The 144,179-nt window shown below is 42.9% G+C and overlaps 1 protein-coding gene and 1 long non-coding RNA gene across 2 annotated transcripts; one reads left to right on the top strand and one right to left on the bottom strand.

Moving 5' to 3' along the window:
• Positions 1 to 43,217: 43,217 nt before the first annotated feature.
• On the bottom strand, positions 43,218 to 44,425 carry LOC139178056 (uncharacterized). Its single transcript, XR_011562488.1, has 2 exons — positions 44,301 to 44,425; positions 43,218 to 44,022 (listed from the first exon to the last, which is right to left on the bottom strand). It is a non-coding gene; the product is annotated as an uncharacterized lncRNA (long non-coding RNA).
• A 17,443-nt stretch (positions 44,426 to 61,868) lies between these two features.
• SNX18 (sorting nexin 18) lies at positions 61,869 to 90,584 on the top strand. The gene is made up of 2 exons (XM_019982943.2): positions 61,869 to 63,698; positions 87,933 to 90,584. The coding sequence occupies exons 1-2, from the start codon at positions 62,072 to 62,074 to the stop codon at positions 88,184 to 88,186; spliced, it is 1,881 nt and encodes a 626-aa protein (XP_019838502.2). The 5' UTR covers positions 61,869 to 62,071; the 3' UTR covers positions 88,187 to 90,584.
• Positions 90,585 to 144,179: the final 53,595 nt, after the last annotated feature.

Below are 144,179 nucleotides of genomic sequence, written 5' to 3'. Positions count from 1 at the left end.
GAAGTACTTCTTTGGGGGAAAGTAGCTGCCTTTACCCCGGACCCCATGTGAGGCTGAGGACAAGGCTATGAATAGCAGAGGAATCTGGGTGTGGAAAACATCAGCGTAGCTGCTGACTGCTGATAACCCCCAGCTCCCCTATGGTGCTTTGTTTGTAGTTTACATGCAGATGCGAGAGGTATAAAACAGTAGAAAAATAAATCAGAAGCTATACAAGTCGTTTTGAAAACAGAGATGTTGGTTTATAGTTTAAATTGAAAGCATTTTGAAGTTAGGTGTTTATATGAAGTTGGTAATTGTGCATTCAACTCTAGGATCACAAATTTTGTTCTTTGACAAAGTGAATGTCATAGACCAACTCTGCTACATAACAAAGTTAATAGTAATTAATGGATTACATCTACTAATATGACTAGGACTGGGATGCCCTTTGTCCCACATTAGATTATTCTTTTCTATCATTGGGCAGGATAGTGTGAAAACAAGCTAGTATTTTGAGAAACAAACACAAACATCCTCTCGTTGGCCTTGATCTCACTCTAGGTAAGGTCTTCTGAGAAATTTCAGAAAGTGAAGTTCTTAGCATGAGGAGCCACTGATAGGAAATGTTTCCTTTAAAAGTTAAGATTAAACACTTCATTCAATTAGCATTTATTTTTCCTAAGATAAATTTTAAAGTAATACTTTTTTTTTTTTTAATTTGGGAGATATACCAAGCACTATAAAAAATAAAAACCATTTATTATTCTTCTACTACGATGAGATAGCTACTTTAAAGTTATAGTTCAGAATTCTCTTATACATAAATACATGTATCACTTTTCTCAAAATTAGGATTATATTTGCAAAGGGTTTGATATCCTGATCATATTGGTTATTGTCTGTTGCCCTTCCCACCTCCCACCAACCCAGACCATCCTCTGCCCTACTCAGCCCCACTCTGAGCCCAAGCAGGCCCACCCTGATGGGCGTGTCATTTTAGTTTCCAACTGGCTTCAGCCAATAGGAGGCACTGACTGCAGATCAGAGACTGGAGAGAGGAAGTTGGTGGGCAGCAGGGGCGGAAGAGGAGGGCATTTCATTCTCCACTGCCAGCTTGCTGCAGATGAGGCTCCGGCAGGACCTACGTTTCCCAGGACTGGAGGTCTGGAGGGACAGCTTCTTTTCCGAGACGTGGACTTGTATCAGACACCAGAATACCAACGCTGTTTCTTCCTTATGCCCCTTCAACACTTGGGGTGGTGATGTCTTCTGCCATTTCCTGTTCCTGGTACTTCACAATTCCCTATTGGTTCCCTTTACTCTGCTTGCTCTCCCATAAATGATTCCTTCATTAAAGACCCTTTCAGGTGATAAAAGAAAATTTCACATATTGAGGTATGAGGAAGTCATTCCGGCTAATACGTGAGTTGACTTGAATTTTAACTGCTAACTAAAACAGCCTGTTTTACACCTGCTTTAATTATTAAAGAAAAGGGCACATTGACCAGAAGTAAAGAATGTCTATATTAAAAATAAAGAGCAAATGAATCCCTTCCTGGGACGCCAGTGCTGCTCCTCCTTCCATGGTAAGACTCCCTTCCTTGGTGCAAAGGCCATACTGACTCACTATGTGAATGCTGACTTGTTTTTCTGAAACCTTGGAGTATGCATGCATGCTAAGTTGCTTCAGTCGTATGGTCTGTAGCCTGCCAGGCTCCTCTGTCCATTGAATTCTCCAGGCAAAAATATTGGAGTGGGTTGCCATGCCCTTTTCCAGGGGATCTTCCCAACCCAGGGATTGAACCTGAGTCTCCTGCATTACAGGCAGATTCTTTACTGTCTGAGCCACTAGAGAAGTTAATGCCTGACTTATTTAATGTTCTTGGTTCTGACAAGATATAAAACTATGTTGACAATCATGTGTCTCTGGAGCAGTTCCTCAGAGCTGAGAGGCTGTCTTCCAGGCGATAGTCCTCAGTTTGGCTCAAATAAAGCTCTTTTTATTTTTTAAAAAATCATTTCTATTCCTATTATAGATTACTTACTGATTATTTTCATCCACACAGGAGATGGAATTCTGACTGGTCTTGTTTGTTTTTGCCAGAACCCTGATTGTTTGACTTCTTAAGTGATTAGAAAAAAAAATAGTGCATTACTTTTTTTTGCTAGAGAACATTAAGTGATTTGTAATGGTTACACACAATTCCAACACAGATAAACAATAATATCATTTAACCACTCCTTCTCATTACTCATCCCAACAGGAAGCAGATGGCACTGTCAAATTGGAATAATTCAGATTAGAATAATTTATTTATAAAGAGATAAATTACAGAGGAGTGGGCAGGTTGGCCGTGAGCCACAGGCAGCAGCCTACCCTGAGGGTAGCGGTGTGGAGCTCTTAGGTTCCCTAGGTCCAAAGGAGTGAGAGGAGGAAGCAGGTCTCAGAAATCAAAAAGAAGGTCAGATAGAGAACTCCAGCTCTGACTTTCATCTTGAGGGACACGGTCAGCCAAGGTGACCTCATATGCACCAGGAAAATAAATACCTTCTCCCTCCAATCTCCTACTGGGGCATCCTATTGGCTGGACCTATCTGGTAGCCAGAGGGCATGGGTGTCCTGTAGATACAGTTCAGCAACCTCCCAGGGCAGAGAGCAAGGTGGAGAAAAGTGGAGGGTGACTCCTAGGGACCAGGGGAAAACGCCAGCTCTCCACTAAAGTGAGAACTGTTTTATAGCTTTTAGGAAATCTTTTCTACAAAAAGACTGAGATACTATTTGGGTGCCTTCAAGTTGCAATACAATTTGGCATGTGCAAGCCCAGAATGGTAAAAGTGAGGAAATAGGGAGAAAAAGGCAAGAAAATATGAGAAACAAAGTGATGTGATGTGCTGCCATGCTGGCCACTGTTTCACAATGACCTATAAAGAGACTGCAGCCTCTGGGCAGGGGTGTTGGCTAGGCACCTGGAACTTCTCTAGAAGACCTTCAGGAGGAAATGGAATCTTAGAGCACTCCACAAGGAATAAAGGAGAGGGAAACTGCCCTGTTCCCTACTATTTCCCATATCTCATAAGTCAAGTTCCAACTCACAGGGAGTAGACTCTCCTGAACTCTGAGTTGTATCATCCAGCCCCTTAGTGACTGCTCAGAAAATCAGACCCATGCCACACAGTGTGACATTTCATCCATTCTGGGAACAGAAGGATGACTCAACCTGGGTAGGGCTCAGTCAGGGAGAAAAGAGCAGATTCAGGGCTTCCGCCTGAACAGCAGCCACCTAATGAAGTTTAGCAAAGGCTCTGGCAAAGGTGGCAGCAGCATGGCTTGGGAGGCAGGCAACAAACTTCAGAAAAAAGAAGGCAGAAGGTACACAGGGTTTGTATTCAGAACAGTCTCAGACCCAGAACTGCAGGAAGAGGGTGTCAGGCAAATCACAGTCTTAGAGCATCTACACTGACTTCAAATTATACACTCTAACATCACCTTACATATAATATTATGTATTATATATAATATTATATATATATGTTATTATATTATTATATATTATATATAATATTATAACATTACCATATATAATATATATGTGCTGATGTTATATATATTATATATGTATAATATATATGGTGATATTTTATATATATTATATGTATAATACATAAATTATATAATCATAATATAAAATATAATTACATAATATATAAATTAATTAAAAAGACATATATCTCCATGTATATGATATATGTGATAATTATATATAATTTATATATATTATATATATATTATATTTGTTATATATATATTTGTTTTGGGGTTTGTTTGTCTGTATCTTTTGACCATACTACTCGGCATGCAGGGTCTTAGTTCCCTGACCAAGGATAGAACCCATCCCCCCTGTAGTGGAGGCATAATATCTTAATCACTGGATCACCTCATATTTTGATCTAATTTTTAATCTGCAGTGTAAGTCCCCTTAAACTTCTCCAGGATTTTTCTTTTTCTGAAGATGGTGAACCAGTCCTGAAAGTCCAAAAGTCATTGGAGGTTTTTATCCCACTGACTGCCCTTAGCTTATTTCTCACCTACTTGTGATTATCTGGAAATTGCTATTAATGGTCTTAGCACACCTGAAGAGGGATTTTTAAAAAACACAACGACTTCAGGTGAAAAAAAGATCCAGAATACCTAAGAATCATTTACACAAGCTTAACAAAAATACGAGCTTCCCTGGTGGCTAAGCAGTAAAGAATCCGGCTGTCAATGCAAGAGACACAGGTTTGATCACTGGGTCAGGAAGAGCCCCAGGAGAAGGAAATGGCAACCCACTCCGGTTTTCTTGCCTGGGAAATCCCATGGGCAGAGGAGCCTGGTGGGCTATAGCCCATGGAGTCACACTAAACTACAGCTAAACAAAAACATGCTTTTCAATAATAGCCACTGTTCTCTTCAAAGGCTCTCAAATAATTAGTTGGAAACAAGAATTAAAATGTTGATTCAATATGCTGATTTATAGCTTAGATATAATTTGAAAATAACTCTGTTTTAGCAATTGAGTTGGCTAGATGTTCTCCGCAAAATAACAGAACAGTATTTAAATTTGAAAAATGAAGAATTCTAAGTAACTAAATAAATAATTCTAAGTAACTATTTTCTTTTATGTTTCCTCAGCATTGTTTACTATATAAGAGCACGTATATTTGCATGTATATATTTACAAAATCCTGTTTATTAGTGTTTTCTAACTTCAAGGACAAATACAAAAAATATACTGAGGTAATATAAAATGGCTTCTAGAATACCATTCTTTGTAATTTGTTGAGACTTTCTCTATGACCTGGTATGTAGTAATTTTTCTTAAATGCACTATGTATACTTGGAAATAATATCTGTGTATATTTTCTATTTGAGAATATATATGAATAATCTCCTAAGGCAAAGGAAACAAAAGCAAAAAGAAACAAATGGGACCTAATTAAACGTAGAAGCTTTTGCACAGCAAAGGAAATCATCAACAAAATGAAGAGACAATCTATTGAACGGGAGAAAATATCTGCAGATGATACAACTATTAAGGGGTTAATATCCAAAGTGTGTAAACAGCTCATGCAACTCAATATAAAAAAACAAAACCCAAACAACCCAGTTAAAAATGGGCAGAAGACCTGAATAGATATTTTTCCAAAGAAGACATACAGATGACCAACAGGTGCATGAAAAGATAATTAACATTGCTAATATCACAGAAATGCAAATCAAAACAATGAGATGTCACCTCCCACTTGTCAGAGACTCTCATCAAAAAGACCACAAATAACAGATGTTGGCGAGGATGTGTCCACTGTTGGTGGGAATGTCAACTGGTGCAGCTGTTGTAGAAAAACAGATGTTCCTCAAAAAAGCTAAAAAGAGAATTACCATATGATACAGCAGTTCCACTCCTGGGTATATATTTGACCAAAACAAAACACTAATTTGAAAAGATGCATGCACCCTAATGTTCATAGCAGCATTATTTACGACAGCAAAGATATAGAAGTAACTTAAGTGCCAATCAACAAATGAGAAGATAAAGAAGATGCGGTATATATACACAATGAAATACCAATCAGCCATTAAAAAAAAGAATGAAATTTTGCAATATGCAATATGGGTGGACATGGTGAATATTGTACTTAGTGAAAGAAGTAAGAGAAGGAAAAATACTGTATATTATCATGTGTATGTGGGATCTAAAAAATATGCCAAAATAATGAATATAATGAAACAGAAACACTTCCTTCTATTATCGAGTAATATATAGTGAGATTGCATAGTAGAGAATGAAAACTTGCACGTATCACATAGCAGTAACCATTTCAAAACATAGCTGAGTAATTAAGGTTTTTATATTTGACATTTCCCCTTGGTTTTCAAAGCTACTTTTTCCAAATAATTTTCATCAGAACTTAAGAACACTTGGGAGCTGCTCTACCTAGTGTTAAAACATACTGTTATGCTACAATAATTAAAATACTCTGTTACTACACAAGAATAAATGAATCAGTGGAACAGAGTAGGAAACACTGAAAAGAACCCCACTGTAAAAATTTAGTTTGATAATGGCAGTTGATAAAATGAATAGGAATATGATACACATATGTACCTAAGATAACTATATAGGTATCTAGAAAAATTAAATAAAAAGCTTATTCCTATGATACAGTACAATCAAAAGAAAAATTACAAATGCATTTTAGAAGTACTGAATATAAAAATAAAATGGAAGTACTAAATGGAAAAAACAAAAACATGCCGTAAGTATCCACTGTGTTGGTTATTCTATTGTTCTCTTGTCTTTCTCTGCCCTGTTCTGTGGCCTCAGGGCACTGCTCTCTGATTTCAAGTTCAGTTTACCCAGCTGAAGGCGCCAACAGACAGCAGCCGGCGGAAAGACAGGCAGATTGAAGTATTTTCTTCCCTGCCTCTTGCTGTTCTGATTCCAGGTTGTGGCTGGGATTGCCTCCCTCTGTCAGCAGCTCTGATCAGACTGCCTTTTCTCCTCTGGCTCCAGCCCGTATAGATACTTCTGTTTTCTTTCCCCTGTTCCTTTAGGATCAAGGGAGTAATGACTTCCCATTGTTACTGGTCTCTCAGTTCAGTTCAGTCGCTCAGTCATGTCTGACTCTTTGCAACCCCATGAATCGCAGCACGCAAGGCCTCCCTGTCCATCACCAACTCCCGGAGTTCACTCAGACTCACGTGCATCGAGTCAGTGATGCCATCCAGCCATCTCATCCTCTGTCGTCCCCTTCTCCTCCTGCCCCCAATCCCTCCCAGCATCAGAGTCTTTTCCAATGAGTCAACTCTTCGCATGAGGTGGCCAAAGTACTGGAGTTTCAGCTTTAGCATCGTTCCTTCCAAGAAAATCCCAGGGCTGATCTCCTTCAGAATGGACTGGTTGGATCTCCTTGCAGTCCAAGGGACTCTCAAGAGTTTTCCCCAACACCACAGTTCAAAAGCATCAATTCTTCGGCACTCAGCCTTCTTCACAGTCCAACTCTCACATCCATACATGACCACAGGAAAAACCATAGCCTTGACTAGACGGACCTTTGTTGGCAAAGTAATGTCTCTGCTTTTGAACATGCTATCCAGGTTGGACATAACTTTCCTTCCAAGGAGTAAGTGTCTTTTAATTTCATGGCTGCAGTCACCATCTGAAGTGATTTTGGAGCCCAGAAAAATAAAGTCTGACACTGTTTCCACTCTTTCCCCATCTATTTCCCATGAAGTGATGGGACGGGATGCCATGATCTTCGTTTTCTGAATGGTGAGCTTTAAGCCAACATTTTCACTCTCCACTTCCACTTTCATCAAGAGGCTTTTTAGTTCCTCTTCACTTTCTGCCATAAGGGTGGTGTCATCTGCATATCTGAGGTTATTGATATTTCTCCTGGCAATCTTGATTCCAGCTTTTGTTTCTTCCAGCCCAACATTTCTCATGATGTACTCTGCGTATAAGTTAAATAAGCAGGGTGACAATATACAGCCTTGACGTACTCCTTTGCCTATTTGGAACCAGTCGGTTGTTCCATGTCCAGTTCTAACTGTTGCTTCCTGACCTGCATACAGATTTCTCAAGAGGCAGGTCAGGTGTTCTGGTATTCCCATCTCTTGAGGTATTTTCCACAGTTTATTGTGATCCACATAGTCAAAGGCTTTGGCATAGTCAATAAAGCAGAAATAGATGTTTTTCTGGAACTCTCTTGCTTTTTCCATGATCCAGTGGATGTTGGCAATTTGATCTCTTGTTCCTCTGCCTTTTCTAAAACCAGCTTGAACATCAGGAAGTTCATGGTTCATGTATTGCTGAAGCCTGGCTTGGAGAATTTTGAGCATTACTTTACTAGCATGTGAGATAAGTGCAATTGTGTGGTAGTTTGAGCATTCTTTGGCATTGCCTTTCTTTGGGATTGGATTAAAAACTGACCTTTTCCAGTCCTGTGGCCACTGCTGAGTTTTCCAAATTTGCTGGCATATTGAGTGCAGCACTTTACAGCATCATCTTTCAGGATTTGAGATAGCTCAACTGGAATTCCATCACCTCCACTAGCTTTGTTCGTAGTGATGCTTTCTAAGGCCCACTTGACTTCACATTCCAGGATGTCTGGCTCTAGGTCAGTGATCACACCATCGTGATTATCTGGGTCATGAAGATCTTTTTTGTACAGTTCTTCTGTGTATTCTTGCCACCTCTTCTTGATATCTTCTGCTTCTCTTAGGTCCATACCATTTGTGTCCTTTATCGAGCCCATCTTTGCATGAAATGTTCCCTTGGTATCTCTAATTTTCTTGAAGAGATCTCTAGTCTTTCCCATTCTGTTGTTTTCCTCTACTTCTTTGCATTGATCGCTGAGGAAGCCTTTCTTATCTCTTCTTGCTGTTCTTTGGAACTCTGCATTCAGATGCTTATACCTTTCCTTTTCTCCTTTGCTTTTCGCTTCGCTTCTTTTCACAGCTATTTGTAAGGCCTCCCCAGACAGCCATTTTGCTTTTTTGCATTTCTTTTCCATGGGGATGGTCTTGATTCCTGTCTCCTGTACAATGTCATGAACCTCATATAGTTCATCAGGCACTCTATCTATCAGATGTAGTCCCTTAAATCTATTTCTCACTTTCACTGTATAATCATAAGGGATTTGATTTAGGTCATACCTGAATGGTCTAGTGTTTTTCCCTACTTTCTTCAATTTCAGTCTGAATCTGGTAATAAGGAGTTCATGATCTGAGCCACAGTCAGCTCCTGGTCTTGTTTTTGTTGACTGTATAGTGTTTCTCCATCTTTGGCTGCAAAGAATATAATCAATTTGATTTTGGTGTTGACCATCTGGTGATGTCCATGTGTAGAGTCTTCTCTTGTGTTGTTGGAAGAGGGTGTTTGCTATGACCAGTGCATTTTCTGGGCAACACTCTTTGCCCTGCTTCATTCCATATTCCAAGGCCAAATTTGTCTGTTACTCCAGGTGTTTCTTGACTTCCTACTTTTGCATTCCAGTCCCCTATAATGAAAAGGACATCTTTTTTGGGCGTTAGTTCTAAAAGGTCTTGTAGGTCTTCATAGAATCGTTCAACTTCAGCTTCTTCAGCATTACTGGTTGGGGCATAGACTTGGATTACTGTGATATTGAATGGTTTGCCTCGGAAACGAACAGAGATCATTCTGTCTTTTTTGAGACTGCATCCAAGTACTGCATTTCGGACTCTTTTGTTGACCATGATGTCTACTCCATTTCTTCTGAGGGATTCCTGCCCAGAGTAGTAGATATAATGGTCATCTGAGTTAAATTCACCCATTCCAGTCCATTTTAGTTCACTGATTCCTAGAATGTCTACATTCACTCTTGCCATCTCCTGTTTGACCACTTCCAATTTGCCTTGATTCATGGACCTAACATTCCAGGTTCCTATGCAATATTGCTCTTTACAGCATCGGACCTTGCTTCTATCACCAGTCATATCCACAGCTGGGTATTGTTTTTGCTTTGGCTCCATCCCTTCATTCTTTCTGGAGTTATTTCTCCACTGATCTCCAGTAGCATATTGGGCACCTACTGACCTGGGGAGTTCCTCTTTCCGTATCCTATCATTTTGCCTTTTCATACTGTTCATGGCGTTCTCAAGGCAAGAATACTATCCTTAGGTTACCTAGGGGTTTTCCAAAGGTCACTCTTAACATAACAAAAAATGTCTTTTGTCTCTCTCTTTACTTCAGAAACTCCAATGGATCCCAGGATGGAATATATGTTTCTTACTAGAAATCTCAATATCACAGTGCCTCATTTTTGTCGGTCCCTCAGCCCTGCCCACATCCATGTAAATACTCATTTTATTATATTTTTTTTAAAAATCCAAGCTAAGTATGCTTTTTGTGTCCTTTCACAACTCTGAATGGTGTATCCACCTATATATTCTTCCTCGGGCACAAGAAAGGCCTCTTGTGCCCAAGGAACTAAAAAACAACAAAAAATAGGAAAACATAAGAGGAAATTGCAAGGAGATCCAACCAGTCCATCTTAAAGGAAATCAGTCCTGAATATTCATTGGAAGTACTGAAGCTGAAACTCTAATACTTTGGCCACCTAATGCGAAGAACCAAGTCTTTGGAAAAGACCCTGATGCTGGGAAAGATTGAAGGCAGGAGGAGAAGGGGATGACAGAGGATGAGATGGTTGGATGGCATCACCAACATGATGGATATGAGTTTGAGTTAGGCTCTGGGAGTTGGTGATGGACAGGGAAGCCTGGTGTGCTGCAGTCCATGGAGTTGCAAAGAGTTAGACATGACTGAGTGACTGGACTGAACTGAACTGAAGAAATATTTGCATTTTGGGGGGATTTTGTCTAGTCAATAAGACTAAAAATTATGATGATATTCAGTGTTGCTCAGTATGGTAAACAATACTTTTTGTTGCTGATTTGTAGCATAAATTAGAACAATCTTTCTGCCAGAGAGTATGTTAAGGCTTTTAATATAATTTTAGAAGTAGAAGAGCAAGAATTAAAGAATTTACTCTGTTACAATAAAATTATACAAAATTTGTGAGGCATTCTATAATTTGAAATGTTGAAAATGTAAGAAATTTGTTAAGCAAACTAAAGTCTATTCAAGTTATAAAATACTATCCTGCTAATAAAAATTATTTTCCAGAAAAATACTAACTGAAGTGGAAAAATACTCACTAAATTTAAGGAGGAAAAGCAAGTTACAAAAGGTATACATGGGGGGAGGGGAGAGAGGCTCAGAAGGGAGGGGCTATGAGTATAATTATGGCTGATTCACACTGTTGTACTACAGAGACCAACACATCATTATAAAGCAATCTTCCTCCAATTAAAAAATAAATTTAAGAAAAGGTATATAAATTTTTCACCTTTTTTTTGTGGGGATATCTCTATGTCCAAAAGCTTTTGTTTAGGATGTGATTTTAATGGAAGTATTGTACGTCATAATAAGGATATGCCAAAGCTTATTGTATGCAGAGAAGAATCAAAATTTAAGTTTCAAAATGCCAAAAGTGGAGAGGGGTCAAGATGGCGGAGTAAGTAGACATGGAGCTCACCTCCTACCATAAATATATCAAATATATATCTATATGTGGAACAGTTCTCACAGAAAACTAACTGAAAACTTGCAGAAAGCTGGAAGAAAACAACCGAGGCTGCAAGAAAGATTCTTCCACACACACATGGCCATCCCCAGGTCCAGCTGAGTAAATGCTCCAGTCCTGCCCATTCCATGCCATAGCTTTACGCTGGATGTAGGACAGCCAGGTCCTGAGAAAAGACTTAATCTAGAGATGAAGAGGTGACCTGGGAGGTGATTCAGGTGGGGGGGCCGTGGCAGCCATTCTGGCACTCACTCAAACAGCACCACAGAAGTAGCCCAGCCTTCTGACAATGGCACAGCTGCTTCAGTTCCTGCAACTGCAATGCTGCAATCTCCAGTCGTGGTAGAGCAAACAAACACTCAAGCCTGCTCACTTCATGCCACAACCTTGTACTAGATCTGGGACAACCACAACAAGGGAGAAGACATGACTTTGGGCTGTGTGTGAGTGGAGGTGCAGACACATATACAGAAAGCACACTGGACCTCTGCAAGCACACAAGCCCCACAGGCTTCAATACCCCCTTCCTCGGGGGTAAAGGGCAAGGCCCCAGTGTGGGGAGAAGGAAAAACACACTTAAAAGGAACAAAACCTGCTCAACCTTCAAGGCTACCACTCCAGCAACTTGGGAGCAGACCCCACTTCTGGTAAGATGGTGAAGCCACTAAACAGAGAGGAAATCCTATCTCACACCTTGTGCAGGTTTTAGCTCCTTCAACACAAGCCACACCCCCTATCAAGGTGATAGTGACCAGCACACCTGAGGAAGGATGTGGCTGGCATTCACATAAAATTTCTTGCACCAAAGACACTGGACACATGCAGTCTACAGAGAAATGTTCCCACATAAAAACACCACAATAGATGACTGTTTCACTTATATTTATAGAGACAGAGAAAGTTAAGAAATAATATTCTCAACTGAAAGAGCAAGAGAAAAGCCCCTGAAAAAATAAAAAAAGATAATCAGTCTACCAGACAATGAATTTTAAAAGTTCTTAACAAAATACTTATGAATTAAGAAAGAGAATTTTTATAAGCCCAGATCATTTTAATAAGGAACTAGAAACTATATAGAAGACCCAATCAAAAATAGATAATTCAATTTCTGAGATAAAAAGCACTCTAAGAGCAATGTATAGCAGGCTAAACGACACAGAAGAATGCATAAGTGATCTGGAAGATACAATAATGAAAATCACCCAATCAGAATGGCAAACAGAGAGACAAATGAAAAGAAAGCAATGTAAGAGGGCTATGCTGCTGCTGCTGCTAAGTCACTTCAGTCGTGTCCGACTCTGTGCGACCCCATAGACGGCAGCCCACCAGGCTCCGCCGTCCCTGGGATTCTCCAGGCAAGAACACTGGAGTGGGTTGTCATTTCCTTCTCCAATGCATGAAAGTGGAAAAGTGAAAGTGAAGTTGCTCAGTCGTGTCTGACTCTTAGTGAACCCATGGACTGCAGCCTACCAGGCTCCTCTGTCCATGGGATTTTCCAGGCAGGAGTACTGGAGTGGGGTGCCATTTGATATAAAATGTGCCAACATTCACATTATAGGGGTTCCATAGGAGAAAAGAGAGAGAAGGGGGTCAAAAATGTATCTGAAGAAATTATGACTAAAAACTTCCCAAATCTAAAGAAGGAAACAGACACCAGGCACAGGAAGCACAGAGTCCCAGATAGGATGAACCCAAATGACGGCACATCACTACATATCATAATTAAAATGGCTTAAATTAAAGAGAGGATTCTAAAGGCAGCAGTAGAAAAATGAAGAGTCATATACAAGGGAATCCCCATAAGGCTACCAGTTGATTTCTCTGCAGAAACTTTGCAGGCCAGAATGGAGTAGCATGACATATTCAAAGTCCTGAAAGGCAAAAACTTGCAACTTAGGATACTCTACCCAGCACAATTATCATTTAGAATAGGAGAGATAAAGAATTTCTCAGATGAGCAAAAACTAAAAGAATTCAGCAATACTAAACCTATCCTAAAAGAAATGTGGAAGTAAGAATCTATTCAGTTCAGTTCAGTCGCGTCCAACTCTGCGACCCCATGAATCGCAGCACACCAGGCCTCCCTGTCCATCACCAACTCCTGGAGTTCACTCAGACTCATGTCCATCGAGTCAGCGATGCCATCCAGCCATCTCCATCCTCTGTCGTCCCCTTCTTCTCCTGCCCCCAACCCATCCCAGCATCAGGGTCTTTTCCAATGAGTCAACTCTTCACACGAGGTGGCCAAAGTATTGGAGTTTCAGCTTCAGCATCAGTCCTACCAATGAATACCCAGGACTGATCTCCTTTAGGATGGACTGGTTGGCTCTCCTTGGAGTCCAAGGGATTCTCAAGAGTCTTCTCCAACACCACAGTTCAAAAGCATCAATTCTTTGGTGCTCAGCCTTCTTCACAGTCCAACTCTCACATCCATACACGACCACAGGAAAAACCATAGCCTTGACTAGATGGACCTTTGTTGGCAAAGTAATATCTCTGCTTTTCAATATACTATCTAGGTTGGTCATAACTTTCCTTCCAAGGAGTAAGCGTCTTTTAATTTCATGGCTGCAGTCACCATCTGCAGTGATTTTAGAGCCCCCAAAAATAAAGTCTGACACTGTTTCCACTGTTTCACTGCCTATTTCCCATGAAGTGATGGGACGGGATGCCATGATCTTAGTTTTCTGAATGGTGAGCTTTAAGCCAACTTTTTCACTCTCCTCTTTCACTTTCATCAAGAGGCTTTTTAGTTCCTCTTCACTTTCTGCCATAAGGGTGGTATCATTTGCATACCTGAGGTTATTGATATTTCTCCCGGCAATCTTGATTCCAACTTGTGCTTCTTCCAGCCCAGCATTTCTCATGATGTACTCTGCATATAAGTTAAATAAGCAGGGTGACAATATACAGCCTTGACGTACTCCTTTTCCTATTTGGAACCAGTCTGTTGTTCCATGTCCAGTTCTAACTATTGCTTCCTGACCTGCATATAGGTTTCTCAAGAGGCAAGTCAGGTGTTCTGGTATTCCCATCTCTTTCAGGATTTTCCACAGTTTATTGTGATCCACAGAAAATCTCCCAAATATAGGCAAATATAAAGTAAGGACTGAAGATTACTTAAGCCAATATGTATATTAAAAGACAAAAAATTATAAAAGCAACCATAACTACAATAAGGGCTTCCCTGGTGGTTCAGTGGTAAAGAATCTGTCTGCCAATGCAGGAGACCCAGGTTCGATCCTGGGTCCGGAAGATCCTCTAGAGGAGGAAATGGCAACCCATTCCAGTATTGTTGCCTGGGAAATCCCATGAACAGAGGCACCTGGTAGGCTACAGTCCATGCGGTTGCAAACAAATCCAACATGACTTAGTGACTAAACAACAACAGTAACTATAATCAAGAGTAAAAGGATAATAAGCATTAAGATGTAAAATATAACACTCCAAACACAAGATGTAGGGGAGGGGTGTAAGGAATGTAGATCCTTTAGAATGTGTCATGGCAAATAGATGGGGAAACAGTGGCTGACTTTATTTTTCTGGGCTGTAAAATCACTGCAGATGGTGATTGCAGCCTTGAAATTAAAAGACGCTTACTCCTTGGAAGGAAGGTTATGACCAACCTAGATAGCATATTAAAAAGCAGAGACATTACTTTGTTAACAAAGGTCCATCTAGTCAAGGCTATGGTTTTTCTAGTAGTCACGTATGGATGTGAGAGTTGGATTATAAAGAAAGCTAAGTGCCGAAGAATTGATGCTTTTGAACTGTGGTGTTGGAGAAGACTCTTGAGAGTCCCTTGGACTACAAGGAGATCCAACCAGTCCATTCTAAAGGAGATCAGTCCTGGGTGTTTATTTGTAGGACTGATGTTGAAGCTGAAACTCCAATACTCTGGCCACCTGATGTGAAGAGCTGACTCATTTGAAAAGACCCTGATGCTGGGAAAGATTGAGGGCAGGACAAGAAGGGGACGACAGAGGATGAGATGGCTGAATGGCATCACCGACTCAATGGACATGGGTTAGGGTGGACTCCAGGAGTTGGTGATGGGCAGGGAGGCCTGGTGTGCTGTGGTTCATGGGGTCACAAAGAGTCAGACAGGACTGAGTGACTGAACTGAACTGAACTTAAATGATAATCCATTTAAAACAAGTAGATACAATTTTGGGTCAATATATATGAACTCCATGGTAACCACAAATCAGAAACCTACAATAGATACATAAAAACAAAAAAAAAAGGAACTCAAGCATACTACAAAAGAAAACTGTTAAACCATAATGAGAGAAACAAAGAATTACAAAAACAACAGGAAAACAAGAAATAAAATGGTAATAAGTATATACTTATCAATAATTAGTTTAAATGTCAATAAACTAAATATTCTGATCAATAGACTTAGGATGACTGGATTAAAAAACAAGATACCCCAATCTGCTATCTATAGGAGACTCACTTCAGGGTGAAAGACACATGCAGACAAAAGTGAGGGAGTGGGAAAAGATATTTAATGCAAACAGAAACAGCAAGAAAACAGGAAGAGCAATACTCATATCAGACAAAACAGACTTTAAAAGGAAGGCTATAACAAAAGATAAAGGAGGCATTATATAATATAAAGTGATCAATACAAGAAGAGGATATTATATTCATTAATATACACGCATCCAACATAGGAGCAAAACAAATACAGACAATAAATGGAAAAATTGACAGGAATACAATTATAGTAGGAGACTTTAATACTTCTCTGAAAATGGACAGCTTTTTCAGACATAAAATCAGTAAGACAACAAAGATCCTAAATGATGCAATAGAATAGTTGGACTGAATTGATATCTATGTGAGGCTACATCCAAAAAACATAAAAGAATACACAGTCTTTTAAAGTGTGTATAGAATATTTTCTAGGATTGACCACATACTGGTACACCAAACAAGCCTCAACAAATTTAAGACCACAGTAATTTTTGGATCACAGCGATACGAAACTAGAAATCAACCACAGAAAGATAAATGGAAAAACTTGCAATGATCAGACTTGCAAATGATCACAAGGAGACTAAACAATATGCTACTAAAAAATCAGTGGGTCAAAGAGGAAATCAGAAAATGCCTTGAGACAAGCAACAATGAAAACACAACTTCCAAAAATCTGCGGGATGCAGCGTAAGTGGTTCTAAAAGGAAAGTTCACAGTGATACAGGCCTTACTCAAAAAAAAAAAAAAAAAAAAAAAAGGAAAGAAAAATCTCAAAACAACCTAATCTACCACCTAAAAGAATTAGAAAAAGAAGAACAAAGCCAAAAGCCAGCAGAAGGAAAAAAATAATTAAAGGAGGAAATGAATAAAACAGAGATTAAAAAAACAAAAACATTAATGAAACCAAGAGCTAGTTTTTTGAAAAAATAAAATTGATAAAGCACTAATAGGATTCATCAAGAAAGTCAAAATCAGTAAAATCAGAAATGGAAAAGGAGAATCTAGAACCAACACCACAGGAATACAAAGGATCGTAAGAGATTACTATGAACAACTATTTGCCAATAAAATGAACAACCTAGAAGGAATACATGGCCTATCAAGAAGGAGTCAAGAAGAAACAGACAATTTGAACAGATTGATCTTTAGAAGCTAAATCAAATATGTAATAAGACAATATTCCAGGAAACAAAAGTTTAGGAACAGACAGCTTCACAGGGCAATTCTACCAAATACATAAAGAAGAACTTACACCTTCCTTCTCACACTATTCAAAAAAATTGTAGAGGAAGGAATACTTCCAAATTCACTTTACAAGGCCATTACTCTGATACTCAAACCAAATACACTACCAAAAAAGAAAATTACAGGCCAATATCTTTAATGCGTATAGACATAAACATCCTCAACAAAATATTAGCAAATCAAATCCAACAATACATAAAAAGGATTATATACCACAATCAAGATAGATTTATTCTCGGGTCACAAGAGTGATTCAATACACGCAAAACTGTTTTATTAATTCAATGAATATGTCCCATCTTTATTCTGTCGAGGTATTCTGAAGAAATCAGAATTTTCAGAACCAACAATCTCAGCAGGATATGATCTATAAGATGCAATAAGCACAAATTTTTAAAAGTCTAGTTTTCAGTGAATTTGAAAACTATTTTCCAATTTGAACTGGAGATGCAAGCCCAGAACTTCATTTAAGCTCAGGGTTTATTACTAGGGGAAATCAAATAAGCCATTTTGGTTGAATGGCAGGCTAGAAAACATATCCCTTTCTTCAATTCCCCTTGTGGATGTGACTGGATAGGGCAACCACCATCTCATCCTCTTTGAAATGCTACAATGGGGTGGCCATACTCTTCAGAGAAGCTGCCAGGCACATACCATTCTCCCCAAACACTACTTTTCAAAAGGGTGGGATTTCCCTGTGCTCTTGTCTCATCTCCCCAAGCCCAGTATTCTCAAATTCTCCAAGCAACATACAAAGGCTTGGAAAACTCAGTGTGGCTTTAATTTTCTGTTGCTATTGAATGGGATACAATTTCTCATGGAACTGTTTTTGTTGTTGTTTTTTTTTTGATTTGCTAGGAAATTTTAAATAGGCTCCTTTGATGCTAAGTTTATAGAAAAACTTTATTCCTGGGACAAGGAAGAAATAATGAAATCTGTAAGGACTGTAACTTCTTGGCAAAAAATAGCTAGGAAAGTAGACCATTTGTTTGGAAGCAAACAAATGGAAACAGATGGGGGTTTGAGTACCAACTCTGCAACTTTCTAGACCAGTCATTTTGGTCAGTTTGCTTAACCCCTCTATGCTTCAGTTTCCTCACCTGTAAAATGGGGGTAATTATAGTACCAATCACATGTGGTTGTTTTGAAGATTAAATCAGATGAAGATGTAGGGTAACAAATAGGCACGGTCCACCCAGACCTAAGTGGTTTCTTGGTAAGACTTTCAGTGCTAAAGCTGAGACATTCCAGGCAGACTAGTATGGTTGGCCACACTATAAAAGGTCAGGTACTTATACAATGCCTAGTATCCATAAATGATAGCCATTATTTTATGTATTACAAATATCTTTGAGAATTTTCTCATGGGCATGTTATATAAATTAATTAGACACATCTCACTTTATGCTTTATAACAAAAGAAGACTCTTGAGAGTCCTTTGGACAACAAGGAGCTTAAACCAGTCAATCCTAAATGAAATCAACCGTGAATATTCACTGGAAGGACTGATGCTGAAGGTGAAGCTCCAATACTTTGGCCACCTGATGCAAAGAGCCTGTTCATTGGAAAAGACCCTGATGCTGGGAAAGACTAAAGGCAGAAGAAGAGGGCAACAGAGAATGAGAAGGTAGGATGGCATCACCAATTCAATGGACACGAACCTGGGCAGACTCTGGGAGATGGTGAGGGACAGGGAAGTCTGGCATGCTATAGTCCATGGGGTTGTGAACAATGGGACAGGATTTGGCAACTGAACAACAACCAAAGAAATCAGCCCTGAATATTCATTGGAAGGACTGATGCTGAAGCTGAAGCTCCAATACTTTGGCCACCTGATGTGAAGAGCCAACTCACTGGAAAAGACCCTGATGCTGGGAAAGATTGAGGGCAGGAGGAGAAGCAGGCTACAGACGAGGAGATGGTTGGATGCTATCACCAACTCAATGGACAGGAGTTTGAGCAAACTCTGGGAGACAGTGAAGGACAGGGAAACCTGGCGTGCTGCAGTCCATGGGTTGTAAGAGTCGGACATGACTTAGAGACTGAACAACAACAACAATATGACCCCCAAAAATGCTTCATTAGTGGATCATAATTATTGTTCTTTTTAAAGGTCTACTTGGTTATTTCTAAAGTCCTACATTTTTTTTTTTTGCTTACTGAAGCCAAGTCTTAAGAAAATCTTCACATTGCTCTGTGAAGTAGTATGTAAGTACATATTTCTTCAAAAGTGCATTTGTGGCAAGGTAAGAAGCTTTGTCATGATAAGACTTGTAGAATAACCTTTTTAGTACAATAAATAAAATGTCATTCGTTGCGGGGACATCAAGCATTCAGAGACAATATTCCCATCCAAAACATTTCTATTTAAGACAACATGCTGAGCATACTTCTTTGTCAATTCTCTCCTACCTGTCAATCTAATTTAGTGACATAAACTTCTCTTTTGTCCTTAATTGCTGGTATTGTAGAGACTAGGCAGGAACTTATCAGGTGACATCAGACTGCAGCAAACTTCTGACTGACCAAAAGCACTTGGGATCACATTGGCATATCAGGGGAAAGGAATAGAGTCATTGTTTTCTAAGTTTGTCTGGTTTTGAGTCCCCTGGGAGGGACTCCTATTGAATGTCCAGATTTCTGGGTTCCTCCAATAGAGATACTGATTCAGATGTGAGGTGGAGAGCCCTTCAGCCTGTAATTGATTGGTCCCCTGAGATATTTATGATGGGACAAGTTTGAAAATGGTTCTCAACCAGGGATTGTTACTATGCCTGGGGGCCTCCAAACACTTAATGCCCTGGAACCGAGGATGCCAAGCATCCCACAGTGATTGAGCCAACACAGAACACAAAACAAACCCTGGAAAAGAACGACTGTACAGAATTTTAAATGGAACTCAACACTTCATTTAGGTACTTCATTAATGTCTGTCAAGTTAAATGATTGCTACCCCAAGAAGTTAGATTAAATATAGGCTGACCTAGTAATTTTCCAGCAGATGATAACCTCCCTCTCTTTGAGGGATAAGGGAAAATTACTTTCATACAAGCAATTATTTTTAAACTGATTTATTTCTGTTCCCAGGGTTTCCCTGGTGGCTTAGTTGATAAAGAATCTGCCTGCAATTCGGGAGACCTGGGTTTGATCCCTGGGTTGGAAAGATCCCCTGGAGAAGTAAATGGCAACCCACTCCAGTATTCTTGCCTGGAGAATCCCATGGACAGAGGAGCCTGGTGGGCTACAGTCCATGGGATCACAAAGAGTTGGACACAACTGAGCAATTAACATTTCATTTTCATTTCATTCTTGTTCTTATTTTCTTCAAACATTATACAATGCTATGTTTTACATATAACACCAGGAAAGACTGTACTATTCTTTTCAGAAGGAACATTTTGAAAAAAAAAGAAATAACCACATGTAGAAAGGTATGCTTTCGCAAGTCTTATTCTTCATTCCCTTCCTATTCGACATGGCATACATAGCACTTGCCCTTCTATTTACCTGTTTATTCTTTCTGCAGTGGTTCCCAGGTATAGTTCTCTACACCTGGAAGGTTTCATTTTCCCAGGGTTCTGTCTTCTCCTATTAATATTTTGATTATTCTTGATTTTTTTCTTCCACAAATGCTTTCAGTCCCTCTGCCTCCTTTCTACTTGATAGTACAAGTAGAAATATATGTACTTGTACTCCATCTACTCTTTCATCTTCTCTCTAGCGTTTACACCCTCCTGCCTTCTGACCTAGAGTCTCTAGCGCCTGTATCATTCCTTTGACGTTACCAGCCAGCCACCTGGTGTAGGATGACCAACTGTCCCAGCTTGCCCAGTACTAAAATCCTTAGGTCCCAGGCCAACCAGGATGGCTGATCACTGTGCTTAACCAGTAACCTGGGGAAATAATACATTGACAGGGACGGAGGGAAGAGTAACTGTTTTTGGTAGTACCGTGCTGGCTTACTGTATTTTAAAATTAGTGATTGTTGGAAGAGAATGCAAATACAAATAAAACAAACAGGGGTCAGAAGCAATTTTAATTAGCAAGTCAGATGACTTGAAGGACCAGAGAAACCACGTATGTGAGTAAAAGAGACTGAAGATCAGTGTGAGACTGAGTTGGTCTTTAGAGCCAAAGGTTGTGAAGCTCATGTGCAGCCTGCCCCTGGAGAAAAGAGGACAGTTTTGGCACTGAGATGCTTGAGATGAGTAAAAATTTATGATGTAGTCTATTCCAGAATAACTGACAAATTAGGAGGACCCACTGACAAAGCAGCAACATGGCTCTTCCTTCTCCTGGGAAGCATTGTGGAGGCTGAGTCTCACAGTTTGAATTGCAGGATCAAGGAATTCCCACTGGGGAGCTGATTGAGAGCTCTCTTAGGGGCTCAGCAGACATCCTTGTGTGGCTTTCTCTAGTGCTCTTGCTCAGAGCTAATTAGAGAAGTTAGGGGTTGTAATTCCTGACCAAAATCAAGCTTCACCACCCATAATTCTACCATTAAAAGGACCATTCCTCTTTTTACCTTCAGACTGCCTTTGAATGTGCCAGTATCCTTAGTCAAAGGCCATGCTGTGACTCATCTCTATTGCAGTGCTAATTGATGCCCCAGGGTTTGTTTTACTTTTAGGAGTCATAGAAAGATCTGTCAGCCCTATACTTCCCCTATGAGAGAGGATTCCCTCTACTCGGTGCACACAATGTGTATGACAAATCGGACAATTCTGAATACATAACTTGTTCTTCCATAATTAATCCATTCTAGTGCAAGGCACATAACTGTGAGATTCTTAACAGATGAAGGGAGTGAAATCCACAGCTCTAAATACTTCTGGGGCAAGACTCAACCATTGTATCTTGCCTTCATTCAGCAAACTGCTTACTGAGCATTTAGTATGGATTGAGTACTCTGCTTGATGTTGAAGATAAAACAATGAAAATGGTATAATTCTTGACCTCAAGGCACTGATGCTATGGTTTTTAGAAAGTCACATACATATGAATAATAAAGATGACAGGTGCGAGAGTCAAAGCATATTCAGGTTACGAGGATGGTACAAGGAAGGGCATGGTTCATTCTGCCTGGACTGGGGGACGGTGACTGTAGTCATTGTACTGGTTGAGCCTACTAGCTCTGGTGGAGAAGGTCTGTGACTGAGATTGATTTATTCATCATTGATCTCTACTCAAGTAGTACAGCCTAAGGGTCCAGGCCCTGAATGATCCGGCCCCTGACTCCCGCTCCAGCTGTATCTCCCATGCTCTGCTCCCCTTCTGTCATGCTGAGTTAAGGCTTTATCCTGAAAGCAATGGGGACCCAGAGGGGAGGTTTAAGCAGGGCTGTGACATGGTCAGCTTTGTGTTTTAGAAAGAAAGAAAACTCTGGCTGCAGCGTGAAGGATGGATTAGAGGGGGGAACCTGGAGCTGGGACGATCGCTCAGATTAGCAGTCATTCAGGTGAGAGAAGGCACACGAGAATCACCTGGTAACTGTCCAGGATCCACCCCAGATCATCTGAATCAGAATCTCTGGAGATGGGATCCAGACATTAGTAGTTTTAAACTGCCCCAGGTAGTTCTGGTGAGAAATGAAGTTGAGAATCAGTAGCATACGATGGCTGCAGAATGGAAAGAGGGCATAGATACACAGGCTTTAAAGGCAGAGGAACAAGATCACTAAGTAACAGTGCAGAGGTCATGAAGACAGGGAGGAATTGAACTACTCACAGCTTCCGCTTGGAGTCATTGAAATGAGAGGTAGGGTGACTGACCTTTCCAACTTCCCAGGAGTACGTTGATTTCAGTATGGATGCTTCTTCATCTTAGGGCAGTGATCACCCTACAGGAAGGATAGTGATAACTTTTACCAAAATAGGTAACAGAGATCAGAGTGTGATTGGGAGAAAGATGGTTAACTTTCAACATGGGTGACAGCTGCTAAGTACTGGTGACTAAGGCTGTCCTAAAGCTCACAGCTGAGGATCAAATGAGCTAAATACCCCACATTCTAAATGACTAGAATCACAGCTGTTGGGGCCATCCCCTCCTTAACAGGGCTTGCTAGGAACCAGGAAGTAGAACCAGCACCAACACCTCACACCCTAATATAAGATGAGGTTGAATGGGAGAAGGCTGTTGCCTTTTGTAGAAATACACTACTCATGCAGAACTACTTATCCCCCAGAACAAGGTCAGGGTGGGTCTGGGCTGCTTCTCATCCTCAAAGCTGAGTGAGGGAGCTGACAGGAGGACTGCTCACAGGTGTGAGTCTCTGCGGTTGCTGGCCCCTGTCTGGACAGTTACAGGCTCTCTGTCCAGCCCCTGTGCTACCAGGATCGAGGAAAAGTACATTGGGAAGAGATGCTATGGTGGGGGACTGCTGGGTGAAGCAGGGTCGAGACTGTCCCCCTTCAAAGACCGAGAAGTTTGGAAGATGAATCCTATGATACGCCTGAAGACACAGGAGTTGGCTGTGGTGAGTAGATCATGTCTGGAGTGTTGGTCTTACCTGGGAAAGCCCAGCACTGGGCGAGGAGGGATGGGATATGTGGCTGTCAGCTCAGGGGCTGGGCCTGAAGTCAAGAATGGAGCCCTCTCACGAGGCACCCCTAACAGCTAGAGTTGCTGCCCAGGAGCAAATCCTTTGTCAGGCAACTTTGTCAGCCTTCATCTGCCCACGCTAACCACAAGGACAATACAAGGCACTCTCCCTTCTTCAATCCTGTACCCTGACTTTTACCAGCGAGCATCTGATGGATTCATTGCAGAATCCACCTGCAAAGCAGGAGACCCCAGTTTGATTTCTAGGTTGGGAAGATCTGCTGGAGAAGGGATAGGCTACCTACTCCAGTATTCTTGGGCTTCCCTTGTGGCTCAGCTGGTATAGAATCCACCTGTAATGTGGGAGACCTGGGTTCAATCCCTGGGTTGGGAAGATCCTCTGGAGAAGGGAAAGACTACCCACTTGAGTATTCCAGCCTGGAGAATTCCATGGACTGTATAGTCCCTGGGGTCGCAAAGAGTTGGACATGACTGAGCGACTTCACTTTTCATCTGATGGAAAAACATGGGCAGGTGTGTGTGGACCAGACCACAGTCACAGCCCTATCTGCTGCAGGAGAGGAGGTGGAAGAGAAGAGAGACAGTGATTCGATGTGAAACTAGAGCTTTGAAATTAAAATCACTGAGTCTTGGGGAGAGAAGTCATTTTAACAGCTGGAAGTAACTGAGGGAACTAGAAAGTTAGAGCATTGGGCTAAAGTCATTAATTCCATGGAAAATGGAATTTTGACAGCAGTTACTGCCACGCCATGAGCAACTGTGGAGAAGTCAGATAGGGAGAAACTGAAGCCTGCCAACAGCGAAGTGGGCCCTTCAGGTGACCTCAGCCCCACGGGCAACTTGAATGACCTCTTGGGATATTCTGAGACAGAACATAAGGCACTCCTGAATTCCCGATCTCCAGGAATGTGAGATAATAAATGTTGTCTTAAGTTGCCAGTTTTGAGATTATGTGGCCATAGATAAGGAATAAGAGTTGCCCTGAGTTGGGCTGAGGAGGCCAGGGCTGACTTGCTGACAAGTCAGGTACAGACGGCGCCTCAAAGCAGGATCTCTTTGGACAAAGCTGTTTTCTTGCCTGAAGAGGTCAGACAGCTGAAGGTGGTTTTCCAACAGTATTCTCACCAGCTGGGTGATTTAAGGCCTTTGGAGGGTTCTGGGCCACTCATCACAGCATTCACCATAAAGTGTTCAGTTTGGGGCTTCTATGGGCCTCCAGAAAGAAGCTTCTGGAACACAAAAAAGGTGTTGCAAGCTAGGAATCAGAATGAGAGTCTGGGAGTCTACCATGTATCTTTGTTACCACTGTTCTTTCAAATGCTGGGATTTCCTGGGGTTTCATTCTCGACTTCCTCTACATCAAAGCTCTGAGTAGAAAAACCAAGGAGACCAGTGTCTACAAAGCAAGGAGGAGGAGAGACAGAGGAAGAATGTGGTGATTGCTGAACTTAACAGTTGGAGTCTCGGGGATAGAAACAGACGGCAGACTCCAGGGGAGCGACAAAAAATACTTCATGAAGTGTTGTGGCCTGGGATGAGGGGGCGCCCACCGCCAGACCCGCAGCAGGGAGAGCAGGGAGGACATGCCATGCTTGGAGAGGGGAGCTCCGTGGAGAAAGCTGTCTGTCAGGAGCTGTGGTCCCGAGAGGGACACAGCGAGCCGAGGATGCTAGACAGGGCCAAGGGAATACACACTGGCTTTACTGTCCTCCTGCCCTCTGGGTTTTCACTAAACCTACCTGGGAGCCAGATGGTCCAAGGAGCCCATTGGTGCAGCTCAGCCAAGTCCGCTCCCTGCTGGCTGCCCCTACCTTGGGCACAAGGAAGGGCGGAAGGGGGTGGAGGGTGGCTGTGCAAGGGCAGAAATAAAGGTGTTGAGCAGATGAGAATTTGATGCACTCAACATCATCTCCCTCTCCCAAGTGATTTAAAATAATTGCAAATGCTCAAGTGCACTGGAGTTTTAAGGATGATATCTGAAAGAAATTACTACTCTCTTCTCCCATAGTATCCTTGATACACTGACAGATCCTCCATAAGGAGGTATCATTCCTAGGGTATTACTTTCCTAGCAAATTATTTTCAGCTCTATTTCTTGACTGTGAGTCAAGACTGTCCTAGAGTCCAGCAAGACCACTGCAGGTAAACAGGAAAAGGGTACAGGAGAACTTTTTTACAACTGCATGTAAATCTGCAATCATTTCAAAACAAAAGATGCAATTAAAATCACGTTTCTTTATTTATATCGAGCTCATTCTGCTTATGATAATTGAACTTAAAGCTTTAAAAGTGATGCAGAATTCACCAGGAGTTGCTGAGCTAGTTTGTATTCTAATTTCGTTGGAAAGAAAATTTTGAGTCACCTGATCCCTATAATTTGGAACGTGCTTCTCTCAAACACATTGTTGCCGCCTTGAGTAAGAAAGAAGAGAGGGGCCTGAGGCCTCAGAATGCCAGTGATCAAAATAGACCGTAATTGAGTCTGCCTCACATGCACACTTGGGCCTAGTTCTTGCACCGATATAGTGACAGAAAATGGCACAGCAGGCTGTGCTCCTACAGATGAATCTTAAAGTCCTTAGGTGCTGTATCTGTGAATCTCGTTTTGTTTTGGTTTTTAGATTGCCAGAGTGAAGGCCATTAACAGGGACAAATCTCCAGTGATAAATAAGCCACAAGAATATAAATATACAGCATAAGAAATACGGTTACTAATATTGTAATAACTTTATATGGGGACAGAGGTTTATCAGACATTATGGCAAACATTTTGTAATATATACAAATGTCAAATCACTATAAGTACACCTGAAGCTAACAATATTGTGCATGAACTCTATTTCCATAATAAAATCTTTAGATGCTATTGGTCTTTCAGAGGTTTTTGGTTAGTGGAATTAACTAGCTTATTTATCATTAGAATAATGTAATAATTAAAAAACCAAATCTATGTCAACAAGCTTATTTGGGGAACAACAGTGGCTCCAAGATTTCAGAGAAGAGGAAATTAAAAACCTGATCCCAGCCGAAGACATTTCTAGACTGAAAGTGCCTGATGTCTAACTCAACTGAAATGAGTGTTTGCGGTATGTGTAGAATAAAGTTTCCTTGTACTTTTCTTTCTTCAGGTTTTTTAGCGCTATGACGTTACATTCACAGACTTAATATGAAATGGCTTGGTAGCCTAAGGTTACAGAACAAAAACACTAACTCTTGGTCCTGTTTTTATAACAACTGTCACTGACAGTGCGTATTCTTTATTCCTTTCCTTGAAGATTAAGGTTTAAGTGGTTTTATCTCCAGGTAGGATGGGTTTCATACAGGATAACTCTGGATACCTTTTTCTATATATAATTGTTTCTGTCAGGACTGAAAATTTATTTTCCATCTCCTCACAGAAAATAAGATAAGCTCCTTATTAATAGCACCTAGGCCAGGAAATGCAAGGGCATTATAATAATTCTAACTTCATTATGGTCTTAGTGAACAGGTGTAGGTTCAGGCCAAAACTGGAAATGAGGGATTATAAAGTGCATACCTCAATCAATTTCCATGAAGTCATTACTTAGTGTGAGATAAATTTAATGCACATCACTGCCAAATGCAGCCGTGTTTGTGGAACAATGGAAAGTCATTACAGCACCACTTCATAGCAGAAATTGTACTATCAAGGCCCACAGATATCACCACTAAAAATGGTTCCTAGACATTTACACTTGATCACCCAAGAAAGAGTAGTTGACGAAGGCTAGCAGAAGGTCAGGTCTAAGGCAAAAACATGGTTCCTTTATGAAAGAAACTGCTTTGTTGTATCTGTCCCCTTAAATGGTCCTATTAATTGCACCCTTCGAGCAAGTAGGATGGAGACAAATTTGATTTTGTGGAATTGAAAACAAAGGGTCTAGTACATCCAGATGGCTGTTTTGTCAGACTCTGTTAGCTATAAACACATTTAGAGTTGCTGCTATCATTTATCTTCAACTCCTTGTAACTTCTCATTATCAAAGTGAACTGCGGGGCGGGGGTGGGGTGGGGGGGTGGGTGGGGGGCGGATGAAACTTCCTGGGCCTCTTCTCAGTTCAGGAAATCAGTCGGTGGCATCATGGAAATTTTCCTTTTTAATTCAATCCTGATTTAGGTTCAGAGCCTAAATTGAGTCGTTGTTCTGTACTTGTGTGTCCTTGGGGAAGTTACATGACTTTCCTGAGTTTCTATTTCCTCATCCATAGAAGGAAGGTTGTGGGATTCAGAGCTAATGTATCTAAAGCACAGAGAACTTCAGTGCGGCACCATCCTCCTTTAAATGATTTTCCGATAATAAATCTGAGACAGATTGTTAAAACAGCTTTTTCTGGCCTCCTTCCACGTTTGAGACACATGCCGGAAACAAAGCCGAACACTTAATTAGGGCTTGTTTTTTCAGAGATAAAAGACTAGATAGTGCCCTCTAGTGGCAAATAGGCAAAACGCCTGAAGGACATCTATTTTTCACTTGGATTCAGACGGAAAAGACGGAAACACAAAGAATGCAGAACTATGGGGTCAAATATAATCAATATTTGGACAGGATTTTAACTATCACACCATCTATAAAACAATGGAATAAAGGATAGCCTTATCTATTATAAAACAAATGGCAGTTTAATCATCTGAGCAACAAAACAGAGTCAGAAACTATCTTCTTTCTCAGTCACATGTGACCACTTTAATTCACTTTTGCATTCCTGACTAGTATTACATAAAGAAATGGTTTCAGTTGTTCAGCGGGATGAATGAACAGACTTCTTTCCGAGTTCATATAGTCATACAGAACTGAACATTTCACAGGATTTCTGGTAGTGTCTGACAGTTTACAGAAAAGGACATGTGCTATAGAATCCTCTCCAATTCTTAGAATTCGCTCTCAGCGCTAGGCATTACAGAACTTCCCTTGGCTGGACATTAATGAAGTTGTTCCCATCTAGCTCCTGAATTCTCGCCATCTCCACATCTACCAACCCTAGTGCCTTTGCAATTCAGTCAGGGCAGTGTCAGCAAGTGGTTAAAAGCATGAACTCTGAAGCCAGACAGGGCTTCCCTAATGGCTCGAGCGGGTAGAGAATCTGCCTTCAATGCAGGAGACACAGGAGATGCAGGTTCAATCCCTGGGATGGGAAGATCCCCTGGCAGAGGAAATGGCAACCCACCCCAGTATTCTTGCCTATAAAATTACAGGGACAGAGGAGCTTGGCGGGCTGCAGTCCAAAGAGTTGGGCAGGACTGAGCACCCATGCGCATACATACTGCAGTCAGCGTGGGTTCAGCTCTATGCCTCAGCTTCCTGAGGAAAACAGGGGTGTTAATACCAGCTGCTTCACAGCATTGTGGCAAGGATTGATTAAGCTCATATGCGGAAAGAAATTAGAACAGATCCTGGAATTATTCTTATTGCCCAGTTCTTAAGTACCCCATCCTTCTCAATATACAGAAAATGTATCAGAAGATCCAGGCCTGGCCCTTGAAGAGTTTATGGTTTACATGGGGGGAAGGCTGTGCTAGAGGGGTGGGCCTTTCCCCACTTCTTGGTTGGCAAGGGGAGGGCTTTTCCTGAAACATATCCAGGGTCACTCATGCCCTTCTCTCCACGAGAAGTGGAGTGACTCAGCTGGAGTGGGGTAACCTTGGGGGCAACCCCATGAGCAAGAGACACATTTTTCTAATGCAGGTACATTAGAGAGTCACTGGACTCTCACTCTACAGCACATCCTCCAACTTAGCTTGGTCAACAATACGGGTGTTGACCGGATTCTGCCAGCCAACCATTTGGTGTAGCTCTCCATTTGTTCAGAATTCAGTCTGAGAACTGGAGAGCTAGTTTTTAAAAATATTTGTTTACTTATCCATTTGTGGCTGAACTGGGTCTTTGTTGCAAGTGGGGGCTACTCTCTAGTTGCATGGGCTTTTTACTGTGATGGCTTCTCCTGTTGCAGAGAACGGCTCTAGGGCATGCCGGCTTCAGTAGTTGTGGCACGCGGGCTTAGCATGCCACATGCTACACCGCGTGTGGAATCTTCCCAGACTAGGGGTTGAACCCGTGTCCCTTGCACTGGCAGTTGATTTTTAACCACTGGACCACCAGGGAAGTTCTGGAGACCTATTTATTAAGGTGACCCCCTTGGAGACCCCAACAGAACATACTGACCCATAAAAACAATTTAATGCTAACCTCTATGGTATGGACATACAAACCTGTCCAGAAATGAGAGTCTGGTATAGTCTGAAGCAACAGAAAGAGGTTCATGGAAATGGGACTTATGTTGGCTCTTAAAGAATGGGATAGAATTTGGGTGGGAGGAGGGAGGAAAAAAGAGTCCTTCTGCTAGCAGAGCAAATTTTTCCTAAAACTTGCAGCAATTTGCACTTCTGTGCCATCGGAATAAAATATAAAATAGTGGTTAAAATTAGAAAGTCATTTCCTGTTTGATGACTACATGGTGCTACAGCCAAGCTAGGGCAGAGAAACAGGTGATGTAGTTCCTCAATGCCTGATTTTCCAATCACATGTCACCCAAGTGCCAGGAAAGTTCTAAGGACTTTATACAAACCAATCACTTACTCCATACAGCAACCCTGAGATCCATTTATTATGTTTTCCCCATTTGGTGGCTGAGGATATCCAAGCATATACAATGTCTTGCTGCACAAGACATTACTGCAAACTAGTGGCTTTAAAACAACACATGTTTACTACGCCACAGTGGGTCAGAAATCAGAAGATGGCTCAGCTGGGTCCTCTGTAAGGTGCCATCAAGGTATCAACCAGGGCTCAGTCCTCATCTGGAAGCTTGACTAACCACAATAACACATTTAGTGAAGTTACTCAGTCATATCCGACTCTTTGTGACCCCATGGACCGTAGCCTACTAGGATCCTCCGTCCATTGAATTTTCCATGCAAGAGTACTGGAGTGGGTTGCCATTTCCTTCTCCAGGGGATCTTCCCGACCCAGGTATCGAATCCAGGTCTCCCACATTGCAGGCAGATGCTTTATCATCTGAACCACCAGGGAAGCATAGTAATTTGTTCAGCATCAGTAAGAAATAGAACCAGGACTTGAACCCATGCGGTCTGACCCTAGACACCACTCTCTCACATCTCTCTGCTTTGTGATTTCTCAGTCGGAGAGAGGGGCATGGGCTGAGCCTTCCTTATGAAGGTGATCAGTAAAGAACCAGCCTGATCAGGGTGAAGGTTTAGACCTTAGAGGCTGCAACAGGAGGCTAAGAGATAGGTGGGGCTGGTCAATCAGTTTAGTTCAGTCCCTCAGTCGGGTCTGACTCTTTGCAACCCCATGGACTTTAGCACGCCAGGCCTCCCTACCATCACCAACTCCCAGAGTTTCCTCAAACACATATCCATTGAATTGGTGATGCCATCCAACAATCTCATCCTCTGTTGTCTCCTTCTCCTCCCGCCTTCAATCTTTCCCAGTATCAGGGTCTTTTCCAATGAGTCAGTTCTTCTCATCAGGTGGCCAAAGTATTGGAATTTCAGCTTCAGCATCAGTCCTTCCAATGAATATTCAGGCCTGATTTTCTTTAGGATGGCCTGATTGGATTTCCTTGCAGTCCAAGGGACTCTCTTTCCTTGCAGTCCAAGAGTCTTCTCTAAACACCACAGTTCAAAAGCATCAATTCTTCAGCGCTTAGCTTTCTTTATAGTCCAACTCTCACATCCACACATGATCTCTGGAGAAACCATAGCTTTGACTAGATGGACCTTTGTTGGCAAAGTAATATCTCTGCTTCTTAATATGCTATCTAGGTTGGTCATAACTTTTCTTCCAAGGAGCAAGCGTATTTTAATATCATGGCTGCAGTCACCATCTGCAGTGATTTTGGAGCCCCCACAAATAAAGTCTGTCACTGTTTTCACTGTTTCCCCATCTATTTGCCATGAAGTGAAGGGACCAAATGCCATGGCCTTAGTTTTCTAAATGTTGAGTTTTAAGCCAGCTTTTTTACTCTCCTTTTTCCCTTTCATCAAGAGGCTCTTTAGTTCTTCTTCACTTTCTGCCATAAGTGTGGTGTCTTCTGCATATCTGAGGTTACTGATATTTCTCCAAGCAATCTTGGTTTCATCTTGTGCTTCCTCCAGCCCAGCGTTTCTCATGATGTACTCTGCATATAAGTTAAATAAGTAGGGTGACAATATACAGCCTTGACAAACTCCTTTTCCTATTTGGAACCAGTCTGTTTTTCCATGTCCGGTTCTAACTGTTGCTTCCTGACCTGCATACAGATTTCTCAAGAGGCAGGTCAGGTGGTCTGGTATTCCCATCTCTTGAGGAATTTTCCACAGTTGGATGTGATCCGCACAGTCAAAGGCTTTGGCATAGTCAATAAAGCAGAAATAGATGTTTTTCTGGAACTCTCTTGCTTTTTAGATGAGCCAGTGGATGTTGGCAATTTGATCTCTGGTTCCTCTGCCTTTTCTAAATCCAGCTTGAACATCTGGAAGTTCACAGTTCACGTACTGTTGAAGCCTGGCTTGGAGAATTTTGAGCATTACTTTACGTGTGTGAGATGAGTGCAATTGTGCGGTAGTTTGAGCATTCTTTGACATTGCCTATCTTTGGGATTGGAATGAAAACTGACATTTTCTAGTCTTGTGGCCACTGCTGAGTTTTCCAAATTTGCTGGCATATTGAACATAGCACTTTCACAGCATCATCTTTCAGGATTTGAAATAGGTCATCTGGAATTCCATCACCTGCACTAGCTTTGTTTGCAGTGATGCCCACTTGACTAAGGCCCACTTGACTTCACATTCCAGGATGTCTGGCTCTAGGTGAGTGATCACACCATCATGATTATCTGGGTCATGAAGATCTTTTTTGTATAGTTCTTCTGTGTATTCTTGCCACCTCTTCTTAATATCTTCTGCTTCTGTTAGGTCCATACCATTTCTGTCCTTTATTTTGCCCATCTTTGCATGAAATATTCCTTTGGTATCTCTAATTTTCTTGAAGAGATCACTAGTTTTTCCATTCTATTGTTTTCCTCTATTTCTTTGCATTGATCACTGAGGAAGGCTTTATTATCGCTCCTTGTTATTCTTTGGAACTCTGCATTCAAATGGGTTTATATTTCCTTTTCTCCTTTGCCTTTCGCTTCTCTTCTTTTCACAGCTATTTGTAAGGCCTCCTCAGGCAACCATTTTGCCTTTTTACATTTCTTTTTCTTGGGTCTCTTATACTTCTCCATCAGTGGCAGACAGACTGAAAACCACAATCACAGAAAACTAACCAGTCTGATCACATGGACACAGCCTCATCTAACTCAATGAAACTATGAGCCATGCTGTGTAGGGCCACCCAAGATGGACACATCATGGTGGAGAGTTCTGACAAAACGTGGTCCATTGGAGAAGGGAATGGCAAACCACTTCAGTATTCTTGCCTTGAGAACCCCATGAACAGTATGAAAAGGCAAAAAGGTAGGACACTGAAAGATATACTCCCCAGGTCGGTAGGTGCCCAATATGCTCCTGGAGATACTGGAGAAATAACTCCAGAAAGAATGAAGAGACAAAACCAAAGCAAAAACAACAGCCAGTTGTGGATATGACTGGTGATAGAAGTAAAGTCTGATGCTGTAAAGACGAATATTGCATAGGAACCTGGAATGTTAGGTCGATGAATCAAGGCAAATTGGAAGCAGTCAAACAGGAGATGGCAAGAGTGAACACTGACATTTTAGGAATCAGCGAACTAAAATGGACTGGAATGGGTGAATTTAACTCAGATGGCCATTATATCTACTACTGTGGGCAAGAATCCCTTAGAAGAAATGGAGTAGCCATCATAGTCAACAAAAGAGTCCAAAATGCAGTACTTGGATGCAATGTCAAAAGCAACAGAATGATGTCTGTTCGTTTCCAAGGCAAACCATTCAATATCACAGCAATCCAAACTGTGCCCCGACTAGTAACGCTGAAGAAGCTGAAGTTGAACAGTTCTATGAAGACCTACAAGACCTTCTAAAACTAACACCCAAAAAAGATGTCCTTTTCATTATAGGGGACTGGAATGCAAAAGTAGGAAGTTAAGAAATACCTGGAGTAACAGGCAAATTTGGTTTTAAAGTACAGAATGAAGCAGGGCAAAGGCTAATAGGTTTTGCTAAGAGAACGCACTGGTCATAGCAAACACCCTCTTCCAATAACACAAGAGAAGACTCTATACATGGACATCACCAGATGGTGAATACTGAAATCAGATTGATTATACTCTTTGCAGCCAAAGATGGAGAAGCTCTATACAGTCAGCAAAAACAAGACCGGGAGCTGACTGTGGCTCAGATCATGAACTCCTTATTGCCAAATTCAGACTTAAATTGAAGAAAGAAGGGAAACCACTAGACCATTCAGGTATGACCTACGTCAATCCCTTATGATTACACAGTAGAAGTGAGAAATAAATCAAGGGATTAGATCTGATGGACAGAGTGCCTGAAGAACTATGGACGGGGGTTCGTGACATTGTACAGGAGGCAGGGCTGGTCAATGGAAGGGTTGAAAAGCCAGGTACCGGAGTTTAGATTCAGAGATAAAAAGAAAAAGGGAGATTAATCCCATGATGTTCCTGCTCAAAAACAATTCTATATTGCTCATCATATTAACTCCAAAGAAGGCTTCAAGGGTTTCAGTTTGGCAAAATGGACATTATGTATTTATGAGGGTACGACAGAAGAAAACTGAAGTGAAAGTGAAAGTCACTCAGTCATGTCTGACTCTTTGTGACCCCATGGACTATACAGTCCATGGAATTCTCCAGGCCAGAATACTGGAGTGGGTAGCCTTTCCCTTCTCCAGGGGATCTTCCCAACCCAAAGATCACACCGAGGTCTCCCACATTGCAGATGGGTTCTTTACCAGGTGAGCCACCAGGAAAGCCCGAGAATACTGGAGTGGGTAGCCTATCCCTTCTCCAGCAGATTTTCCTGACCCAGGAATAAAACAAGGGTCTCCTGCATTGCAGGCAGATTCTTTCCCAACTGAGCTATGAGGGAAGCCCTGACGGAACAAAACTAGACCCTGATCCTCTGCATCAGCCGGGCCACCGATGGGTAGGGCTTGTGAAACATGTCCTCATTCAGCCTTGCCTTCCAAGCATCTGCCTAGAAGACAAGCAAGGCTGGAAGTATGAGTTTGAGATTTAATATGTTGATATATTTAAGAACTGAAACCATGACATGTGAAGCTCCCTGAAAAATAGATTGTAGAGGAAGCAGAAGAGAAATACTGGTAGAAGAAGGAACATGGGCAGCCCAGGGCTGTGGAAGTCAGTTGACCTGTGCAATGTAAGACTTTCCTGGTCAGCTACTTCAAAGTAGTGGTAGAAGATGAGGACAGGTACAAGGCCAGGAAACTGAATAATGAGTTGAAAATCATAAAGGAGAGGAGATGAAGCTTGGCTTCTTCCCATACATCATTAGTGCATCAGGTAAGGAAAACGGACAGCTGGTTTGTGTGATGCTCCATTCTGTTCACTATTCTCCTGGGGCACTGTTCTTGCTGCTGTTTAGTTGCTAAATCATGTCCCACTCTTTGTGACCTTACAGACTATAGCCCACCGGGCTCCTCTGTCCATGGGATTTCCAAGGCAAGCATACTGGAGTGGGTTGCCATTTCCTTCTCCAGGGGATCTTCCTGACCTAGGGATCGAACCTGAATCTCCTGCTTGGCAGGCTGAAGGTGAATTCTTTATCATTGAGCCACCTGGGTTTTAAACTAGCTCTGATGATGCTGGTGATGGTGGTGAACAGGCACTTTTGAGAAGTTTGGCAATAAAAAGAAATCAGGAAAGAGTAGCAGATTTTTTCAAAGATCTTTTAAGATAAAAGGATTTAACAGAATGCCCAACTCATGGTATCATATATGTTTAATTCTTCCTATATAAATGCCATGATTATGTTATCAAGATCTTAGTTTAAGTCCAGACCCCACCAGAAAAGCAGAAACCATCATGACTACTTGAAACTGGGGGATTTAATATGTGTAACTTATGTAGGTGATAGAAAAAGTTGAAAAGCCAAATAGAGGACAGTGGGACAACTTAGAAATTAGCAACAGCAGGAAGCCACTTCTTTGCCAAGTCTGTGATTTGCAGGGTCAAAGAGAAGAGGCTGCTTTACTGGACTTCAGAGACCAGTTTGACCTGCAGAAACTGGTAGAGGTGGGCCTGTGGGAAAGTTTGACAAAGAAGAGATGCAACTGTTGCCACAGCATCCTCAGAATGGGGGCAGGAGGAGCCTCTAGCGTTTCAGTTCTCCCATTCCAGTCTCCCTCTAGCTCCTCCCATGACCGAGTCCAGTGGGACATTCACTGACAGGGAGCCTGGGAAATTCATCCAGGAGGGGTCAGGCCCCAGGACACAGAACAAAGCAGGGGACTGGCCAGGGGGAGGGGGCAGCTGAGGGCAAGCACATCCCAGTCCTGACCTGTGCTCATGTAACATCTGGCCCATCGTGGGGATGGTCTCTTCCTCACCAAGGAGCCGAGGCTCATCTGAGGGTGACGTCATTTCTATGAGAAACAATTAGACTCATTCCTCAGCCTCAATTCCAGAAGAATCAAGGCGCCTATTGGTGCCTCTCGGGTGGGCACACGGTTTCTCCCAGATGGAGGGAGGCCAGCTGAGAGGTAGAGAGTGAAGGGTCAGGGAGAGGATCCCCCTTTAGAAGCTGTGAGAAACACTGTAGTGGGGAGCAGAGTGGGGCAAAGCTGGGTGTGCTGGAGCTGAGTTGTGATAGGAATAGAGACCTCTACCTTGTAAGCCAGAAGGTTAATATGTATCCCATACTTCCTCTTTTATTTTCTTTCTGTGTTTTGATAAATTAAGAAAGACATCTGAAACCCCTACATGTGACGGTGGTATTGAGGAGATGGGTGGGGTGGGTGGAGTTTTGTTCAAGCTTGTGCCACAGCTTTAGAGGGCGGTGGATTCCTGGGGCTGGTGGTCATGGGAGCTGAAGCCCAGGGGGAAGTGAAATCCAGAACAGAAGCTCCAGGCAGAGGGAGGCAGTTGGCTGTGTGCCTGACTATATAACCCTGTGAGACGGTTGGAGAGTATCACCAACTCAATGGACAGGAATTTAAGCAAACTCCAGGAGATAGTGAAGGACAGGGAAGCCTAGCGTGTTGCTGTCCATGGGGTCACAAAGAGGTGGACAGGACTTAGCAAATGAACAACAACAAAGCTTAGTGATTTGGAGTTTTCTTGTTTCATTTTCTTTTTTTTTGGCCACACCTCCAACTTCCCCAGACAAGGATAGAACCTGTGCTCTATGCAGTGGAAGTGTAGAGTCTTAACCATTGGACTGTCAGAGAAGTTCTATTTGGAGTTTTTTTTTAATAGCTAAGAGTTACTGAGCACTAACTCTATGCCCTTTTATATATACTGCCTGTATCAATTAATTTAACCCTAATAACAACCTTATGAGGCAGATTACAGATGGGGAAATCAAGGCTTAAAGGTTAAGTAACTTGCCCTGGGTAAATTGTTGAGCCAGGACTGAATTTTAGGCAGGCTGTTTCCAGAGTCTGCATGTTTAACCACTTTGAGAAAATCTGAGAACATTGAAAAACAAGAGAAGATGTCTCTGGGAAAAGAGGGAAGATTCTGGAAAAGATAAGATGCAGGAGGGAGCTCTTAGAAGAAGATGGGAAGGGCTGGAGAGGAGAGGACAAGTGAGTGGTTCTATGAGAAAGTCTACGCTGCCCTGAGATTACATCAGCCAAGCTGGAACATTGTTGTACAGTCTGTGTCTGACGATTCTAATAGCTGGATTCCCTGTGGATCTGTGGTCTGTTGTGTCTGCTGGTTCTTATTCAGGGCCTTGTCTCCTCATGTTTCTGGCACTCATTGCAAGGTGGAGTTGTACTTTAAAAAATAATTTATGGAAATATTTTTAAGTCTAGGCTTGTGTTAATTATCCTCAAAAAAAGACTTTTGTTTATTTCTGGGAAATGCTGGCAATCTGGGATCAGCTTACTTCAAGTTCAAGGCCTGAGGTTTTTCTGAACCACCAGGTAACTATAAACCATGCCTGGTATGAGCTGGTTTATTTCTGATTTACTCTTTCTCTGGTGGTTGTGGGAGAGGTCTGTTGGGTCCTAGGCCATAGCAAAGGATTACTTACCATGGAAGAAGTGTTATTAAAAACAATGAGAAAGCAGTGAATGGATTGCTGTACATTTATCACCAGTTGGTTCTGCATTTCCTCTCAGACCTCTGCTTTCTCTTTCGTATCAGCCCTTGTTGATTGTTGATTCTGGGCTGTGGACTGAGGCAGGTGACAAGGGGAAAGGTCAGGGTGGGGTCACAGTCAGTAGACTCGACAGAGAACTATAGAAATGGTTGAGTGTAAATTCAATGCTGAACTTTTAGAAATACCCCGAACAATCTAAACCCACTCTCTGATTCAGAGAGTCAACATGAGTCCTGAGGGTGCCGTGGGCTGTGACAACTCCCACATCATGAGGAGATAATGAGGTGGGGAGAGGAGGTTAGGTGGTCCTTGCTGAAGCACAAAAGGGCCCAGGTCAGTGGGCTCCCTGACCTTGCTTTTCCAACCAGACCTTCTCTTGGCTGCAAAGGGAGCTTGCCCAGGAGCCGAGGAGGGCAGACTAAGTGCTGTGACTCAAAATTGGAAGGGGTGGGGATGGTCAGGGTCTGGGATTTGATTTTATCCTGTTTTTAAGCTAATAACTTTGCTTTAAAAAGCTAATTTGGGTAAAGAAAATATGGGGTGTATACACACACACACACACACACACATATACACACACAATGGAATATTACTCAGCTGTAAAAAGGAAAAAATGCCATTTGTAGCAATATGAATGGACCTAGACATTATCAAACTAAATGAAGTAAGTCAGAAAAAGAAAGACAAATACCATACGATTTCACTTATATGTGGGATCTAAAAAAATCATACAAATGAACTTATTTACAAAACAGAAACAGATTCACAGACATAGAAAACAAACTTGTGATTACCAAAGGGAGAAGGTGGGGAGCTGGGGATTGACACACACATATGCACTACCATATATAAAACAGAGAATCAACAAGGACCTACTCTATAGTACAGGGGACTCTACTCAGTATTCCATCATAACCTATATGGGAAAAGAATCGGAAAAAAGAATCAACGCATGTGTATATATCAGTGAATCACTTTGCTGTACACCTGAACTAATGTAACATTGTAAATCAACTATACTTCAATGTGAAATAAAAATTGGCAGAGGGGAGATGGTCATGATCAGGGATTTGATTTTATCCTATTTTAAGCTAACAAATTAGCCTAAGTATTTCATGAATGCTGGTGGAAGACATTGACTTGTGTTTCACAGAGATGGGACTTTACTACCCATGGCATAGCATGGCCACTACCATACTGGCATGGACTCTTCTTGCCACTGGCAAGTCCCTTGGGGGTAACAGAGGGGCCTGGCATGGCCATCTGCAAGGGCAGTGAATGGTGCAACAGAAGATAACCCTGAGCTTGGGAAACCTGCTGTTTAAGAACCAGCAGTGAACAGCCTCCCCTTTGCCCCAGGGGGACACTTGGTCTCATTCCTCAAGGTTCCCCTTAGCAAACAACTCTGAGAAATGAACTGGGAAAATCGTGGCCCTGCTTCCTCCACATGCCAGCAAAAATGCCCAAGGGCCTTTCAGGTTTCATGGTAAATTCCTTTTCAGACAGAGGTGCTATGGGGGATAACTTAAAACGTGTATAACCTTAAAAAATTCTTGCTTTCCATTTGCAGTCTCTAAACTTGGGGGTGAAAGCCCCAATTGTTCGGGTTCTGCTACTTGTGGGATCCCATCTATCCAGTTAGCACAGCCTCCTCTACTGTTCTCTCCTGAAGTTTGCTGCCTCATTTCAACGCTGTGCATGTTTTCAATCATGTTCTTTGCATGCTCTGCTGATTTTGAAAGCAGTGTGCACAGTGGCACGTTTGCTGATCTTGGCATTAAGAAAGCTGGGTTTGGGTCCAAGCTCTACCATTTGCCAAACAGGAGACCAACATGGCCGTCAGGCAATTCAAAGCTGGGGTGACATAATGCCTTGCCTTTGTGTAGTGAAGGACACGCCAAGATGTTCATTTTGAAAGTCTAACTTCTCCCAAAACAAGTTCCGCTGCATTCTTTATCTCACTTAGGGACACCATCTATCTGTCCAGATTCTTATCTTCCATGCCTCTGCCTCAGGCTTGCAAGCTTTACCTTTTAAGTAGTATTGTTCTTTTCATCCTCTACTCTCTCTTCTCACTGACACTGTTCATCTTGATCATGTTTCACCTGGAATCATTCAATAGTTCCCTCAGGAGCTTCTGGCCTCAGGTTCACTATCCTTCAATAGAACCATCTTACTACTCACTGCCTGGTCTTTTCATTTCGCTCATTTCAAATACCTCTCATCCTTGTCCAGTCAAATCCCCTTACAGCATGCTTTTTCCTTAAGTCCTTCTGTCCCTTACCTTGTATTATTGTTACTTACTTCTTGTATTTCTTAGCTCCCAGCATGGTGTTTTAAATCATTGAGTCTTTGACGTTCTTCCTACCTGGAATGACAATCCTCTCTATCTAAGCCCCATTCCTTTAAAAACTCAGGTCTTCTAATAGCCAATGACATGATACAAGGAAAGGAAATAAGGAGTATAAAATTGGAACTGATATTATAACCCAGGAAAACTCAAAACAATCAACAGAAAAATTACGATAAGCAATAAGAGAATTCAGTAAGGTAGCTTGATCAAAATAGTACCCAGAAACATCCATCAAATGGGAGATGGAATGTTTCAATGTATTATGGTACATCCATATGGTGTGATGTGATGGTGCAGTCAAAGACGACAAGGGCATTTCCTATATCCCGACATGGAAATATTTCTAAGATATGTTGTTTAAAAAAGTTGCTTTACAATGTATATAATATGTCACCTCTGTAAAGAAGGAGGAGGGATAAATATATTTGTGCAAGGAAACTCTGTATGCAGGTCAAGAAGCAACAGTTAGAACTGGACAGATCCACTCACAGTCTGGAACAGACTGGTTCTAAATTGGGAGAGGAGTACATCAAGGCTATATATTGTCACCCTGCTTATTTAACTTATATGCAGAGTACATCATGCAAAATGCCAGGCTGGATGAAGCACAAGCTGGAATCAAGATTGCCAGGAGAAATATCAATAGCCTCAGATATGCAGATGACACCACCCTTATGGCAGAAAGCGAAGAAGAACTAAAGAGCCTCTTAATGAAAGTGAAAGAGGAGAGTGAAAAAACTGGCTTAAAATTCAACATTCAGAAAACTAAAATCATGGCATCTGATCCCATAACTTCATGCCAAAGAGATGGGGAAACAATGGAAACAGTGAGAGCCTTTATTTTTTGGTATCCAAAATCACTGCAGATGGTAACTGCAGCCATGAAATCAAGACACTTGCTCCTTGGAAGAAAAGCTATGACAAACCTAGACAGCATATTATAAAGCAGAGACATTACTTTGCCAACAAAGGTCCATCTAGCCAAAGCTATGGTGTTTCCATGTATGGGTGTGAGAGCCGGACCATAAAGAAAGCTGAGCACTGAAGAATTGATGCTTTTGAACTGTGGTATTGGAGAAGACTTGAGAGTCCCTTGGACTGCAAGGAGATCAAACCAGTCAATCCTAAAGGAAATCAGTCTTGAATATTCATTGGAAGGACTGACGCTGAAGCTGAAACTCCCAATACTTTGGCCACCTGATGTGAAGAACTAACTCGTTGGAAAAGACCCTGATGGTGGGAAAGATTGAAGGCAGGAGGAGAAGGGGACGACAGAGGATGAGATGATTGGATGGCATCACTGACTCAATGGACATGAGTCTAAGTAGACTCTGGGAGTTGGTGATGAACAGGGAAGCCTGGTGTGCCACAGTCCATGGGGTTGCAAAGAGTTGGATGCGACTGAGCAACTGAACTCCAAAATCACTACAGATGGTGACTGCAGCCATGAAATTAAAAGATGCTTACTTCTTGGAAGAAAAGTTATGACCAACCTAGATAGCATGTTCAAAAGCAGAGACATTACTTTGCCAACAAAGGTTCGTCTAGTCAAGGCTATGGTTTTTCCTGTGGTCATGTATGGATGTGAGAATTGGACTGTGAAGAAGGCTGAGCAACAAAGAATTGATGCTTTTGAACTGTGGTGTTGAAGAAGACTCTTGAGAGTCCCTTGGACTGCAAGGAGATCCAACCAGTCCATTTTGAAGGAGATCAGCCCTGGGATTTCTTTGGAAGGAATGATGCTAAAGCTGAAACTCCAGTACTTAAGCCACCTCATGGGAAGAGTTGACTCATTGGAAAAGACTCTGATGCTGGAAGGGATTGGGGGCAGGAGGAGAAGGGGATGACAGAGGGTGAGATGGCTGGATGGCGTCACCGACTCGATGGACGTGAGTCTGAGTGAACTCCGGGAGTTGGTGATGGACAGGGAGGCCTGGCGTGCTGCGATTCATGGGGTCGCAAAGAGTCGGATACGACTGAGTGACTGATCTGATCTGATCTGATCTGAGCAACTGAACTGAACTGAACTGAAGGAAACTCTTGAATGATAATAAGAAAGTATAAAAGTTCTTGCTTTGGGGGACTTCCCTGGTGGTCCATTGGTTAAGAATCCGCATTGCAATGCAGAGGACAGGAGTTCAATTCCCAGTCAAGGAAATAAGATCACACATACTGCATAGCAACTAAGCCCTCGGGCCACAACTACTGAGCCCGTGTGCTCGGGAGCCCATGTGCCACAACTAGAGTCTGTGTGCCACGACAAAGGATCTCACATGATGCAAGGGAGATCCAGCATGCTGCAACTGGGGCCCAATGCGGCCATATTAATTAATTAACTAAAAGTTTTTGCTTTTGAACAGGGATAGTGGAGAGGGTTGGAAGGAGACAGGACAGTACAGGGGCAAGACTTCCCACCACACACTTTATATTGTTGAGTTTTGAATTAGATGAGCTTATTCAAAAGACTCAAAACAAAAACAAAAAACAAAACCTCAAGCAGTATCCCTGCTCCTTTATGTCTCCTTCACATGAGAGGAAGTCCAGTGCAGTGGCCAGGAGCAGAGGCTTGGTGTCCAACATGTCTGGATCTAATCCCATGCCTCCACTTAAAACAACTTTTTGACTGAGGAAAGTCATGTGTTCTTTGAGTCTCAATTTTCTCCTTATAATTTGGGAATAACAGTCCTCAAAGTAACACTTCTAGATGCATATTGCGATGATGTTTGCAATGTAATTAACATGGTACTTTAAATAAAATCAGCACTTGGCATTTTATACATACATATTGACATATATCTACATAATATACACCCATATATACACACACAGTTAATCCTTGAATAACACGGGGGTGAGGGGTACTGAAACCTCACGCACTCAAAAACCCAAGTACTGCTATCTCTGTTTGAAAAACAAAGGAATTGGTAAATGGCTCATCTAAAGTTGTAACAGTTTAGATAGAATCAGGACTCAAATCCTAGATCTGCTGATTCCAGATACGGTGACCACTAATTGAAAACAAACTTTCCCCCACATTTAAAGATATGTAAAATGGCCAAAAAAAACACACACACCAAATTTATCGTTACCAAAGGGGGTGGTGGAAGGGTAAATTAGGAGTTTAAGATTAGCCATCTGCTATATATAAAATAGATAAACAACAAGTTCCTACCATATAGCACAGTTCAGTTCAGTTCAGTCACTCAGTTGTGTCTGACTCTTTGTGACCCCATGGACTGCAGCATGCCAGGCTTCCCTGTCCATCACCAACTCCCGGAGCTTGTCCATGGAGTCAGTGATGCCATCCAACCATCTCATCCTCTGTCATCCCCTTCTCCTCTTGCCTTCAATCTTTCCCAGCATCAGGGTCTTTTTCAATGAGTCAGTTATTCACATCAAGTGGCCAAAGTATTGCAGTTTCAGCTTCAGTCTTCCCAAGGAATATTCAAGACTGATTTCCTTTAGGATTGACTGGTTTGATCTCCTTGAAGTCCAAAGGACTCTCAAGAGTCTTCTCCAACACCACAGTTCAAAAGCATCAATTCTTTGGTACTCAGCTTTCTTTATGGTTCAACTCTCACACTCATATATGACCTCTGGAGAAACCATAGCTTTGACTAGATGGATCTTTGTTGGCAAAGTGATGTCTCTGCTTTTTAATATGCTAAGTTTGTCATAGGTTTTCTTCTAAGGAGCAAGTGTCTTTTAATTTCATGGGTGCAGTCACCATCTGCAGGTATTTTGGAGCCCAAGAAAATAAAGTCTGTCATTGTTTCCATTGTTTCCCCATCTATTTGGTATGAAGTGATGGGATTGGATGCCGTGATCTTAGTTTTCTGAATGTTGAGTTTTAAGCCAGCTCTTTCACTTTCACCAAAAGGCTCTTTAGTTCCTCTTAGCTTTCTGTCATAAGGGTGGTATCATCTGTATATTTGAGGTTATTGACATTTCTTCTGTAAATCTTGATTCCAGGAACAATATTCAGTGTCCTGTAATAAACCATAATGTAAAAGAATATGAAAAAAATATATTTATATAACTGAGTTATCTTGCTGTACATTAGAAACACAACATTGTAAATCAACTTGCATAAAAAATTAAAAAAATAAGGATGTATAAAATGAAAATATAGATACTATATTTTGGGGAGAAAAAATTCAGATATATAAATGGACCCTTGCAGTTCAAATCCATGCTTTTTGAGTCAACTGTACACACACGTGTGCATGCGTGCACACACACACACCTATACATATAAAATACATACATGTATGTTTCAGGAGAAGCATAGTTCATGCTACACAGCTTCTCTTCAACAGGGCACAGACGTTCTCTCTCCAGCCAGGATTTAGGCAGGTAAGAAGTAACTTGGGCTTCAAAACACGTGGCTGCAAACCGGAAGGCAATAGAGCACATGTTGCCCTTAGAAACACGTTACTAGATTCACATGTCTTCAAAATAGGGACATTTTACATCCAAACCAAGATTTCTGGCTTTTTAGAAAAATTAAGGCATATGGAAATACGAGGCCTGTATTACAGCAGACATGTTTCCAAGAGGCAGTGCTGAGTGTCAGCGTCCCCTTTAGAAGAAGTGAGTTCCCCTCATTTCACCATAGGGCCCCAACTTCTAGCACTCACCACCCCAGCCCGGACCAGTCCCATTTACACTACTTCTCTGTCTCATGCAGGTATTTAAATCAATGATTTCTCACCTAAAATGTAATTTATCTCTCATACTTCAGCATCTATGTTTCACATTTAAACCATAGGTCTGCTCTGTACCCACCTCAGGTAAATTAGATTAGTGGATTGGCACATAGTTTTACCCTTGTATTATAAAAAATGGCAACACCCTCCTAGACTGCTGTGCTGTTTAAGTTCTCAGGGAGATAAATGTTCTATTTCAAACATATTCATTTCCCTTCCAACTTACTTCCTCATCTTAGAGACATTTGTAGTGTGTTTTGATAGGTATCTTGGAGGAGTTAAGATATTGTGAAAACTGATCCCGAATAAATTTTCACTTAGGTTTTGTTTGGCTGTGTATCCTTTAAGTTTGCTTATTGGTTTATTTCTCTGAATGTTAGATTTTCCTGCAATTTCTGACGTCCAGGCAAAGGTGGATGAATGTAGTTCTGAAATGACCATGAGATACCTAGACAATCAGAATTAATTGGCGAGAGAGACGGATATGGCTACTCCAGGGAGAGCCACCATGGTTTGAGGAATGCAAAGGCTTCTCTCTACAGGATGACTTTTTTCTTTCCTGAGCTAAAGGATGAAAATGGAAAACTCTTCCTACTTCTATTCAGGAACTGAAACTCACCATATTTCTTCCAAACATCTCCTTTGATTCTCCTAAGTTGGCTAATGGTCTCTTTGTTTATATTTAAATGCTTATATTTCCTATGTTGTTGTTCAGTTGCTAACTTGTGTCCGATTCTCTGAGACCCCATGAACTGCAGCACACCAGGCTTCCCTGTCCTTCACTATCTCCCAGAGTTTGCTCAAACTCATGTCTATTGAGTTAGTGATGCCATCAAACTATCTCATCCTCTGTTTCCCCTTCTACTCTCACCCTCAACCTTTCCCAGCATCAGGGTCTTTTCCAATGAGTTGGCTCTTCCCATCAGGTGGCTAAAGTATTGGAGCTTCAACTTCAGCATCAGTCCTTCCAATGAATATTCAGGGTTGATTTCCTTTAGGATTTACTGGTTGGATCTCCTTGTGGTCCAAGGGACTCTCAACAGTCTTCTCCAGCACCACAGTTTGAAGCATCAGTTCTTCAGCACTCAGTCTTCTTTATGGTCCACCTCACACAGCCATACATGACTACTGGAAAACCATAGCTTTGACTGTAGAACTATATATTTTCTGTTTGTTGTAGAGTCACTCAGTCGTGTCTGACTCTTTGTAACCCCATGGACTTCAGCACACCAGGCTTCCCTATCCATCACTAATTTCCAGAGTTTACTCAATCACATGTCCATTGAGTCGGTGATGCCATCCAACCATCCCATCTTCTGTCGTCCCCTTCTCCTCCTGCCTTCAATCTTTCCCAGCATCAGGGTCTTTTCAAATGAGTCAGCTCTTCGCATCAGGTGGCCAGAGTATTGGAGTTTCAGCTTCAACATCAGTCCTTCCAATGAATATTCAGGACTGATTTCTTTTAGGATGGACTGGTTGGATCTCCTTGCAGTCCAAGAGACCCTCAAGAGTCTTCTCCAATACCACAGTTTAAAAGCATCAATTCTTCAGTGTTTGGCTTTCTTTATAGTCCAACTCTCACATCCATACACGACTACTGGAAAAACCATAGCCATGACTAGACGGACCTTTGTTGGCAAAGTAATGTTTCTGCTTTTGAATATGCTGTCTAGGTTGGTCATAATCTTCCTTCCAAGGAGTAAGCGTCTTTTAATTTCATGACTGCAATCACCATCTGCAGTGATTTTGGCGCCCCCCTCCCCACCCCCGCAAAAAAAAAATAAAGTCTGTCACTGTTTCCATTGCTTTCCCATCTATTTGCCATGAAGTGATGGGACCAGATGCCATGAACTTAGTTTTTTGAATGTTGAGTTTTAAGCCAACTTTTTCACTCTCCTCTTTCACTTTCATCACGAGACTCTTTAGTTTTTCTTTGCTTTCTGCCATAAGGGTGGTGTCATCTGCATATCTGAGGTTACTGATTTTTCTCCCAGCAATCTTGATTCCAGCTTGTGCTTCTTCCAGCCCAGTATTTCTCATGATGTACTCTGCATATAAGTTAAATAAGCAGGGTAACAATATACAGCCTTGACGTACTCCTTTCCTGATTTAGATCCAGTCTGTTGTTCCGTGCCCAGTTCTAACTGTTGCTTCCTGACCTGCATACAGATTTCTCAAGAGGCAGGTCAGGTGGTCTGGTATTTCCATCTCTTTCAGAATTTTCCACAGTTTATTGTGATCCACATAGTCAAAGGCTTTAGCATAGTCAATAAAGCAGAAATAGATGTTTTTCTGGAACTCTCTTACTTTTTTGAGGATCCAGCGGATGCTGGCAATTTGATTTCTAGTTCCTCTGTCTTTTCTAAATCCAGCTTGAACATCTGGAAGTTTACAGTTCACATATTATTGAAGCCTGACTTGGAGAATTTTGAGCATTACTTTACTAGTGTGTGAGGTGGGTGCAATTGTGCAGTAGTTTGAGCATTCTTTGGCATTGCCTTTCTTTGGGATTGAAATGAAAACTGACCTTTTCCAGTCCTGTGGCCACTGCTGAGTTTTCCAAATTTGCTGGCATATTGAGTGCAGCACTTTCACAGCATCATCTTTCAGGATTTGGAATAGCTCAACTGGAATTCTATCACCTCCACTAGCTTTGTTCGTAGTGATGCATTCTAAGGCCCACTTGACTTCACATTCCAGGATGTCTGGCTCTAGGTCGGTAATCACACCATTGTGATTATCTTGGTCGTGAAGATCTTTTTTGTACAGTTCTTCTGTGTATTCTTGCCACCTCTTCTTAATATCTTCTGCTTCCCTTAGGTCCATACCATTTCTGTCCTTTATCGAGCCCATCTTTGCATGAAATGTTCCTTTGGTATCTCTGATTTTCCTGAAGAGATCTCTAGTCTTTCCCATTCTGTTGTTTTCCTCTATTTCTTTGCATTGATCGCTGAAGAAGGCTTTCTTATCTCTTCTTGCTATTCTTTGGAACTCTGCAGTCAGATGTTTGTATCTTTCCTGTTCTCCTTTGCTTTTCACTTCTCTTCTTTTCACAGCTATTTGTAAGGCCTCCCCAGACAGCCATTTTGCTTTTTTGCATTTCTTTTCCATGGGGATGGTCTTGGTCCCTGTCTCCTGTACAATGTCATGAACCTCATTCCATAGTTCATCAGGCACTCTATCTATCAGATCTAGGCCCTTAAATCTATTTCTCACTTCCACTGTATAATCATAAGGGATTTTATTTAGGTCATACCTGAATGGTCTAGTGGTTTTCCCTACTTTCTTCTATAGGCGCCTCAAACTCAATGTCCAAAACTGCACTCTCATCTTCGAAAGCCAAACCTGCTCCCACGTTCGTCTCATCTCAGCAGATGACTCCTCCATCCACTTGGTTGCCCAGGCTCCTCGCAGTTCTAAGTTTCACAGGACCGTGTCAGTCTTGGTCACCACTAGCACAGTGAGTGGCCCACACATAGCAGATGTGTATAGGTACAACAAAGGAAGGGGGCAGATTGGGTCCTTAGGTTTCTGACTCCTGTCAATCCTCTTGGAATAAAAGCCATTCTCTACCCTCCTCCTATCCCATTTTGGTCTGAATTGATCAAACCAAGCACTGTTTGCTTTAGAAATACTTCCCTAACTATCATCCCACCTCCCTCCATGATCTGCTAAATGCTATAATTTTCTGCATATGCTCTAGTCATAGTTCATAGCAGATGGCTTCCACGACGAGTTCATCCACCAACTCCCCAAAGGATGAAGTAGGTATCTTCTTTATATCCTACTGCCTATTTGCTTGATGGAAGGAAGCAAAGAAGGAAGGACAAACTGATAGGAATTCTACGTTTAAAAATGAGTATGGGGCTTGGAAGAAGTCTATGGCAGAGACAGATGTGAATTATCCATGGTGATGCCACTGGGGTGATTGCTTCTGCTCTGGAGGATGTGTGAGGGACACATTCTTCCATGTCTGTAGGAGTTGAGATGGAAGGTGGTCTCCAGTAATGAGTAACAAGGACTAGCAAGAATGTCCCTATCTAAAAAACAATTGCTTTGAAGAAGTGCTACTCCAGGGTAGCCAGATCTTCTGATCTCCCTCTCTCTTTTTTTTTTTTTCCCAAAAGAAATCAGAAATAAATATATTTCTGAATGAGAAATCTCCTACATTTTAAATGCTGGTCAAACTAAAGACAGAGAAGGCAAAGGCAACCCACTCCAGTACTCTTGCCTGGAAAATCCCATGGATGGAGGACCCTGGTAGGCTGCAGTCCATGGGGTCGCTAAGAGTCGGACACAACTGAGCGACTTCACTTTCACTTTCATGCATTGGAGAAGGAAAGGGCAACCCACTCCAGTGTTCTTGCCTGGAGAATCCCAGGGTTGGGGGAGCCTGGTGGGCTGCCGTCTATCGGGTAGCACAGAGTCGGACATGACTGAAGTGACTTAGCAGCAGCAGCAAACTAAAGAATGTGAAAGTTGCTCAGTTGTGTCCGACTTTTTGCGACCCCACAGACTATACAGTTCATGGAATTCTCCAGACCAGAATACTGGAGTAGGTAGCCTATCCCTTCTTCAGGGGATCTTCCCAACCCAGGGATTGAACCCAGGTCTCCTGCATTGCAGGTGACTCTTTACCATCTGAGCCACCAGGGAAGCCCAAGAATACTGGGGTGGGATTGAACCAGGGTCTCCTGCATTGCAGGTGGTTTCTTTACCTGGTCAAGGTAAAGAAAAGGTGGTTTCTTTACCTGACCAGGAAAGCTGGTCAAACTAAACATTAGGCCAGATTCAGGCTTTAGCTTGACAAATTGTAATTTCTAGTACAACATTGAAGAATGTTGACTTTTAAACCATCAGATTGTGGGGAATTCCCTGGTGGTCCAGTGGTTAGGATGCCATTCTTCCACTGCAGGAGGCATGGGTTCGACCCCTGGTCAGGGAATTAAGATTCTGCATGCCACGTGGCCAAAACCAAAATGAAACAGTATCAATTTTTGTATATATTGAAAATGAGACAGAGGCCACATTTGAAAGGGAAAAATAAAAAAGCAAATGGGGAAATCTATCTATAAGAACACCCTCATCAGTTGATAGCTGAGTTAACTTAGGAAACACATGTTCGAAGAAAATGGAAAATTTATAAAAGGTGTCGTTGAATTGAATATTGAATCAGGTTCTTGATTTGATTTTGGAGTAGGAATGAGCTGTGTATGAAAGAGGTCCAGTACTGAAAAACGAGGGATTTGTTCAATAGTTTTTTAGGTCCTTGTGTTATATTCAATAACACTGCAGAAGAAGCAAATACCACAGAATCCAAATACGAAAGTGTATCTAAGTCACTGAGCTCTCTGCTTACCTCAGGAATGAATTGCACAATTTGGAAAACTGATTTTAATAAAGAATTGGACTGTGTTTACTGCTGCTAAGCTGCTAAGTCGCTTCAGTCGTGTCCGACTCTGTGCGACCCCATAGATGGCAGCCCACCAGGCTCCCCTGTCCCTGGGATTCTCCAGGCAAGAACACTGGAGTGGGTTGCCCTTTCCTTCTCCAATGCATGAAAGTGAAAAGTCAAAGTGAAGTCGCTCAGTTGTGTCCGACTCTTCGCGACCCCATGGACTGCAGCCCACCAGGCTCCTCCATCCATGGGATTTTCCAGGCAAGAGTACTGGACTGGGGTGCCATCGCCTTCTCCATTTTTAAAATTATATTAAAATTACTTTTATGCTTTGAATATTATAAAATACCACACGAACTAAGTACTTCATTAAATCCTATTGCAAACCTATGAATTGGGTTGTTTTTATTCTCATTCTTTCACACTAAGAAACAATTGATCAGAAAGGTTTGTTCATTCATTCATTCATGTGACAAATATTTATTTGATTTAATATACTGGGCATACAACGATGAACAAAGCAGACAAAAAAATCCCTGCCTTCATGGAACTTATTCTCCTGGTGAAATCAAGTAGTCACAGAGACATAATAATTAGCCTTCCTTTCAGACACAGAGCTGTCCTTGAATCCAGGCCTCCTGTTAAATCTTTTACAAAACATCTAGCAAGTGGTCAGTACTCTTTAGCAGTAGCAATTTTGAGGAGCCAGCAGGGGGCAGACATACGACAATGGAAGTTCTCAGGGCAGCTAAGTAGCCTCTGGCCCTCTCCCCAGCTTCATGACCTCAGCAGAGAGCCCTCCATGCCATCTGTGACAGTGAGATTACATCTGCTCTGTTTATGGAAGAGCTTCTGTGAAAATACATCAGCAAATAAGATTTTAAAGGATGCTAGTGCTTGTAAAATCCTATGTATGTATTTGTGTAATGCTTGATACAGTAAATGAAGAGCTTCTAGGTAAATTGTAAATACAGTGTTTTATATAATATTATACAAGTAACCGGATACAAACATAGATTAGCCAGCTGTGAAATTTTCAGCAATCTCAGAAAATGTGGAGTGGTGTTCTAGGTGGTTGAGTTAGCTTTAATGATGTTGCTTTAAAGAGGTGTCATTTGGGACTTCCCTCAGGGTTCAGTGGTTAAAACTCTGCACTCCCACTGCAGGGGGCTTGGGTTTGATCCCTGGTCAGGGAACCAGATTCCACACGCTGCAACTAAGGGTTTGCATGCCGCAGCTAAAGATCCCGCATGCTGCAAGGAAGATGGACGATCTCATGTGCCACAACTAAGACCTGCAGCCAAATAAATAAATAAAAATTATATATATATATATATATATATATCACATCATCTAGTTGCTCAGTAGTGTCCGACTCTTTGTGACCCCATGGTCTGCCAGGCTCTCTGTCCACGGGATTCTCCAGGCAAGAATACTGCAGTGGGTTGCCAGTTCCTTCTCCAGGGAATCTTCCTGACCCAGGAATCAAACCTGGGTCTCCCACATTGCAGGCAGATTTTTTTTTTCACCATCTGAGCCACCATAAACATATACATATATGGGTTCCCCAGGTGGCGTTAGTGGTAAAGAACCTGCCTGCCAATGCAGGAGAACTAAGAGACGCTTGTTCCATCCCTGGGTTGGGAAGAATTCCTGGAAGAGGTCAAGCAAGCCACTCCAGTATTCTTGCCTGGAAAACACCATGGACAAAGGAGCCTGGTGAGCTACAGTCCATAGGGTTGCAAAGAGTTGGACACAACTGAAGCAACTTAGCACATGCGCGTATTTATGTGTGTGAGTGTGTGTGTTCAGTTGCTTCAGCTGTGCTTGCATCTTTGTGATCCCACGGATCGTAGCCCACCTACTCCTTTGTCCATGGGATTTTCCCAGCAAGAACACTGGAGTGCATTCCATGCCCACCTCCAGGGGATCTTCCTAACCCAGGGATCAAACGTGCATCTTTTGCACTGCAGGCAGATTCTTTACCACTGAGCCACTGAGGAAGCCCATAAATACATTTAGCTGTCCTTAGAAACATTTAGTTTCTGCCAGCAGTTGAGAGGCACAGGCAAATAGAGCCAGACACAGGAAGAGCTACTGAGAAGAGCTGACTTCCAGGGAGATAAGAAGTGGACATCCCCTCATTTGTACACTGAACAAATATTTGTGGGTTTCCTACCATGTCTGTTTTGTTCATTGCTGTATTCTTAGTACCTCCAAACAAACTTGCTGCCGTGACTATATTAATGTGTTTATATTAGGTAGTAAGTGCTATGATGAGAAGTAGCACAGGATGAAAGAAGGAGATGGGGAAAGGGGAGGTGACATTTATCAGAGTAACTGAAGACAGCTGCCTCAATAAACAAACCCATGCAATGTCACTAGCTTACCCAACTAAGGTTTTTTTTCCTCTTACAAAATCCAATTGCAGTTGGTGACTCAGGGGACCAAGCTCCCTGCCTATTACTTACAGGTTCTCCAAGGCAGGAAAAGAAAGGAGCGATGGAAGATTCACGTTGATTTGGAATGAAGTGAAGGTGCAGTATGGTGGCCCTTTGGGGAAAGAGGAACCCAGACAGAGAAAACAGCAAAGAGAGTAAAGCTGAGCAAAGTGGGAAATCAACCACCCTTCTTAGATCTGTAAGAAAAGTGGGGTCACAGGGCAAACTCCCCAAATTGGAGAGACCCACGGGAGAATATAGAGAATCACAACTTCCTAGAGTAGAAACCTCTGCAGGAACCAGGGCTGGATAGGAAAACCTGAACTGTAATTCAGGAATTGCTGAAGGCTTAGTGTGGACAACTCTGAGAGTCACAAACCCCAGGGAGACCCAGTCATCAGGGCATCCCACACATCTGTGAGTTTTACCTCTTGGATCTCTACCACGTGCTCACAGTGAATGTCAAAGAGTTGTTCTGGCAGGGAAAAAGGAACCACTTTGAAATATTCCAGAGCATTCTGTTCTTCTTCACAAGAACTTCCCTCAGGAGAAACTTTCGCCAGAGCCTAAGCTGCTTGGGCTTTAATGGAGCCCAGCTAATCTGGGGGCAGGGAAGTGCCCAATTCCAGCACCCTCTAGCCATCTAGCCTCACCTAAGAGAAGCACATGTGAAGTTCACAATCCAGAGACACAACCTCACCAAAAGCTTGGGACCTAATCATAGACTAAAAGGTTTCCCAGCCCCCTACATCTTACTATATATCACTAAAGGCCAATACATCATGCCTGGCAAGCAAGAAAATATTACAAGGCATACTAAAAGGCAAAAATATAGTTGGAATAGAGAAAGATCAAGCATTAGAACCAGATTCGTATATGGCCAGGATGTTGGAATGATCAGATTGGGAAATTAAAACAACTATGATTAAAAAGCTAAGGGCTCTGATGAATAAAGGAGACAGTATACAAGTACTGATGGGAAGTGCAAGCAGAGAAATGGAAATTCGAGGAACTAAAAGAAATGCTAGAGCTCAAAAACACTGTAAAGAAATGAAGAACGCCTTTGATGGACTTACAGTAGATTGCACTTGACTGAAGAAAGGAAAGGGTGCATGGGTACAGCTTGTAGGAGATGAAGCTCTTCATGCCCTTGAACTTGTCTGCTAGGTGGGGCTATTGATGATGCACTGGAAGGGGTAGGGGTTCTTCCTGCCACTTGGGGCCAAGGGGCTGAGCGCCATGCACAACTTGTCCCCATCTTTCCTCTTCCCATGCTTTCCAACATCATACTGGAAGTCCTAGCTAAGGCAATGAAGAATAGGAAAAGTTATACAGTTTGGGAAGGAAGAAATAAAACTGTTTGCAGAGGATATGATTATTTATGCATAAAAATCCAATAGAATCACAACAAATTCCACCCCACTATGAAATCCATAATACATTATAGCAAGGTTGCAGGATGCAGGGATAATATACAAAAGCCAACTGTTTTCCTATACACACTAGCAATGAACAAGTGGAGCTAAAATTAAAAGCACAATGCCACTTACACTAGTACCCCCTCAAAGTGAACTACTTAGGCATACATATAACAAAACATGCACAAGATGTACATGGAGAAACTATAAAAACTGAGGAAAGAAATGAAAGAACAATTACACAAATGGAGAGATATTCCATGTTCATGAATAGGAATACTGAATATTGCCAAGCGGTCAATTCTTCCCAACTTGATCTATAGATCCAATGCAATTCCAATCAAAATCCCAGCAAGTTATTTTGTAGATATCCACTAACTGATTCTCAAGTTTATACAGAGAGGTATAAAACCTGGTATAGCCAACACAAAGTTGAAGGAGAAGAACAAAAGTTAAGACTGCTGAAACTACTCAACTTCAAACCTTACTCTAAAGCTGCAATAATCAGTACAGTGTAGTATTGGTGAAAGACAAAACAGACAAATCAGTGAAACAGAGAGCCCAGTAACAGACTCATAAATAGAGTCAACTGACCTTTGACAAAAGAGCAAAGATAGGTTTTTCAATAAATAGTTCTGGACCAACTGGACAGCCACATGCAAAAAAAAAAAAAAGAATCTAGACATAAATCCTATACCCTTCACAAAAATTAACTCAAATGGATCAGAAACCTAAATGTACAAAATGCAAAATGATAAAAATCCTAGAAAATAACATGGAAAACCTAGGTGACCTTGGGTATGACAATGACTTTTCAGATATAACTTCAAAGGTGCTATCCATGAAAAAAAATAATCGATAAGTTCAACTTCATTAAAATTAAAACTTCTGCTCTGTGAAAGATTATATCAAGAAAATGAGAAGACAAGCCACAGATTGGGAGAAATAGTTGCAAAAGACACAGTTGATAAAGGGCTGTTATCCAAAATATTCAAAAGATTCTTCAAAATAAAAAATAAAAAGTAACCCAATTTAAAAATGGGCCAATGTATAGAACAGTCTTTTGGACTCTGTGGGAGAGGGAGACGGTGGGATGATTTGGGAGAATGGCATTGAAACATGTATAATATCATATATGAAACTAGTCGCCAGTCCTGGTTTGATGCACGATACTGGATGCTTGGGGCTGGTGCACTGGGACGACCCAGAAGGATGGTATGGGGAGGGAGGAGGGAGGAGGGTTTGGGATGGGGAACACATGTATACCTGTGGCGGATTCATTTTGATATATGGCAAAACCAATACAATATTGTAAAGTTAAAAAATAAAATAAAAAAAAATAATAAGGAAACTGGCAAGCTGTTAAAAAAAAATTTTAATGGGCCGAAGACCTTAAGAGACACCTCACTGAAGAAGATATACAGATGGCAAATAAGAGCATGCAAAGATGCTCCATATCATATGTTATCAGGGAAGTGCAAATTAAAACAACAATGGCATACCACTACAAGCTTATTCAGTTCAGTTCAGTTGCTCAGTCATGTCCTACTCTTTGCGACCCTATGAATTGCAGCACGCCAGGCCTCCCTATCCATCACCAACTTCCGGAGTTCACCCAAACTCATGTCCATTGAGTTGGTGATGCTATCCAGCCATCTCATCCTCTGTCATCCCCTTTTCCTCCTGCCCCCAATCCCTCCCAGCATCAGAGTCTTTTCCAATGAGTCAACTTTTTGCATGAGGTGGCCAAAGTATTGGAGTTTCAGCTTTAGCATCATTCCATCCAAAGAAATCCCAGGGCTGATCTCCTTCAGAATGGACTGGTTGGATCTCCTTGCAGTCCAAGGGACTCTCAAGAGTCTTCTTCAACACCACAGTTCAAAAGCATCAATTCTTCGGTGCTCAGCTATCTTTGCAGTCCAACTCTCACATCTATACATGACCACAGGAAAAACCACAGCCTTGACTAGATGGACCTTTGTTGGCAAAGTAATGTCTCTGCTTTTCAATATGCTATCTAGGTTGGTCATAACTTTCCTTCCAAGGAGTAAGCGTCTTTTAATTTCATGGCTGCAGTCACCACCTGAAGTGATTTTGGAGCCCAGAAAAATAAAGTCTGACACTGTTTCCACTGTTTCCCCATCTATTTCCCATGAAGTGATGGGATCAGATGCCATAATCTTCATTTTCTGAATGTTGAGCTTTAATCCAACGTTTTCACTCTTCTCTTTCACTTTCATCAAGAGGCTTTTTAGTTCTTCTTCACTTTCTGTCGTAAGGGTGGTGTCATCTGCATATCTGAGGTTATTGAGATTTCTCCTGGTAATCTTGCTTCCAGCTTGTGCTTCTTCCAGCCCAGTGTTTCTCATGATGTACTCTGCATATAAGTTAAATAAGCAGGGTGACAATATACAGCCTTGACAAACTCCTTTTCCTATTTGGAACCAGTCTGTTGTTCCATGTCCAGTTCTAACTGTTGCTTCCTGACCTGCATACAAATTTCTCAAGAGGCAGATCAGGTGGTCTGGTATTCCCATCTCTTTCAGAATTTTCCACAGTTGATTGTGATCCACACAGTCAAAGGCTTTGGCATAGTCAATAAAGCAGAAATAGATGTTTTTCTGGAACTCTCTTGCTTTTTCCACGATCCAGCGGATGTTGGCAATTTGATCTCTGGTTTCTCTGCCTTTTCTAAAACCAGCTTGAACATCAGGAAGTTCACAGTTCACGTATTGCTGAAGCCTGGCTTGGAGAATTTTGAGCATTACTTTACTAGCATGTGAGATGAGTGCAATTGTGCGGTAGTTTGAGCATTCTTTGGCATTGCCTTTCTTTGGGACTGGAATGAAAACTGACCTTTTCCAGTCCTGTGGCCACTGCTGAGTTTTCCAAATTTGCTGGCATATTGAGTGCAGCACTTTCACAGCATCATCTTTCAGGACTTGAAATAGCTCAACTGGAATTCCATCACCTCCACTAGCTTTGTTTGTAGTGATGTTTTTTAAGGCCCACTTGACTTTACATTCCAGGATGTCTGGCTCTAGGTCAGTGATCACACCATCGTGATTATCTGGGTCGTGAAGATCTTTTTTGTACAGTTCTTCTGTGTATTCTTGCCACCTCTTCTTAATATCTTCTGCTTCTGTTAGGTCCATACCATTTGTGTCCTTTATCGAGACCATCTTTGCATTAAATATTCCCTTGGTAGCTCTAATTTTCTTGAAGAGATCTCTAGTCTTTCCCATTCTGTTGTTTTCCTCTATTTCTTTGCATTGATAGCTGACGAAGGCTTTCTTATCTCTTCATGCTATTCTTTGGAACTCTGCATTCAGATGTTTATATCTTTACTGTTCTCCTTTGCTTTTCACTTCTCTTTTCACAGCTATTTGTAAGGCTTCCCCAGACAGCCATTTTGCTTTTTTGCATTTCTTTTTCATGGGGATGGTCTTGATCCCTGTCTGCTGTACAATGTCACGAACCTCATTCCACAGTTCATCAGGCACTCTATCTATCAGATGTAGTCCCTTAAATCTATTTCTCACTTTCACTGTATAATCATAAGGGATTTGATTTACATCATACCTGAATGGTCTAGTCGTTTTCCCTACTTTCTTCAATTTAAGTCTGAATTTGGCAATAAGGAGTTCATGATCTGAGCCACAGTCAGCTCCTGGTCTTGTTTTTGTTGACTGTATAGAGTTTCTCCATCTTTGGCTGCAAAAAATATAATCAATCTGATGTCGGTGTTGACCATCTGGTGATGTCCATGTATAGAGTCTTCTCTTGTGTTGTTGGAAGAGGGTGTTTGCTATGACCAGTGCATTCTCTTGGCAAAACTCTATTAGCCTTTGCCCTGCTTCATTCCGTATTCCAAGGCCAAATTTGCCTGTTACTCCAGCTGTTTCTTGACTTCCTACTTTTGCATTCCAGTCCCCTATAATGAAAAGGATATCTTTTTTGGGTGTTAGTTCTAAAAGGTCTTGTAGGTCTTCATAGAATCGTTCAACTTCAGCTTCTTCAGCATTACTGGTTGGGGCATAGACTTGGATTACTGTGATATTGAATGGTTTGCCTTGGAAACGAACAGAGATCATTCTGTCGTTTTTGAGATTGCATCCAAGTAGTGCCTTTCGGACTCTTTTGTTGACTATGATGGCCACTCCATTTCTTCTGAGGGATTCCTGCCCGCAGTAGTAGATATAATGGTCATCTGAGTTAAATTCACCCATTCCAGTCCATTTTAGTTCGCTGATTCCTAGAATGTCGACATTCACTCTTGCCATCTTCTGTTTGACCACCTCCAATTTGCCTTGATTCATGGACCTAACATTCCAGGTTCCTATGCAATATTGCTCTTAACAGCATCGGACCTTGCTTCTATCACCAGTCACATCCACAGCTGGTATTGATTTTGCTTATTAGAAGGGCCAAAATCCAGAACACTGATAACACCAAATGAGAGTGAGGATTTGCAGTAACAGGGACTCTCATTAATTGCTGGTGGGAATGCAAAGTTGTACAGTCACTGCAGAAGACCATTGGCATTTTCTTACAAAATTGAACATACTTCAGTAATCACATTACTTGATATTCACCCAAAGGAGTTGCTAACTTACAGCCACACAAAAACCTGCACAGAGATATTTACAGCAGCTTTATTCATAATTGGCAAAACTTGGAAGCAGCCAAGATGCCCTTCAGTAGGTAAGCGGATAAACTGTGGAATACCCGGGCAATGAAATATTATTCAGTGCTAAAAAGAAATGAGCTACCAAGCTATGAAAAGACACAGAGGAATCTTAAATGCATATTACTGAATGAAAGAAGCCAATCTGAAAAGGCTCCATAACATGTTTCCCACTATATGACACACTAGAACAGGCAAAACTTTGGAGCAGAAGAGATATTAGTGTTTACCAAGGATTAGGAGGGAGGGAAGAGGGAAGGGATTAGCAGGCAGAACACAGAGGAGTCTTGGGGCAGTGGAAGTATTCTATATGATAACGTAATGGTGGATACATGTCATTATACATTTGTCCAAACCCATAGAATGTACAACACCGAGTGAATCCTAACAGAAGCTCTGGACTTTGGGTGATGGATGTGTCCATGGGGAGGCTGTGTATGGGGGTGGTAGTAGTGTGGCAGGCTGTATATGGAAAAATCTCTTTACTTTCTGCTCAGTTTTGCTATGAACCTACTACTGCTCTAAAAAAACAAAGTCTACTGAAAAAAAAAAAGCAAGCATGCTTGTCTTGTTCCAGAAATAGCAAAGAAACCACTGTGGTTTCTCTCCAGTGGAAGAGAGGGGTAGAAAGAGGGGCAGGAGCCCAGCCACCTAGGAAAGAAGTGTGAAAATGTCCTTGTTTGGAGCCATTTAGTATTCCCTAGTGACTTGTTTTTCGAAAAGCATAATGAGATGGAAATAGTTGATGGTTATAATGATGATTCTGTAAATTTAGTTATGAATAATATGCTTCATTTTCTAGAGAAATCTCTTTACAATGTACTACTGTATCTACTTCCTTGAGTGAACATTTATAAGTTTTTAATACTTGAGTATATTTTCTAGCTATCCACAGCCTTTAAGGGGTGGTGTCTTTCCTGCTATTAGGGTGCCATGGAGCTAGGAACCATGTCCCTGTCATTCATGACCCCTAAACATTTGCTCCTGCACTGGTTCCGCAAACAACCTCTGGAATCCAGCAATTCCCCAGCCATGACTCTACAGAGAAGCCCAACCTGTCTATAAATGCCATCCTCTCAAATTTCAGCAACATTCACACCTGAAACAGATTTTCAGTCTTCCTCCCTATTTGAAATCCCAAAGCATTGCAAGTTTCATGCTACTTTAATAACTCTTTAATCTAAAAGGTTAACTACCAGATGAATAGTAAAGGTGAAACAGAATATATTTAACGTAAGTATTTTGGATTAGCTTCTCAGGAGCTAATCAGTAAAATAAATTGTATTCTCGATGTTTCATACAGGTTGACGTCATGATTCTGACCACATCAATTGCTGACATCAAAATTCAGTGACCTCTGTTGCTTGCTGTGAGAACCATCCTAACCCAGAATTTTCAGCTACAAGTGGTGTAATTCAGAAGTTGCTTACTGAACTGAATTAAGGGTTTGTATTAGGGATAAATACTGTGGGAGTAACTCTGGTATACTGGGTTGGTGGTTTTGTGCAGGAAGCTTAGAATTCCACAGCTCTTATAATGATTGTATACTCTTCTGGCTTGTTTCCCAGATTTTCTTGAAAAGGGTCAGAAGACAGGATGAAATTAATGACATATGAATGCTAACACCCAATTAGAGGTATCTTCAAAGGAATAATTAGGCTAGACTTAATAAGAGGGGATTCTGAGAAGAAAAAGCTTTAGGCAAATTATACTCTGAAAGAAAAGAAGATGTGAAATAAGGCAACTCTAGGAGATTGGAGTTGATTAAAACTTCAGGAAGTGATTTTATCTACTTACCTTAAAAGTAATATAAACATAGTGAGACAAATGAATGGAGAGGGGTGGTCACTGAGTCCAGACTAGGAGCAGGGGTCTGAGCACTGGTACCCTTCCTCCAGCACATATCCGGGGACTGTAATTTTAGGACCCCTATTCTCTTTATGATGGAGAAGGAAACGGCAACCCACTCCAGTATTCTTGCCTGGAGAATCCCATGGACAGAGGAGGCTAGTGGGCTACAGTCCATAGGGTCGCTAAGAGTGGGACACGACTGAAGCAATTTAGCATCCTGGTGGCTCAGACGGTAAAGTGTCTGCCTGCAATGCGGGAGACCGGGCTTTGATCCCTGGGTCTGATCCCTGGGTCGGGAAGATCCCCTGGAGAAGGAAATGGCCACCCACTCCAGTACTCTTGCCTAGAAAATTCCATGGATGGAGGAGCGTGGTGGTCTACAGTCCATGGGTCGTAAAGACTGAGTGACTTCGCTTTCTTTTCTTTCTTTCTTATGAAGGAGGACGAGGTTTTTGCTTTTCAAAATAACAACAGCAGCAGCAACAGCGGCAGCAAACACTTAAACTGTGCTTCCCACCTATAATGCTAGCTCTCCGTTTCATTTTCCTCATCTGTAAATAGGGATTCCACGATTATCAAATCCCCACAACAAATTCCGGAGTGCAAAAAGTGACTTGCTCAAGGTCATACAGGCACGGATTATCAGAAGACAGATCGACCCCAGTAGCCTGGGGCGGAAGCTTCTCTCATTCAAGCGTTTTAGGAAGGGGAACGGACACAGGCAAAACGCAAGCTCTCTCAGCACATTTATTTTAGTGTAAACTCTCCAATGCCTCCCTCCGCCGCACCACCCTTAGCCTCTTAATTGCTGAAACGCAGCGCCTTCCTTACTTTGGTCTTGTCACGCTCCTCTCTTTTTTGACCAAAAACCTCCAGTGGGTAGATGTTAGGGAGCTGCTCCGTCAGTTTACAGCGCCCCTCCCCGCCTCGCGTCTTTCTTAGCGCAATAGCTAACATTCATTGAAAATCCTTCAACAGACGCGTGGGTTTATGTCATTGTATGAGTATTCACTGAGCGCTCAGAGTGGGAAGGTTAATCAGCAATGAAAATATTAACTTATTTCTAGGCTATATATTTCTTTTCAACTTAAAAGCCTAAAAAAGAAAAATCTCAGTTCACTTCCGAAAAGAAACCTTCACCCTCAAGCTCTCACCCCTGCGCCTCACTGAACGGCACTGGCCACAAGGGGGCAGTGGCGGCCACGGAGTCGAATCTGGGGATGTGTGCGGCGGCTCGGCCATCGGTTGCTCTCGCCTGGCGCGCGGCTCTCGGCCTTGGATTAGCGCAGCTGGGGACGTGGGAGGCCGCGGGCCCCGCCCCCGACCGGCGGCGGCGGCGGCCCAGCGCGGCAGTCTGCGCTGCAAGCGGAGCGGCGCGGAGGGCGCGACCAGCGGGTGGGGGCCCAGGAGTGTGTACTGCCTTCCCGGCTCCTCTCCGCGCGCTAGGGCGCGGGCACCACCGCGGGCCCCTCGGGCGGGCGCCAGGCTCAGGGCGCCGGGGGTCGGGGAGGCAGCCCATCGGGGTGCCGGGACCATGGCGCTGCGCGCCCGGGCGCTCTACGACTTCAGGTCGGAGAACCCGGGCGAGATCTCACTGCGGGAGCACGAGGTGCTGAGCCTGTGCAGCGAACAGGACATCGAGGGCTGGCTCGAGGGGATCAACAGCCGCGGAGACCGCGGCCTCTTCCCGGCCTCTTATGTGCAGGTGATCCGCGCCCCCGAGCCCGGCCCGGCGGGCGACGGCGGCCCGGGCGCCCCGGCCCGCTACGCCAACGTGCCACCCGGGGGCTTCGAACCCCTGCCTGCCGCGCCGCCCACCTCTTTCAAGCCGCCGCCCGAAGCCTTCCAGCCCCTGCTGCAACCGCAGCAGGCGCCGCCGGTGAGCACCTTCCAGCCGACGGGCGCGGGCTTCTCGTACGGCGGGAGCGCCCTGCAGCCGTCGCCGCAGCAGCTCTACGGCGGCGGCGGCTACCAGGCCAGCCAGGGCAGCGACGATGACTGGGATGATGAGTGGGACGACAGCTCCACCGTGGCTGACGAGCCGGGCGCACTGGGGAGCGGCGCTTACCCGGACCTCGACGGCTCGTCGTCTGGGGGCGTCGGCGCTGCTGGCCGCTACCGCCTGTCCACGCGCTCCGACTTGTCGCTGGGCTCCCGCAGCGGCTCTGCGCCCCCGCAGCACCATCCGTCGGGGGCCAAGAGCTCGGCCACCGTGAGCCGTAACCTCAACCGCTTCTCCACCTTCGTCAAGTCTGGCGGGGAGGCTTTCGTGCTGGGTGAGGCATCGGGCTTCGTGAAGGATGGGGACAAGCTGTGCGTGGTGCTGGGCCCCTATGGCCCCGAGTGGCAGGAGAACCCCTATCCCTTCCAGTGCACCATCGACGACCCCACCAAGCAGACCAAGTTCAAGGGCATGAAGAGCTACATCTCGTACAAGCTTGTGCCCACGCACACGCAGGTGCCGGTGCACCGGCGCTACAAGCACTTCGACTGGCTGTATGCGCGCCTGGCCGAGAAGTTCCCGGTCATCTCGGTGCCCCACCTGCCCGAGAAGCAGGCCACCGGCCGCTTCGAGGAGGACTTCATCTCCAAGCGCAGAAAGGGCCTCATCTGGTGGATGAACCACATGGCCAGCCACCCGGTGCTGGCGCAGTGCGACGTCTTCCAGCACTTCCTGACCTGCCCCAGCAGCACCGACGAGAAGGCCTGGAAGCAGGGTAAGAGGAAGGCCGAGAAGGATGAGATGGTGGGCGCCAACTTCTTCCTGACCCTGAGCACGCCCCCCGCCGCCGCCCTCGACCTGCAGGAGGTGGAGAGCAAGATCGAAGGCTTCAAGTGCTTCACCAAGAAGATGGACGACAGCGCGCTGCAGCTCAACCACACAGCCAACGAGTTCGCGCGCAAGCAGGTGACCGGCTTCAAGAAGGAGTACCAGAGGGTGGGGCAGTCCTTCCGCGGCCTCAGCCAGGCCTTTGAGCTGGACCAGCAGGCCTTCTCGGCCGGCCTGAACCAGGCCATCGCCTTCACCGGAGATGCCTACGATGCCATCGGCGAGCTCTTCGCCGAGCAGCCCAGGCAAGACCTGGACCCGGTCATGGACCTGTTGGCGTTGTATCAGGGCCACCTGGCCAACTTCCCCGACATCATCCACGTCCAGAAAGGTAAAGCCTGGCCTTAAGAGCGGACGGTGTGGGATGTGTTGTTCAGGCTGAGAGGGTCACTTTGACAGAAGTCCCATTGTCTGTTTCAGATTAATATCCCACAGGTCGGGATCCCGGCAGGGATGTGGGCAGCCAGGCGGTGCCCCAAGGGTAGGGCAGATGGTGGGCTGGTAGCTTCCTCCTTAAAATATTTCCAGACAGGCTTTTCCAGACAGGCTGCGGGTACTCTCTTCAGAGGAGGTTGAGAGAGCACTTTTGACGACAGTGCTGTCATTTTAGAGTTTGAATAGTTGGGTAATGAGCTTCTGGGATCGGTCATCTTGTGTTTAGGGTAGAATCAGAAGGGGACCCAAGCCATGTTAGGCATCCATTTGAACACTGGCAGTGTCACTTAGCCGTGGGTTTCGGGAAGTGTGGAAATCAGGGGCAAGAGTGGATATCTGCAGATAAAGGTAAGTCCTGCTTTCGCCCCTCTGCTCGTCTCAGCCCCTGCATTGGTAGAGAAATTAGGGTCAGTTCTCTGTAGGTACTACTTAAATGGGGCGGCATAGGAATTTCCTGCACAGGCTTCTTGCTTGCGACCTTTGTGAAATAAGGTAAAACACTCAGCCAAATTTCAGGAAGTTTTAAGAAAATTACTCTCTTTAAGCTTGGTCATTTTGAATTTGGTGTCTACTAACCGACTGAAATTAAGATGTAGAATGTATAGGATCTGAGTATTGTGTCTGAGAGCAGTGTTTCTGGTATCTCAGCGAGTTAGCTGCCCAGCTGTCGGAGCTTGTTTTATTTAGTCGTCGTTAGTGTCCCTAAAGACTGAAGTTTGCAGATTGTTTTCTTAGAAAATAAATTAGAGCAGAATTAGAGCAGTAATTCCTGCCTTAACCTTACTCGCTGGCTTGCATTCTGATAGCCTGCCTGGAGAGAGGGAGAATGGGGAGGGGTTGGAGTGGGGAGGCAGCCTTGCTGAGAAGGTCTTCGGTTCAGTGTGGGGGAGGGGAAGAGGACGTCACTAACCACCTTCCTGAGGGGGTGGAAACCTCCTTGGGCCAGTGCCTCTGGCCCTGGGTAATGAGTCGCTCGCTGCCCTTTCAGGTGGGACTGCTCATTTACAAACAGCCCAGATCTTTAACCTGTTCTTCCTGGTATTAAGCTCAAGTTTGCCTCTCTTAATTCTCTTTCTGTTCCCTGGAAACACACAAAGTAAGTTTCTTCCTTGTCATGTCAGCCCATCAGAACTTTTGGAAAAGCAGCTTCCTTTCCCTCTGCTGCACTCCTGCCTCCGAGTAGGTGACAGGCTTCTAACTCCCCAGAGGGGGGTCCGGCAAACTTGCTGATGCTGGTGTAGTCCCTGCTAAAATGCACTGCCCCAAACATCTGCGATACTAGATTCAGTGGAGAAGACTGACTTTTTTTGACAATTTACATCTTGTAAGTGCAGTATAAGGTTAAATTAGCTGTTTGGGCAGCCATATCACTATTGACCTGCGTTGAACCTGCATCTTTGTTCCCTGTGACCCCCCTTTTTTGCATAAATTGCTTTGGCTTCTTGATATTTTAGTCGGTGCTGGTGCAACTGACTCTTTGAGCCTTTAATGCGGGATCTAACATTTAAATTCCACTGTGTTACATCATTCTGGATCCAGTGCTGGGTACCTTTTTACATGTTTCTGTGAGTTTATGCAGATTGTTGGTAAACAGTTGAAAGGGTGGAGCCAGGTACAAATGCCTGCAGTCACACACAGGTGGCTGGCTACTACAGGGCAGCATCAGTTCATTCAGTGGTTTTACTGTCCACACACTCAGCCTTGCTGAGTGGCTCTGCTGTCGAAGTGATTAGAAAATACTTGATGTTTGCTATAAAGTCTATTTTGAGTTTATATGTAGTCTGTTAAGCCATGTACATAGTTTATTTTTTCTTTTTAACACTAGAACTAAAATCATCTCCTATTGGGATTTGAGAGACTTCCTTCCTTAAAACCAGTACCATTTTTACATTGTTTAAACAATTCAAGGGCCCTAAACATAATCTTCAGGAACTTCAGAAAGAACATCAGTTGATATTCAACATGGTTTGTTTCTGCTGTAGCCTTGGTGTGTGATGTACAGGGAGTGTGTGTCCCTGGATAACATGTCTTTAGAATGTACTGCCATTTAAAGCTATAGCGTGCAGTGCATAAAGCTAAAAGCATTTGTTTACAGCCAGCATTTATCAAGGATGCTAGTGTTGGCCGTTTTAGGAATACAGATGAGCTTTAAGCACGGCTGAAGCTTTTTGAACATGTTCTGGATGTTCACATGATTGTATGGAGCAGAAGAAACATCCCCCTCCCACCCCCACTACACAGTTGCTGTTGGGATGAATCTTCATCTCAGCACTTGGGAATTGTGTTTGCAAGTTGTTTTTTCCTTCAGGATCTCAAAACATAATCATATTGTAGACCTTACTGTGACTTTTGAGAGAAGAGTCAAAAAAAAAAAAAAAGTGAAAATCTTGAAGCAGTTTGTGCGATCTTTTGTTGTGAGTATTTGGCCCAAAGTTTTTATTAAGTCTTTGTTGTTTCCAGTAAGAGAAAAGTGGTTTTATCCCTTTTACATTTTACATGTTCTAATCATATATTACCCTGGAGAAAAGCTTGGCAACCCACTCCAGTATTCTTGCCTGGAGAATTCCATGGACAGAGGAGCCTGACAGGCTACAGTCCATAGGATTGCACAGAGTCGGACACGACTGAAGCGACTTAGCACACACGCAATCTTATATTAAGAGACCCACATTCAGTTGAGTCAGAAAAAGATTAGAAAGTACTTTTTGATTACTAAAGCAGTTATGAAGGGGAGTTAATTAGTTGTTTTTCTCCCTTTGTCCTTGGGGGGAGAGGACGGGACCATTAGGCTCCTCTGGAGCCTTTTTCTTATCCAGGAGACTGCTGCCATCAGCCAGCTTTCCCAGAGTTTTGGACCTGAGTTCTTCCATGCTGAGTCTGTAAGCCACACGTAACTCTAAGTTAGTTACAGTTCAATAAAATTTTAAAAATTCGGTTCCTTAGTCATACTAGCTATACTTCAGGTGCTTTATAGCCAGCGGCTATCATACTGGACAACAGAGATGAGGCCTGTTTCCTTCCTTGCTCGAGGTTCCCATTGGACCGTGTTGAGCTGGACTCTTGGCCAGAGTTTAACTGTACATCCTGTCATGGGTTTCTCTGGCAAATCGATGATCTTTTCACATACTTCCAGATAGTTTTCTTTTCTCGATCACCTGGCATCCCCTCTCTGTATGGACTTAAGGAATAAAAAATAGGCGGGGAAACAGGTCCTGCTAGATCCTTCTCTACAGAACATCCCGGGTACCCAACCATTGAGTAATACTTGTGCAGTGGGAGGAAGTCCACCGGTTTTGCAGCCTGCCTTCATGCCCCGTTCAGAAAACCCAGCTGGGTTCCGGATGGACATTTGAGGCTCATAAGGAACCATCTCCAGAAAGAGGGTGGGAAACGTGAACACCCTGCAGTGTGGTCAGCTGGGGTTCACTGACCATACTTAGCACTGAAGCCACTGCTTAATCATGGTTTTAGCATAAGTGCTTTCTGCAAAAATGAAGAGAGCCTTGTGTTTCCTTCAGCGAAAAGGGAATGTTAGAATTCTGATTTGTTTTTTTTTTAATCTACTGATGAAGTCTTAGATAAACAGACCTATTTTGGTTCATGGAGTTCCGTGTAGGAAGAAGGCAGTTTTCTGTAGTCTGAGGTACAGTAGATGGAATTCAGAACTTGAATTTTATTCATATTTTGCTTTGTTGTCACAGGAGCCCCTTAAATTCTTTGTTCATGGACGGTTCATTGATTGCTGATAACCAGCCTACACAGGTCTATCAGTGAGCTTTGTAACCCTGTGCTCTTGATTTTCTTTTCTTGAAATGGCAGCCTCTTATCCCCTTCTCTTCATCGTCCCTGCCTGCTGTATGCTTTTATAATGCCAGTGTTAGTGAGTTTGGTGTGGTGTGTAGAATATATTTCACTATCAGTTTCTTAGCATATTCAATTCTGTTTCCAAAGATACGATTAATCTCTGGTATTTAATGAAGCTTAATCTGGAAGGCAGCGAGTGATGGTGGTTTAAAAGCTTTGGGCTTATCTCTTGGGGAATTCTGTGAAAGGGAAAGACTGTAATGTTAGATGATGAGAAATGTTGGTTTCATCTTTGTTTATGAATCTGGACTAGATAGCCAGAGGCAGTGACTTAAAGGGAAATTGTATTCCAGAGAAAAGGTATAAAATCATGTAAAGGTGATTGGTTGGTATAGTCTGAGTATGTGAAGTGGGGATGCAGAACCAGACAAATAAACAGGCAGTCCTGTTTTCTGTGCTCGTAAATTAAACACGCAGGGTCTACTTCACTGCCCTCTGTAAATGGTCCAGACGGAGCTTCCTTTTGAACAAAAAACAACCCCAGGACCTCAGGAATGATACACCAGTAGTGAGCCTGTCAGTCTTGTGGGTAGAATTTCACCATTGTGCTTCCTGTCAGCACAGGGAGGGTTGGTCTTCTGTCCCCCAGACATTAATTAAAGATAGCCAGAGTCCCGGCAGGGCACTCGAGGTGAGGCTGGGCCACAGCAAGCCCTTCCCTCTCTGCTCCCCATTCTCCTGTGTCTAAACATAGCCCTGAGATGGTGGTGCCAGAAATACAGAGAAGAGGTCTATTAAGCGGGCTGTTTACAAGCTCATCCTTACTTTGAAACGTCTGGGCTAGCAACTGAGGTCATTCACCGTTTTTGCTTTTGTCTCATCTATAACTGTACCATTTTTCCTCTCCCATCCACTCCTAGTTATTTTTTAAGGAGACTTCAGTTCCAGCCTTAAGATTTGGCCCAATCTATATTTTCTTAGTGGAGACAAATTTGCCTTTGGGGTTTTTGTTTTACATGACTGAATCCCTTGGTTAAAGCATCAGTGTGACTGGCCACTGAATGTCTTGGTCACCATCTAGGTGGGGACACTACTCACATCACCTTGTCATTGGTTTTTCCGACTTCTTTTTTGAGCCGTGAAGCCCTCTACAGAATCCTATCAGGAAGTCTGGTCCGTTAGGCTGGTCACTGTAGAGCCCAGAGGTGGCATGGACCCGAACTGCCACTCACGGTCTTCTGAGGAATCTTGGGCTCAGCTGGACTGTCTGTCCTCTTGAAGTGTCATATGCACAGCCTCCTATCTGGTCATTTTTGAATTTTCAAAGACCGTGTGGAACCTAAACAACCCTTACCAACATGACACTTTTCTTTTCAGGCTAAATAATCTGCTGTCTCTCGAAGTGTTTTTTAAAACTAAAGTTTCATATCAAATTAGACTTAATTTGCTATCTATTTATGATGATCACACACACACACACACACAAATAGCACACTAATGCTTAGCTCTGTTTAGAGACACTGTGCCCAGAAGACCTGAACTGTTTGTCATCCCATGTTTGCAGAGCACAGACTCGATTTGTGTCAGCAAGAGGGACAGACAGGACTCTGATCCTCATGGAGGTTTTTGTTGTTGTTGCAGTGGGGGTGCAGAGCAAGTCCCATCACGGAGTTTTTTGACTGGTGGCAGGGAAGCTGTGTTCCAGGGTGCTGAGAGTCCCCGGGGCTATACAGAGCAGATGGGGTTGGTCTGGGTCTGATGGGGGGCTGAGTCAACTCTGGAGCCCCACAGCAGAGTCCGGTCACCATGGGCCAGCCTGACATCTGGGTGACCAGATGTGAGGGGATCCTTGGGCAGCTGTTTTAACCTCTGTGAGCCCCGTTTTCTCCCTGACAGAGGGAACACTTCCTCATAAGGTCATCATGAGGACCAAATGTTATGGTTCTTAGTAGTTGCTCACTAAGCAATTGATTTTGCAAAGTATAAAGACACTTTTAAGATGGGAGATACTCTCCCTTAAAAGACAATTCCAGAGATCTTATCATCCCTTCAGGTGGCCTTTTACCGCCAGAATTGCAGACAGTGTAAAACCCCATAGAGTCACAGGTACAATAGTTGAGTGCTGTATTTTAATGCAGCTGTTGTTTTGCACACCAGGAAAAATGGTGACTGGAGTAATCATTGGTGTTATTGGAGTCACCAGTTTGCTGTGGTTCACATTAAGGAGTTTATGTAAATTGTCTCTTGTCAGCCTCTCTCTTCCTCCAGATTCCTGTGTCCTTGCACAAGCGCTGGCGTTTCTGAGCCTCAGTTCTATCACCTGAAACCCTGAGGGTCACGGTTTCCTAGATGTCGTTTTGTTGGTTAACTCTTTTAATAGCATCGCTCCTGCGTTGAAAACAAAATATCAAAAAAATAATAATAATAAAATATTCCAAAGTATATAGTGAACATTTTGACCTTGTTTCAGGCTAGTTTCAAGAGCATTCTATTTGTTTATGTGTCTCTGTAATCTAGGGGCATGAAAATCCTTTATCGGTTGGCATGAAAGAAGAGTCACGCACATTTAGTTCGGATCAGCAAACAGGCATCCAGGTCTTCCCCTGCCAGGTGTTGCGAATGTGAAAGTGATGACTCCCTGGCCTCCAGCCTGTGATGAGAGCTCCCAGGTGTGCTGACGCCAAGGCGTGCTGGGTGGCTGGAGCAGCTTTCCTCTGACCCAGATGAGGGTGTAATTAATAGGGCCACCAAAGAGAGAAGGTGTGATGGGCTGTTTTCCCTCCTACAAGCTGTAGTTCACCTTGAGTTCTAAGTACTGTCTCCTCTTCAGACATAGAGCCAGTCTTGTATTGTTGATCTTGCATTTGTAGCTCGGTTAAACTTCAAGGTGGACGACTTTTAGCCCACATGTCATTTCTTCTCCCTTTCCTTGGAACTTTGTATCTCTCACTGTGATGTGACTTTTTTCTTCTGATAAAGAAGTTTTATTTGTTATTTAGCAGGTAGGGAGGCACTGGTTAGGGAGGAGAGCTTAACATCATTCAGTTTATTCATGGGATCCTCTGAAAGGTAAACCTGATTTTATTCAACAAATATTTAAGTGCCCATCAGACACTAGTAAAGATGCTACGGTTGCACCAGAAGTCAAAGCAAAGATCACCACCCTTGTAGAGTTTGCATTCTAGCAGGGTGGAGACACAAAGAAAAAACACACACTGAGTAATTATAATGTGTGTCCAAGTATGATATGTGTTCAGTTCAGTCACTCAGTCATGTCTGACTCTTTGCGACCCCATGGACTGCAGCATGCCAGGCTTCTCTCTCCTTCACCATCACCCAAAGCTTGCTCAAACTCATGTCTATTGAGTTGGTGATGCCATCCAGCCATCTCGTCCTCTGTCATCCCCTTTTCCTCCTGCCTTCAATTTCTCAGCATCAGGGTCTTTTCCAGTGAGTCGCTCTTCGCATCAGGTGGCCAAAGTACTAGAGCTTCAGCTTCGGCATCAGTCCTTCCAGTGAATATTCACGGTTGATTTCTTTCAGGATTCACTGGTTTGATCTCCTTGCAGTCCAAGGGACTCTCGGGGAACCGCACCTGCACCCACAGCAGCCTCTCTGGGTCACCCCTCACGACCCAGGCCGGCCCCCACCTTCAGAGTGCAGTGGGAAAAACACCTCGGTCAGAAAGAAACTGGCGACCAGGCCCCAGGTGTGCCCACCACCTGCCTCAACGCCACAGTCTGGGCCTGTCCCCACCTCCAGAGCAGGTCACTGGGGGACCTTGGGGCCAAGGGGGAATGAACGCTCCTAAGGGTGGCACAGAAGTAGGCTAGACCACCAAGCCACAGGCGCTCTGGGCACAGAAGACCCTCTCCATGCCCACCACGGCGGCCCAGCCCAGGTAAGGCTGAGTCAGTTGGTCTCTGCGGCTGGAGGGGCACAGGGCGATGCTGGTCGACCTGATGAGGCGACCCAGGAGCTTGAATCTGGAGCACAGTGACAGTCACCCACCTCATGGTATATGTTAGGGGGGAAATAAATGTGGAACAGAACAAGTGGACTTGCGGAGGCAGGAGGCAGAATGAGGTACGTATTGAAAAGCATGATCATCGAGAAGATGAGATTTAAGGAGGTAAGGGAGTTAACCAAACAGGTATGGGGGGAGAGTTCTTCAGGCAGGAGATACAGCTGGGGTAAAGGTGCTAGCGTGGGTGTGTGCTGGGCCTGCTGAGGAACTGCAGGGAGACAGGTGATGGGTGCTAAGAGAGTCTGAGTGGGAGGGGAGGTCCCAGAAGGTTCGACTTACAGGGCTTCCTAGGTCATTAGGATTTGGAGTGAGAGCCCTAGTTTGACGGGAGCCATTGCAGGTTTTGAGGGAAGGAGTGATATACCAGTAGACCTTTTAACAGACTTACTCCACTTGCTGTGCTAAGAAGAGAATGGGCAGGGATGAGGCAGGGTGGGGAGGTCAAAGGTAGAAGCTGCTGCTCCTGCTCCTGCTAAGTCACTTCAGTCGTGTCCGACTCTGTGTGATCCCATAGATGTAGCTAGGGGCCAGTAAATCTGATAATGTGGCTGAGAGATGATGAGACAGTGAGGTTTCACTCTAGATTTATTTTAAAGATAGAATCAGCAGGTTTTCCTAAAGGAACGGATGTAGCACCTGAGAGGAAGAGGAGACGTCAGAGTGAGTCTGATTTGGGCTTCATCAATGCTAATAATGGAGTTTCCATCAGCTGAGATGAGGAAGGCTGTGAGTGACACAGGGGTGGGGATGGGCTATTAGGATTTGAGTGTAAGCCTTGAGGGTGGACAGGCTCCTGCATTCTGTTCCACATCTCCCCTACCCGGCGCATTCACAGTCAAGCCCCAGGTCAAGTTCCTGTCCTTGGAGTATCCCAGCCCTTTTCTAAGTCGTCTTTGCTGATAGAATGCTGACTGGTGTGCCAGAGACTGTATGTTGCTTGGTTAGTGTGCAGGGATCGTGTTTTTACGTTCCTCAAGTATAAAGTTCCACTATTTCATACATGCATAGTAAGTATTTAATGAATGCTTGTTGAATTAATGAAGTAGGCACTCCAAAGTACTTCTTGGTTAATTTTGAAATAGATTTCTTCTGTAATTTATAGAATGTTTTTGTTTTTCTATTTATGTGATGATGGATAACAGGATTTAAAAGCGTACAGGAAATAAAGATAGGATTTGGATGTGTTTTATGGGTGAAGTCATGAACATGTGAGCAGTTTAAGTCTTAGACTTAAGTATCTACAAAATGACTTTCCAGAATTCACTGGAGTGGGGAGGAGGAGAGGAAGTTTGAAAATGCTTCATTTTATGTGCCAGAAGAATTATGTACCTCATGATTGAACTTTATATTGATTCTTGGTGTTTAAACTCGTGTATCGTATGTTTCTCTCCTCTTTGGTAAGCTTTCATGATACTACTCTTTCCCTGGGGTCCCTTTTGCTTAATTCAAAACATGTGAATTAGAGCCTGTGCGTTCAGGGTGTTGAGTGACTTGGATGCACAAACCATTGGGTGTGGGTGTTGGGCAGGAGGTGCCTGCCCTCAGGGAAAATGCAGTTCCATGAGGGAGGGAGAATGTGTGTGCAGAAAACTGAAATGAGAGGTGGATCTGACTTAGTTCCTGTGTAATAATAGTGCGTGAGAGTCCAGGGTTGTGTTAGAGGTTTGAGTGGTAGCATTGGTTTTCCCTTTGAAAGACAGTTGTATTTTGCCTTTTGGAGGAACATTGATGGACAGTGCATGGTTGATCTGGAAATGCTTTAGGATAGGTTTGATAAGCATATAAGAGCTGATAGGCTCCATGCCCAGAGCTTAGGTCACTGAGGGAGGCTGACAGGTGAGTTAGCTGTCACTATACAGTGTGACCCATACAGGCACGGTAGCACATGCCACGGTGTGAAGTAGGACAGAGGAGGTGTGGTTAACTATGCAGAGTTCAAGGGTGGCTCCTCCCTGTCTCAGCTGAAGAAGAGTTTTGAAAAGCAGTTGGGAGTTTGCCTGGTGGGCAGCGCAGGGAAGGGCATTCTGGGCAGAGGGAACCGTAAGTACAAAAATCAGGGACTAAACCCGGCTGCCACTCACATCAGCCTTGGCATGGTTGCAGCTGGACATAGGGCCCCTTCTGGATGCACTGAATCTGAAAGGCAGGAACATGTAGCCTAGACACTGGTGTTCTTAAGAAAGGTCCTTGTGGTTTTGATCCTGGAGGTGATGGAGGGAGCCTCATGGAAGATCAACAGGGGTATTGATGTGATCGGGCCTGCAGTCCTGGTGACGGGTGTGAAGGGTGGCTCGGGGTGGGGCAAGATGGGAAGTTCTTGGAATAGTTCGGGCAAGACATGGTGAAATACTAACCTGAGAGAATGTCTTTGGGGGTGGGGAAGAGGAGACAGAAGGAGGTGTTGGCCAACAGGAGTGGGGGAAGGGGCAGGGAGAATAAAATGCCCTGCACATTGAGCCTGTGGAGCTGCCAGCAAAGATGCTGGAAGATGCATTGGGGTCTGCAGCCAACAGGTCAAACCCACCCAGGTGCCTGTTCATTTATAGCACTTGAGCTTAAGGATGTTTTATATATATATGTATATTTTTTTTAATGGTTGTATAAGCCTCAATTTTGCCTCAACTTGCAAAGCATCAAATATTTACTGTCTGACCCTTAAAGAAAATGTTTGCTGACCCTTGACTTGGAGGTCAAGCAGGTTAGGGAGTTGATGTATGTGTGGCTGTTGCTACCATTTTTAAGTACTTACTGCGTGAGCAGCAGTATTCCGGGCAGTCACATCCATTGCATCTAATTCCATTCAGGGGTGGGTGTGGCAGCAGAGTGGTCGTGAGCCTGGACCTCAACCATATGGGGCTGAGTTCCCACCAGCAGCTTCGCTCAGCCTCAGTTTCTTTGTGTGACACCTGGAATAACCATTTTCTATGGCAAATATGTCTCTAAGCAATAATGATTAGCTGTTGAGTTAGTTTGCCAGGACTGCTGTAACAAATTACCACAAACTGGGTGGCTTAAGAAAAGTATAAGTTTGTTCTCTCCCAGTTCCGGAGTCTAGAAGTCTGACATGAAGACATGGGCAGCGCCGCTGTCCCTCCAAAGGCTGGAGGGGAGGATCCTTCCAGCTTCTGGTGGTTGCCGGCAATCCTTGCTGTTCTTGGCATGTAGACTCATGGCTCCAGTCTCTGCCTCCATCTTTACCTGGCATTCTCCCTGTGTGCTCATCTCCTTCTTTTAAAGATTCTACCACTTTGGATTTAGGGCCCATTCTTCCAGTATGGCCTTGTGCTTGCATGCTCAGTCACTCAGTCATGTCCGACTCTTTGCAACCCCATGGCCTATAGCCCGCCAAACTCCTCTATCCATGGGCTTTCCCAGGCAAGATTACTGAAGTGGGTTGCCATTTCTTCCCCCAGGGATCTTTGATCAAACCTGCGTCTCTTGCATTGGCAGGTGGATTCTTTGCCATTGAGCTACCTGGGAAGCCCAATCCAGTGTGACCTCACCCAAACTAATTATGTGGGCAAAGACCCTGTTTCCAAATAAGGTCACAGTTACAGTTTCCAAGTGGATGTGAATTTTTGTGAGGAGATACTGTTCAACCCAGTATAGCTGTTTAACTCCCCAACTGGGTGCCAGGTGAGGCTCAAGGAAGTTGAGTGATTTCCAGAATCACGCAGCTAATAAGGAGACCTAGGATTTGAGTTCACTTTTAGCCCTGACCTGAGGTCAGTACTCTTTATGCTACAATAGGTAGGATGCCTGCTAGAAAATTGTTTTATCCTATAGGCAGTCAGCAGCCACTAAAGGTTTGAAACTGAAGAGTGACTTCTGAACTGTGATAAAAGTAGCAAATGTACATTGAGGGTTTTTGTGCATCAGGCATGGTGCTTTGCACTGGATTATATTTATTTAAACCTCATGGAAGATTTTGAGGTAAATTCTCTCATTATCCCCACTTTGCCGGCAGGAAGGCGGTGAGCCATAGAACCTAACTGTGAGCTCTTGGCATGCGTCCCCCGAGTGCAACCTGGTTCCCAGGAAGCTGCTCCCATTGGCTGAGTACAGACCTGCAGAGGCTTGTTAGTAGACCAGGCTCGAGGCAGGCTTTGAAAGAGCAGGTGAACTGAAGACACCTGTCAGGGAGAGTGGTAGGACTGGTGAGGGGTGGCTCTCTTGAATCTAGAGTTATTGTTTACTTGCTAAGTCATGTCCAACTCTTTTGTGACCCCGTGGACTCTAGCCTATCAGGCTCTCCTATCCATGGGATTTCCCAGGCAAGACTACTGGAGTGGGTTGCCGTTTCCTCCTCCAGTGGATCTTTCCGACCCAGGGATCCAACCCACGTTTCTTGCATCTCCTGCATTGCAGACAGATGCTTTACCACTGAGCCACCAGGGAAGCTTGAGTCTAGAGTTACCTTTGAAGTATTAAGTTTGAGTGACAGAAAGTAGTGATGCCAAGAATAGAAATAGGTAGGTTTAAGAAAAGAAAGATTAGAGGGAAAGAGAAGGAATGGGGCTGAAGGGATCCTTAGAAAATCCCATTTTCTGGACTTTTTATTATATTTCGTTATATTGACATTTGTGATTTTCACAAAAGCCCACCTATTGCCTGCAGTGAGAAATCTTTATAAATGCTAGTAAATGTCAGCATGGGTAATCTATAAGTTTTCATGTGTTTTGAGTTATATTTTATGTCTTTTAAAATACTGTATTTCTATTGGTAGATTGTTTTGACTTCAGTTGTTTATTTATGATTGGTTCAGGAAGTCTAGATGTGGCCAGTGGAAACCTGGTCCCCACCATTGGCAGAAAGCAGGGACACCCCAGGGCCAAGAGTGTGCTTAAGTTTAAAACTGTTGATTTAGGAATCTTCCCCAAAGTGTAATGATTGTAAAGTGATGTGAAGTGCCGATCATAATGGCCACAGCAAACAGCACTGTAGGAAGCCATTAATGCTGGGCTGCTCACCACTTAGTACCCACTGTAGCTTAAGTAGCAGCTGGTAACGCTGGGGTTTACAATTACATTTCTAAAGTTAAAAACTAGATATTATTTGGGAAGAATACTTGAAAGAAAGAAAAAGATCCTTTGAAAACATTGTTCTAACTGTAGTAGTAACTGCAGCCCTCTCAGAAGCGGTCCTGGGGATCACGGACCTGGCTTTGGATGTGTACCTAACATGTCTGTCTCTTTTCTAAAGGGCCAGTGCCACCTCACTCTATTCCTTCCCCCATAGAGAAGGGCCTGTCTGCTTAGCAGCTTCTGTTAGATTTATGTCAGTCTGTGTGCGTGTGTGCTCAGTCGTGTGACTCTTTTACGACTCCATGGGCGATAGCCCACCAGGCTTCTCTGTCCATGGGATTCTCCAGGCAAGAATACTGGAGTGGGTTGCCATTTCCTTCTCCAAGGATCTTCCCAGTCAAAGGATTGCATCTGCATCTCCTGCATTGGCAGGCGAATTCTTTACTACTGCACCACCTCTTAGCTTGGGCCTCCCTTTATCTTCCTAGAAAAAAAGAAACTTAAGGTTTTACATTTGGTTAAAGGTAGTTTCCAAAGTCCATTTTAGTCTTAGGTATAGGTATGTTTTGTTGTATGTCAAAGGTCATTTAAATCCAAAGTGCTTGGCAGCTTGCAAATATCCCTAATGCTGCTTTATTTGTACAGACCTATACCCATGTGTGTATATCAGGAAACAAAAGGATTAGGAATTAGGAACTACCCACTGTGCACCTCAGGCATCAAGTGTATTCTCTGAATTTTAACCACACTATGGATTCTGTTTTACAGCATCAGTTGTTTTATTTGAGTTTTATTGTATGTTCATGATTATCAAGAATATTCCTTCTACCTTATTTTATTATGATTCTGTGGGTAGAAAACCTTTAAGAAAGAAAATGATACATGTTTTTTAATCTTCAAATTTTGGTCTTTATCTCTCTTTGCTTGGCCATAAGCACATCAACGTTTTCACCATTGTATCCAGAGTCTTCTGAAATAAAAACACTATTTTTACAGTATTCTCTTGAATCTATCACCCTAGTATCTTTATCATGTATTTAACACTTAATATAAGCTGAAACACGAGAACCTTTATTATATATAACATTTTCTAGCTGTGAACAGAACAACCTATGCTACCAAATGAGCCACAAGAAATATAATCATATGATTTCCATCTTCATTTCTGGACAAGGTGAGCTGTATGGATGTATGTACATAGTGAGTAGAAGTAATCCAATGTTTTAAGATGTGGTGCACGGCAGTGAATGTTTTCATTCATACTAAATGTCATCCTTCCTGTACACTTCTGCTGATTGCTGAATGGAGCTAAAAGAGCTGCTTAATTAGGAAATAATAAGACTTTTACCAGAACAAACAGCTTCTTATTGTATCTTCAGGACCCAAACTTAGAGGCCTGAGTTCTTTAAGGTTCTTTAATTTTTTTCATCATCAAGCAATCAGGTCTTTGTTGTTGTTATTATTATTTTATTTTTTTTGTAATTTATTATCCTGGTCCTGACCCTCTCTCTTTTTTTGGAATGACTCAAAAGTTCTCATTGTGAATTGAAATTGAAAGTGAATTTTAAATTACTTGTATCTTTGAATTTTGATAGTTCTTGGCTCTAGGGACATTTTGTCCCTTCAAAAAGTTGCTCTCACCGACGAGTTCAGTGGTACTATTTGCACGCTCTCAAGTTTATTTACATGGTCCAAATCTGGAGCCCACTTAGTCAGACTTGATGCAGGAATAAATAGAATTGTGAGGGCCTGGAGGCGGTTCGTGCGTGCCTGCTTGGTTGCTCAGTCGTGTCCTACTCTTTGCGACCCCATAGACTGTAGCCCTCCAGGCTCCTCTGTCAATGGGATTTCCTAGGCAAGAATACTGGAGTGGGTTGCCCTTTCCTTCTCCATGGAGGTGATTCATGGGTTGCTTATCCCAACATGAGGCTTCTGGAGGCTTGGTGTGGTGTGGTTCCCTGTGTTCTGGGCCTGGTCCGTGGGGCTTTGAGGTCTCAGGCAGGAGGCAGCCCCAGTTGGGCAGGTACAGGGAACTGCGTGGGTTAGGAAGCAGACCAGATTCACATGTAGCTGACACCTTGTAAAGTTATTTACCTTGCTTAAGCCTCTTGTCCACCTCTGAAAACAAAAGAGTCATCCTTGCTTTTCTTTCCAGGTTAAAGATAAAAAAAAAACAACAGCTAGACATGCGGAGTACAGACCAGAGCTTTGCATAGAGCAGGTGCTCACATGGGACTGTGTTCCCTGGATGGATAGCCATCCTATCCTGCCCCTTTTATGTAAATGTCAGTCTTTGTTTTGGGAGCTATTTTACTAATAAAAAAAATAAATAAAAAAGTAAATATTGGAGCAGAGAGAGGGGAAGAAGAGTCAACGAGTGGGTGGATGGAAACCGAAAGGAGGGAGGAAAGTTTAGGGGGAAGGAGTTACTGGGGAGTCAGCAAGGACCCAGGGGTGGGTACCAGTGATGGGAGGGTAGGAGCGAAATAGGCCACGTTGGCCAAATTAGCATTTTCTTTCAATATTTCACAAGTACCAGGGAATGAAGAAAAACAGGTCTAGCTCATGCAGCTTCTGTACAGCTGTCCCTGTGCCCTTCAGCCCGTCTCCTGTTCTGTTCCTCACTGCCTGCGTTTTCTGGGCCAGGGCCCCAGGAAGACAAAATCTTGTTAATGTTCTTGGCACATTCATGATTTCAAAATTAAATGAAGCGCTTACTTTTTTCTTCTAATTCTTTTTTTTTTTTTTAAGGAAGAAAATGTAGCCTTTGGATCCCTGTTGCTTAGTGACTGAACCTTTTGTATAATTGGTCCGAGGAGGGACAAAGCATAGGAGAATAAGAGATTTGGTTAAGGAAAGGAAGGCAACGTTCAGGTGCAGAGACTAGTGGGTTGGGAGCCTTTGGAGCAGCCAGCAAGCCTAGGGGGTAGGGTGGGGCCTGGGAAGGTGAAGATGGAGGAGAGGGCCTTAACCAGAGAAACTGAAGGGAGGCCAGATAAACTCAACTGAGTTTAGAGCCTCCCTGGTTAAAATGTCTGAGGCACTGCAGTATGTGAGTGGGTTGGGTTTTTTTTTTTTTTTTGCCCCTTTCTGGTTTTGCTGGGTCAGAAGTTGCCAGGGCAGTGCTTTCTTTCTGCAAATCAGAAGGAGATGATACAGCAGGGTTCAGTGTAGTGTAACAGTGTCGGCTAATGTGCTTTATACTTCAGCTCATGGAACCGATCAAAATTGACACATGTAACACGGAATGATCAAATCTGTGAAAACAGGGTTGAGCAGCCGTCATTGCTTGAGGGCAACAGAGAGCCAGCTGGTTGACTGTCGCTAACTGCCATCCTGTTCTCTTCTGCCCTGGCATCACTGTTTGCTCTCTAGGGCTCAGACATCCCTTCCAGAGCAAGGCAGTCTCTGGCCAAGCCTGAAATCCTACCGCATTTTCTACATGTATGTGTATTACTTTTTAAATTGCAAGGGAAAAAATAAACATTATATTTTTAAAAAGAAAACTGTGTACAGTTTCCAAACATATTTCCCTAAGCAATCGCTCTCAAAATTTAAAGAAGTGAAGACTGTTCCTGACTGTTGGCTATTCTTCACATGTTCTCTTTGACTAGATGATACCAGAGCTTCAGTGCTCTCATTCTAGAAAAACCAAAATGGCAATGAAATGCTTCCTGAACAGTTTTACTGATGTACATAATTTAATGGCATGCTGTGTAAATAATGTGATGCTTTTGAAAATGGTGCTGACTTCCTGGATTGTAATTGATCTATGAGTTTGAGCCCTTTAAGGTTATAATAATAATGAACTTAATCATGTGATTGGATTCTTTTATGTGTCATTATTTTGTGTTCCCCACAAGTGTGCATAATATCATTCCTCTAAAATTGAGTGCATGTGGGTTATTAATTAGGATGCTCCTTCTGACCTGAGCATGCTTTAAAATTATGCTCACATTGGTAAAATACCGAGAGCATGGGAGGAGAGGAGTGGGAATGAAGTTAGGACATGAGTTCTGCTGGGTTTGGTGATGGGAAATGGGCAAAATGCCTTTCTCTGAGCCTGAGTAATTTCAATAAGTATCAAAATGAACGCAGTTAGGAATTTTGCATGTACAGAGTCAGCTAAGAATGCCAAAAAAGTCTGGGAGATTTGTTAATAGCAGGTCCTAAAGCAAAGTTGAAATACTGGTTTAGTTTTCCTTTTATGACTCCAAATGTAGAAAGGGAAGGACCCTTTTCAAGAGAGTGGAGCAGAGGCCCTGACTGGAATGTTAAGTGGAGAGTGGCAGGGCTGGCAGGCAGGTAGGAAGGGCAAGTTCTTTGCTAGGAATTAGCTGTGGGACTTTGGGCAAGTCACAGCCTCTTGCTAGAGAGACTGAAAAAAACTGTACCAAAACCTCGTTTAACTTTCACAACCTTATAGCTCATTGAAAAAAAAAAATCGGAGACCCAACTCTGCCCTTCTTACCAAAGGACTCAGTTCTTCCAGCTTCCCCAGTGGTAGTGGTAGAAGTCTGTCATGGTCCTGCTCCATCCTTTCGAATAAAGGTTTAGGCTGATCAGTTCCTGAGTGAACTTTCTATCCTGTGGAAATCCTTTAATAATTTGTCCAACTATTTTAATAGTTAGATTGAGTGCTCAGCTGCAAGTTCCTTCTTAGCCTGGAAGCCTTTTTAGGAGGGGTGACTCTGTATTATGAAAAGACTCTTTGGGGCCCATGGACTGTAAGCCCACGAGGCTCCTCTGTCCATGAAATTTTCGAGGCAAGAGTACTGGAGTGGGTTGTCATGCCTTTCTCTAGGGGGTCTTCCCAACCCAAGGATCAAACCCGCATCTCTTATGTCTCCTGCATCGGCAGGCAGGTTCTTTACCACCAGCGCCACCTGGGAAGCGCATCTCTGTATTCCTTTCTGCCTCCCCGCCACAGAGATTCCCTGGGGAAGAAACACCTGAAATGTGTCCAACTCAGCCCAGTGTCCTGCATGGGAACTAGATTGCTTCTGCCTGTTGGGGAGCACAGTCATGGGTGTGATGGAAATACATTGCCCACGTTCATGAATACCTTTTCCTGTATTTCTAATACCCTTTAAGAATTTATTTTTAGTTGTGTAACTTGGGGAGGCTGCACCATTTTTCATGTATTACCTTCTTGTTATTTTGTCTTGTTATTGGCTATAAGTATCTTAATGAAGAATGTGTTCATTGTTCTGTAATGTCAGTCTCTTCTTACTTAATATCAGAATTTAATGATTGCCTCTATTTTCTTTTCTTGATAAAATCTTATTTTGTCCATATATAACCCCATATAATGTTTGTCTTTTAGCCCGAGAAATAATTTTGTAGTTATGTACTTGTGTTCCTACTCTGAAATATGTTTCCTTCTGATCCCTCCTATTTTTAATTTTCTTTCACTTTAAAACAGTTGCCCTACCCATGAGTTTTATGGGTCTTTTGTTTAATCCAGAAGCAACCACTTTTCACCCTAGGCTTTATTTTATAAGTTCTCCCCCTTATTGTTTGATTTTCCTTACTGTTACAAAAGCAGGGTGACAGTGTGATGTTTGTGACAGCAGAGGCCTGGTAGGGTTAGATTCCTCCTAAATTAGCCACTATCAAAGTACAGCTTTTGGGGGAGGGGAGTTTGGGGGTCAATGGGTACGTGTATGTGTGTGGCTGAGCTCCTTCCCTGTTCACCTGAAGCTATCACAGCATTGTTAATCGGCTCTACCCCAATGCAAAATAAAGTTTAAAAAAAAATACAGGTTTTGAAAACCTTTGCCTGTTTTTGTATTGACTGCGTGATAAAAGTATGCGTTCCTGTTGGTCTTTAGATTCTGGGCCATGTTTCTAGCTTTTATTTACACTCCTCTTGGGTTTGGTACAGCTGAGAGAGTACTTAAAATATGCCGCAATGTTTGTTACAACTCTGCAGCTGGTTACATTGTACCTCTGCAGTTGATTCTTAGCTACAAGTTAATATTTTAAGCTATCCTAGAAGTAACAAGTCTGTAGGGATCTAACCCTGCCCCCAATAGTTTTCTTTCTCCAACTCTTCACTCTGTAGAAGCGAAACCTGATTGAAAATGTGGCTCTCTCTGCCTTGTGATGTTTAATATTTTAGATTTGGAAATATGGGAAGCGTAGATGTGTGTACAGATAATTCCCAGTTTGAGAACTGGCAAATAAACTGCAAGAATACACCGTCTGTGACAAAACGTAAGTTCTAGTTCTAATAGTAAAACTATTTTACTTATATCTAATGGATGTTTGTAATACATTTCTATTGGAAAAGTATGTTCCCACTTTGACCTTGAGAGAAGCCAGAGTTTAGAAGTGCACTGGGTAGAAGTGGGGTAGAGGGAAGCTTCAGGGAAACTCCAGAAAGTAGTTCTGTTCATCAATTCCCCAGTGGTTTTTTCTTTTTTTTCTGTATACTCTCAGACAGTAAACTAATTAACTTCCATAATTAGCTTATTGAATGATTTGACTTTATCTTTCTCATAAGAAAACACACTAAACCCTTAGTATTTGTTAAAACTGTATGGGAAAAACTAATCAGAGGCTTGTGAGGTGAATATTTAAACGCAGAATGGTTTTCTTCTTGAAGGAAATAATTTTTTAACTGTCAATAATATTTTACAAAAGATAACTTACTTTTGGGGGGCTTGGGGTTGAAGGTCTGTGGGTTGTCATCCTGAAATGTAACAGCCAGATGCTTAGAGAACTGGATTGCTGTCAACTCGGGAACTCTTTCGATTTTTCAAAAAGTATATTGCTGTCAGCCTGTTTTTTGTTAATCATCTTTCTTCAGAAGGTGGGTCTGGAGGGAAACCAATTTAACTACATTTTAGTTAAAAGACATTGTGGTTTTAAAATTTGCTCCAAATTCGTGGGTCCAATTTTGTGAAGACATAATCTTCCTTGATTACACCGAGCACTCCCTCTTCTACCAGTTTGTACATTTATAGAATGCTGTTCAATACCTTCATTTTCTATCTTGTGTAGGTCTTTAATGGTTTCAGGCATGTAAATCTTGTCACCTCAAAAAACAATTCGAGTCCCTAAAATAGGAACCTTGTCTCTTTCTGATAAACATATTTCACCTGTTTCCTTGCTCCTTGCAATCCTGATGCATTATGCTAATAGATTTGAATTGTATTAAGTGCCTTAAACCAAAATTCCAAGTGAAATTGCCCTTTGGGTGCTTCTCTTCAGTGGTTTGTTCTGTTCTTCCTATTTTGCAAAATAATTTTTGGCTGGGCTATCCAGCTGCACTAGAGCAAACAAAGGCAAAGCCCATCCAGGGATTGTATGTTACTATTTTTGGTGATAGTTCTTGACTTATATAATTTTCCAGTAGAATCTAAGTCGGTGAGAAGGGGGGAGGTGGGGGGAAGACAAAACCTCCCACCCCCCCATGTAAGTTTGAGTTTAAATTTTCAAAATAATGAAATATGTGCTGCCTTTTCGATTTTTTTTTTGTAGCACCCTAATTGTATGCTTCAAAGATAAGAAAATCAGACATCTTATAAATATTAAAAGGCTTTACAGGCACAATTAATGAATTGAATGAGGCTACTAAGATTCCAGAGGGAAATTTTCAACACCTCTATGGTTTATTTTACATGCTCACAAGGTCTCCTGATGTGCACGTCAGAATAAAAGCCAGGGACCAGCAAGGAAGGTGAAAAGAGAGAAGGGGAGGGCAGGAGCCCCTGCCCTTACCCCAGCACCCTGCTTACCAGCCCACTGTGCCTTTTTGTCTCTTCAGTCTCCAGTTTCTTTTCTGAATATTTGTGGTGTTTGCTTTGAAGTCAGTTCTGTATTCAGATCCCATCTCTCCCACCTCTTACTGGGTTACTGCTAACTTCGGGCCTCAAAGAACGTGGGTGGCTTTCTCAGTTTCCTTGTTGTAAAACAGCAGTAATGTCTGTAGCAGAGTTGCAGCAGGGTTAGAGTTGGTACACAGCAAGTGCCTCGCATATTTGATGACTGTTTTAGGCAGCTCCCATTTACTGTTATCTCCGCTTATTCCTGCCCCCACCCTGGCACCCTTCGTCCTCAGCACTGCCTGGCACAGAGCAGGTCCTCCAAGCGTTTTCCCTTGTGACATGATTACATTCTCTTGGAAGAAGCCACAGTCAGTTGCCATGCAGAATTCCGTGCTTTGCGGCTCTGTCACTTCACGCCATGGCTGTGCACTGGCCCTCAGTGTGCTTTCTCAAGGTGTCTTCCTTGAGAGTTCCGGAGGGTGGGGACTTGAACACTTGGTGTGAGCCCCGCCATGTGCATCCCCCTTGCCGGCTCTGTGCTGTCCTTTTGTGTGTGTTAAGTTGCTTCAGTCGTTTCCAATTCTTTGCAACCCCACGGACTGTAGCCCGCCAGGCTCCCCTGTCCATGGGGATTCTCCAGACAAGAATGCTGGAGTGGGTTGCCATGCCCTCCTCCAGGGGATCTTTCCCACCCAGGGATCTAACTCATGTCTCCTGCAGCTTCTGCGTTGCAGGTGGATTCTTTACCGCTGAGTCACTGGGGAAGCCAGGCCCTCCACAAATGCTGGTAAATGAGCTGAGATTATTGCCCCAGAAACCCAACTGTTCAGGGCTCTGTGTTATTTACAAAATAAATTCATAGCTGGGAGAAGAGTGAGTCTTCGATTCACAGATCCTTTTTAGAATGTACACTCAGAAAGCTTGAAGGCGACAAATGCCAAAAGGTCTTTAGGCCTTGGAGAGAGTTAATACTTGTACTGTGTCCAGGAATTTTGAAAATGTATTCTGATGTGATTCAGGTTGTGAAAACGTCAGGCTTGTTCATTTGTAAATTGGTTTTTACGGATGCATGTCTGCAGGCCTGTGTCATAGAATGTCGTATCTGAGAAGATGGTGATCTCATCTGGAGGCTGACGAGCTGCAGGTTCGTTGACCTTGGCACCGCTCAGGGCCAGGTTTCTGAGTTCCTCTGTGCTGGACTCCAGTGACTAGAGCAAGTGACCCTCACAGCATATTCCCGGTACCCAGCTGCTTCACGGCTGCACAGGGATCTGTGCAGGGCAGGGCTCCAGTGCCTGTCCTCCATGCTCAATAGCAGGCACCTCGGCCCTGAATCACACGAACAGTCAGATCGCCTGAGACTCTGCTCTCTTGATGCCTTGTTTCAGCTTCCCAGGTGGCTCGGTGGTAAAGAATCCACCTGCCAAGCAGGATACACAGGTTCCTTCCCTGGATCAGAAAGATCTCCTGAGGAAGGAAATAGCAACCCACTCCAATATTCTTGCCTGGGAAATCTCATGGACAGAGGAGCCCAGCGGGCTATAATCCACAGGGTTGCAAAAAGAGAGTCGGACATGACTTAGCAACTAAACAATAACAGCAAGCTCTCTCTCAACCATTTTCAGTGTAAATTTCATAGTTTCATATTCTCAGTCATCTTTTAGGTAATTTTTTCTTTTCTTTTTTAGTTTTCTGTCTCATGCTTTCCTAGTTTATTCAACTTCAATTTTTATATATTAACGATGACACTTGTACAAATATAATGAACATAAGTTCGCTATAAGAAATTATTCTTTTCTGTCTCTAAGGAGGAGGAGCGTTCTCTGTTTAGTGTAGACCACAGGCAGGCAGGTTGCATTGCTTCTTGAGTCTTGTCTGCTGTGGGGGAGATGTTAACAGGGCCATTCAAGGTGATGGCTACTTAGGGGATTGGGTAGGGGTCTTCCTGTAGCCCAGTTAACATGGATGACATCTCCACTGTGTGGTCACGGGGGAAGCAGGGTATTCTCTCTGCTCCAGGGCTCTCCTGCTTTTCAGGTAAAGATTTTTAGAATAAATAAATGAAAATATACAAACATACATACATTTATATCTGTAACATTTGTTGTTGATGAGTTTTAATTTCTCAGGTCTTTGAGTTGTGCAAAAAAAACAAAACAGTCTTTAAGGATTTTATTTAATAGTAGGTTTACTCTATTTTGTAGATTTGAAGAAATTTAGATACAGGGCTTTTCCCCTGTATATTTCACCATTGGCTAAAACAACATTTCCACAACAAAGCTGCTCAGCTTCCCCGCTGCCTTCTAAACAGGTTCCCTTTCCCTCCACTTAGCATCATCACATCCTCAGACCAGCAAGCCTGGTGCCCTAAGTGTTTCTCTCGTCTTTCATTGTGGTTCAGTAGAATGGATGCATGTGGGGTCAGGAATCTGGATTCTTGAGCTGGCTGTGCTCAAGTGATTTGAACTTTATCATCACTCATTTTTAAGAACACATGAATAGTCTTTATTTTTCCTACCTCCTATGCATCCTCAGGCTTTTGTGCTTTTTTTTATGACTGTGCTTCTAGGGGAAGATCTGCCCTCCTGTGGCACTTGCGACAGAAACCATCCTCTCCACCCCACCCCATCCCCAACCCCCCGGCCCGCATCCTCTGGTGATGTTTCTTGGCCGGAGGCTATGACACTTCTGGCTTCATTCCCAGGTGACTGTTAGGGCAAACTCAACACTCACTGATCTTTACAGCCTGTAAGGAGAAGGAGGCATATGTTTACTGCACAGGGCCATTATGCTACAGGTATGGACCTGGTAGAATGTGGAGTCAGAATCAGGCATGCCTGCAGTATGCTCCACTTTAGAGATGACCTTCTTAATGTATGTGTATATAGTGGTGTTGGTGGCTCAGACAGAAAAAAAAAATCTTATCTGCAATATGGGAGACCCAGTTTTGATCCCTGGGTTGGAAAGATCCCCTGGAGAAGTGAATGGCTATCCACTCCAGTGTTCATGCCTGGAGAATTCCATGGACAGAGGAGCCTAGAGGGCTAGTCCATGGGGTTGCCAGGAGTTGGATGTGACTGAGTGACTAACACACACACACACATACAGAGTGGTGTTACACTTTGTCCCTTAAGAATGTTAAAATCGCAGAGTTTCTTGGTTTGTCTTTTTAGGAAAAATTCCTTGCAGTTTTTGTCTATAGTATGTAATATCTCTGCTGTTGGAAGAGATGAAACATACTATTTGGTCAATGGCAAAGGCTAGTTTTGATAAGTGAATTTGTAGCAGTGGAGGTGTTTTCAGAAACTTTACCAGATTTCTTCTTTTTTAATAAATAATTATAGTCACCCCTTTAAATGCCAAAGGACTTCAAAATAGTTCAGGCAAGTATTTATAATGCCCAACATTCTGTTTACTATGTAGCTGTAACACTGGGATACATATGTATTTTTTATTTTTTTATATGTATTTTTTAATTAATTTTTTTTTTTAAACCACAGGAGCTCTTACCAAAGTAAAGGAGAGTAGGCGACACGTGGAAGAAGGGAAGATGGAAGTCCAAAAGGCTGATGGCATTCAGGATCGCTGTAACACTATTTCTTTTGCTACTTTGGCTGAAATTCACCACTTCCATCAAATTCGAGTAAGAGACTTTAAATCACAAATGCAGCATTTCTTACAACAACAAATAATATTTTTCCAAAAAGTGACGCAGAAGTTGGAAGAGGCTCTTCACAAATATGATAGTGTTTAATGACTGGACGTTGGATTGTGGACTTTTTTTTCAGTTCAAGGATAATTTCTACAGCAGAATACAAACTGCTATCAAAGAACTATTGCCAACTATCAGCAGTGGTACAAGGATGGTTTTGTGTTCAACTGAAACTGGGCTGAATATATAATTATGTAGGAAAGAAGCAGTTAATATGTTTATATAATAGAAACAGTACCACACATTGTAACTAAATTATACTCTGTATGCCTACACTACCATTGTAACTTTTGGAATAATGAGTATACTATTTGCCTTATTGCTTTTTGAAGTATGGGTATTTTAGTGCATACTTTGTAGACCTCAAAACCCATGAAGGGTCTCAAAGAAGCTGGCTGGTTAAAAGCCTGCTGTGGATGCCTTTTTACTCTCATAGATTGGGATTACCTAAATTCAGCCTATTCTCTGTTTACAAACTCCAACTAGAGCAGCTATGCGACTTTGTGCCTTTAGACTCTTGGTTTTTCATTTCTCCACCCCGTACCCTCTTTTTAAAGCAACCACAACTTTTCTGATGGAAAGAGTGAAAGGCCAGTGCCCGTAATGACGAACTGCTGGGAACCTCCTGTTGGCGCTGGGGGCAGGGCGGGAGGATCAACTGTCACCAGCTTGCCCAGCGAGTTTTGTCTCCTGATAGATGCTGGCGAGCACAGCGGAGGGAGCCTCACGTTCACCTTCAGACAGGGTGTCTGTTAGGGAAGAAAATGGTGCCACTCTGCTCCCTTAGATGCTGCAGTAGCTAGTCTCTTCACTCAAGTGTCCTGGAAACTTGACATGGAGATTTAATCGAACATGTCTTACAACCCGGAGAAGGGGTCTAATCTGTTGGGGACACGAGCACAGAATCAGTGACAATACACACTCGGTTTTAATTCTTATGAGAGTTTTCTTTTTTTTCTTTTTTTAGCTTGAAATTTTTCTTTTTAATATTCAGTGTGTGTGTGTGTGTGTGTGTGTGTTTTAATGGATCTACACTGTTAACTGATTGAGACTCCACTGTGATTCACTTGTTTACTTAATCAAAAACTTTTTCAGGGATGTCTATAAAATTCAGTGTTACACGTGATGAAAAGTAATGTTGGTTGATCTAATGAGGGACCAGAAATAATTTCTACTATTCCAAATGCTGATGGAAAAAAGTAATTTTTTTCTTTAAGTATTGATAAGCCCCCAGGACATTTAACCTTAAAAATTACTTTAAGTGTATTCTTTTATTTCTATAAGGGAAATACAAATGGCTGATAAATACCAAAAATATTCAAAAGCAGCTTAATCTAAAAAGCACAAAGAGATTTTGGTTTGAAATACCAGAATCTCAATGTTTTTATAGTTGCTGAGCTCAATAATGTGATTCTTGAGTTTACAGATTGTAAAGCTGTCACTGAAAGGTTAAACTGTCTACTGTTTTTAATGAAGTCAAACTTATGCTGCCTCAGAAATCCCTGGGTATTCAAGTGGTAACGTAGAAGTAAAGAGGTCAGTTTGAAATGTTGGTGAGTCACATTGATTAAAAGAAAAGGGTCAATTTGCAGATAGTCATACAAAGTGAAGGTTATTGAAATGATTTCTCAATAGCACATTTACTCTAAAAAGTAATCTCACATGGGTTGAATTTTTAAGATCAGATTTGATCAAAATTTTATACCTTAGGTAACTTAGAGCCAGATTTAACATCATGTGGCTTTGTCTCTACTACCGACATGTGGAACTGTAACCAAATATATTGTTCTCTAAAAAAATAACTTTCTCCTGTTGATTGCAAGATACAGTTCTATAAATGAAACCCATATATATATATATGTTAATTTTATTGCAGAAGTTTAGAGATGATAATGATAGCATTTAATTTAAGTTTGAGTCTGTATTGGACAAATAAGCACTATGCTTTTCAAATGATTGGAAAATCATTTTTATTTGCCTCCTTTTTTTGACAGTGGTTTGACTTTTTGTTTGTTTAAGTAAAAATCACTAAACTTGTGCAATGGTAGCATGGAAATTATCTGAGGTGTCTTGTATGATTGTGCTTTGGCCAGGGTGGACATAGTTCAAATTGTAAGAGCTAAAGATAAAAGAGGAAGAAGGTATAGGTTCATGCTGCCTATTTAGAAGAGAACTTTCATTCTTCAGAGCTACATAACATGATAATGCCACTGATTCATAAGGGGTTTAAATTAATTCTATGGGGTAGGACACCAGAATCATTAGTGTTCATTTTCATCTAAGGTTTTTATCTCTCTAACGTTCTTGGTCCTATTGAAACATTTCAGTATACAAAAATACTGCGATGTTAATACCCAAGAGAAAAGCCATCATAATGTGTATGCTGGTCATTTTGATCAGTGTGGTACAATTTTTTAAAAATAAACTATCATGCCCTTCATGCCATTATTTGTCTTTTTTTCTATAATTCATAAGTTTTGATTCAAATATGTATTTAGAACAGGGTGTGCACTTGAGCCTGGCTTTGCTATTTTAATTAGAAACAGTTGTAGTTGTTCATGTGCTGAAACTGTAATGCAGCAAGACTGGTTCTGCAGCTGTGCACTGGGACTCTTACTCTTCTAGGCTCTCTTATCTGAAGGTATGTTTCAAACCTGGAATAAGGGAACACATTGGAAAGTGAAATGGAAAGCCAGTGCTCACTGGCTTGAATGGAGTTTAACTGGGATTTTCTTGGGCTTCACTAGTACTGTTGTCTTACATTTATTCATAACAATACAGCAGTTTCTTAAATGCCAGTTTTTAATTGTCTTGAATTTTGCTGCTGTTCTCATCATTAAGGACTTGAAAAATGTTTTGGTCTCTCAAATGAAGCATGTAAAGTTTATATATAAACCTTTAAATGTCATTCTTTCCTAAGTTCATTTTTTTCTATTAATTTACTAAGCCAGTTAATGCTTATGCTTTTATTGCATAATGCTTATGCAATAAGCTTATGCTTTTAATGCTTATCCATTTATGCTTTTATTTCCTCAGAATTGAGTAACCATGGTTGATACTTTTAAATCCATAGGCATTATCCAGTATTCTCATTTCCAACCTTGTATTTGGCGCACAGACTAAGTAAAACAGAGTATTATTTATTTCTAGACTAAAAATATCAAATATTGTTTTATTTCCTTCAAAATATTATGATTAGTGCAGATCAGCCATGTTTATCTTTTAAAAAATAAACAAAGGTTGCTTTATTTCTCAGCTTCAATGGAATATTATAATTATTTTTTTCTCCAGTAATCAAGGAGGCATTTATTTAATGTGAAAGACTTAAACAGAAAAATAGAAGACTGAATTCACTGTCTTAAGTGTCCATCTGCAGTTGCCATATAAATTGTTCATGAAATTTTGTACTGTTTGATTAATTTAAATCCGTAAGCCATTTGGAAGTCCCACTGAATATCTGCTTGTGTTAGTAACTTCAGTAACTATTGAACTTATAACAATAAATTGTGAGTGAGGTGTTTTGAAATAGTAGCTACTGTGTGTCTAGCACCTGACACATAGTAGGTGCTTAAGTAGTTATGTGTTTTCTCTGTTGGGAATTGTCACTATTGGTTGCCAACGGCAAGCCAGCTCCAACTAGCCTAATCCGAAATGTGAAGGGTTGCGATGGGTACAGGGACCTGGAAATCCCACACAGGGCCAAACTCCCCATCTAGAACTAAGCTTGCCATCCATGTGGGGCTTTGTAATCTGTCAGGGTCTTATCTGTATGGGTCTATTTTATTTATTTATTTTCCTGTGGCTTGGCTTTCTCAGCCTCTTCTGATACATCTAAAATGGCCAAGCTATCTTGCAGTTCACAGATTTCCTTAGATCAGTGGTGGAAACCTGACCCAAGCTGGAGACGTCATCTGTGGCTCAAGATTGGAGGGTGGGACATGAGAAGGAGAAGGTCTCTTAAAGGGTGTTTGAAAGAAGAAAGGAGGCCACAGGAACTAATTTGAAATTCAGCATTTAATTCCTCTTGGTCAGGGTCAGAATTAGCCATGACAAGTTCCCCTTGGTCACAGGTAGAAGCAACACACGATTTTCCACGTGGTAAGTTCTGATGAGTCTGAGGAGTGGTGGAGTAAACTTCTAGGCAGAGTACAGAAGGGTGCTATCAGGCTCCTGGAAAAACCCAACTCGGGGATTTGCCTCTATCCCGGGCCTCTGACTTTGTGGGCAGGTAATCTAGGATTGAGTCATAGCTAAAGCCTTTCTAGGGATCACGAGTTCCTCCTACTTGGTCTTGATTTCCCAATCCCATTATTCCTGTGGCAGAGATAGAGCTTCCAAAAGTGGCTTGTTTTATTAAGTTATGTTTAGCCACTCAGCCATGTCCAACTCTTTGTGCCTTTTTGGACTGTAGCCTGCCAGGCTCTTCTGTCCATGGGATTCTCCAGGCAAGAATACTGGAGTGGGTTGCAATTTCCTTCTCCAGGGAATCTTCCCAACCCAGGCATCAAACCTGGGTCTCTTGCATTGCAGGCAGATTCTTTACCTGCTGAGCCATTGAGGAAGTTCCATTTCCTTGGATGAACTTGTACCAGAAGCCAGCGTTACCTGTGAAGCTACCCTAAAAGGAACTTAGAAAGACACAAGATGTGTGACATTCCTTTGCTGTGCATCCCATCAGCATATGTGGAAATGATTTCTAAGTTTGAAGTGGCCAGATGCATCAGATCTTATTTTCCTAGTGGTTTAAATTTTCAGTTACTCCAAGAAATAGCTCTCAGGACTTAGTAATTGCTGAGTTGCTGGACTTCTCTGCCAACATAATGGGGAAGCTGACCCAGCATGTCTGTGAGAAAGAGAATGCATTGGAGCCAGAGGTCATATCCTAGCTCCTACTCTCTGAATGACCTCAGGCAACTCACCAACCCATCTCTGAGCTTCTATTTCCTCCATTGTAAGACAGGCCTACTTAGATTTTATTGAATTATTGACAGTAGTGGATTAACCAGTATGTACAGTCCTTCACCATTCAGCGTATTCCCTCTCTAAATAACAACCATGGGAAGTGATAAAAACTCCAGAAGTAGGTACTTAGTAAATGATAGTAATGTTCCCAAATGCTGTGTGACCTTGAGGTAGTCACTAAACTTCTCTGAGCCAGTTTTCTGTCTGTGAATAGGATAGACTGCTTCACAGAAATTGCAAGAATTGAATGACACATAAAGAGCCCTGAGCCCAGTGCATGGCAAGAGTAAGAATGATAGATGGTGATTATGTGAGAAGGGATGAGATGTTTTAGGGACCTCGTATAAGCTATAAAGAACCCACACCCCAGTCCCTGTCAGACAGGAGTTCCCACTGTCACCTTGTACCTGTCTTGGCCAGCTCTCCCCCATCCAGCTCTGGCTCAGGTCTAAACCCCTCTCTAGGTTCCCAGAATCCTAGCACAGCTCTGCCTAACAGCATAATTCATTGCTTCTCGGACTCTAAATTCTTCCTGCTGGGGTGGGCAGGGGCTCAGCTCTCTAGAGATCAGCCCTTGTCCATAAGGCTCCCTACTTGGTTTTAAAGAGTTTAAATACCAGTATGTTTACAAAATTGTCCTGTAGCTCTTACCAAGATGAAGAAGACAGCTCAGAATTCTGCTTTTGTTCACCAAATTAATAACAATTTTATTGATGTCTGCTGTGTTCACACCCTAAAATTATATACTTGAGGCCTAGGATGAACGAAGAAGGGCAACATGCTCTGTGTTCAGTGTCTCAGCCCTGACCTCATGCACATTTAGACACATTTCTAAATGGCTGTCATTGTGTTCATTCTGGGAAGTTGAATTTAATACCTTCGAATGACTTTTGGAGCAACTGTGCCCTGTATCAAAGAAGACATCCATGTAACCAAGTTTGGTTAGACAACTTGGTAGTTCAGCTTTTGTTCAACCTCACAGTTTTAGGAAATGCAAAGTTTTTGTTTTTAATTCAGAATGGTTCACTTGGGGAGAAGAATGTTTTTTAAAAGTTGGAGTATGGTTTAGTATTAGCAAATTAGTTTCAGCTTAAATCCTGCAGTGTTTCAGTGTACCTGCTGATGTGCAGAGTCTGTAGTTTTGATCACTTATGTCCTGGTCTCTGTGAACTCATTTTGAGTCACCTGGAGTAGTGAGGTGCTAGCTGCATATTCAGTAGAAAGCTGCAGCCACGTGAGACCAAGTCCATGTCCTTTATCTGAACCCAAATACCTGTGGGAAAGCAAAGCCTTCCCTTGGGGGAAGCGGGGGGGGGGGGGGGGGCGGGGGGGCTTCTTAACAAGTGCTGCTTTTTAATGGCTTCTATTCTACAATCCATGGAAAGAAAATACGACATTTTAGGTATCCATGCTGATAGGTGATCCCATGATAAATTGCACAGTTACCTGAAGGATAACTGTTTTAGATGTTTGATAGAATATCTAAAAAAAAAATCTAAACATCTAAAAAGTGAAATATCTTCATATACTAACATAGAATTTTCTCAAGAAAAATTACATGACAAAAAGAATGTGTTACCCTTTGAGTAAAAGAGGAAATTCTATTTGGTTATACATGCCTGGATTATTTCTGGAAGCAGAGACAAGCAATTGGTGACAAGAGTAATATTGTTTGCTTTGGGGTCTGGGAACTGGATGACAGGGGTGGGAGTGAGTTTTTTTTGTTATATGACTTTTTATATCTTTGAAAGGTTGAATGTATTTTCTATTTTAAAAATAAGGATAAATTTTAAAGTTGACAGAGGTACTAGTCAAAAATATATGTATATATACAAAGGAGGTTAGAGCCACCTCTGAGACCTGGAAGCAGGTTGTCCAGATGTAGAAGGAACAATCTCCTGTGGACAATGGACTCACAATAGTGAGCAAATTAGCCTTCATTGTGATAGTCCTTGTTGAAATGCAACAGCATTACTAAGTATACTGTTACCAGCATGGGTAAAGTAAACTAAAGAGTGAAAGTGAAGTGAAAGTCGCTCAGTCTGTCCAGCTCTTTGCGACTCCATGGACTATACGGTCCATGGAATTCTCCAGCCCAGAATACTGGAGTGGGTAGCCTGTCCCTTCTCCAGGGGATCTTACCAACCCAAGAGCCTAACCCGGGTCTCCTGTATTGCAGATGGTTTCTTTCCCAACCAAGCTATTAGGTAAGCCAGACTGTGAAGCGAGGTAGGGCCAAACCATAGTCCTGTTTTCTGTAGTCCAGTTTGCTCTCCTGCCTTCCTCCCTGCCCAGTGAAACCTTCCACAATGCGCCCTTGCGTCTGGTCCCTTCCCTGAACCCCTGTCACTTTTGTGATGACATTTAGCAAATAAGCATGCATGGATCCTGGGCTGAGATGGATTTCTTTTTCCTGCTGCTTACATCTAGAGTGTCTGTTATGCTCTAGGGGTGGTACTACTACTGGCCATTAAGTACTTTATCTACAGAACTGACTTAAACAAAACCATTTTGCAAACAAGGATACAGGCTTCTAGACGTTCTGTGATGGTTACACTAACCAGAAAGAGGCAGAGTTGGGATCCGAACCCAGGTCACCTGATTCCAGCGCTGCTTCCAGTGGCTCAGAAATAAAAAACCCGCATGCAGCGTAGGAGCCGCAGGAGACACGGGTTCAATCCCTGGGTTGGGAAGAGTCCCTGGAGGAGGGCATGGCAACCCACTCCAGTATTCTTGCCTGGAGAATCCCCATACACAGAGGAGCCTGGTGGATTATGGTCCATGAGGTTGCAAAGAGTCGGCCATGACTGAGGCGACTTAGCACACGTGCACTCACCTGACTCCGGGATCACCTAACCCCACAGCTCAGTCCTCCTGTTTGAGAACAGAGGTGCAACTACTTGAGCCTAGGAGGAGTAGGTGTGATATTCCCCTTGAGGACCCACCCTGTCCTCCTCCTGGGGGCCCAGCAGGCAGCATGCAGGGCCCAGGCAGTAAATGCGGGAGAGGGGACTGTGCTTAGAGAACGAAAGATGTCTGGGACTGGCCCGGTTCACGAATTACACCAAATTGCATTTTAGGAAAAAAGGAAAGGCCAAAAAAATCTTAGCCCTCTGCCTTCACACTACCAGCCTAAGTGGTTAGCCTACTTGTGAGGGCCGTTTTCCACAAAGACAGACCTGTGTTCTGGTTCCAGGAGGAAGGAGCCTGTGGCCGCAGGAGGAGGAGGCTGGGGAATGGCAGTGCAGTCAGCCCAAAGCAGCGATGAGCCATCGTTTTGCCTGTCAAATCCACAAACGCCAGGTTGCTGCTGTGTGTTTTCCCTAAACACAACTGGCAGAGTTTCCCTAAACACAAAGGCACAAGCTGAGCTCCAGAATCAAGAGGAAAACTGGCCTCCTGGCCTCTGAGTGTTGGGGCAGAGGGTCTCATGGGTCAACACTGAGAACTCAGTACAATGGAAGCTGTTTGGAGTATGAAGCCCTAAATAAGATGAGGAAGTCACCACTGCCCTGCTGTGTTTTTTTACTCCTTCAATAGGAAAACTTTGACTGGAACTAGACTGCATATCCTCTCCTGCTCTACTCTATGGGAAACCAAACCCTCATCAAAAGGTTGCTGTGAAAATGTAGTCACCCCAACATCACCACTTACTTTGGAAAGCTTGATGAATCCATTGGCACAGTAGAGATATCCTGGCTGTTTAATATTTACTGAATGCCTATTTTCTAGGTATTGTGCTAGGCTCTAGGAATATAGCAGTTAACAAAACCAACCAAAATCTCTGCCCTCACGTATTTACATTCTAGTGGGGAAGACATAATAATCCAATGTATTAGTGAAATACGGTATATTTAGATGATGATAAGTGGCATGGATAAAAATAAACTGGGGTGGGGGTGGGGATAAGTAGAGGTGGGAGAATTTGTTATTTTAAATAAAGAGGTCAGGACAGGCCTCCCAACCTGAAGTAAAGACCTGAAGGACTGGAGAGTAAGCCCAGTGGACACCCAGGGGAAGAACGTTCCAGAAATTCAACAGCAAATGCAAAGGCCTCAGCATGTTTGAGGATTTGACAGTCAAAATGATGACTGATCACCAAGGAAGGCAGGGTGGGGTGGGAGTGAGAAGTGGGGGGAGGGGTAGAGGTAACACAGGGCTGAGTAGGAGGAGATGAGGCCCAGAGGTGTGGATTCAGGTCATAGGTGGCCATATATAGGCTGTTGTAAGGACTTTGGCTTTTCCTCTGAGATGGGAGCCAATGAAAGGTTTGTGGGAAAAGAGCATGACCTGCCTCATATTTTGACAGGGTGACTTTAGCTGCTTGCTGGGAGCAGCAAAAGCAGAAGCAGGGAGACAAGTTGGGAGGCTTTGTGTTAGTCCAGACACAATGGGAGTCGGACATGACTGAATCGACTTAGCATGCATGCATGTATTGGAGAAGGAAATGGCAACCCAGTCCAGTATTCTTGCCTGGAGAATCCCAGGGATGGAGGAGCCTGGTGGGCTGCCGTCTATGGGGATGCACAGAGTTGGACACGACTGAAGCGACGCAGCAGCAGCAGCAGCAGCAGACACAGTGGAGGCCACACTAAAATGGAGGCAGTGGGAGATGAGGACAGTTGGGTGGAGACCCCTGACCGGGGTGCTGTGTCCCCACTATGGAACTTATGAAGCACAGGTACAGTGCCTTCCTGGTTTTCTGTGGCTCCATGGCTGATGACCACTCCTTCCAATTAGATAACTTCTTACTCTGTAATTTCACAGTCCGTCTTGCTCTGATTCAAGAGCCATTCATTCTCCTTAGCATGACTCTTCCTATTAAGTATTGATTTTGTAACTAAGCTCTCAGAGAATACCCTATGGAAGTCCCTAGGGGCCCCTTCATCACTGTCCCCAGGTATAAGAACCTGAGAGCTCTGACACAGAATATTAACTTCCATGGTTCTGTATGCACACATCTGTATTTCAACAGTAGCTTGACTATCCTGGTCACAGCCTGAGAATCTTGTCTCTCTCTTGGCATGGTGATGTCTGCCTGGTTGCCATGGAGGCTACCTCTGACCAGTACTGGGATCTCCAGCACAGGGGTTGAGGGCCCAGTGCTTGCCTCTCCATCCACCCTGGGGACCTCCCAATTGCTTAGTCAGGATGTTGCCACATGATATTTGCAAACTGAATAGACAACTTTAACAGACTGTTCACAGTCCTTCTCACTATGCATCTGCAAACGCATGAAGATGCATTGCTGTTCATGGTCGGGCCTGCACCATGACCAACACCCGCTGGGCGCCCAGGGTGCCCCTGTGGTACCATTGTCTGTCCTTAGTGAGACTTTTTATTGAAACTTCCTTTGGCTCCCATTTGTTCATCTGTGTTTTGTTTTGGTTTTTTACCATTTTCTTTGAATATCACAAATGAATTGATAAAACTTTAAGGGGTTCCTGTGTCAGTCTCTCCTACTTTCATTTATGGTATTTTTTGACCCTGGCTTTACATTGGCATCACTTCAAGAGCTTTAAAAAAAAAAAAAATATATATATATATATATATATATATATTAAAATGCCTGGACCCCACTCTAGATCAATTGAATCGGAATCTAGAAAGTGGGACACAGGCTTCAGCCTGTTTTAAAAGCTCCTCAGATGATTTTGATGCACAACTTGGCTGTCTTTCTTCCAGTCAATATAAACAGGGCCTGGCACCGGCAGGCTGTTGCAGCATCTTATTCACTAGGCTTTCAAATGTACCCTCTACGTGAGGCCTTACAGAGAGTCAGATACAGGGAAGGGATTGAAAGAAGAAACTGTTCATTATATAAATTTCAAATCTGTTCCATTCCCAGAACACATGGTCTGTCATGAACTGTGAATTAATACATAATGTTATTTCATTGTGTTTCGTATGTGTTAAAATGAATGATCTGTTAAATATAGAATATACCATAAAATCTTTTTCCTTCTTTAATCCATCAGGGCTTTGGAGAATTAGGAGTGGCTTCGGCCTGCAGAGCAGAGTGCAGGGCAGGGACTTCTGGGAGCCAGGTCTTCCTTTTCCCACCCATGATTGTGCAGATCCGCTAATTCTCTCTTGAAAGGAAGATTTTTATGATTCTGTCATGAAGGTGGGGAAACTGAGGTTCAGAGAATGTAACAAAGCTAATTATGTGAAAGTCCTTGTGTAGGGTTTTAAAGTTGACTGGTTTTTTCAAATGCCACCTGGATCACACACCCACAGTGGACCTCATACCAACCAGCCTTGTGTAAGCTGTTTCCTCTACTGGGACGGGCTTCCAAGTCTTCTTTGTCTGGCTGAATCTCACGCCTCCTGTGGGACTGGATTCAGGCTTTGCCTCCTCCTGGCAACTGTCCCTGTCTTGCCTTCCCATCCTGACTTCCTGCATGAGAACCTCCTGTGCCCCTAAGGTACCCAGTCTTCCCTCTGCTTTGCCATGTCTTGCACTGAATGATATCCTTTTGCTTCTTCTCTTCCTCCTCTAGTCAGCCAGCTTTTCTCTGTATTTTCCAGGGTTTAACAAGTGCTTGGTGTATTTATAGGTCGATTATAAGAAGGAAATTAGACTGGGTGAACCCAGAGTACTATAATCTCAGTGTTGTGTGTTCTATTTGTTATGCATTTACGATTAACTGAAATCTCTTTGCTATATTCTAGAAGCTCTGTTCTATTTAAATTTTTTTTTATTTCATTTTTGGCTGCACTGGCTCTTCGTTGCTGTACTCAGACTTTCTCTAGTTGCGGCGAGCTGGGGCTGCTCTCCAGTGGCAGTGCATGGGTTTCTCATTACGGTGGCTTCTCTTGTGGAGCAGAGGCTCGAGGGCATATGGGTTTAGTTGTTCCGCAGCATGTAGAATCTTACCCACCCAGGGATTTAACCCGTGTCCCCTGCACAGGGAGGTGGATTCTTAACCACTGGACCACCAGGGCAGCCCTCTCTTTTCTATTTTAAATTGATGGGCAGGCCCCTGCCAAAAACAGAAAGAGAGAGTACCTCGTGGGGAGCAGCTTGCTCTTTGGTGAAAACCTAACATCCTCAACATCCATGGTAACAATGCAATATTTTGTCAGGCTTTTATTAATGGGTGTGAAGTTTGCTTGGGCTTGCCTAGTGGCTCAGAGGTTAAAGCATCTGCCTGCAATGTGGGAGACCCAAGTTCGATCCCTGGGTCAGGAAGATCCCCTGGAGAAGGAAATGGCAACACACTCCAGTATTCTCGCCTGGAGAATCCCATGGACGGAGGAGCCTGGTAGGCTACAGTCCACAGGGTCGCAGACAGTCGGACACGACTGAGTGACTTCACTTTACTTTACTCACTTTAAATTTGCTTACAATTTTTTTTGGTCACAAATGATGCTGCAGTGAGCTCTTTACTTACTGTATTAATTTCCTATTGTTGTTGTAACAAGGTATCACACACTTGGAAGCTTAAAACAAATATATTGGAACTTCCCTGGTGGTCCAGTGGGTAGAATACCGCCCCGCAATGCAGGGGGCCCAGGTCCGATCCCTGGTTGGGGAACTAGATCCCGCATGCTACGACTAAGGAGTTGAGGAAATAAAAAAATAAAAATAAATAAATATATTATCTTACAGTTCTGGAGGTTAGAAAACAAAAATAGATTTCATTGAGCTAAAATTAAAGTATTGGCAGGGCTGCATTTTTTCAATGGCGACTCCAGGGAGAATCCTTTTTCTTGCCTTTTCCAGCTTCTGAATATCACTGCCTTCCTTGCCTCCTGGCTTTCTTCCATCTTCAAAACCAGCAGACATTGAATAAGTCTTTCCCACACCAGCACCGAATCACTCCTATACTGACTCTTGTGCCACCCACCCCTTATCCACATTTAAATAACCCTTGGGATTTCATTGGGCCCACCTGGTATCGTCCAGGAGCATCTTATATTAAGGCAAGATGATTAGCAACTGTAATTCCATTTGCAACCTTTATTACCTCCTGCCATGAATATGACATACTCACAGGTATTCAGGTTCTAGGGATTAAATTGCTAGGCATCTTTGGGTGACCATTATTTAGCTTAACATAGCCACATCTTTGAACATTTATATGACTGTCTTTGTTGAATAAATTAACTAGAAATGAACTTGCAGAGTTGGGGATTGATGGGAGACACACAAAATTTTTCTTGAATTATTTCGTTTTTTTTTTTTTTTCTTCTAGGATCTTAGTTCCCCAACCAGGGATATTGAACGCAGGCCCTTGGCAGTGAAATCCCTGAGTCTTAACCACTAGACTGGGAATTCCTAAGTTCTGAATCTTTAATGTTTAAACGTTTGCCAGTCTTACTCTTAAAAGTCAATTAGTACTCCAGAATTTGAAAACTAAGGAAATCTGACATGTACATTTACATTAAGAAGCTGATGAGACACAAAAGTGTTTGTGATCCAAAACTTGATTGAGTTTGCATTTTGAAGGTCTAATGCAAGTGTTTTCTTCATCTACTTAATCTTTGAAACTGTGCTTTGCTTAGGTTAATATTTAAATAATTTTGCATTCTCTAAGTACCATCAGTTGATGACTAAAGATGTGGCACAGAATCAATGAGAAGCGAAATACCCTGTGTTGAACATTTTCTTGCTAGCAATTCATAAAATAGAATCCGAATCCACTAGTTTATTAATTTATTAATTAGTTCATTAGTATTTAATATATTCTTAATGCACACCAGGCACTGCCTGACCTCCAAGAATTTCCAAAGCAGTGAAGGGGATAAGACACAAGTGCTGGTACATGGCAGATGATTTGAGGATGGACTGTACTTGTGTAAAATTCATCCACTGAAATTTATATGATCTAACATTATAATAGATTACCTTTATTTTGGAAAACATTATGATTTTTAGTCAAATAGATAAATGAGCAATATATCGATATAACATGTAGTGGCCAAACTTTTGTCTGAGTATAAAAATTTAAGTCTCAAAGAGTAATCTAAAAATTTGATTATCTGAAATAAGCCAGTCATAAAAAAACAAATTCCACTTATAAGAGTTACCTAGAGTAGTCAGATTCATAGACATGGAAATTAGATTCGTGGTTGCCAGAGCTGAGGAGAGGGGAAGATGGGACTTGTGTGATGGGTGGAGAGTTTCAGTTTTGCTATTAGATGAAAGGATTTCTGGAGATCAGTGGTAGAACACTGGAAATATACTAAATTCTACTAAACTGTACACTCAAAAATTATTGAGATGGTAAATTTTATGTGTTTTAACCATGATTTTTAAAAATCTAAGAGATGATTATCTACTAAGCAGTCATAGGAGGAATTTACTGCAAACATTTATTAAGTGCCAACTGTGTTGGGTAATTCCATGCATCATTTGTTTAATCCTCCCGACAATCCTCTGTGGTAGATATTATTAACTTGCCCAGAGTCACACAAACTGGGATTTGAACTACATTTATCTTTCTCCTGTGTCCTCATGCCTAATCACTCAAGGTGCATGAGTGAGATGAAAGTGATTTACACTGAGAACACTATCCCAAATATTCTCTAAAGTTGTTGTTCAGTCACTAAGTTGTGTCCGATTCTTTGTGACCCCATGGATTGCAGCACGCCAGGCTTCCCTGTCCTTCACTGTCTCCCAGAGTTTGCTCAAACTCATGTCCAATGAGTCAGTGATGCCATCCAGCCATCTCATCCTCTGTCACCCCCTTCTCCTCCTGCCCTTAATCTTTCCCAGCATCAGGGTCTTTTCTGATGAGTCGACTCTTCACATCAGATGGCCAAAGTATTGGAGCTTCAGCTTCATCAGTCCTTCCAATGAATATTCAAGGTTAACTTCCTTTAGGATTCGCTGGTTTGATCTCCTTGTTGTCCAAGGACATGGTAGACATGGTCATATTAAAAGTGACACAGGGCACACACTTACTGAGCTGAAATATAAAATTCCTAGAAACATTCATTGGCTTCCCCAGCTAAGGTTTATCTTACTAATTAATAGGATGTTAATTCCTTTTCTTTCTTCCATCCTTTCATTCTTTCAATATTAGAGGAATGTCTACATCATGGTCACACAGAGCAGTATAATAATAGTATAAATATAATGTATATATATAATTAGAGCTGCCTCTGCCCATATCTTTCTTTCATCCAGAGAGGGCTGGGAAAGATCTGTAATGGATGAAGGGCTTGCCCCTCCTGTTCCTCTTCTGACGTGGGCCCTGGATGACATCACATAAAAAGGTATTTCCTGCTTGGTCCTTATCTTGAATGCTGACTAAATTATTAGCCTTACTTCCTTTACTTATGTGTAATGGAATTTAGGAATAAAAGTAAAACCACTTCCTATTGGAGTTTATACTTAGGTCCCTTAAAGTTCATGTACTTGGATGCCTTTTTCGTCTCTGGGAACCATAAAGTTGTTTGATGCAGACAATGAACAAGCCATAAAATGTCATGCTGAAATTCAGTGGGAGTCCTGGATTAACTACTACTCATGTACTAGTGAATGTCTTTCTGACCCCAAAACTTGCTGAAGATTGGAAAGGAGTAAAAGCATGGAGGTTTTAAAATTAATTTTAAAAGACGGCTGTTTAAACTAATCACCCCCATGTGGTTCTTGGATGGTGCCCTATGCAGTGTGAGGTAACGGGAAATGCACCGGACTTGTATTCTCATTTTGGCAAGAGAATGTGGAACTGCTGATCCCAAAGGGAGGCGTGGCACTGAGTGACAAATCTGTGTGAAATGTAAGCCTTCAGGATCCCGATCCCGAAAGGAGAGATGGTGATGTCTGAATTTGTGCTCTTCATTAGGAGACCAGTTGGATATCGAGTAGCCACTACCAAGAGGTGAGCTCTGAGAAGTTTACATTTTATCAGTTATTAATGTCCATATTAAGATGGCTCTATGATAAAGAGTCAAGCTAGTAAATCACTAAGCCAATTATCTCCTTTACCCCTTTTCATGAGCAGAAATTTTCCCTTTGTCTCCTAAAACTTATTTCATTCATTGTCAAATGCTGAAATAGGGTGCTTTTTCTGAAACACATATGGAGAATGTCATTTGTTGAATTCATGGTCTTGAGAATGAAAAATGCTCCGGGTCTTCTGACTATTGACTTTTAAATAGAGCTTGTGTGTCATTATTATTCCCCTTATCAACAGGAAGCAGATATACAAAGGACAAAATCTCATACAAGGCAGCAAGTTTTAAAAATTTATATATTTTTTTCATCAGACCATGCTTATTTGGGGGAAGCTTATCATTCAGTTTGGATTTTTCTGAAATGAGGTTTTTGTTTTTCTGATGATAAAATTAGTACATGATAAGTAATACCTATTAAGTATAGGGAAGTATTACAAAAATAATTGCTCCCATTAATTAAGCAGTTTTCCTTTACCCATGGAACTCCCTGCTAAGTGCTTGGCCTCCATGAGCTCATTCCATCCTAAGAGCCCTTTCCTGACAAAGGTGCTCAGGCAACAAGAGTGAGGTAACTCTCCAGAGGGGCTTAAATCCAGGTCATCTAACTCAAGGGACACAGCTTTATACCTGGGTTGGGAAGATCCCCTGGAGGAGGAAATGGCAACACACTCCAGTATTATTGCCTGGAAATCCCATGGATAGAGGAGCCTGGAGGGCTACAATCTATAGGGTCACAAAGAGTCAGACACGATTGAAGTGACTTAGCATGCACGCATGCCATCTAACTCCAGAGCCTGTGTTCTTAATGATAATATAATCTTCGCTGTTTGTTTCTGGCCTGTTTTCTAAAAATATGATAAATATATAGGCAGATCAGTTGTGATATTTAAATATTCTTTATATCATTTGAGTAGAATGTGATGGTTATGAGAAGGGACTGGTAAGAAAAGGCACTGTTTCTTCTCCTCTGCCTTTTGGATACACACTCTCAAGCTAGGACTCCACCTGACCCTCTGCTTTGTGATCCGAGCAGTAGTAGCTCTAACCCTGGCAGGACTGGTTTGATCTCTCGGGAGACCCCTTAAGAGCCACTCCTACAGTTTTTTGTATGGATCTGATTCTTTATATTTCCCTTTCTGTTTGAAATAGCTTGAAAAGCTTCTTTTCTAGAGCTGAACCCTGGACTAATAATGACATATCTATTACATGCATTTTATAATACATGAAATTTTTATAATTGAAACGAGATACAAGTTATTTTTTCAGGTTAATATTTTCTCAGAAGTATTGAATAAATTTTACAACGAAGTATTTACTTTTTGGTCTGAGCCACCAGGGAAGCCCCGCTATTCCTTTATATAAATGTAGCATCACTTATCTTCTATTCCTTTATTAATGGACATTTAGATTCTTTTCAGATTTTTACTGTTATAAATGAGTACTTTTTGGACATAGTGCATTCGTTTTGTATTGCTGTTATGACAGATTACTGTAGATGTAACGGCTTAAAACAACATGACGTTTGGGAAGCCAGAAGTCCAAAATTACTCTTACTGGGCTGAGTTCCAGGTGTTGGGCAGGACTGCATTCATTCTGGAGGTTCTAGGGGAAGAGTCACTTCCTTGCCTTTTCCTCAGGCTGCCCACATTCCTTGGCTCCTGTACCCTTCCATCTTCAAAGACAACAATGGCTGGTTGAATCCTTCTCATGATGCATCAGTCTGACACTGACTCTCCTGTCCCCTTCTTTTGCTTATTCAACCCTAGTGATTACATTGTGTCTACCTAGGTAATCTATGGTCATCTCTCCATCTCAAAGTCATCTGCTCAGCTCCCTCAGTCTCACCTGCAGCCTGATTCCTCCCTGCCATATAGCATAACATATTCACAAGTTCCAGGAATCAGGATGCGGGGAATCATTTGGGAGAGCCAGGATTCTGCCTACCATATGCAGGAATTCTGCTCTGAGGAGTCTATCCAGCCGCAAAAAGCTGAGATGCGGATAAAGGAAAATTTTAAAGGCTTCTGACATGTCAAATATAATTGTACTAACTTATATCCCATTGGAAAGTTTTAAAAATTCCCATCTCATTCTCATCACAGTGCTGCTAGCCTGGAATATTACTGTCTGGCATAGAAGATTAATATACACAACACCTGCATGTCATGGAAAATTCAAAAGGTACAAAAGAATACACAAAAGAAGTCTCCTGCTTACCTGTATCCTCCAGAGGCTACCACTGATGCATTTCTTATATATCATTGTAGAGATAATCTGTACATATATAAGCATTCATGTAGAGTGTCTCTCCTTTTTATATACATGGTAATATACTATGCACACTCTTCTGATCTCCTCATAGATTTTTGAATTAGGATTGGTGTGAGTAAATAGATATAATATTATAACGTATATCTCTGATCTAGAATATAATATTTCTGATCTAGAAGTTACTATATGTTCTAAAATAACCACAATTAAGATTTATTTGGGGGCTTTCCTAGTGGTCCAGTGGTTAAGAAACCACCTTGCAATGCAAGAGACACAGGTTCGATTCCTAGGTGGGGACCCGATCTCATGTGCCACAACTAAGACCTGAAGCAGCCAAAATAAATAAATTTTTTTAATGAAAAAGATTTATTTCAGTCAATGATGGGCCATATAGAGACCCTGTCTCTTACTTACAAGCATGAGTGCATTAGGATTCTACTTTTTTGTAGGTGCAAAGGCATATTGAAGGAAATTCAATCTCTGAAGAGACATATGCAACTCCAGCATTAGATCTTAATGCTGTATTTATGCTATGAAAATGGATGGTGTATTCTGTAATGAGAAACCTGTAGCTGTTTCAAGCTACAGAGAAATTTATGGTATAATATATAAAAATGTGAAATAAAAAAGATTTCTCTACTATGAATTCATATTTTCATAAAGAATTATTGTCACCATTATGTAATAATCTCTTTCTGAAACTCTCTGTAACATTCCCCAATTATGGTTTAGAAGGTAATAATTTTAATGGAAGCAATCTATTATTAATATCAAAGAAATTCAACCCAGCTTCCTTATATTCAAATAATAATCATTTATAAAACACAGAGAAAAATATCATTCACGATAGTAGCAAAAGCTTAACATATAGGAAAAAACATTAAACACATCAAAATAAGCTATGACATTTTATGAGAGTATTATAGATTATAATGAATAAATGGAGAGAGAGAATTTTTTAGAAAGTATAGTCTTAAAAATCATAAAACTTGCCTCTAGTCTCTACATTTAATATAAACACAATCAAAACTCCAGTAAATTTTTGAAGGAAATTATTAAAATGATGCTAAACTTAATCTAGTAATTAAAGTGTGCTATTCTAGAGAAGAAGAGTACAAAAGAAATTTTTTGCATTCTAGATATTGAGCCTTATTATAAAGTTATAATAATTACCATAGTATGACATGAAGGCGGAATTAAACAGATCAATGGAACAATATGATGTCTAGAAATAGATTTTAATTTTAATGGAAACAAGTAGATGCAAAAGAAGGCCCTCAAATCATTGCAGAAAAGATATCATTATTCATAAATAAATGGGGACAATTTGCTTCTTGTTTAAAAACAAATTATATATATATCTATATAGATACATATAGATATTTTTTTGCATTGCAGCACAGGGATATGGGATCTTAGTTCCCTGACAAGCGATCAAATCCATGCCCCCTGCAGCGGAAGCATGAAGTGTTAACCACTGGACCACCAGGGAAGTCCCCAGAAAACAAATTATAATTCTTACAACAAAATAATAAATTCATATATATCAGATTTCTTTACAAAGTGAAGTCACTCAAGTTGTGTCCGACTCTTTGCAACCCCATGGACGGTAGCCTGCCAGGATCCTCCATCCATTGGATTTTCCAGGCAAGGCAAGAGTACTGGATTGGGTTGCCATTTCCTTCTCCAGGGGATCTTCCTGACCCAGGGATTGAACTGGGGGCTCCCATGTTACAGGCAGACTCCTTAACATCTGAGCCACCAGGGAAGTCCTTTCTTTACAAAACATAAACCATAAACATTTAAGGTGGACATTTACTGGAATTTCTTTTTATAATCTTGAGGAAGGGAATAATTTTGCTTCTTTAGTTTTCTTCTCTTTTAGGATTTTACAAAATACTGTCCACCCCACATTCTTTCTTTAGATTTGTCAAACTTGTGCAAGTACAATCAAATTTTGCTGATTTGGGAACAAAGGTGACTTAGCCTTTAAGCTGAAGTATGGATGCGCGTGTGTGTGCGTGTGTGTGTGTGTGCGCGCACGCACATGTGGTGGGGAGAGTTGATACTATGCTATGGCCCTCATGAATTGTGTGTGAGGACAAAGTCACTGGGAAAGAATTAGAGTGAGGTTTTTCTGACCCAGGACAGGTTGAGGAGGGGCGGGGTGTGAAAGATCTGTTGGAGCTGTTTGTACAGTGAAGGCAAATCAGCGGGGGACCAGAAACAGCCAGAAGGTGTCCTGTGCATTTTAGAGTAGGCAGATTAGGGACTTTCCCCAGCCCTAAACTGCCTTGGCTGGGAGTTAAAGATGGTTCATTTTGTCCTTACAAAAACATCAGGGCCATGTGATGGGAAGGACAAAAGGATGGCACTGGAAGGATGTGCCTTGCTTTCCACTGCACATCTTACTCTCTTTATAGAAACCAGAGCTGCTTAAGTAGTTCACTCTAAACCACCAGAGTATCTGCTAACGAGCAAGTGGTACAGACAAGATCACAGACTTAGCAGAAGTGGCTATTGGCTGTAATGAGAGTGATGGCACCCCGGAGGATACTCAGGAAGTATCTCATGTTGGCCCAGCAGCTCAAAGTACCTTGGCGTCCACTTCTTGCCTGGTCTCCTGGGGCTCCCTCCACCCCTGTGGAGACTGCTGGTGTGCCAGCTGTGCCTGGGTTCTCTGCGTGGAATGTTCTGTGTTTGTGGGGAATTGCTGCTGGAAGGGAATGTTGGTCCCTGAGTTTGGGAACTTCTTCTGTGTGTAACGAGTGTCTGCCTCCTAATGTACTGTTTGCTTTTAAAGTTTCCTTAGAAACCTTGCATATAATACTTAATTCACCCTTGGCTCTGTCCTGACACTTATTTTTTTGTGGAAGTCACAAGGACTGTGCTTTTTAATTGTGGCCTTTTGTTTCTCTCTGCTTTCCCTCAGTCTCCAAAGTGTGACCATTCAAGAGGGCCAAGGCCTCATTTGTCACGCCAAGATTTGTGTCTGTGCTCTTGGCAGGACGTGTTGTTAACCTTTAAGTGCTACATCTCTGGAGAAGAAGGATGTGCTCCAGTGACACACTTTATGTTAGAAATTTTGTTAGCGGTGGTAGAAATAATATCAGCAGGGGACTTCTCTGGTGGTCCAGTAGCTGGCACCCTGAGCTCCCAATGCAGGGGGCCCAGGTTCAACCCCTGGTCAGGGAACTAGATCCCACATGCCGCACTGAGGAGTTGGCACACCATAACTAAACGTCCTGCATGCTGCAACCAAGATCCAGTGCAGCCAAATAAATAATTTTTTCTTTTTTTCAGAAAAAAGAAATAACAACAGTACACAAGCCCAGTTCTGTGGCAGGTGTGGGCATCCCTATGCCAAGCCTTGGAGAAGCAGAAGCTATGCCTTTCCCTGCCGCATCACCTGGCCTCCATCATCTAGGCCCTCAATACACACTCCCACTTCTGTTGTTGTCCTGTCCACCTTCTCCCCTCCCCAAACTGCTGCACAACCATTGCCCTCCTCATTCCCAAAGGAGAGAGAGCTTTGGGTCTGAAGGGCAGTGCCCAAGAAACTGCCCCAACCTCTTTTATAGTTCCTGCTTCTTGTATATAACCCAGCCCTGAAGAGACTAGACTTAGTGTGAGTCCCAGAGGACTTAGCTAAAATAAACTTTGATTCCAAAATAATTTGGGTGTTCATAATGGTTAGAGTGCAGAGAGGCCTCAATCATCATCAGTTGTCCTTCATTTCTTGTGGCTGAAAACCCCCAGAGTTAAGTGGTACGTTTTTTCTAAATGAAAACTGTTTTCTTTTTTCCTGATTGTCTATATAATATGAAGTCACTGTAAAAACTTCAGAAAATATTGAAAGATGTAAAGAAGAGGGTACCCCCCACCCCCACCCTCAAATGATCTGGTTAAAAATTTTGGATCAAAATTTCTAAGCTTTTCCTATGCATGCACATCCATTTATACTTAAAAAAAAATGTGACTGTATTATTCATGATGTTTTGTAAACCAAAATGTATTGCCACACAAAACCAATCTAAAACTTAGAGGTATAAAAGAGCAACCATTTATTACAGCTCATGAATTCTTTAGGTGAAGAGTTCAGAGGACAGCGCTGGGATATTTTTCCTCTGCTCCATGAAGTCTAGGACATCAGCTAGGAAAACTCAAATGGCTAGGGGTAACTGGAATATCTGGGGAATGGAAATACCTGGAAGCGTCTTTTTATACTCACAGAGTTAACTCAGTTGTGATTGTCTGTGAGAATACCTGCATGTGACTTCTCTGTGTGGCTTGAGCTTCCTCACGACATGGTAGCCCTCAGGGTAGTTGAAGCTAAAGACTGATCTAATGACTGATGTCTTTATAAGGAGAGAAATTGGAACGAGACACACAGCCACAGAGGGAGCATGCCATGTGAAGATGGAGGCAAATATTGGAGTGATGTATCTATGAGTCAAGGAATATCAAGGATTGCCAGCAGCCACCAGAAACTGGGAAGAGCTGAGGAAGGACCCTCACCTAGAACCTTCAGAGAGCATGTTCCTGCTGACACCTTAATTTTGGATTTCTGTTCTCTAGAGATGTAAGAGAACAGATATCTGTCATTTTAAGCCACCAGAGTTTATAACAAGTACTTTGTTATAGCAGCCCTAGGAACCAAATACAGTTACCCATATTAACATAGATCTGTTGTCATCATTTCATAGGTACACGGTAACCATCAGTTCAGTTCAGTTGCTCAGTCGTGTCCAACTCTTTGTGAACCCGTGAACAGCAGCACTTCAGGCTTCCCTGTCCATCACCAACTCCCGGAGTTTACCCAGACTCATGTCCATTGAGTCAGTGATGCCATCCAACCATGTTATCCTCCGTCATCCCCTTCTCCTCCTGCCTTTAATCTTTCCCAGCACCAGAGTCTTTTCCAATGAGTCAGTTCTCATCAGGTGGCCAAAATATTGGAGTTTCAACTTCAACATCAGTCCTTCCAATGAATATTCAGGATTGATTGCCTTTAGCATGGACTGGTTGGATCTCCTTGCAGTCCAAGGGACTCTCAAGAGTCTTCTCCAACACCACGGTTCAAAAGCATCAATTCTTCAGTGCTCAGCTTTCTTTATGGTCCAACTCTCAATCCATACATGACCACTGGAAAAACTATAGCCTTGACTAGACGGACCTTTGTTGGCAAAGTAATGTCTCTGCTTTTGAATATGCTATCTAGGTTGGTCATAACTTTCCTTCAAAGGAATAAGAGTCCTTTTAATTTCATGGCTGCAGTCACCATCTGTAGTGATTTTGGAGTCCCCAGAAATAAAGTCTCTCACTGTTTCCGCTGTTTCCCCATCTATTTGCCATGAAGTGATAGGACCAGATACCATGATCTTAGTTTTCTGAATGTTGAGCTTTAAGCCAACTTTTTCACTCTCCTCTTTCACTTTCATCAAGAGGCTCTTTAGTTCCTCTTCACTTTCTGCCATAAGAGTGATGTCACCTGCATACCTGAAGTTATTGATATTTCACCCGCCAATCTTGAGTCCAGCTTGTGCTTCATCCAGCCTAGCATTTCTCATGATGTACTCTGCATATAAGTTAAATAAGCAGGGTGACAATATGCAGCCTTGTTGTACTCCTTTCCCTATTTGGAACCAGTCTGTTGTTCAATGTCCAGTTCTAACTCTTACTTCCTGACCTGTATACAGATTTCTCAAGAGGCAGGTCAGGTAGTCTTTCAGAATTTTCCACAGTTTGTGGTGATCCACACAGTCAAAGGCTTTGGCATAGTCAATAAAGCAGAAATAGATGTATTTCTGGAACTCTCTTGCTTTTTTGATAATCCAGCAGATGTTGGCAGTTTGATCTCTGGTTCCTCTGACTTTTCTAAAACCAGCTTGAACAACTGGAAGTTCATGGTAAACATACTGTTGAAGCCTGGCTTGGAGAATTTTGAGCATTACTAGCTTGTGAGATGAGTGAAATTGTGTGGTAGTTTGAGCATTCTTTGACATTGCCTTTCTTTGGGATTGGAATGAAAACTGACCTTTTCCAGTCCTGTGACCACTGCTGAGTTTTCCAAATTTGCTGGCATATTGAGTGCAGCACTTTCACAGCATCATCTTTTAGGATTTGAAATAGCTCAACTGGAATTCCATCACCTCTACTAGCTTTGTTCATAGTGATGCTTCCTAAGGCCCACTTGACTTCACATTCCAGGATGTCTGGCTCTAGGTGAGTGATCACACCATCGTGATTATCTGGGTCGTGAAGATCTTTTTTGTATAGTTCTTCTGTGTATTCTTGCCACCTCTTTTTAATATCTTCTGCTTCTGTTCAGATATCAGATCAGATATGTCGCTACAGTTGTGTTGGACTCTGTGTGACCCCATAGACGGCAGCCCACAAGGCTCCCCCATCCCTGGGATTCTCCAGGCAAGAATACTGGAGTGGGTTGCCATTTCTTTTCTCCAATGCATGACAGTGAAAAGTGAAAGTGAAGCCGCTCAGTCGTGTCTGACTCTAGCGACCCCATGGACTGCAGCCTACCAGGCTCCTCCATCCATGGGGTTTTCTAGGCAAAAGTACTGGAGTGGGGTGCCATTGCCTTCTCCACTGTTTCTGTTAGGTCCATACCATTTCTATCCTTTATCAAGCCCATCTTTGCATGAAATGTTCCTTTGGTATCTCTAATTTTCTTGAAGAGATCTCTAGTCTTTCCCATTCTATTACTTTCCTCTATTTCTTTGCATTGATCGCTGAGGAAGGCTTTCTTATGTCTCCTTGCTATTCTTTGGAACTCTGCATTCAAATGGGTAAATTTTTGCTTTTCTCCTTTGCTTTTCACTTCTCTTCTTTTTTCAGCTATTTGTAAGGCCTCCTCAGACAGCCATTTTGCTTTTTGCATTTCTTTTTCTTGGGGATGGTCTTGATCCCTGTCTCCTGTACAATGTCATGAACCTCCGTCCATAGTTCATCAGGCACTCTATCAGATCTAATCCCTGAGAAATCCCTTGAGAAATAGATTCAAGGGATTAGATTTGACGGTAACCATAGAATGCTTCAGTTCAGTTCTGTTCAGTTCAGTTGCTCAGTCATGTCTGACTCTTCGTGACACCATGAATCGCAGCACGCCAGGCCTTCCTGTCCATCACCAACTCCCGGAGTTCACGCAGACTCACGTCCATCGAGTCAGTGATGCCATCCAGCCATCTCATCCTCTGTTGTCCCCTTCTCCTCCTGCCCCAACCCTTCCCAGCATCAGAGTCTTTTCCAATGAGTCAACTCTTCACATGAGGTGGCCAAAATATTGGAGTTTCAGCTTTAGCATCATTCCTTCCAAAGAAATCCCAGGGTTGATCTCCTTCAGAATGGACTAGTTGGATTTCCTTGCAGTCCAAAGGACTCTCAAGAGTCTTCTCAAACACCACAGTTCAAAAGCATCAATTCTTTGGCTCTCAGTTTTCTTCACAGTCCAACTCTCACATCCATACATGACCACAGGAAAAACCATAGCCCTGACTAGATGGACCTTTTTTGGCAAAGTAATGTCTCTGCTTTTGAATATGCTATCTAGGTTGGTCATAACTTTCCTTCAAAGGAGTAAGCGTCTTTTAATTTCATGGCTGCAGTCACCATCTGTAGTGATTTTGGAGCCCAAAAAGATAAAGTCTGACACTATTTCCACTGTTTCCCCATCTATTTCCCATGAAGTGATGGGACCAGATGCCATGATCTTTGTCTTCTGAATGTTGAGCTTTAAGCCAACTTTTTCACTCTCCTCTTTCACTTTCATCAAGAGGCTTTTTAGTTCCTCTTCACTTTCTGCCATAAGGGTGGTGTCATCTGCATATCTGAGGTTATTGATATGTCTCCTGGGAATCTTGATTCCAGCTTGTGCTTCTTCCAGCCCAGCATTTCTCATGATGTACTCTGCATATAAGTTAAATAAGCAGGGTGACAATATACAGCCTTGATGTACTCCTTTTCCTATTTATCATCACTTATTTAATCAATCTTAAATAGGTCTAAGAAATATAGTTCAATAATTAGCATGATATTATATTCTATACAATAAAGTGGGTGACTCATAACCTCTCTCACAGACTTCATATCTTTCCTCCACAGGGCCTAGCTTTCATTAAATATCAATTAACTTATAAACACCAACAAGAGAGTACCAGGAAATACAAAGTTGGATCACCTACCAGCATTATATTAAAGGATGCCCAGTGTTAAGGATATTAAAGTTTTCAAGACAGTCCTGTCCCTTCTGGAAACCTTCTTGGTTAGGTGACTCGAGGGACAGGTAAAAACTTCAACCTAACTGAGCACTCCTATAAAACATCAAATATTTTAAAATGAAAGTGATTATAGTACAAAAAGGTTAAATCCCATTGCTCTTACTGATGTGATACTTCCAGTTCCCCAGCCACAAAAGCAGTTTTAAACATCTAAGCCTCTTTGCCAAGCGTTAAGAAATGACTCAGAAATGTAATCCTGGCAGACGACTACGGAAACGTACCCCGCGCATTCTAGACCTTTCCTGCCGCTTCTTTATGGCTCCTGGGTTGGATGAGGCCTCCTGCGTTTTCCTTCTCAAGTTCAGTTCTCTGTTTGTTTCTTGGCTCATTTGTGACTTCCTCTACACAGAAGGGCGGGCATGGGGCAAACCTGGAGAGGAGCCACGGTGCCCCTCCCGGTCTCTGACGGTGCCAAGTCAGAGCAGCAGGCTAAGTGCTTAGCTCTGAAAGTTGCGTGGCTGCAAACCCTTCCAAGCTCCTCTTTTCCTTTCTTCCACAGACCATGAGTCTTCTCCAAAAGTGCCTGTAGAAAAAAATTAAACCTTTTTTTAACTCTAAGATGCTTGGTAGTGCTTTTTGCCATTTTCTCAAAGTCTTTAGCCGCTCTGAACATAATAGTCTGGATGACTAGAGCGCAACAAAAACTGCTCTGAATTCTTGGTTCAGTATGGAAATCCAAAGAAAACTGTGCTGCTCACGTAGGTGCTCATTGCAGGCTAGCTGATTGGAAGAGCTTGAAATCTTCATGTTTTCTGAATATCTGGGAGGTGGTACCCTCAGGAAATGCCCCCACAGAGACGTCCCCATTTCCTTTGGGACAAATGGACATTGTGTCTACTACAGGACTTCCCTGTAGCTCAGATGGTAAAGAATCTGCCTACGATGCAGGAGACCTGGGTTCGATCCCTGGCTCGGGAAGATCCTCCTGAGAAGGGACTGGCAACCCACTCCAGTATTCTAGCCTGGAAAATCCCAAGGACAGAGGACTCTGGCAGGCTACAGTCCATGGGGTCCCAAAGAGTTGGACACGACTGAGCGACTAACACACACACACACGTATCTGAGTCACCTTGCTGTACAGCAGACATTAACGCAGTAAATCAACTATATTTCACTAAATTTTTTTAAAAAATTAATAAAAAGTAAAAGTCAAGAAAACAAAAAACAAACAAACAAAACAAAGAATGCTTGCTGGCACTGTGACTGCTGCAGAAAGTGCCCCTAGCCAGGCTCCCTGGGTTTTTAAAGTTGTGGTCACTAGTGGAGATGGACAGTTAGTGGCCCCAGTCCTGCAGGGTCAGGTGGCTTTCTTCCTCTACTGGTTGCAAAAGCAGGATGGAGCAGTTTAGGCAGCTTATGTGTTGTGGGGGAGGGGGAAACTGAGGGCACTGCACATTTGCCAGTTCTATCCACCCCACCTGCCCCACAAATGACAGCTGAGTGCTTGTTGGTCTCCTACTGTGCACCACACTCTAGGATTTTCCAGAAAACTAACCTGGCTGGAGGGAAGTCTCTGAATGCCTCCTCAAGATCTAGTTTTCTTCCTTTGCTAATAGAACCCTAATTGTGTGTGTGTGTGTGTCGAGGGTGAATAGAGAAAAACACCAACCTGTTCAGCGCTAGGTGGTTGATTTATTCATGAGGCCAGCTTCCTCATCCCATAGAGGTGGCTGTGTAACTGTTGAGAAGAGTCTTGACCTTAAGGATAACAGGCTACAGTTTTTAAAGCTGGTCACAACAATACTTTCAGCCCTATCTGCTCCAGCACCTTGCCATCCCCAGCCCCTCCAGCTTTGTCACTGCTGGATGAACTGAATGTGGTGGAAGTGCTCCTGAGTGACTCCTGGAGCAGGGTCATGAAAGGTGCGGCTGCCTCCTGGCTCTGGCTCTCTTGGGACACAAGCCTTTGGAGTCCTGAGGTGTCCTGTGAAGAATCCAACTACCCTGCAGCCACCGTGCTGGAAGGAAAGACAGGGATGCCCAGTGAACCCGGCTGTCTGAGTCTTCCTAGTCCTGATCCCGAACATCTGAGAGGACCAACCTTAGGATGATTCTAGCTACACACCCCGATGCTTCGAGTCAGTCAATTGAAGCAGTAGATGGGGTGCAGCAGAGATAAGCCAGCTCCCCATGTGTACAGTCCTGACCCATGGAATCCATAAGCATAATGAGTGGTTGGTCCATACCACTAAGTTTAGTGGGGATATATTATGTTACCATAGTGACTGGAGCACAAGGCAACTATGGGATGCAGATATTCCTGAGGCTTGGAGTCCTTGGGACCCCTTTCAGCAGAGTGGCCAGTGGGAATGAAGCCCTTTGAGAGTTTCATGATTCCCCATCTGAACTAGATAGTTGGGTTCGATCACAGTAGACCTCAGCCCCCTGGGGTCATCAGCCTTTACCCTGATGGTATCAGTGAGCACCAAGAACAGAATAGTTTGCTGATGCCTTTTGGCTCCTTCAGCTCCACCCTCCCCTTCTGATCTGCCTGACCTCATGTAATTCATCAGAGTAGAAGTGTGAACCTCAAACATGGCTGAACAATGCAAGGATCATTCCCCTTCCTCCTAATGGGGCCACAGCAGCCCTGGGTCCTGGTGTTTATTTGGTGGGGAACAAGGAGCTATGTTGTTTTAAGTGAAGATTTGATTCTGAGCTTGAGTTTAAACCTCAGTCCTCTAACTCCATCAGATCTTGGCCACGACACCTCAGCAAGTCATTCATCTTCTTAGAAAGCATTTTTCATCTGTAAGAAGAGAGATGAGAAAACCAGCTCAGGGGATACAGAGCAGCATCATAGATCTAGGACTTTGCTTTTGGTAGGGCCTCATTTTTATGGAGAAGAAAATTGGAGCCCAGAGAGATTAAGCAATTTGCTTAATATGCCATAGTCATACAGCTAATTTATGGCAGAGCTAGGATTAGTATTTCAGTCCCTGTTGTTCTTTCAGCTACATTAAGCTGAACAGAGTAACTCAGGAGAAGGGATGCAGGAGACTAAGGTGGATGTAGGGATGAAGTGGGATTCAGTATAAGCTGAGGGCTTGGCATCCCGAAGGCCTGTGAAAACTGAGACAGGGTGGCTGAAGTTGTAAAGGCCAGGAGGAAGGCGGAGGAGTTACCCATAGTTCTTTCCTTCCATCCACTTCTGGGTTTTGTGTGTAGGAGCTAAGGAAGTGGTCGCAGCACCACGTGTGACTGTTGAAACTCCCGTGAATTCTGAGAGCCTGTGGTGTGAAGAACTAAACTAGGTCAGATCCAAGCCTGACACAAAGCAAAAAGAATGCCACAGATTTGCAACTGAGGTTGCAAGTTAGGACACAAAATGCCCTGTTTGCTCCCAGACTGTCTGGGCTCCACCTCCTTCCCATTTGTAATTAAAGCTCTTCAGGAAGGGCTGGGTCCATTGCTTTGGAAAATCAATGTGCTGTTTCTGGAGGTCCCCTAAGTGCCATGCCTCCCAACTTTTCAACCTTAGCCCATGAATCAAGTCTGATGACTTAATTTACTGTTGAAACAAACACATCCATTGCAAAGTGATACATCACAGACATTTCCACTTCTCACTTGCCAGGGTAGTTGCCCCAGAGAAGAAAGGAGAATTAATCCTTTCTCTAAACAAAGACATTCTCCCTGTGGTAAAACCAGAGAAGGAGATAGAATCTGAGTGTGTTCACTGGCTTTAGGCATGCAGATGCCAATCATTTCCTCCCCACCCGCAGGCCCCACAGCAGAGGCCCCAGAGCCCTAACCCACCCTGTCTCCAATGCAGCAGCTGGTCAGCCCTTGCTAAGCCTAGCGGATTCTCCAGCTGTGCGTGTACTTGGGAATGGGAAGCCACAGGCAGTGAGCCGAAGGCCATGGAGACCAGGGAGTTGAAGTTGCATTTTTGACTAATCTCCAGAGAGACCGGAATAAATTAGATGTATAGCAGCAGTAAGCGCTCCTCCTGCCCCAGGGAGAGAGACGGTGATGGAGAGAAGTGACCATTGGACAACCAGGGAAGTCCCTCAAAAGCCTTTAAAAAAAAAAAAATTATTAAATTACCTAATGTGCAATGCCAGACACTGTGGGGAGAGTCAAGAATGGTTACATAAGGTAGCTAATTGATCCCTTTGAAATAATCTCCATGTCTTTTGTTTCTTTCATAAGTACACCCACACTCATCTACCATTCTATTTCACTTACCATATTGTTTAAGCAGCTAATTATTTACTAATTATTCTAAGTTTGTTGATCTTAACTCTCTAATTGGACTGAAAATGGCCTCATTTCAAAAAAACATGTCATAAATATTTTTTGCATACCCTAACAGTGCCTGGGTCAGTATCAAATATACATTAGCCAATAATTACATTATTTTTAATATTTTATTTGCTTAAAATAAAAGAAACTGATTATAGAATCGGGAACCAATCCAGCTATTTGTTTACTTTAAAAGATGCAAATTTCACTTATTCCCTTCTTCATCCATTTATCAGTCACTCATTCACTTAAGCCATCTGAGTAGCTTGGGTTTAGAGAGCTTGGGAGAAGCTAAAACAATTCAAACTTCCTACAACTCCCCAAGCATAATGTGATATAAGGGCCTGTTTAGTAGGAATACAGAGGAAGGTACCTGTGTGAGGACTTTAGGAATAAAATCCATGACACTTAGAGACTAGAAGGACTGTGGACTAGAAAGGAAAATTAATCAAAGATGAGGAAGAATCTTAGATTGTTCCCAGGAGGACTCACTAGCAAGGTCCTGGGTATGGGTGATGGGGGAATGTGGCTGGCCTTAGCTGTACTGCAAAATGCATCTTCCTCCCTTTCAAGAAATAATTTTTTTTGAAAAACAAAGAAACAGTAGTTTCTAAATGTTGTCCTTCTAACAAGATATGTTTTTGCATTTGCCAGATGGACTCAATATTCATCTGTCAATAATTCATTTGTCCACATGTAGACACATTTAATTATTTAATGAGTTTATACAGTCTGGCTCAGTTTACACTGGCTAGAACACACGCACAGGCACACACGCACACACACACACAGAGTTCCAAGGTAGGCATTTGTTTGATGGGGATGATAAAAACTGGTCAACAAAATAAAAAGCATTTACAGAACACTTCCACAAAGTCCAAGTTTAACAAATATTGTGTATATGTCAGTTGCTCAGTTGTGTCTGACTCTTTGTGACCCTATAGACTGTAGCCTGCCAGGCTCCCCTGTCCATGGAATTCTCCAGGCAAGAATACTGGAGTGGGTTGCCATTCCCTTCTCCAGAGGATATTCCCGACCCAGGGATCAAACCCTGGTCTCCTAAATTGCAGGCAGATTCTTTACCATCTGAGCTATCAGGGAAGCCCTTAACAAATATTCAGTTGAGTTCAGTTCAGTTACTCAGTCGTGTCTGACTCCTTGTGACTCCATGAATTGCAGCACGCCAGGCCTTCCTGTCCATCACCAACTCCAGGAGTTCACTCAGACTCACGTCCATCAAGTCAGTGATGCCATCCAGCCATCTCATCCTCTGTTGTCCCCTTCTCCTCCTGCCCCAACCCCTCCCAGCATCAGAATCTTTTCCAATGAGTCAATTCTTCCCATAAGGAGGCCAAAGTATTGGAGTTTCAGCTTTAGCATCAGTCCTTCCAAAGAACACCCAGGACTTATCTCCTTTAGGATGGACTGGTTGGATCTCCTTGCAGTCCAAGGGACTCTCAAGAGTCTTCTTCAACACCACAGTTCAAAAGCATCAATTCTTCGGTGCTCAGCTTTCTTCACAGTCTAATTCTCACATCCATATATGACCACTGGAAAAACCATACCCTTGACTAGATGGACCTTTGTTGGCAAAGTAATGTCTCTGCTTTTGAATATGCTATCTAGGTTGGTCATAACTTTCCTTCCAAGAAATAAGCGTCTTTTAATTTCATGGCTGCAATCACCATCTGCAGTGATTTTGGAGCCCAAAAAAATAAAGTCTGACACTATTTCCACTGTTTCCCCATCTATTTCCCATGAAGTGATGGGACCAGATGCCACTGTCTTAGTTTTCTGAATGTTGAGTTTTAAGCCAACTTTTTCACTCTCCTCTTTCACTTTCAAGAGGCTCTTTAGTTCTTCTTCACTTACTGCCATAAGGGTGGTGTCATCTGCATATCTGAGGTTATCGATATTTCTCCCGGCAATCTTGATTCCAGCTTGTGCTTCTTCCAGCCCAGCATTTCTCATGATGTACTCTGCATAGAAGTTAAATAAGCAGGGTGACAATATACAGCCTTGACGTACTCCTTTTCCTATTTGGAACCAGTCGGTTGTTCCATGTCCAGTTCTAACTGTTGCTTCCTGACCTGCATATAGGTTTCTCAAGAGGCAGATCAGGTGGTCTGGTATTCCCGTCTCTTTCAGAATTTTCCACAGTTTATTGTGATCCACACAGTCAAAGGCTTTGGCATAGTCAATAAAGCAGAAATAGATGTTTTTCTGGAACTCTCTTGCTTTTTCCATGATCCAACGGATGTTGGCAATTTGATCTCTGGTTCCTCTGCCTTTTCTAAAACCAGCTTGAACATCTGGAATTTCATGGTTCACGTATTGCTGAAGCCTGGCTTGGAGAATTTTGAGCATTACTTTACTAGCGTGTGAGATGAGTGCAATCAATTGTGCTAACAAACATTACCCTCTGTCATTTCTCCTTATTGTTGTTAAGTTGTTAAGTCGTGTCTGACTCTTTTGTGACCCCCATGGACTATAGCCCACTGAGCTCCCCTGTCCATGGGATTTCTCAGGCAAGAATACTGGAATGAGTTGCCATTTCCTTTTCCAGGGGATCTTCTCAACCAGGGATCAAACCCCAGACTCCTACATTGGCAAGCGGATTCTTTACCACTGAGCCACCAGGGATACCCTTCCCCTTATTAAGTTTGGATTTATATCTGTATTTATGCAGATTTTGAAGGATTTATCCACTTTTGAAGGATTGCCGCATTTAGCAGAGGGTCTCAAAGGTTTATTTTGATAATACTTATTTAAAAAGTCTAAAATTTATGGATTAAGAAAGAGATGGAATAATTGGCTCTTAAGCAGGACTGCACTTATTCTTTTGCTCTCTCACTTTTGTTAGGAGCTTACTTTTATAATTTATGATTCATGTTCGTGATTTTAAAGCTTCTAAGAGCCAAGCACTTCTAGCCGTTAATTATCTTATTCATTTGACATCTAGGTAAAGCACATACCTTCTCTTTGGGTAAAGACAGGGAAAAGATTTTTTAAAAGTGTACCGAGATTTTAAAGCAATGTATATATTATCTCCAAGTCTCCTTGCAAGTGTAGATTTGCCTGAAAATTATAAATGCAGAAAGAAAAAAAATGACCACTTTTTTTCATTTTCTCCAAAAATATTGATTGAGCATATCCTACATGCCGTTATAAAACAATGGTTGAGAAGAGTGAGGCGCTGTCTCTGACTGCAGGGAAGTCACGAGCAAGGCATTATGCCAGGGTGGAATTATGATATGTTTCTTGGGGACATTCAAGAACCAATTTCCTCTGACACACTAGGAGACAGCTTAAGACTTTTGACTTTTGCTTTGGGAGAAGTGAAGTGAAGTTGCTCAGTCGTGTCCGACTCTTAGCGACCCCACGGACTGCACCCTACCTGGCTCCTGCATCCATGGGATTCTCCAGGCAAGAGTACTGGAGTGGGTTGCCATTGCTTTGGGAGGAACAATGCTCAAAAGTGAGCACTGATTAAAAAAAAAAAATAAAAGGTGCGTACTGACTGTCTTAAGTGGTATGAAGCTGGGGCCAGGGATTCCCCAGGAAAGCGCCATGCAAGGGGCTTAACGGAGGAGAGAGGTAGGACTCAGAAAAGGAAGCGTTGAAGCTAGAAAAGCAGAGAGAAAGGATAAAGGTCTATCAAAAAACTGACCCCTAGTCCCAAGAAAGCAGAGGGTCGTTTAAAGGGCATTGTGAGAGATCAAATTAGAATGGCCTGTTCAGCTGACAAAGATTGTGTTGTATCTTACAATTCCATGGCCTTGAGTCCGCTGCAGTTCTCTTCTGTATCCTTTCTGTGCCAAGGCATAACCTGAACAAGCCCTGAATAAAGAGAGTCATATTTGGGAAGACCTAATCTGGTTCCACTGAGTGCAGAAGATCAGAACGAGAAAAACACTAGAGGTGGGGAGCGGGGACTAGTCAGGAACAATTGTCTAGGAAATGAATGAGTGTTTTGGAATCTGGTTGGGACTGGGGTTTTACAGTTTTACTCTGGGGTTATGGATTCTAAAACAAGACCATGCTGAAAGGGAGATTTAAAGAAAATGGCCTGGCTCAGGTTCACTTGAGCATAAATGATGACAAATATCTCCTCGGCTTCTTCCCAGGCTCTCCTCTGTGCTGTGGGTTTACTGCCTGCTCCCAGGGCTCCTTTCTCCATCTCTTGTACCAGAGACTGGGGTGTATGGGCTCCCTCCTGCTTACCAGCAATCAACAAAGAAAGATACCCTGTCTGGTAAAGGCTAGCGAGGCTTGTGGGCAACTGGCCATTTGGGGATCTCTTGTCCAGATGGAGCCTCCTCCACATGATCTTCCCCATCAGAGTCCTCTGTGTGGGTGGTGGTGGGTGTATTTAACCCAATCTCTCTTTAGTTGCTGTCATAACATAAGGAAACACCCAAGTGCCAATGCCCACTTGGATCTAAAGATGCCAAGTGTGCTGTTAGGGGAGAAACCCAGGGACATCACCACAATCACCTCCAGCTGTCACTACTCACCAGACTGACCTCAGGGCCACTGCCAAGGGAGAGGAACTTCAGCTCTTTGTAGAACACCATTCGGGAATCTGAGAGCCAAGAAATCCAACTGTTGTTCAAGTTGCCTGTGAGAGTTTGTGTCTGCCCCCAGCCCAGACCTGGGCACAGGGCCTCCCTAGAAATGGGAAGTAGAGAACTTTGTGGAATAAAACTCAGGTCATGGCTAAAACTCTGTTTTCAAAGCTTTAAAGGCTTCTGGTTTTCTTGTTAAAAATTTTGAAAGTGAACAGGTCCCTGGAGCTAGGCATCCTAATCCTATACCATCTACTATATTTTTTAAAATCTCTCAGGCAGCAGCAGCTGCCTGTGTCTTAAGTTGAAATTATTTGTGACTGAGTCAGAAATCACAAGACATCCTGTGAGCATTAGAAAAGTTCATGACACAAAGTTATATGGTTTCAATGGTAGTGTGTTTTTCTAAAAATTCTATTTATATCATTTTGTTCTAAACATAGAATCTATTTAGAAGTTGAAAAAAAAGAAAACCCAAATACATAACTTACTATCACTGACTTTAAAAGAAACAAACCAGTCATGGTATCTGGTTGTAGGGGGAAAGTGTAGTAACACCATCTAAATTTCTTCTTTCAAATCTCATCTGTCCTTGAGAATTTGGTTCAAGTCCCTTCTTTACAAAGCCTTTCCTTAGTCAGAACAGCCCATAGCTACCTCTTTCTTTTCTGAACTGCTATAAAAATTATAGTCAGTACCATACAATTTAATCCTTCCTTTTGAACCATATCATTCACCATTATATGTGTTGCTCCTGTTTCCCCAACCAGATGGCAAGATATTTTAGAAAGCATAGCTCCTGTTAGGCCTCTTGGTATCTCCTAAAAGCTGAGCATGTTCCCAAAAGCATCATAGGTATTTGATCAACACTTGAAATAAAGGGGCTTCCCTGGTGGCTCAGAGGTAAAGAATCTGCCTGCAGTGAGGGAGACTTGGGTTTGATCCCTGATTGGGAAGATCCCCTGGAGAAGGGAATGGCTACCCACTCCAGTATTCTTGCCTAGAGAATCCATGCAAAGAGGAGCCTGGTGGGCTACAGTCCATGGGATTCCAAAGAGTCAGACAGGACTGAGCCACTAACATTTTCACTTTTACAATTAAAAGAAAACATTGACGATCTAAGTGGGCCTCCTTTCAGGTGCCAGATCTGGCTCTGGGTCTTACCTGTACTGCAGAGGAAGCTCAGACTCAGTGTGGTCCAGGGCTGGACACGCAGAGGCAGGTCGTGATGATGTCAGCTACTCCTTGTTGACAGCCACAAGTGGCAGGGGGACATAATGGTTAAGAACAGTCAGCAAACCTGGGCTCAGATGGTATATTTCCCACTAACTAGCTATGTGGCAGACTTCCCTGGTAGCTCAGCTGGTAAAGAATCCACCTGCAATGCAGGAGATCCCAGTTTGATTCCTGGGCCAGGAAGATCCCCTGGAGAAGGGATAGGCTACCCATTCCAGTATTCTTGGGCTTCCTTGGTGATTCAGATGATAAAGAATCCACCTGCAGTGCAGGAGACCTGAGTTGGAAAGATCCCCTGGAGGAGGGCATGGCAACCGACTCCATGGCAAGAGATTCTACAATGGAGAATAGAGTATTTTCCATCATCTTACCTGGAGAATCCCCATGGACAGAGGAGCCTGGTGGGGTGCAGTCCATGGGGTTGCAAAGAGTTGGACAGGACTGAGTGACTAAGCACAGCAGAGCACAGCTATGTGACATTGGACAAGTTACTTTACTAAATTGTATTTTCCTTATGCATAAATTAGGAGTAAAAATAGTACTACCTCATAGCATTTTTTGCATGAATAAGATAAGTTATGTTGAACCATATGTCCCACCTCACCAGTTGGGTACGTTGGTAATGTAATTCCACCCACTGGCTCTGAATATGCTACTTGAGGGCCCACTTGTTCAGATTAGGAACATTGATAATCCTATTACTTCCCTGTGGACCCACTTCCAATGACCAGCCTGGAGACTCAGTAGAGCCTACTCAGTCTCAAGGGTCAGCCCTGGATCTTCTTACCTTGCTGGGGTTTCAGGCTCTCAAATGACCTCAGCTGTAGCCATGTCACTGCCAAAGCCTCATGGTGGCAACCTATTACAGGTTGGGTGATCCAGAGCAGCCCCTTCATAGCCACAGTCCTCCCTTCAAGAGCTTCTCAGCCAGTAGGGAGGCTGTTTCTGGGTTCCTGATGTTACAACTTTTTAATAGAATGTCTGTTAATTTCTAGAGTTTACTGTGGATCAAGGGGAATAGTCAATCCATATATAACCCCCAATGGTGGCTTATGGAGCTAAGAGAGGAAGGGGTGTATGTATGGGTATGTGTGTGTGTGTGTTAGTTGCTTAGTTGTGTCGGACTCTTCACAACCCCATGGACTGTAGCCCACCAGGCTCCTCTATCCATGGAGTTCTCCAGGCAAGAATACTGGAGTGTGTAGCCATTCCCTTCTCCAGGGTATCTTCCTGGCCCAGGGATTGAATCCCTATCTCCTGCATTGCAGGCAGATTCTTTACCATCTGAGCCACCCAAGAAGCCCAAGAGAGGAGGATACCTAACCTAAAAGTTTGATCCAGTTCAAGGTAAAAAAGCCACAATTTCAGTTTCAGTCAAGTCTTTGTGTAGCTGGGTCCTGGCCATTAGGGGTTCATGGCCTTATTGTTTGAAAGGATTATTAACAGGCCAGCTTTGTGAGCACTGAGGGTCTATGGGGGACAATTTGGGACATGGAAATATCAACAAGAACAACAGCAAAAAGCTGTCTCTAGCTTTTTCACAGTTGGGGAATCATTATAGATTGAATGGTACTTAGGAAAGACGTTTCTCTTCTTTAGGATTGAGAGGTTTGTATGTGTGTTCCAATAACTAACCATCAGAATGAGGAGGCCCAGCTTTGGCTCACATGTGCGGGTGGTCTTGGAAGACTACCAAACCCCCAGTACTAAGGCCCATCCCAGGCCATGCTGTAGAAACGCCTCAGTATGACTTGAGACTGCATTTCCTGCACCAGACAGGCCAGATGGGGCCCGGCACATTTCTCTATGTACCTGAAGTCTTGGCTATTTACTTCTCATGGATAAAATGTGAGAAGGTCAAAAGGTAATTTGATGACCTACATGGTCTGATAATACCAATAACCTCAGATATGCAGATGACACCACCCTTATGGCAGTAAGTGAAGAGGAACTAAAAAGCCTCTTGATGAAGGTGAAAGAGGAGAGTGAAAAAGTTGGCTTAAAACTCAACATTTGGAAAACGAAGATCATGGCATCTGGTCCCATCACTTCATGGGAAATAGATGGGGAAACAGTGGAAATAGTGTCAGACTTTATTTTTTTGGGCTTCATAATCACTGCAGATGGTGACTGCAGCCATGAAATTAAAAGACGCTTACTCCTTGGAAGGAAAGTTATGACCAACCTAGATAGCATATTCAAAAGCAGAGACATTACTTTGCCAACAAAGGTCTGTCTAGTCAAGGCTATGGTTTTTCCAGTGGTCATGTATGGATATGAGAGTTGGACTGTGAAGAAAGCTGAGGGCTGAAGAATTGATGCTTTTGAACTGTGGTGTTGGAGAAGACTCTTGAGAGTCCCTTGGACTGCAAGGAGATCCAACCAGTCCATTCTGAAGGAGATCAGCCCTGGGATTTCTTTGGAAGCAATGATGCTAAAGCTGAAACTCCAGTACTTTGGCCACCTCATGTGAAGAGTTGACTCATTGGAAAAGACTCTGATGCTGGGAAGGATTGGGGGCAGGAGGAGAAGGGGACAACAGAGGATGAGATGGCTGGATGGCATCACTGACTCGATGGATGTGAGTCTGAGTGAACTCCGGGAGTTGGTGATGGACAGGGAGGCCTGGCGTGCTGTGATTCATGGGGTTGCAAGGAGTCGGACACGACTGCCTGACTGAACTGAACTGAACTGAACAAACTGAACACGTTCTGACAAACTTATTGGTTTCTGCTCAGGAGAACTGAGTGGGGAATTGGCCACACAGGGTCAGGCAGAAGAAAGGCTCAAAGGTTGTGTATCTTTTTGTGCTGAGAGGGTGAGGTGGGGTGGGTTGGGAGCCACTGAGGCCTGGTCCCATCCCCTTGGTCTTCTGTCACACTAGCTTCTGTGATCTTGAATAAAGGGACATGGGATTTGCCCTGAAATAGATGACCACTGTGCACAATTTATGGGGCCTGGCTTGTGAAGGATTGATAGGAGAGCATTCCTAGAGTGAGGGATACGTTATATGTTAAGGATGTGACTGTAGCAGGAGCATAAACAAAGGTCTCATGACCTAGGACTCTGGAAATGGCCAAGTTTAGTGTCAGGTTATAAGTTCTTTTACACTGCAATGTGCTTTAGCCACTCCTAAGCTTTCTACTGGAGAAGGCAATGGCACCCCACTCCAGGACTCTTGCCTGGAAAATCCCATGGATGGAGGAGCCTGGTGGGCTGCAGTCCATGGGGGTCGCAAAGAGTCGGACATGACTGAGCGACTTCACTTTCACTTTTCACTTTCATGCATTGAAGAAGGAAATGGCAACCCACTCCAGTGTTCTTGCCTGGAGAATCCCAGGGACGGGGGAGCCTGGTGGGCTGCCGTCTATGGGGTCGCACAGAGTCGGACATGACTGAAGTGACTTAGCAGCAGCAACAGCAGCAGCAGCAGCAAGCTTTCTACATCTACAGTCTGGCTGTAAGGAAATAAGGAACATAGCAGGTCAAAAGTTCATCCACATCACCCCTCAGTGAGGGCAGCAGCAAATCCAGGAAAGCTAAGGTGGGAAGGAGCTTATGATGGAGAAGAGCAGTGGTGGGTATGTGAACTGACATATCTGTACGTGGCACAAGTAGAGCAGAGGAAGGGCCCCTTGCTGGGGAAAAAGGAGGGTACACTGTAAGGTTAATGGCGAGCTAATCTGACTCTCTCTGCACAGGGCCTCTTCTAGGGAGGAAGCCCATTTGCCCAACTCCAGGTGGTAGGGTTGAAGCCTCACCCATTCAGGCAAATGTTCCCCTTGAATATCTAAATGTTGGCAGAAGAGCCAGTCAACCTCTACTCTCATAGTGAATTTTTAAAACCTGAGAACTGGGTCTCCCCTGGTGGACCAGTGGTTAAGAATCTGCCTGCTAATGCAGGGGTCATGGGGTCCATCCCTGGTCCAGGAAGATCTCACGTGCCCTGGGGCAGTTAGGCCCATGCACCACCACTACTGAGCCCATGCGTGCCTGGCGCCCATGCTCTGCAACAAGAGAAGCCATTGCAATGAGAAGCCTGTGCACCAAAACTAGAGAAAGCCTGCATGCAGCAACAAAGACCCAGTGCAGCCAAAATTAAAGAAATAAAAAGAAAAGAAATAGTAATTCTAAAATCTGAGAACCCACTGCCCTACCCTGTCATCAACTTTTGGTCTAGATCATTGTCATTCATGCAATATTTTTAATAATTTTTAGTCTCAAAAAAACAAAAGGTAATTGTTGATTCTTATGTTAAAATAAGAATAAGGGGCTTCCCTTGTAGCTCAGTTGCTTGATCCCTGGGTTGGGAAGATCTCCTGGAGAAGGAAATGGCAACCCACTCCAGTATCCTTGCCTGGAAAATTTCATGGACAGAGGAGTCTGGTGGGCTGCAGTCCATGGGGTCACAAAGAGTCCGACACAACTGAGCGACTAACACTTATGTTAAAATTAGCATATAAACAAGTGGTTAGGGAAGCAACTAATAGGTAATAACAAGCCTTGTCAAATCAAAGATAAAACCTGTCTGGCCTTTAAAAAAGAGGGTAGCTCTTATCAGAACAAAAGTCTATTCTCCAAAATATTTTCATCTCTGTAGACAGAAGACTGTCGATAACTTCTTTGTTGTTCAGTCACTCAGTCATGTCTGACTCATTGTGACTCCATGGACTGCAGCATGCCAGGCTTCCCTGTCCTTCACCATCTCCCAGAGTTTGCTGAAACTCGTGTCCATTGAGTTGGTGCTGCCATCCAATCATCTCATCCTCTGTCGTTCCCTTCTCCTGCCTTCAATCTTTCCCAGCAAATTCTAAAAGACAAAAAAATCACAAACAAAACTAAAACAATAAAACTCTTATTGTGCTGTCTCTGTGAGGTGCTACTATAAACACTGGACTCTGTGGGCCTTTTGTGTTGGTTTCATCAGTATTCCAACCGATTTTATTGTATTCTCTTTCAGTCCGTTTAGTGATGAATATTACTGTGGGTAACATCACCACTTATCAAGAAAGAAGGAATACAGCTCCGTGCTTTCCATTCATCTCATAGCCAGAGACAGCAAGCTCATCCCTTATAACCATCCTCTAGTTCTTGTGCACACTGATAACCCCCGCTGTTATCTGGCACACAGCCACCTAAGGGACAGTTTGCATGTCCCTGCCTCCCTTCCAGTTAGGCATGGCCACACGACTTCCTTCTGGCCAGTGGATTGGGAACAAATGTGATGAGTCCATCTACCAGGATGTACCCTAAGGGAAGGAGTATGCCTCCCTTTTCCTCTTCTCCTTTCATGGTAGTGGGCCCCCTTGGACCACGTGTAAGAAGGCAGTCTATTAGGGATGAAATGCAGCAAAAGCCAGGGAACCTGGGCTTCTGACACCAGCATCCAGTGTCAGAATTTCCCGCACTTCCTTGTTTCACAGCACACTGTCTCAGGAATTCCTTCACAGCGTCCCTAGGCCAAAAAGAAAGGCCTAAAAATAAAAATTCTATTTATTAAGTAATGATATGCAAACAGTTTAGTGTGTACTTAGGTTCTAGCAACATGTACACCATTTGAAAAACCAATACAAATAAATTCAACGAAAAAAAATGTTCTTGGGAATTCCCTGGCAGTCCAGTGGTTAAGACTCAGCACTTTCGCTGCTGTGGGCCAGGGTTCCATCCCTGTGGTAGGGGAACTAAGATCCCACAAGCCACATGCAGTGTGGCCAAAGCAAAAACAAACAAAGTAAGTGTTAGTCGCTCAGTCATGTCCGACTCTTTGTGACGCTATGGACTGTAGCCCGCCAGGCTCCCCTGTCCATCGGATTCTCCAGGCAAGAATACCGGAGTGGGTAGCCATTCCCTTCTCCAGGGGTTCTTTCTCACCCAGGAATTGAACAGGGGTCTCCTGCATTGCAGGGCCATTCTTTACCATCTGAGCCACTGGGGAAGCCCAAACAAACAAAAAAAACCCATGTTATTTGGTTCTTAAATAACCACCATCACTTACTAGTGAGATGTGTGCCCCTGTGGGGCACCACACGACTTCTCAAACCTTGAATTCAGTTTGGGCACCGGTACCGTCTTTTACTTGTATTTATCAGCTCAACAAATTACCACCATTCAGGTGGCTTCAAACAACAGAGATTTATTCTCTTATAGTCCTGAAGCCAGAAGTTGGAAATATGGAAGAAGCAGGGTGATGTTCCCTGCAGAGGCTCTGGGGGAATTCTGCTCTTTGTCTCTGACAGCATCTGGTGCTTTCCTGAGCTGGAAGTTGTATCACCCTGATCTCTGCCTGTGGTCACATTTCCTCCTCCTCTCTTTCTTTCCTCTGCATGTCTTTTATAAGGACACCTGTGACTAGGCTTGAGACCGACTCCTGGTTGAGATTCACTGACAAAGACTGAACTGTTGGTCAACTTTATTCCTGTCTCATGTTTATTGGCAGCAGGTGGTACTAAAATCAGGGATAGTTTAACAAGAAATCTCTTGAGGCAGTTGGAAGAAAGAGCAAAGAGAAGGCAACAAGGGACAGTCAGGCTGACCTCACCTCCTGAGCAGCTGCCCTGTTGTCTCAGGCTTGGGTGGAGGGTAGTAGGGGAGGGGAGCCCATGTCCCGGTGCAAGGCCTCATCCTCAGTCCACCATGTCTTCAGCTTTGTTCAAGAGTCAAGAATTGTGCAAAGCAACTGCTGTCTCTGCATGCAGCGAGAAGAGTTAAGACACAAACAAACAATCTCCAGAAAACTGAAGGTGAGGAGGAGTGAGAGGGAAACTGTCATTCATCAATGTTCAGAAAAAATCAGTGAGTCACCGCCATGTTCCGTTTTTTGTTTTTCCTTTTGAATGTTAACTTTATTTTGAACTTTTTATTTTATATTCCAATATAGCTGATTAACAATGTTGTGATAATTTCAGGTGAACAGCGAAGGGATTCAGCCATACAAGAATTCATTCTCCTCCAAACTTCCCTCCCATCCAGGCTGCCACATAACATTGAGCAAAGTTCCATGTGCTATACAGTAGGATGTCAACTTTGGTTTTGATTTCAAAAAGCAAGATAGATCCTCAGACTTCTCTTAAAGTGTTTTTGCTCCTCTTAACCTACCTCCCACCCCCACCAGTATGCTTGTCAGAGAGATTAAACCAAGAGGGTGGCATTCCCCAATGTGGTGTTTCTACAGTGGGGTCTGTCTTCCCTTCCTGCTTCCCAAAGCTCTTCTTGGCTGCTGGACTGGCCTGTGGTCAAAATAGGGGGTGACCATTAGCTGGGAATGTCTCTGACCTCTACAGTCCCTTCTCTTTCTTGGGTAATGCAAATAGTACTGCAATTGGCGAAGCCAATTCCAGAATCTTGGTCTTCCTCTTTTAAAATGCAAATGCCTGTGAAAAAGAGGATAAAATCATTTACCCATTTTAAGACTTCTCTTAGGATATTGTTGTTATCCACTCAGTCCTGTCCGACTCTTTGTGACTCCATGGACTGCAGCCTGCCAGGCTTCCCTCTCCTTCACCATCTCCCAGAGTTTGCTGAAACTCATGTCCATTGAGTCAGTGATGCCATCCAACCATCTCATCCTCTGTCATCCCTTTCTCCTACCTTCAATCTTTCCTAGCATCAGGGTCTTTTCCAATGAGTCAGTTCTTCGCATCAGGTGGCCAAAGTATTGGGAGTTTCAGCTTTAGCATTATTTCTTCCAATGAGTATTCAGTGTTGATTTCCTTTAGAATTGACTGATTTGATCTCCTTGCAGTCCAAGAGACTCTCAAGAGTCTTCTTCAACATATATATATTTTTAGGATATAATCCTATTTAAAAAAAAAGAAAAACTGTAGCAAGATGAATGAGGTCATTAGAGGCATATCTGCCTGAGGGCCAGTGCTCTTTCTTTCCTCCACTATCTCTACCAAAAAGACCTTTCAGGAATTAAGAAAGCATTTCTGGTGGACTTAAAAGGTCCTGGGAGAGGTTCAAAGCCAGCAAGAAAACAAACAAACAAAAGGCCTTTCCTTTGGAACTTTGTTCAGGACTGGCCTGTTTGGCTAATTTGGTTGTTGTTTGCCCTCCTCAGGACAGCAAGTAGGAAAGAGCTCTTCCTTCAACAGTGAGAGATGATGGAGTCTGGTTGATTAAGAAGTGAAGAAGTCAAGGTCACATTTTCTGCTTGCTCTGTCCCATGGCAGTGTAAGCCAGCTGTGGGAGAGTGCTCCAACTTAGGGACCAGATGTCCTGGGTCCTCAGACCTTTCACAGCCACCAACTGCCTGTTTTATGGTCTTAGCAAGTCACAATCTACTTTGTACATCTGTTTTATCTGTAATTGGGACAGATAGCATCTACTCTATCCTCTGTACAGATTTTTATGGGACTGCAACCATCATAGTGAGGAAGTGTAATAGGGACATCTGTGCTCCTTCCCCTCCTGTTTCTGCAGTGTGTCCTGAGTAGTGTGTACTACTCACTAGTATGAGTGAATCGTAGGAACTGGTGACTGGAAACAGCCACAGATCAGACCCAGATGAGTAGATTGCAAAGGGGTGAACCATGGAAACATCTGTATAGTCAAAGCTATGGTTTTTCCAGTAGTCATGTACAGATGTGAGAGTTGAGAGTTGGACCATAAGGAAGGCTAATTGCCAAAGCATTGACACTTTTGAACTGAGGTGTTGGAGAAGACTCTTGAAAGTCTCTTGGACTGCAAGGAGATCAAACCAGTCAACCCTAAAGGAAATCAACTCTGAATATTCATTGGAAGGACTGATACTGAAGCTAAAGCTCCAATACTTTAGCCACCTGATGCGAAGAGCTGACTCCTTGGAAAAGACCCTGATGCTGGAAAAGATTGAGGGCGGTAGGAAAAGGGGGTAACTAAGGATGAGATGGTTGGATGACATCAATGGACATGAGTTTCAGCAAACTCTGGGAGATGGCAAAGGAGAGGGAAGCCTGGCATGCTGCAGTCCATGGAGTCCCAAAGAGTTGGGCACAACTGAGTGACTGAACAACAACAATGGAAACATCCCATTATCCATTCATCATTGCTGTATCTGTCAATGTATGTATCAATGCATTCGTTTGACACATATGAAGCGCATACCCAGGACACCCCAGGTACCCTGAGTCCCTTTGTATCTCTGCTCTGGGCCTGTTTGCTACACTGTAGCAGTGCTAAGAGTATGAGGACAGTCTTTGTTTTACCTTTTCCTTCAGGACATTCTGGCAGACTTTTCTGTCCTTATAATTAGACCAGACACTACATGTGGCCTGGGGACAGGAAGAAGCCTGGCCGGGCAGGAGAGTTTTGACCACCCTCCTGTCCTGCTCCTATGAGGTAACCTTGCTCCAGGACCATTGCTGCTGCTACTAAGTCACTTCAGTCGTGTCCGACTCTGTGCGACCCCAGAGACAGCAGCCCACCAGGATCCCCCATCCCTGGGATTCTCCAGGCAAGAACACTGGAGTGGGTTGCCATTTCCTTCTCCAATGCATGAAAGTGAAAAGTGAAGGTGAAGTCGCTCAGTTGTGTCCGACTCTTCATGACCCCATGGACTGCAGCCCACCAGGCTCCTCGGTCCATGGATTTTCCAGGATGAGTACTGGAGTGGGGTGCCATCGCCTTCTCCACCAGGACCGTTAGTGACTAGTAACTGGCAGCAGCACCAGAAAGGGGAGGAGTACTCAGGACTGGCAGGGGAGGGGAGCCGGCAGATGAATTTCACCTGGGGCCATCCTGCCACCTGGTTTCCACCTCTGCCTTCTGTCCCTCTTGACCTTGATCTCCTCAGTCTGCTTATTTCCTTCTCACTGATCTGTCAGCTGAGATGTGGTCCACTTCCCTATTCCCTCTTCTGCCTGCTCCAACATGAGATAATAAGAATGACACACGATTGGGAAAAAATTGCAAATTTTTTTTTGCCACATTGCTGGCTTGTGAGATCTTAGTCTCCCAACCAAGGATCAAACCTGGGCCCCAGTAGTGAAAGCCCTAAGCCCTAACCACTGGACTGTCAGGGAATTCTCTGCAAATTACTTTTTTTTTTTTTTTAGGAAAAAAACAAAAACATATTAGGAACTAGGAATTTGGAGACAGATTTTGGGTGTGGCTGTAAGGCATAATTGGAGTTTTATAAAACTCCCTATTCTTTGTTTGTTAACCAAGTTTCTGAAACTAGCATTTCCATTTGATAGACAGTAATCTTACTCTTCTCACACCCAAGACTCAGTGCTCCCTGAGTGAGCAAAGCTCGCCCCACTAGAATGGCCATCACCTGAGGCAGAGCCCGGCAGTGATAAAGCCTTAAGAGATCTTTTAATACAGGGAGATGCAGAATTGGAGAGGCGATTGAGGCGTCAACCTATAGGTCAATCTAAAGACAAAGGTTGACTTGAGGCTACCTGTCTGGGAATCATATAGGCAGTAGACTGTGGAGGCTGGGCCCAGGTGAAGGCCAGCAGCTCCAATACAGAGGGTGGGAGGAGCAGGGAAGGTGGTGGGGCCCCTGCGGAAGTGGTTGTGATCTGGCAGGCTTCTGGAGCCTGCTGATATTGAGATTCCAGGAGGTTTTTCTTATCCTCTTTTGTCTCAAATTCTGCTGGCTGAAATAAAAAGTGTTCTAATAATAAAGGGAGCTGGCAGGATTTGGAGAGAAAATCCATGGAAATGGTTCCTGGTGCCATTCTCATTTAGTAACCCATTATTATACATAAAGTACAATATGTAGTGTGCATGTGTAATTTATTATATACAGTATGGAGTAGTAAAATACATTATTTACCTGCATGTGGCACGTGTGATCAGAATTACCAGGCTGAGAACTACTTAAAAGTCATTAAATTTTTTATTCCAAAGACTGTTGTTTGAAATTTTGAGAAGTCTTGGGATATCAGAACTTGTATTTTATCTGAACCAAAGACTCCGCCAGCAGGCCTCAATTCTCAGAGGCAGATGATGTAATTTAACAGAGTTTCAGCTGTTCTGCTGCCTTTAGTCCTAGCTCTGGCAAGTGCTTCAGCCCAGAAATCAAAGGGAAAAGGATGAGAGAAGAAGCAAGGCAGAGATGCCTAGGGGGCAACTGGCCTCAGTGGGCCTTTTCTTTTGCTTCCTAAAAAGCCAGAGAAAAGTCTTCCTTTCTTACTAATCCATAATCATCAGGCTGAATCTAGAGAACGCAACTGAGAAAATCAAGCTGTAAGCAAATCTTGGGGATTTAAGTCTGTTGCTAAGTGCTAAGGTTACATGATGAGACCTAGCCCTGCCCTCAGGTAATTTGTCATTGATTTAAGGGATATGGTGGTGGTTTAGAAACTAAGTCCCATCTGACTCTTATGATGCCATGCACTGTAGCCCACCAGGCTCTTCTCCCATAGGATTTCCCAGGCAAGAATATTGCGGTAGGTGCCATTTCCTTCTCCAGGTGATCTTCCCAACCCAGGGATCGAACCTGGGTCTCCTGCATTGCAGGCAGATTCTTTACTAACTGAGCCACCAGGGAGGCTCCTTGATTTAAGAGGAGTAGAGAGTAAAGCAGAGAGAACAGTTGCTGAGGACCTACTTCATTCATTTATTTAACAAAAACTTCTGAGTGTCCACCGTGTGCTTGTCCTAGGCACTAGAGGCACAGGGAAAGAAAAGATAGATGTGGTCTATCAACTACATATTGGCACTTGCCAAGAGCACTTGGCCAGGGACTGAACAACAGCAAGAACAAGGGCACTTGCCATCTGCCTCTTTGGAGATTGAGCCCCGTGCTGCTGCAGCTGCCGACCTTCAACGTCCCCTGAGGGGAATTCAGGGTGGAGAGTGAGGCACTCTGTACTCCAGGGAAACTGGTGGAACAAGTCTTTAGATAGAAATTTTCAGGAACTGATTTCATGATCCCAGTCCTCGCATCTCTTCATATCTAGAAAAGCACTAAATCCCTTCAGGGTGACATCAGTGACTAGCAGAAAACCTTTTGTAAAATGAGTACTTGATTGCATTGAACTCCCCCCTTCATCAAAATCTTATGTATTGATCTTTCTCCACTGCCTGTTTGGAGCAGTCTCTCAGAGCTATCTGAGGTTAACTTGCGACTCTCACGTTGTGCATTGACAGGTCCTTCCTCTCCTGAAGGTTTTATTTCAGTGGAGCAGACAAACAAATGCATTTTCAAAATGCCATGCTTATAGAGATCTCTTCAAGAAAATTAGAGCTACCAAGGGAACATTTCATGCAAAGATAGGCACAATAAAGGACAGAAATGGTATGGACCTAACTGAAGCAGAAGATATTATGAAGAGGTGGCAAGAATACACAGAAGAACTATACAAAAAAGATCATCACGACCCAGATAACCATGATGGTGTGATCACTCACCCAGAGCCAGACATCCTGGAATGTGAAGTCAAATGGGCCTTAGGAAGCATCACTATGAACAAAGCTAGTGGAGGTGATGGAATTCCAATTGAGCTGACCTTTTTGTCATCAACCCTCAAGTTACAGCATTTGTAGGCATCTTCCTTTTTAGGTTTGCATTCCCCAGAAAGATCCTCTAGTTGACTGGGAGTGTTCTAGAGGTGGTGGGAGAGGCGCCTTAGTCCTGAGTGAAAGTGCTGCACTCAATATGCCAGCAAATATGGAAAACTCAGCAGTAACCACAGGACTGGAAAAGGTTAGTTTTCATTCCAATCCCAAAGAAAGGCAATGCCAAAGAATGCCCAAACTACCGCACAATTGCACTCATTTCACACCCTAGTAAATTAATGCTCAAAATTCTCCAAGCCAGGCTTCAACAGTATGTGAACCATGAACTTTTAGATGTTCAACCTGGTTTTAGAAAAGGTAGAGAAACCAGAGATCAAATTGCCAACATCTGTTGGCTCATTGAACACACTGATCACACACTGATCACAGCCTTTGACTGTGTGGATCCAACAAACTGTGGAAAATTCTGAAAGAGACGGGAATACCAGACCACCTGACCTGCCCCCTGAGAAATCTGAATGCAGGTCAAGAAGCAACAGTTAGAACTGGACATGGAACAACAGACTGGATCCAAATCAGGAAAGGAGTACATCAAAGCTGTGTATTGTCACTCCGCTTATTTAACTTATGTGCAGAGTACATCACGAGAAATGCTGGGCTGGAAGAAGCACAAGCTGGAATCAGGTTGCCAGGAGAAATGTCAATAACCTATGCAGATGACATCACCCTTATAGCAGAAAGCAAAGAAGAACTAAAGAGCCTCTTGATGAAAGTGAAACAGGAGAGTGAAAAAGTTGGCTTAAAACTCAATATTCAGAAAACAAAGATCTGGTCCCATCACTTCATGGCAAATAGATGCGGAAACAGTGAGAGATGTTATTTTTTGGGGTTCCAAAATCATTGCAGATGGTGACTGCAGCCTTGAAATTAAAAGATGCTTGCTCCTTGGAAGAAAAGCTATGACCAAGCTAGATAGCATATTATAAAGCAGAGACATTACTTTCCCAACAAAGGTCCATCTAGTCAAAGCTCTGGTTTTTCCAGTAGTCATGTATGGATGTGAGAGTTGGACTACAAAGAAAGCTGAGCGCCTAATAATTGATGCTTTTGAACTGTGGTGTTGAGGACACTTGAGAGTTCCTTGGACTGTAAAGAGATCCAACCAGTCAATCCTAAAGGAAATCAGTCTTGAATATTCATTGGAAGGACTGATGCTGAAGCTGAAACTCCAATACTTTGGCCACTTAATGCGAAGAACTGACTCACTGGAAAAGACCCTGATGCTGGGAAAGATTGAAGGCAGGAGGAAAAGGGACGACAGAGGATGAGATGGTTGGATGGCATCACTGACTTGATGGACGTGAGTCTGAGTAAGCTCTGGTAGTTGGTAATGCACAGGGAGGCCTGGCATGCTACAGTTCACAGTGTCACAGAGTTAGACACGACTGAGCGACTGAACTGAACTGAACTGAATGCTGACAGTATGACAGTTTTTCAAAAAGTTAAATATAGAATTACCATGTTGTCATTGTTGTTCAGTTGCTCAGTCATTTCCGACTCTTTGTGACCCTATGGACTGCAGCATGCCAGACTTCCCTGTCCCTCACCATCTCCCAGAGTTTGCCCAAGTTCATATTCATTGCATCTGTGATGCTGTCCAGCCATCTCATCTTCTGATGCCCTCTTCTCCTTCTGTCCTCAATCTTTCCCAGCATCAGGGACTTTTCCAATGAGTCGTCTGTCAAAAAGTACCATATGGTCCAGCAATTTCACTTCTGGGTATATGCCCCAAAGTATTAAAAGCAGAGATTTAAACAGATATTTATGCAGCTATCTTCATAGCAACATTATTCACAATAGTCAAATGGTGGAAACAACAGTGCCTTTTGCTGCATGAATGCATGAATGTGGTATAATATATATATACAATAGAATATTATTCAATCTTTAAAAGGAATGAAGTTCTGACACATGCTACAACATGGAAAAACTTGAAAAACATTATGCTAATTGAAAATAACCCAGACACAAAAGAGTAAATGTTGTATAATGATTCCACTTTATATGAGATAACGTAGATTAGGTAAATTAGTAGAGACAGAGTGTGTAATAGGGATTGCCAGGGGTGGGAGGAGAGGGGTTATGGGGAGTTACTGTTTAATTAGTACAGAGGTTCTGTTTGGGAAGATGAATAAAGTCTTGGCAATGGATAGTGTTGATCCTTTTGCAACACTATGAATGTGCCTAATGCCACTGAATTGTATAGTTAAAAATAGTTGAAATGGTAAATTATATATTATGTATATTTTACAGTATGTAAACTAACAGAGAAACAAAAAAATGCCATGTTGATAAATTAAGGAGGGCATGAAGGTGACTAGATATTGACTTCAGGTTGGGTGGCCACCCAACCTGGAGGTACCAATCCACCAGTACCACCCGATCCAAGGAGGTGCCATCTGAGCTAAGATTTGAACATCAAGAATAGAAAGAAAGCAATGGTCAATCAGAAGGAATAGCATACCTAGAAGATAGAAACAACCTATTAGACATGTACACACGCCCCTTCTGAGAGTAATTTCTGTACCTAAGAGGGAAGAAATCAGTCCTGAATATTCATTGGAAGGACTGATGCTGAGGCTCCAATACTTTGGCCACCTGATGCGAAGAACTGACTCCTTGGAAAAGACCCTGATGCTGGGAAAGATTGAAGGCAGGAGGAGAAGGGGACGACAGAGGATGAGATGGTTGGATGGCATCACCTCCTTAATGGATGTGAGTTTGAGCAAGCTGTGGGACTGGTGATGGACGGGGAAGCCTGGCGTGCTGCAGTCCATGGGGTCGCAAAGAGTCAGACACGACTGAGCAACTGAACTGAAGGGGGAGGACAATGACTAAAATAGAAGTGGGTTTAGGAATACTGTACAAAGAAAAAAAGAATACTGTACAGAGAAGGAGGAAATGCATTCTGCCTCAGAAAGTTTGAGGTGGATTCATGGACACAGCGTTTTACTTGGGACTTAAGTCATAGACAGAGATTCATGGGGAGAAAGGCTGAGGAAAGTGTTCTAGATGGAAGGAGGAGTATGGGCAAAGACGCAAAGTTGAAGTTTAGACTTTTTTTTAGGTAAGAAGTGGATTTATTCAGATAGAGAGAGAAACACGCCCTACAGACAGAGTGTGGGCCATTGCAGAGGGCTAGTGCAGCCTAGACTCTTTTTTTTTTTAAAGAAAAATTTCATTTAAAGCCTTCAGAAAAATGTAGAGCTGTGCTTTTTTGCAACAGAGGCTGTGTACCTGAAATGCAAGCATGTATGAGCCATGCAGCAGTCATACTCCTAGAGGCCAATATTGCTCAAACTACTTAATTTTTCATACAGTTTTGTTGCAGAAAGGGGGGCCCGAAAGTGGGCTCTTGTCTAACACTTGGAAATGAATTGTCTGAGGAGACACATGTGCTGACAAAGCAAGAGATTTTATTGGGACGGGGTGCCCAGACAGAGAGCAGTAGAGTAAGGGAAACCAGAACTGCTCTGCCACGTGGCTCACAGTCTCGGGTTTTATGGTGATGGGATTAGTTTTCAGGTTCTTTTTGGCCAGTCATTCTGATTCAGAGTCCTTCCTGGTGGCACATGCATTGCTTAGCCAAGATGGATGTCAGCGAGGATTCTGGGAGGTGGTTGGGCACATGGTGTCACGTTTCAACCTTTCCCAAAATCTTTAGTTGGTGGTAGCTTGCTGGTTCTGTGTTCCTTACCAGCACCTCCTGTCGTAAAACAACTCATGCAAATGGTAACTATGGTACTTGGCCAGGGTGGGCAGTTTCAGTCAGTGTGCTTCCCCTAACAATTTTAAAATTTGAAAATTTTTAATTGAAAAGCTACTGTTATGTCACAGTAAGCATAGATGTGTTATGGAATGTAATGGGATATTTACATAAATTTTATAGGTATTTCAGGTTTGAGATGGCTGTCTGGCTGCACACAAGACTTTTATCCATGTGTATGTAAATATCTACTTTCCTCTATTTTTATGGAATATTTCATTGAAAAAGTTAGAGAATGACTGAATTGTAGGTGATACCCTTACATAGATAGTTATCAGTTAATTATTTCTTCATGAACGTTTTTCTGTTATTAATTCACGTATTGTAAATATGATTGCTAAAAGGTCCCCCTCTCAATTTTGTCTTGTTTTTCTTTCTCTGTACCTCCAAGTCAGTTCCTCTAAAAGTTTATCCAGTATTTGGTTCCAATGATAATCATGGAGTCTGACCCATGGCTAGCCTTTGCATTGTTGAAGATAACTTTATAAGGACCCGATAGTGGCAGTGGGTGTGTTGGCTCAGTTCAGAGACATTCACTCAGTCGTGCTCTTTCTCCCAACCAGGAGAGTCCTATAATCCACATAGACTCCCCATCCGTCACACAAGCTTTCCTTATTTTGGCTGTGCCATGTGGTTTGTGGGATCTTAGTTTCTCCACCAGGGATTGAACCCAGGCCCACAGCAGTGGAAGTGCAGAGTCTTAACTGCTGGACTGCCAGGGAATTTGCAATTTAAGCATTTCTAAAATTGAAATACTGTTTTGAGATAATTGTGTATTCACATGCAGTTTTAAGACTCAACACAGAGAGCTCCTATGTACCCACTCCTCAGTCAGTTCAGTCAGTTCAGTCACTCAGTCATGTCCGACTCTTTGCGACCCCATGAATCGCAGCACGCCAGGCCTCCCTGTCCATCACCAACTCCTGGAGTTCACTCAAACTCAAGTCCATCGAGTCACTTTCTCCTAATGGTAACATTTTGCAAAGCTATTGTATGACATCACAACCAGAGTGCTGACGTTGATGCAAGCCATCCATACTTTTCACATTTCCATGCTTTCATTTGTTCTATGCAATTTTTTCACCCATGCTGGTTTGTGTATTCACCATCACAGTGGGGATACTGACAGCTCCAGCACCACAAGGATCCCTCATGTTGCCATGTGCAACCACCATGCCACCTCCCTCAACCCTACCTCCACCCCTCTGTCCTGGCAACCACTAACAAATCTCTTCCCTTTCTGAAACTGCGTCATTTCAAAAATGTTATCTAAATAAAAGGAGACAGTGAGTAATCTTCTGAGACTGGCTTTTTTTCTTTGCATGCCATGTTCTCAGTCTCTAAGTTGTGTTCAACTCCTTGCAACCCCATGGACTGTAGCCCGCCAGGCTCCTCTGTCTATGGGATTTCTCAGGCAAGAATACTAGACTAGGTCATCATCTCCTCCTCCAGGGGATCGTCTTGACCCAGGGATCAAATCTGCCTCTCCTTCATCTCCTGCATTGGCAGGCAGATTCTTTACCACTGAGTTACCTGGTAACCACACATAATAAAGAGTCTTAACTCCATTTTTTTTTTGGCGGGGGTTGAGGGGTGCTCCAAAGTCATTGCCGATGGTGACTCCAGCCATGAAATTAAAAGACACTTGCTCCTTGGAAGAAAAGCTATGACAAATCTAGACAGCATATTAAAAAGCAGAGACATTACTTTGCCGACAAAGGTCCATCTAGTCATAGCTATGGTTTTTCCAGTAGTCATGTATAGATGTGAGAGTTGGACTGTAAAGAAAGCCAAACACTGAAGAATTGATGCTTTTGAACTGTGGTGTTGGAGAAAACTCTTGAGAGTCCCTTGGACTGCAAGGAGATCCAACCCATCAATCCTAAATGAAATCAGTCCTGAATATTCATTGGAAGAACTGATGCTGAAACTGAAACTCCAATGCTTTGGCACTTAATGGGAAGAACTGACTCATTGGAAAAGACCCTGATGCTGGGAAAGATTCAAGGCAGGAGAAGAGGGGGATGACAGAGGATGAGATGGTTGGATGGCATCACTGATGCTATGGACATGAGTCTGAGCGAGCTCCAGGAGTTGGTGATGGACAGGGAGGCCTGACGTGCTGCAGTCCATGGGGTCAAAAAGAGTCGGACACGACTGAGCGACTGAACCGAACTCCATTTTTGGATGTTTGCTGACAGTTTCCTACCTCACCCTTCCCTCTGCCCCTTACATCCTGAAACTAGGCAAGCTGATTAGAAAGCCCAAATTCTTTCCTTTGGTGCTGGTGGGAGATTCCGACCATGTGACCCCTACTGTGTGGGGGATCCCTCACCCCAGCTCCACCCTTATAGATAATAACCACAATAAAAAACCCCAAGCCAGTCTTCTTTCCGGGCCTTCTCAAGTCATTTTTGGGCTGCTTGGTAAGCCCATCTAGCTGACTCTTGATAACCATATTATGTGAGTCATAAATCTTTCATACCGTCTTGATGTGTGTGTAGAGTCATTAGTATCAACGTTTGAACTGCATTTTGGATGAGAGTCCATCTTGTTTCTGCAGGATGGCTACCGCAGCATAATTTCCTGGACATTCATCCAAGTGGTTGCATGTATCAATAGTTCATCCCTTTTTATGGCTGAGTAGCTTTCCACAGTCTGGATGTACCTCAATGTGTTGAAGGACATTGTTTGGTTTTATGTTGTTGTTCAGTTGCTAAGTTGTGTCCAACTCTTTGTGACCCCAAGGACTGCAGCACACCAGGCTCCTCTGTCTTCCACTATCTCCTGGAGTTTGTTCAGATTCATGTCCATTGAGTTGGTGATGCCAGCCAACCATCTCATCCTCTGCTACCTCCTTCTCCTGCTTTTGCCTTCAATCTTTCCCAGCAACAGCGTCTTTTCCATTGAGTATTCTCTTCGCGTTGGGTGGCCAAACCTATATTGGTTTTTATAGTTTTTAGCTATTATAAAGTTACTTTAAACTTCAAGTGTGTGTTTCTGTGTGAACATAAATTTTATTCCTCTAGAATAAATGCCCAGGAATACAATCGATGTTTCATATGATATTTACATGTTTATTTTGTTTTTTTAAGAAATTGCCCAACTATTTTCCAAAGTGATCGTTGCCATTTTACATTCCCACCAGCAATATACAAATGTCTGCATCCTCACCAGCATTTGAGGGTGTCACTATTTTTCATTTTACCCATTCTGATTGGTGTGTGGTGATATGTCTCACAACCTCTATGATGATATTAATTTCCATA

Source organism: Bos indicus, chromosome 20 (assembly GCF_029378745.1).
Source record: "Bos indicus isolate NIAB-ARS_2022 breed Sahiwal x Tharparkar chromosome 20, NIAB-ARS_B.indTharparkar_mat_pri_1.0, whole genome shotgun sequence".
Taxonomy (NCBI): domain Eukaryota; kingdom Metazoa; phylum Chordata; class Mammalia; order Artiodactyla; family Bovidae; genus Bos; species Bos indicus.
Note: the sequence above shows the minus strand (reverse complement) of the source record. Positions and strands in the feature narration are given on the sequence as shown.

Bases quoted from the DNA above. Each gene is read 5' to 3' on its own strand.
- SNX18 (XM_019982943.2), top strand. From the start codon at position 62,072: ATGGCGCTGCGCGCCCGGGCGCTCTACGACTTCAGGTCGGAGAACCCG. The intron at 63,699-87,932 runs GTAAAGCCTGGC...TTTAAACCACAG, and splicing joins CATCATCCACGTCCAGAAAG to GAGCTCTTACCAAAGTAAAG.